We start from the raw sequence: 105853 nt of genomic DNA, 5'->3' as shown, positions 1-105853 counted from the left end.
GCCCGGGAAATGACCAGGCTTAAACTGTCAAGGACTCTCCCATTGCTCTTGATCATACAGGATAGAAAATATGTTGGGGAAAATTAAGGTGTCCTACTGAAAGACGAAACAAACATACAAGGATCTTTTCCACAGAGTCCAAAACTAATGACTTAAATTGCCAAGATATCAATTGCTTTCTTGAAATTGCCCAATGCAAGTGCCAGCTAATTATTATGGGGTGAGAAACAGGGTCATGCTGTGCTATATCCTACAGAATTGCTTATTTAGAAATTATTAGGCATGCTTAAACATTAATTTTTAGAGCACCGGAGGATACCGCAATTACAGTAGTCAGAAACTTTAAAAAAAACAAACCACCCCAAACCAAACCATACACCACTGAACTGAAGGCTTCACACTGATGAAGACCCCTGACTTTCATCTTGATTTTCTCAAGGGCATCTTCCCCCAAAGTCACATCGGTCTTATTCATGGGGAAGGCCACCTATGTGAGGTTGGATAGGATTTAAAGTATTCTGCTGATACAATAATTTGCATGTGCAGACACCGTTTTTCTAGAATTTCTGTGTTTTCTATATTTGGCTTGTACCAATTTAAAAGAAGTCTAGCGTCATTATACTGGTACTTTTGTACTGATCTAACTCTTGAAATCCTGTATAGAAATATGGTAAAAGTATGGTAAAAGTAACATCTGTGCAAAAGGAGGGGGAAACTGAGTACAGATTTATTCATATTACAGGATGTAGATAACGTCCAGCATCCTATTCACAGTTCCTCATGAATTGTTCAAACTCACCTTTGGGTAGTTTTGCAACCTAGGACAAAATATAAACACAGCATGTAGTGTGTAAATCGGTGAAAGGAATCTATTGCCTGGCTTTGCTTAGTCTATAGCAAAAAAAGACGGAAAAAAGACAGCTGAGGGGGGACCTTATCAACACTTACAAATACTTAAAGGGTGGGTGTCAGGAGGATGGGGCTAGGCTCTTTTCAGTGGTGCCTGGCAACAGGACAAGAGGTAATGGGCACAAACTTGAGCATAGGAAGTTCCACCTAAACATGAGGAGGAACTTCTTTACCTTGAGGGTGGCAGAGCACTGTCACAAGCTGCCCAGAGAGGTGGTGGAGTCTCCGTCTCTGGAGACATTCAAAGCCTGCCTGGACGCGTTCCTGTGCAACCTGCTCTAAGATGACCCTGCTCTGGCAGGGGGGTTGAACTAGATGATCTCCAGAGGTCCCTTCCAACCCTGTGATTCTATGATTCTATGATATAGCACCCTATGTGCTATAATGCATTATCTCTTGCAGAACTGCATTAACATATGGCAGGATTGTTTGGTGACAGTGACAGCATCCAACCCTTCTTGACCTCATTCTGCAGAATAAAAGGACTAATAATAAGTGTTCAAGCAGGCACTTGATGTGTAGACTCTATGCAGAAAGTCAAAATTCCCAAGACACCTTACAACTGCAGGATTCGGGCAGCTGAGTCAACTGCATTTTGCCTATTACCCTGCCATGAGCAAGGACAGCGACACATGTAAGTGCAGACACACGCATTTCTCACCTTGTACTTCCAGATATACCACAATGGAGAGCCCAGCATAAAGTGATAGTGGTGGTGTATGAGCCTGCTATGAAGAGATCTGTGATTGCTTGCACCATGTTGGTCTCTCTGCACGTAGACAGTGGGTCATCCTTTGCCTGCAGATATGAGACAGACTTAAGAATGCTTTAATAACATCGAAAATTTCCAGCAACAGAGCTTTTTTTCATCATAGAGTCCATACTGAGTTGATGAAGCTGGTAAGACAACAGCCATGTAGCTCTGTTAAAAAAATATCCTTGCTGATTGAGGAAGACAGCGTACAATAAGCTTTCTTTCAGTTTAGGGTGGAACAATACTCTCTCTGTGGTGATTGCCAGGGAATATCCTCAACACCTTCACAAAGTACTTTGCTTTTGAGGTAGAATTCAAAGAAAGAAATAGCTCAACAGTCTCTCAGGAGGAAAAGGAGGAGAAGGAAGTAGGAGTGCAACTGGAAAGATCTTAACTCCAAGCATTTTAAATATGTTGCAGCCCCACAAGAGGTAATTACTTGTTACCTTTAACATCTGAGCTAGGTATGCATCAATGAAGTTCTGTGGCTCTACAGGCACCCAGCTCTTCTGGTCGTTCCTGATCTCACCCTTAATAAATGTTCATAGATCCTGCAAGCATGTTAGTCCCACCAGCAGTCTCATTACCATAGTGCTTCAGTGCCTCAACAGGAATGGGAAAGCGTCCTAGAGCTGCACCTGGAAATACAAGCACAAGGAACATCATGACATCTTGGCTTCACAGTGCCTTTAAAGCCTGAATGTTCACAGATGAACAATACCTAACCATTGCTATGATCCAGATGTATTACTTGTCTGACTATAGGAAATGAATGACCACTTAATTTTTTAGAAAAATATCTTGGAGGAAGGATGACCATCACCATACAGTTAACTTTCCAGGTTGCCTGCTCTCCACTAGTAACTTTCAGATTTAGGGGATTTCAACACCCCTGAGTACAGTTTTTCTTATGTTTTCTAGGTGAAGTCTTTGCCAAATGACCTGTTCCCTCCTAAATCTTAAGTCCCCGCTTGGCTGTAGTTCTCAAAGCCACAACCATGTTAGCTTGCCCTGTTTTTTCTGGACGGTTCTTGCATCCCAATCTAACACAGGAAATCAGGGCTATTACAAAACACTTCAAGGCACAAGCTAAGAGGAAAAACCTGATCCTGGCCCCAGGGCAAACTTCATGCTGAATAATATCAATCTAAAGTCAGATCAGTCTCTCTGAAGAGAGCTATTACAGGAGATTCAATGGGCCTGCCAGGAATGTTTGCAGAGGGATAGTTACTGAGAAAGAAGGTGACAGAAGCGAGTGCCTGTTTTAGCAGAGTTCGGCATTTACTCAAGAGCTCTTCTTCCTTTCTGTGCATTGGCCAAGAGTGGCCATTTCATGCCACATCTCACTAAGGAATGCTGTTTGATACAGTTACAGGGAACAGGTCAGTCCTGCTCACCAGAGGCCGGGAGCTGCCATGGAATTCTGCCATGGCCTGAGAGACTCTGAGCAACCTCTGGCACATGGCAGCCTCTGCAGAGAAGCAATGTTCAAAAAGCACATCAGCAATCGTGTTGTTGATAGAAGAAGGGAGTGGGACAGAGGGATCCATGCCTACAAACAGAGAAAGCTGCATCATTAACTTCTTTTACAGGCTATGACCCTTTGTTACATTGAGCTCCCATCCAGCCTGCTCTCGATTTGCATGGGATTACTCAAATAGCTGAGACTGCAGGAATCAAGATGCAGGAGTCTAACTGGGAGATTGTTCTTCAGGCACCTTTATAATAAGTAAGGGAAAGATTCCATGTATAGAGAAGTGCATAATAAGCACAAATCTGACACTTTCTCCCATAAAGGGTTACCATGAAAGCAGTGAGTTAGGCGTGATGTTCCAGCCCAGTGCAAAATGAGTTGTGAAAGTATCAGCTGTGTAAACCTCCCATCAAACCTACTGCAGAATTGCACCTTCCAGTAGAAAAAGCAGGATTGGAAATAAGGAGAATGAGCCCATGTCACGGCCACATACAGCTCTATGCTTCACCTCTTTCTCTGGCAAAGACCTCAATCAGGCAGCAAGCTTCCTCCTGGATCCAGGCTTCCAGGCTTTTCTTCCCTAGTCCTAGGTTCCTCAGAGTCATCAGGCTGAACCATCTCTGCTGCTTTCAGGTGCACCTATTGGCAAAGATGATGCCTACAACAAAATGGAGGACTGGGGAGAAGTATGGGACTGGCATCTCTGTAAGCAGGACTGGTGAAATCATAGTGGTTCCAAGATTTACCATCATGAGTTTGGAAGGATTGCTGGCAGTATTTATATGGGGAATCAGAGGTGCTTGTGTTGTTTTTTCACATCTGCCTGATTCCTTGATCCTTTTTGTGGGAAAAAAGTTCTATGCCTGTCTTTCCTTTTCTGCTCCTTTACCCAGAACCACGCACTTAACACACGCTGGGTCCTGCTAGCTGACATTTTAACAATTTTACACCTTTTACTGCAAAGACTTGCAATAGCTTGGTAACATGCTCAGAACCAAGAATTGCCCAGGCTATGCAAGTATAAAAATGGGAAACACATTAGTTTTGTGTGCTGAATGTAAATTTAGGGCCCAGCATTTGAGAAGGACATGCAGCAATGGTTCTACAGCATTCATCTCGCTGCCAAGAGCAGCTCCTCTTGAAAAGAGGCATTAAGAATAGATGCAGTCATTGTACCAAACTCCATTCTCTGAACAGCTTGTTCTGCTAAAAATATTTCAGTGCACACAACAACAGAAAGTACCACAGGAACCTCTCACAACATCCCTCAAAATGGATGCCATGGGTCTCTTACAAAATTATTCTGCATGGCCCAATCAACGTGTGCTCCACTGCTTGAAATCCATGTAGGAAAATCACTGGTGTTTTTCCTAGCCAGAGTGTGTATGTATTTCATACGTCCTGGCCACCTAGAGAGACAATAAGACACATGATGACATAAAGATATGATACATTTACAGAGAAGCCCTTCCACATCTTAGTGGTACTCTTAAGCCAGAGCTCAAAGACCATTTCTATTATGTAAGGGCTGGTTTGCAGCCCCTGGCATTGCCCAAGAAAGGGGCCGTCAGGCAATAAAAGAGGTTTGGAATCATGTTTCACTATTAAAATCTTAAGAGGCTTTCACTGTTATTAATGCATTGCATTATTATTTATGGCTGTTATTATTCACATATCTGCCGTTTATATAGCCATCTGTGCAACAGCTGTGTCACATTACACAGAAATACTTCAGTGGTATTTCTTCTGTTTACATTGTCCCACCAGAGGCAATTGATGGATACTGCAAAATCATAAATATTGCTTTTATTATCTTTCCATGTTTATTTGTTTTCCAATCATACAGCTTTTTCAGTGTATCAGTACTTACACAAGGAACAGTCTTCATCGTTAAAGCAAAAATTATAGTTGTAATTAACACATGCAGCCATTAGATGGTAATGTTTGCTCACCGTTGTACTGAGCTTTCTGCTTGCAAACTCTAGCACAGTGAGGCAGTTAAGCCAAACTTTTCAAACAGCCATTGATCTGGAGCATCTCATTTGAGATGTGTTGGGTATCATGAGCTGCTTGGGAAGAACTTAGCTCCTACGGATCCTGCTGATTGCCAGCGGAGTTTGGGTTCTCAGTAGTTCTGCTAATCAACTCTCTGGCACCCATAAATTAGAGCCCAGCCTTAAACTCATCAACCCTGGGTAGTTGAGAAAAACCTAATTTCACAGAGGGATGGAAGACAAGGTATTGTTACCTAGCTCAAAGATTTGGCATTTTGTATAGGAACATCATCATCAGCTAGCCTGTGACTGTATGGTATAGGAAGTAAGGATTTCTGATCATCTGTTTCAGGGAGTTTAAAGTATGAAGCAGAAGGATGAATAAAGATTGTGCCTGCACATGCTTTTGGTGTTACACAAATTTGTATACGTAACACCAAACCATATGTAAGTGTATATATATATATTTACCTAACTATATATATAATGTGTGACCTTTTTCTGAGCAGTTGCAACACTTTGGTAATATACAATGGACACTTGAAAGATGAAAAGGCATCTCTCTGCTTTAGGGATTCCATCTAGAATCCAAAGGAACTCCAAAGCCTGTGTTTTCTTCTGTACACATAGGAAAATAGGGAGCCTCGATAAAGCATCTTGTCTTGCACACCTACCAGGCTTAGTGACTCTCCTTTTTATGAACATTGCTGCATTTTCCAGGACAGCCAGAGATGAGGTCATGGCATGAATCCTGAGCATGAATCCTTCCTGGCTCATCCTCCAGCAGCACATGGAGAAAGGGAAGGGTCCTGTGAGTCATGTTTAGCAGATGCAGTGTGTAGACCACATTAAGGAATGTCAGTAACATTACTAATGTCTACAGAATCACAGAATCTTAGTGGTTGGAAGGGACCTCTGAGATCATCGAGTCCAACCACAAAAACAAAAAAAACCCACACCCACCTACTAAACTCCACACCCACAACCCCACACATAACACCCCACCACAAACAATAATCTTGGGCACTAGAGCATGCCCTGAAGAGCCATGTCTACACGTTTCTTAAACACCTCCAGGGATGGTGGCTCCACCACCTCCCTGGGCAGGCTGTTCCAGTGCCTGACCACTCTTTCAGTAAACTAATTCTTCCTAATATCTAATCTAAGTCTCCCTTGCCGCAGCTTCATGCAATTTCCTCTGGTCCTGTCGTTATTCCCTTGGGAGAAGAGGCCAACCCCTGCCTCTCTACAGTTTCCTTTCAGGTAGTTGTAGAGGGCAATGAGGTCTCCCCTCAGCCTCCTCTTCTCCAAGCTAAACGTGCCCAGCTCCCTCAGCCTCTCCTCATAGGACTTGTTCTCCAGACCCCTCACCAGCTTGGTGGCTCTCCTCTGGACATGCTCCAGCACTTCAATGTCTTTCCTGTAGTGAGGGGCCCAAAACTGAACACAGTACTCGAGGTGAGGCCTCACCAGTGCCGAGTACAGAGGCACGATGACTTCCCTACTCCTGCTGGCCACGCTATTCCTGATACAAGCCAGGATGCTATTGGCCTTCTTGGCCACCTGGGCACACTGCTGGCTCATGTTAAGCCGGCTGTCCACTAACACTCCCAGGTCCTTTTCTGCCGGGCAGCTTTCCAGCCACTCTTCCCCAAGCCTGTAGCGTTGCCTGGGGTTGTTGTGACCAAAATGCAGGACCCAGCACTTGGCCTTATTAAACCTCATCCCATTGGCCTTGGCCCATTGATCCAACCTGTCTAGATCCCTCTGTAAAGCCTTCCAACCCTCAAGCAGATCAACACTCCCACCTAGTTTGGTGTCATCCGCAAACTTACTGAGGGTGCATTCAATCCCCTTGTCTAGATCATACCTTCTATGCCTCTACACTGTCCAAGAAAAAAAAAAAAGCCAGAAAGCCAGCGTTGTCACTTAGCTGCAGTTCCGTGCAGCTGCTTATGTAGTCAAATGGATGAAGACTTTAATCTATCCACTTGGTTGTTTTGCAGTGCACATCTGCTCTGATGATTACTGACACTTGTGACATCCCCCCAAAACAAGCAGAACTCTGGAGAAGAGGAACTATTATCTCAGCGCAACCTTCAAAATCTTAACACCACAGGTAACAAAGCTTTTCTTTGTCCTTTCCCCTAAAAGCAGTATCATTCATTGCTACACCCAACAGCTAGGACAGGCCTGGAGCAGTTACACCTCCAGCGTGCAGTCTCACACACTTCGCTGCTCCTGCATTGGCCAGGCCAGGTTTCTGTCTAAGGAAGCCTTCCAGGGCCTTTTTGTGCCAAGACACAATCAGATAATGACAATATTGCCAAAATAAGGGCTACAGGATTCAGTCCTCAAGCAAATAAGCTTTGCTTTCTGCCTCTCTTTAATGAGTTTTGCTTATTCTTCCTTTTTCCTTTCCTTCCTCCTTGTAGCTTGTACTGTAGTAACGGGATTCCTCAGGCATTGTTTTTGACTGGGTTCAGTGATTTGCACTGTTTACAACTGTTGCTACAGGCCCTTTTCATTCACTGCTAATCCTCTCTTAAGTCTAAGAGGGAGACACGGGGCTTGAAGTTCTGCCTAGAGAGCTCACAGTTCAGAGTAAAGGTGAGAAAAAGCAGAAAAATGCTTTTACCTTCTAGCCGAGGATACATTAGGAGTCTACATCTGAACTATTCATTAAACTATAAAAAGCATTCATACCTTCAAGAGTTTTTCATGGTGAATTTGGAAGTCCAGCGTCCAGAGCTTGGCAGTTAAGGGGAGAGGTGCTGATCCTGGAGGCAGCTTCCTTTGGGCCCTCTGGATGTTCAGGAATATCAGAGAAGTCCAGACACAGAGAAAGAAAAGAACACCTGCAAAAATTTGACTTTTAGAAAACATAGTCCTCATGTCCCTCCTCACTCAGCTGTGACCTGATAGCCCCAGAGCCATCAGCCCCCAGATCCACACTCCCACAGGCATTAGCTCTATTGGAGAGCACATGGACAGCACAGTCAAATTAACCATGTCCAGTCCCAAGCAAACGCAGCAGGGATGCAACGGAGTGTGTCCCTTGAGCTGTTCAGAGTGAACAGGAAGGATGGATCAAGTGACCTGAGATAGGCCACTTTTCAGCGATCAAAATGAGAACAAGGCTGGTCTGGACATTAGCTTAGACTTAAAATACCTAGTTCAATTCCCTGCTGTGTTACAGATCTCTGTGATTCTGGGCAAGTTGCTTCATGTAGTTTCATGTTATAGCTAGTCTGTAATCTACCTATAAGCAAGATGTCTTGAAAACAAATAATCCCATCCCCTCATTTTCCCTTTCACCAGGGTTGGATCTAGCAACCACAGAGCTACAAAGTGATTGGATTAATTTGGCTGATCTGTTGAAAAGCCTTTCCTTTTTAGTTGCAGTAATAGTTTTCTGCTGCCTCAGCAGTCTGAACACACTCACCTGCTGTCTGCTGTCCCACTAAGCAGAGTGAGAACGTGGCCAAGGACAAAAGAGGCAGGACCACCCCTTTTGGCAGACTCACTGATCACCTTAGCTGCAGTGCGAATCTTTATCTGTATCTGCTCTTCTTCAGAGTCCCTCCTACTTGAGCTCCTAGGGCTGTTGCTGTCATAAATACATTCCCAGTTAACCACTCCAGTGACAGTAGACAGAGAACTACCCTGTACAGAAATTATATTGCACTCTCTGGTGATTGTTTCCTTCTAATGCATTAAAACATTCTCAGCTAATGCCCTAATAAGATTTTATAGGGTATGGCTTGGAGATGGAGAGACCTAATAATGGGAGAACTTTATGGAAGACTGAAAACAAATCAGATAAATTTGATATTCTTCAGAAACATAGTGAAAGACAACGAAGCATTGCAAAACACTTCAAGAGACCATGCAAAAGGGGCCAGGAATTGCCAGCACTGTTATGTCCCCCAAATCAATCCTTTCTCTCAGAGATTTGTTTAATTTTATCCATCTTCAGCATCAGGAATTTGAAGGACTTTCAGGGTGTCTGCCACTGCTCGGAAGAGGCCGTACTGGGGAAGGACAGTGGCGGCCTGTAAGGGGAAAAATGATTTTGATCCCGTATTGCAGCTGGATGTTATAGGTGGGAACTTCCCCTCTCTCACTGAATGTGCAACTTATCAGGACCACCCTGGGAGAGGCCTGGGCAACTGGTTGTGCTCAGCAGCACTGTCGCAGGGACACTGCACTCTCTACTGTCATCTTACAGGCTTTTCACATGCCCAGCCCCCTCTGCTTTCATTCTGACTCTCACGGAAAAGGGAGAAAGAATGTGAATACTTCTTGCCAAGGTGCAGGGTAGCAAGATGAAGATAATGGGCCTGGGTGAGTCCATGATTTTCAATAAATCAAAGATGTGTTTGTCAGCTCACAGAAAGTATAAATTTCCAGTTGGAAGGAGTTATACAAGTTTTTACCTTTACACTTTGTGCTGACCTTGGTGTGTTCTCCGAGAAAGCACAATCCAAGTGCTTTTGCATGTGACCTCATTAGTCTCCCCTCTTCTCTGGGATAAGTCAAAACATGGAGCAGTGCCCAGTGTAAAATGGTCATTGCGGTTTCTGTTCCTGCCAAAAAGAGGTCACGAAGAACCCAGACCAGGTTGTCTTCATCAAATTGCAGAGCTGGGGTTGCCTTTAATCTTCAGGCGAGAGAGGAGTGAGTTTAGAGTACAGCAGACAGTACATGCAGTTGTTAACTCCAGATGACTTCAGCAAACAATGTTTTGCAGAATATCTGATTTTACAAAGCAAATAAATGTGAAGAGCAGTAGAAAATAGCAAGAATATCTCTTAAGTCTGTTTCTTCATGTCTGAACAAAGTATCCTATCTCGTAGGCAGAAGTACTTTGAACGATAGTGAAAGACCAAGCTGGAAGTTTTTCAATGGCAGACGTTTCTTTCAGAGATCTGCTGAACTCAGAACGCTCCATGGGATTTTCTTATTTCAGTGAAAGCTTTAGGACAAGTTTATAGAGTCCCACTCCTCCATCACATGCCATCCTGCAGGGACAGAGCCCTGTGGTGTCCCTGGAAACTGCAGTGTTGTGTGTTCCTTCTTTACCAAAGAATGTACAAAACATACAAGCCCTTGACAAGTGAAAACCTTTTTGTGAAGATCTGGGACATGGTTCATGATCCAGGGCAAAATACCATAAACCAGTAGCAAACACATAGCAGCCTTGCCTTTATTCTTTCTACTTAAATTCCTAGCAGCTCTCTCAACATATTGAAGTATCCCAGATAAATTTTGGCAGTAAGATCTGCTATTTAATTTTACCAAGAGATGTATTTTGGCACCATGAGACCGGTTCAGTGTCAGGTCTCTGATTAGCAGCATCTAAAAATATATGGCTAAAGCATGATTAGGAAACATCTGAAACACCTAACCTGAATGACTACAAAAAAAAGAACACTTTGGTTGTCAAGAACAGAGAAGGCAAAATCTCAAGAAATAGTTTCTTCTCATCTGACAAACAAGCTTCTAGATATTTCTGCCACAGTGCCATACTGTCAGCTAGGATCTAACTGCTGCTGCAACTGTCTTGCAGCCTTTTCTGCTTTTCATGTTTTGTCCTGTGGATCATACCTGGATTCTTTGTATTGATCATTATTCCATTTGTGTTGTTTATATTTTTAATTTTCTGTCTCTTGTAGGACTCCTCTGTCTCAGCCTTTCTACATGTGCAGGATATGATCTTCAAGCAGTTTTTTAACTGGTTTTCCTGGTAACAGTTGCATAGAGCCAATGGTACTTAGAGGAGGTTGGGAGATGATACCCAAATTAAACATGTCATTCACTCTTCCTCTGACTCATGTTCTCTACGTGATACTCATAGAGAAATAATTGCTGTGAGCCCAGCAAGAACACTCATCAATATTTTCGAGGCTGTGCTGCATAAGGTTGTACCAACGTCTCTTTTGAGGGTGATAACAGAAAAAAGCAGCCCACAGCCAGTGAAGGTATGCAATAGAAGTGGTAATCCCAGCAGCTTTGGTAGAAAGAAGATAGGTAATTCTGTGTAATATCATATCCTGTCTGAGACTCTAATCACAAGGAAACAGAAATGAAGCTTTCTAAAGCAGAGAAGAAATTATGTCCTTTTAAGCACCCTTTTTATAACCTTGCATTATTATTGCAATCAACATTTTCAAGAAATCTTGTTCCCTCATTCTTATATCTTGTATAGTGACATGGTCAACTCGGCATGCTCTGCTACATACAGCAAACCCTTCTGAAGGAATTTTGAGTGCTAATGTATGACAGCACAGCTTGTTCCCAGCACTGATCTGTTGACACTTAACACTGGAACTCGGGAAACTTCTCAAGTCTTACCTGGCACTTTACGGTAAAACCTCTGAAAACCCCTTGCAATGTAGTGAGGCCTCTGGGACTTCCAAGCTTGGTCTGCTGGCATCCCACAGGGCTTATACTTAACATTGCCTGGCATGGATTTGTCTCTTCAGGGGAACCTCTTGAATCACCTAAGTGCACATCAGTTGCCAAAGAAGCTCAGAATTAAAAAAAAGAATGGTGAATTCTGACAATTGCAATGTTAGAAATTATTATAAAAAAACATGAAGTAGGAAAATACATGTGAAATAGATCCCTTCTGCAGGTGGACACCAGGTCTCCTCTGACTCATCCCTTCATTGCCTTAGCTATAAGCCAGCAGTGGCAGATCCTGTCTTAGACTAGACCCCGTTCTGAGTCTCCATGGCTCTGATGACAATACCTGACAACAATCTGGGCATCACTATGGCAGTAGATCTCTTCATTCTCCTTCCTTCTGCATATGTTTAAGGACATTTGTCCCTATTGCAGCTTGGATTAGCAGCAGGCACAGGCAACAGCACAGAGAAATCATCAGCTTGTTTGTATGTGTTTTTCTTGGACGTACACATCCCCTATGGCAGGTTGATTTCTCTCCCTGGGAACCATCTTCCTGATTAGAAAATCATTCAATACCAGTTTATCTGATTTCTCCTCTCCCAGAATGATATGGCTTTCCCTGTAACAGTCTTCATGGCTTTTTGCAAACTAGCAACATTTGCATTAGAGAATATATTATCTCTTCTGATTAATTCTGACTCAAGGTGCTGGATTGTGTCCTTGAAGACAAAACACATAGCTTGTTGAATGCCAAAGTTGCCAGTCATTTTTCCCTTCCTCTAGCAGTTCGAGGATCCAGGCCACTCCATGACATTCTTAAGTCATCTCTCTCCTTTTGCCTCATTCTGGAGAGAATTTCTTACTGAGAATTTCTTTATTCATGAGGTCTCACTGAAGAGAGATAGGTCTTAAGGAATAATGGGCTGGGGAAGAGAATCCTTAACTGAAATGTACCAGTGACGGTATTGTTACTGCCTAATATGGCGAAAGAAAAGTAGGTAGGTCGCCGTAAGTTAGGCTGGTATTTTTTAAGGAGAGAGGCTTAAATAAATCCATGTTTATTGCATGGAGCACCACGAATGTCTTTGGACATTCAGTACTGCTAAATACCATACCACTTTACCTCTGTAACTTTATTTGGACTTGGAAATCTCTCCATTAGGCTGCCTGTGCTTGCAACAATAAACTAAAGGTTTTCAAATTGACTTAATTGTTCCCTGAGGGTGAAAATACTGCTTTCTTAAATGGCTTTTGGCTGAGTCACAAACACTCCATTTTCATTCCCTCTCCGGCTCAGAAGGCTCCCCTAAATCCACACTTTTTTCCATGCACTCTGGCAGTGACGTATGTTTTCGCAAGAGGAAGCTACCGATACAGTGTTACTCCACATATAACACACCTTATTTACACGGCATCTTTTGATTATTTTATCATTTATCTGCTAGCTACTTTAAATATATAAGTTGTGTAACTTCCTCCAGATGTTGTGTTGGCTGTGGAGCTATCTGAAACCAACATAGCCTGAAGCCTGTTTCCAGTGGTGGGGAGAAGAGCTGGGTCAGGAGGGCTGGTCTGCTGTGCTCATCACAGCTCAGACACTGCTAGACTAGGAAAGAAAAACTGGAGCTGCTCAGCACTCCCTTATCGCCTTGCTGCTCCCCGTTTGTCCTCTTGTTTAGTATATGACACTTTCCCACCAGCTATTTCTCACCTGGTGCACCGTAGTCTCTCAGCTCCTACTGAGACTTGCCTTCTAAGAGCAGTGGATTGGCAGACTGGAGAGAAGTTGGACAGCAGATCTGCCAAGGCTGCTTCTTGGGCCCGAAAAAATAACATCACTGCAGCCAGTGACAGTGGGGCAGAGCACTGGACACAGATCTGACCCTGGAGGGAGCTGAGATAGCAGCTTTTGCAGTGGAGGCTGGAAATTGCCATTGCCTCAGATGGCCAAATAGAAAGCAAAGGGAGTTTTTGCCAGCATGCAATATAAGGGTACAACCAGGTTCACATGAATATAATGTCCTTCTAGACAAGCACTTGTAACTCTGTCCTTCCCCAGGGATGTTTCAGGACTAGAAAAAGAGGTCTGAGAGCTTTGGTGTTTAGTGACAGTAGGATGTGTAATTAGAAGCAGTCCACCTCACATATCACCACAGTTATCCAGCCCACATCAGGCTTCTTACAGGCTCTTCTAACAGGTGCCAAACCTCAGTGAGGAGGTACTCACTTTCTACCAGTCATGGCCAGTTCTTTCTCTTTTCCCCTGGTGTATCTTCATTTTCTTCCTTTCCTCCCTTACTCCAAGCACTGCTTTTTGCTCACCTGCCATCTCACCCAAACTCCGATCCACCTTCTTTACAAGCTCTCTCCCTCCAACACATCTTCCTCATCCCCTGAACCCCAACATCTGCCCTCAGGCTTCAGGAATCCATCTTTCCCACAGTACTTTCAGTCCCAGGCCAGATGCCTTTTCTCCCATCCTCCAGTCACAGCCTTTTATAAAGTTCAGCTCCTGCCAGTCTAGCCCAAGCTCACCATCAGGTGAGAGTGTTTTGGTCTTCAGCTGTTTCTAGCTTGGCAGCCACGCCACAGTGCTCACCTCAGTACTGTCCAGATTCTGCTTGGGCATTGCCCTCCTGCGTGCTGTAAGAAATGAATGCGTTGCAAGGACCACTCAAAGCTGTGGAGCCAGGCAGTTGTCTCTTTCATCCACTGCTCACATTCAAACTGATCCGTGCTACGTAACACAAACTCCTGCTCAGGTTGCGGTGAAAAGCATCTTTGAGAACCAGCTACCCACATCTTCCTTCTCTGGCCAAACATAGCAGCAGTAACAATTAAGCAACATTAATACTGGCCACTTAAACTTGAGCTCTGTTATACCCCTGCTGGTCAGTGGAAGTGAGTTAATAGATGGGATCAGAAAGTTAAGGCTCCCCTATTGGAAAGACAAATAAAGATTAAAAATTGGCAGGTTGCTAATAATTACACTGGTAAGTGAGTTACATGAATCTTACCTCTTACAAAGTTCACTCATCTTCCTCCACTGGTTGGACAACTGAATCCTGCATGCTGTCTTATAATTAGTCTACAATCACTCAGGAACTTTGTATACCTTTCAGTCAAGAATGTGAGTGATGTTTTTGAGTACTAGCACTCCTAAATAAAGCTGTACTCCAAATCCTGACTGGTGTTTGTTGCCCTGAACAAGCCTTCTGTATCTGGGTAGCTGCCTGTGCATTGGCTTTGTGCTTATACCCTCTGAACTCCTACAGAATCATAAACTCATCCTTTACTGTTCCTTTATAAATCATGACTGTGAACTGGTTTGAACTCACCAGAGCTAAAAAAAGTAATAAAAAAAAAAAAGGCAAGAAAAACTGTTGGCTTTGTAAGATTTGGTCTCAGAGAAGACACCTTCTTGGTAGAGCTGATTAGACCAGACCTCCTGCTCTGAATTACTGTTAAAAGGCAAAAAGGCACCGTAGTGTAATTCACCTCAACAAATGAGAACAATTTCTAACAGCATGATTTCAATCTAGAGAGACATCTCAAAGGGCTAGGGGAAAACGATGAAATGAAACTTACCTATGCATGTTGGAAAAAGGTTAAAGAGCTGGCATTTCTTTTCTTAGGTACAATTTCTATCTACAAATCTAATCTAACAAAATGACTTGCTGATTCAAATCATAGTACCCATATCTCCCACCATTTGATTTACAAAGCTGCCTTAGCTGTAATGTTTTGAGTGAAATGGCAAAGCTGTTCTTCAGACCCCATGTTTGCCATCTCTTGTCCTCCAATCATTATATGGTACGGCTTATCTGATCTGTCTGGCCTATATCATTAGCTGTAACAAATACCCAGAAGTAAACCAAATATTCCTTATAGAGTCCTGCTCTCAAAAGGATACCCTTGCTTTATCCTGCTGTGTGTTTCTGCATATACAGCCCTAGACCTCTATTCCTCTCTCTCTTCCACTGAATATTTGAGTTCAGGGCAATTTTTGTCAGTACGTTAACTGTATTTTTCACATGTTGAAACTCAACTGCCCCCAAATCTCCACAAAACTGTTCTTTCACGACACTGAGGGTTGTTTTTCCTTTCAGTTTAATTCAGTTGCTAACATTATTAAAGTAGTATTTCACAACGGTAAACGTAATGAAGATACTGAAGATAAAAAAGAAGTGGGCAGATAATGACATTTACAGCGTAAGGATTTTGTGGGGAGGGTTTCCTCATCTTGGGTTACCCACAATTCCCAGTTTAAGGCTGCCCTGACAGCATGGGCTTGGATGCAGATCTGATATCCGATGATACATGGCTCCTTAACAATGCATTAAAAGAAGTGCGTGTAACCCCAATTCAACTAGCATATTATCTCTTTGGTTTTTTGAACCAGAAATTCCATTCTAGTACTGAAGAAAATCTGATTTACTGTTCAGAACGCATTCTTCTCACCTGAAGACATTGGCAAATGAATAAATTAAGCTTTGAAAAGAGCCAGCAGCAAGACTTTTAATCAAAGGCAAATGAATGACATTAAGTGCATTTTTGCTCATACTCCAGGATTACAAGTTGCTTGGATGAGCATCTTTTTCTAGTCTCCCAAGTTATGTCTCATCAAGCACTTAGTGGTCAGGGCACTGTCTGAAAGTAACAGCAAATTGTTCAAATGGAAAATAGAAGACAATAAATGTTCAAACTGAAGATAAATATTGAACTATTTTAACTCTGAGTAAAGGCATAAAACTTAAGCGTAGTGTGTCAGATGAAAGTTCAGCTGGTCTCATCTTCTGTTTCTGACAGCATATGATAGGAGATGCCTTGGGAAAGTTTGTAAGAACAGGACAAACTAGGAACACTGTATTGGTATTAAATAACCCAAAAGTAATTTTCCTGCTGAAAATTTATCCAATTGCTTTTTGAACAGAAATAAATGTTCAGTACAAGTCCTGTGATGAGGCATAAGTTACCAATAAGGCATGTGCAGTGCAATCCCCTCTGGTTCTTTAGAGCGATCTCCCTTTTTGTTGCACTTGACGCCTGGCAGCCCTTCCATTGGAGAGACAGTGAATATTTCCTTTTCTGTCACCTTCTGTCTGATCAGGGTTTTCTAGACCTTCTCAAAAGTACAGAAATAGTTTCCCCAAATGTGCTATGCTGATGCAACAGACAGTATTTTTTCAAAATTTAATCCCATAAATGTCAAGTTTCCCCACTACATGCCATTGATTCACTTTTTCATACACTGGAACATCAACAGGGACAATTTAGCCTGAGCCTTTGACACAAACCAGTTTCATAAACAACTTGTTGGAACAGAAGGGAAAAAACATCAACTCTTGCTCTTAATCTCTGGATGGATGCAAAATCTACCAAACTTTTGCACAAGGCTCTCTTGTCTCTAGTTTCTGTGTCTTCCTTTTGCCAGGAGTTTCCCGGAGTTTGGCACATAGCCTGATGTATGATTGTGGCACTAATTGCTACCCTGGAGAGCCCTACCATGACACAGGAAGAAAAGCACAAGAAAAAAATTAGCAGAGGATCCTAGTATCAGACAACTTGGTAATATTTTCCTTAACTGTAACCTTAGCAGAGCTGAGCACCATATAATGATAGGCAGCTCCCTCCTCTCATATCCATCAACATTAAAAGTTTTAGGCTTTCTGGATTCACACACTCCCTCTATCCTGCAAATATGAAACAAAGTAGCCACCTCTGCAGTTCTGTGACGTGAACTCCCTTTCCCCCAAAGGAATCGTAATGCTTTAAAAAGTAATACAGCCAGTTGTGGACCTTTCCCTGCAATAAACACCTGCAACCTGGTTTCAAACCCTTCCAAACCATATTATTAAGGATGACAGTTCTACCACAACTCAGAGACCTGAGGCTGTGGTTGACACTGGTTATTAAAAAAAAAAAAAAAAAGAAAAAAAAGAAAGGATGGGGTGGAGAGTTAGTCACTCCACTTAAAAGAAATGTTGCAGCACTCCAGTCATCAGCACCAGGGTGTACACCTTTTAATCTGTCAGCTGTTTGATGGCGTAATGCAGACATGTGCCCAGGGGCTGTAGCCAGTGGGCAGCTAAGTGGTGACAAGATGATGATCAGGAGAGAAAGCAGCACTTGGAGGGGCAGTAGGGGAACAGGAAGGGCTGTGGACAGGGGACTAGGGAAGCCAGTTCAGCCAATCAGAGGTGACTCTGCTGTCATCCCTCACTGGTACCTGGCCTGGGATCACTTCAGCTCTTTCCCCGTAAGCTGCAAATTTCTCCACTGCCAGAGGTCAGCCAGTCCAGGAGCTGGAAGTCTGTAACCCTGGACAAGTACTGGGAGAATGATCTCGGGGGCCGGGGGGGGAGGGGGGCGGGAAACAGTTATTCTCCATCCCAGAAACACTCCCAAGCTTCCCAATGGAGTAGAGGAAGCGCAAAGTTAATTTTATCAAATTTCCTAAGTTTCTGTTTGCCTTCCACCATCAGCTGTCTTCAAATCTTTATGGGAATACATGGGTGTAAATTAGTGCTGTAGGTTTCCAGACCTATGGCACTAGCCCAGAAAACAGTCTGGCGGTCTGACCCATCTGGACTACTCCATATTAGTAGGCTAGAGGCTACTAGAGGCTACACACACTGCATTGGCTCCACTGCTCAGGAACAGCAAAACGGTTGTACAAGACTGTCTGGAAACTCGGTCTCCTGAAGGGAGAGCTGGGGGGCTCCTGCCAGTTTTTAGTTTTTAGTACACTCTTCAAAATCAAATGTGCTTCTTTGTACTGGTGGACAGGGTCCCTGAGGGGATGAAATGGGCAGTAAATTACCAGTTCTTGCCACCTTGTGCCACTCCTGAGTCCTGCCTAGTCACGGGGAAGCAATCTATCAACAGTACTGAGTACAGCTTCGGTTTCAATGGACGTAATGTTCCAGCCCTTGAGCACAACCAGCTTTACACACATCTTATCATTAACGTCTTCAGTGAGTTGCAAGATGACAAGAGGAGTGGGCAAAGGCAGTGAGAGACACCATCTCTAGCAGGGTTAGTGGAGAGGAGCAGGTGTGGGAGGGTAGGGCGGAGGACAAGCGCAGATAAAGCTGGAAAGGAGGCTGAGCAGAAGTGTGTAGGCCCTAGAAGAGTATTTGATATGGTGTGTGGAGTAACAGGCTAGATTATTTGTGACAGACATTGCTTTTGTGAAACCCCTTGGCGTCCTGATTTGCCTTCCAGCCCAGCAAGCCTGCCAATACTGGGTTGTACTGGAGCTGACCACTGCCAGAGCTACAGGGCATGCCAGGATCTGGTCCAGCTCAGCCTGGTTTTCAATAGTTCTCACTTTGTTTTAGTAACAGTCTCCTCCATTTTAAATTCAGGAAGTTCAGATGTACTGCAATGATTTAATTGCAAATAGTTTATATGCCAACATAAAAGCACTTTTGGTCCTCATACAAATTCAACCCTAACTTTATGGCAGTGTTTACAGACAGCTCTACTCAACTCCAACATTTGAATCCTTTCCAAAAGTGATTTGCATTCAAGAATACTACAGCATTTTGCTTTAACAAAGCTACAGCTGAACTTGGCTGTCACCTCCAGCTGTATATTTAAACTGTCTCAGTCTTGAGTTGAATTGGTGCCAGCGAGCAGCTACATTAAGTAATAGATATTTTAGAATTCCTGCATCAAGTCATCATTTATGTCTTTTCTTACACTGAATTACTTCCAGTGCGCCCTCCATAGTTACTTTGAACACATGTGTTCTTTTCATTGTCCAGAGCCTCGAAGAACAAATAAATCAGGTCTTCCAAGCTCCATCCTGGAAACTCACTGGTCATTGCTTTCAGCTCAGCACTGATTCCTCTACTAATAGTTGTGCAGAAAAGAGTTAGAGGAGACAGAAGCTTGATATGATGAAAGGATGTAAGCAGTGGGAAACCAAAAGGGAAGGTGAATCTTGAAGTAGAGTTTGTATGGATAAAGGGTAGGTAGGAGTAGGAACTGAAACTGGGAAGGAGGATTGGAAAGAGGTTGAATGGAGAGCAGGAAGTGTGGTATGGATTGTAATGAAGGAATAAAAGGGCCCAGAGAAAACGGGAAACATCTGAGCATTCAGATAGCCCCTAGAGGCTGTCTTCCAAAGTCTCTACATTCCTCTGCTGCAAAGTTAGCAGTGAAACCCACTGGAAAAGTGAATATCTCATCCCACATTTATGCCTCATACAAGCAGAATTGATAGTGGAAGTTATTTTACACCATAGAAAGCTCATTTAAAACAAAACAAAACAAAACAAACCCAAAAAAACAAACCAAGCAACTAAACAACAAATCACGTGGCAGTACATTATAACAGTGGTCATGCTCCCAAGTCACACATCCACATTGCTAGTAAGCACCAAATTTAAGTTTCTTTCTTCAACTTCAGATTGACTCTCTTTATCTTCTAGATGGTAGATACTTATATCAAATTCAGACATTAATGCACTCGCATTCTAATGTGTTTCCCGGGGTTTGGGTATTGTTTTTTGGGGGGTTCTTTTTTGCAACTTGTCAACAAATTAAAGTGTCTAGGTTCAGGACATTAAAACCAAAATAGGGCCCTAAAAGTGTGTTTTCCAGAGTCAAGTTACTTGAGGTCACCAAACCACTCATAGAAATGACACCTACTCGGCTCTTGCTGAGTTCCTTTGTTGAATTTCACAGAGATTTGCTCAGGAGTGATCATCATGACGATTCTGCTTGGCTAGGACAAGGAGACACAGCACGTTGGCTTCAGCTGGCAACCATAGTGTCTTGCTTCAAGTGCTTTCCAAGAGGAGAAAATGGTTAAGATCCTTGCGAGAATATCTGGGACTTTCACAAGGACAAGACCAAAATTACTGGTAGTCTGGATCTTGGCTTGCGTCTGCTTTCTGAATAGCCCTGGGATAGACTAATATCAATATCCTGGCTAGTAGAAGAAGATTCATACATTTGAGAGGAATTTCACTGAAGTAAAGGTGGCTGTCTCATGCTGCTAAGTGACGTGGTGCAGCCTAGCGCGGAATGGCACAAACCCTGTAGGGGTGGGGCTGCAGCGTGCCCCCCCAAATGGGCTCTGTGTTGACCTTTGTCACCCCCTCAGGCAGCCGGAAGGTGAATGCCCGCAGCAGGTTGGCAAAGAAAATGAAGAGCTCAGTCCTCGCTAGATTCTCCCCCAAACACACACGGTGCCCTGCAGAAGGAAGAGGGTAAGAACAGTGAGTGCCTAGGAATTTTTTATTTTCATAATCACTTTGTTCATTGTTGTTATAAGCAGAGGTGGTTTTTTTTGTTCAAGGCCAGGATCATGAAAGCCACAAAACTAAAACTTCGTGAATTCTTTCTCAGAAATATCCCATCCAATGTCATAGATTAGGAAACACCAAATGAAAAACTCAATGAAAATCCCCAAGGTACCACCGTCATTTCTGTCTTGACCTTGCTTGCCCTGGAAGAAAATTATTTTCCTTTTACAGGAGATGTTGAGCTTCAAGGTCATACAAAAAGAATCTGACAGCTGTTTGCACATGCTTTCTTAGCAAGTTAAAGTCAGCAGATCAGCATTACTTAGCAATGGCATTTGCAATTGAACAAAGGCTTGGTGACTTTACAGGCAAAGCAAGAGGCCTAATGTTAATTTTCAAGGGTTCCTCATTGGAACCAATGGCATGAGAGGACACGTGAATAATACATTCACATTTCCAGATTAGCAAACAAATAAAAGGAAAGAAAAAGCCAAAGGAACTTTATTGCTAAGTGTGATCTCTAACTGTGTGTTGTTATCTTATTTCCTTCTTTTGCAACTGGATTTGCAGTTCTGTAAGCAAGACCTTAATCCTTTGTTTACCAGGATGTGTTCTGCTTTTCTTTCAGCTTGTTCCTTTAAAAGGGATTGCAAGTAACTCCAGTACACACAAGACACATTGCTTCTCAGGAAAAATTATAATAATATAAAGAATGCTACAGACAAAACTTGTGGATTACTGCAGCATGCGATAAGCCTAGGAGGTTCAGGAGTTTGAGTGGGATTCCCACTGCAGTGGCCTAAGAACAGTTTGGATCTGACAGCACAGAAGCACCTTACTTGGCAGATACAAGCCAGTATTGTTCTTTAAAAGCAGCAGATGGCAGAGATAGATGATGTTTTCAGAAGAAATACCATAGTCTCACATTTCTGTGTTCTTATCTAATCCGTTGGGTTGGTTCAAACTGCCAGTGCATTTACCTGCTGAGAATGGTAAGAAGGCTTCCCGAGGTATAAAGTTTCCTTCTTTATCCAGAAAATGGCCAGGGTTGAACTGCCGAGGTGTCTCCCATTGCTCAGGGTCGTACAGAGCAGATGCTATATTTGGAATAATGATGGTGCCCTGCAAGGAGGAAACTCGATTCAGTTCCAACTACTAGCCTCTCGCCCATCAGTTTCTGCCTGGTGGATAAAACTGCTGCTTGTTGCCATTTCTTTGTAATAAGCAGATATGATGTGAGTTTGTGATCATTTTCTGAGTTGGAAATTATCGGTTCTCAGCCCTGCAGCTAAGTCAGTGGGTGTTAACAGCATTAGTGATGTCGGTACAACTGCATTGTGACCACTTTAACTACTAATCTTAATAACACTTCTAGTAGGACTCTTTTGTTGATATTCACGTCTCAGCATTGGAAATCTCTTTTTGGGCTTAAAAGAGAGAGAGAAATGCATCCAGAAATAACTGAATACTTCACTGACAACAACCTCTGAGCCCTTTTAGCAGTGGTACATCAGGCTTTTTCTTTACCGGTTGTTCCCAGCAGACCAGTTTGTGTGCCTTAGCTACCTGGCTGTCAGAGCAGACAAAAGAGTGAAACCTTCACCACAAAATGAGTTAGGTGGGGCCAGTCCCAAATGCCAGTAATGGTGCTGGCCTCTCCCATCTCTCTTGCAATAAAAGCAACCAATTCCTGTTTCTTGCTAGTGTTTTACAGTGAGAACTGGCACCCAGCATAGCTTATGTCACTCTAAAAAATGCCTTACTGGCTGTGAACGTGTTTCTTAGGCAGTATTTGGGAGCAATTCCCTCACTGTCAGCTGTAGCCAGCAAGCTCTCTGCTGTTAGATGTTCAGGCAGGTCCCTTACTCATGGAGCCAGTGGAGCTATGAGCCGTCCTCTCACAAGTTTTTCTCCATCCCAGGAGTGCTGGCACTGCCAGGTTGGGCAGGGATGTCTTAACCAGTGCTTTGGCAAACCAGTTTCTCCTCTCAGTTCATCCCCAGCCAAGCAGAGCTGGTCTCTGTGGTTGTGCTGTTGATCAGAGGGCAGGAGCTTGAGGCTTCCGTGGCAGGGGAAGGGGTCTTATCAGCTGTTTGAGCATCAACACACTAAGCAAGAGACTTATTTCATTCCTGGAGCCACAAATGGTAACCCTTCCCCAGGCTGGGGTTCCTGGGTTACAGGGTGAATAGTTTATAGATGGAAAACGGGTTACAAAACTGGAGTAAAGCTAAATGTCTCTCTGATAAAGAAAGAACAGAGGCTGAAAACCTGTCTGTACCTTTTTGATGGGGAATCCTAGCAATGTTGTGTTCCTCACGCACACTCTGGGCATGCCGACAGAGACGATGTTGCTGAAGCGTTGGATCTCATGAATCACAGCATTAGTATAGGGCAGTTTTCTCCGATCCTCATAGCAAATTAACTGTGAAGAATCCAAAACAGCGTCCAACTCCTTCTGCACTTTCTCTGTGGAGAAATATTCAACATTTCAAATGGAAAAAATGCTTAAAATATTTTAACTAGTCTCTTTTCTTAGAGAAACAGGAAAATGTATTATTTCAACATAGTATACTAAGTCTATAACCTGTGATTTAATATGATTTGATGCCTGAGTTTAATATATGAAAATAAAATTAAACAGGAAAAAAATCCCAACAGTGTGGTCCAGAATCATAAGCAAGGACTATACTGTACTTATTCCAGCTCTGACATTTATCTTACAGAATGCTTGGTGGGTGTAGGGCGAGTCACCCAGCTCCAGGTTTTGATGTTGTATAGGGATTGCTTAGTTTACTTTATCTCAAAATCTAAATCTCATTTGCAAAATTGACACAAATGCCTCAGATATTAACTCCCAGTGCAAGGGATGAGTTGAGCAGAGTTGGTCCAAGTATGGCAACATACTGTATGAACAAACAACACCTTAATCAGCCTAAAACCTTGGATGCAAATATGCACTCAGTGACGCAGTCTTTTCATCCTCCTACTGAGGCTGTGGGAATACAGGTATCTCCCTTGCTTTCAGTGCTAAAGCACAGCAGATGGAAGAGCCACCAGCCCCAGGAGTACCCGAGTCCTCCTTAAACCCTGGCCATGTCCTTTCTCTTCCTGACTTAGATGTGGAAGAGGAAACAGCCTGGATGTACAGAGGCATTCATGGAATCGGTGTTAATTAGATAAGCAACATCTTTTGCAACATTAACTCAGAAAGCGACAGTTTGTGTGTACTGTCAGCAGTTCCTGCCTGAAAAACACCACCTCCGCATATCAGGTAGCCAGAATCTTCCCCTTAAACTTCTTTTTCTATTCCTACAGTCTTTCCATCCCTCGCAGATGTTCCACAGTCATGTTTTGTTTGCTCCTAAGGGTTGTGTGCTGCTTTGTGAACAAACTGCAGCAAACATTACTGGTTATTTAAAGACTAGATGCTAGCACCATTGGCTGGTTACACCCTGAATATGCTCTGCGTAAACCTCGAGGCCACCCCTGAAAAACCCATATTCAATGGATGCCCACTGCCTTAGCCTTGTGCATGAACCACTCAGCAAAGACAGGAAGGAGTCACCGCATTCTCCAAGGAAGTGTAAGGATTTGCGCTGTGCAAATTATCTTGCATCTCTCTATCTGTTTCCTGACAAGAAAAATGCAGGAAGACGCAGCCAGCTCTACCAGGGACCATGGGCCTTCCTTAGGGCAACCTGCAGCCCTTCGTAACCTGCCAAGATCTGTCCAGCTGGTCTGTCCAGTAAGGGATCCAGTGGGTTGTTAGGAGTATTGGTTGTTAAGAGTATTGGTGTGCTCAGCAAGGAGTGTTGTGCCAGGAGGGGAAGGGAGTGTAGGCTGGCTGTGTGGAAAACACAGCAAAGCTGTGTTAGCACTCCTCATACTTGAAGGATGTCTGGAGCAGACAGGACTCTCAGAGCTCTCATCTCTGTTCCTGCTGCCGTCAGTCAGCCTGCGAACTGTCCGCACAGAGCACCTCACTGACTTGTCACTGCAAGGAGCTAACTTTTGTCTCACTGCAAGTGCCTTCAGCCACCGGGTTTGGTCAGGTTATAGGATGGGCTTCTGATTTTTTTTTCCTCTCCTGCCATTCTTTGTGTTTTCAGAGAGCGAAAGCCAGGCTCAACTAGTGGCTTTTGTGCCTGCAACTTATTATATTCAGCCACCATTAACACTTGTAGTACCTGCAGCATTTCACAGCAAGAATGCCTAGAATGCCTCTCACCTTGGATGTCTGGATTCACTACCATATAGAGCAGTCCCCAGTACAATGTTGTGCTTACGGTCTCTGATCCACCGAGGAAAAGATCATTTATAACATATACCAAATTTTCTTCATCATACTTGGGCTTCACCCCATCTTTAGTCTGTAGATGATGATAAAAAGTTGAAGTTAAAGCACAGAAGTTGGGTCATCCGGTATGCCTCCTGTGCAAGAGTCCTTATTTCCACAGTTGGCATATGCACAAAGAATATTCAAAATTACAGTTTTTGATGAGTACTAAGAGATTAATAGTTTCCCAAGTGGACATGGTAAGTCTGCATTGCTCTTTTGCATGAGGTGGAATATTCTTTCATTTAAAAATGGCAATTTTATGCCTGTTGACTTAATCACAAAAACTTGAAAAGCACACTACAAGTTTTGCAGTTAGCCTAGAGTGTACTTCTAAATAAGTGCCCCACAATGTGTCTCTTCTTGTGCCTTGGTCTCTCCAGTATTTTAGTGCTTGCAAATACCAAAGGAAAACCTATCTGAATAAATGGATCTCAACAGAACATCTTGAGAGTAATTTCTTCTCTCAGTTCAGGATAGATGTAAACTGGTGGGAGAGAGGTACCCAAGTATTTTCTTCTTATAATGAAGGAGTAAAATATAAAAACAATTAGAGAAAATACAGCGGGCAAAAACATTTAAAACAAACAAATTGCAATAACTTGCACCCCTGGCACCAGAGAAAGTTGCATCTTTGCCTCTAAAATGATTATTTTAGTAAATCTTGTCATACTCATTCAGATATAATGTACAGAAGGATGTATCAGCTCCTTCCAGAGTCCATAAGTCACCACTGTGAGAACACAGCAGCCTGACTAGCTGAAAGCTTATGACCAGAGGTAGAAGCTACATAAACTTCACCTACCCTAGGAAAGAGATGCTTCTTTTAGCTCCCAAAAGTATCCCAAAATGACTAAGTTTGAAGCAGACACTCTGATGCTCCTAGCAGAGCCTCTGGCTCATGAGTTTCTTCCTGCTATGGAAAAAAAAAATAGCAGGGGCCAGGAAGAAGATTAACAACTTGTTATGGCATTGTTTGTGAAATTGTTTCCTAGGCCCTCCAATTTGAATACAGGTGCCAAGGCAACCGTGTCCCAAACTGTGGGGAAATTAGAGGTAACACAGGCTTTGGACCTCCAAATGCATCCCATTTAAGACCTACTGATGACAGCATCCATCTGCCAAGAAAGCTGACAGGTGTGATGTATAACATACCTATTCCAAGGTTGGTCAAACAATTAAGTAGGTTGGGATTGCTGGGGTGTAACTGCTGAAAGAGACGGGGCTGGAGGTGGAAGGACTATTCCCTTTTTGGTGCTGCAGGAACGATACCAAGGGATTTCAGGGTAGCCTGGAAATCCTTTTAAGAGTGGAAAATCTCCTCAGACCAGGACATAAAGAGAGTTTCCAGAAAAGAGAAGATCCTCCACGAATGGTTCCCTCCATGGTGGGAGGAACCACACCGTTGTGGAGCACAAGGACAGCCAGTGCTAGGGCACACACTGAAACCCAAAGAAACATGTCGGCTATTTCAGGGTAATTATCTATGCATGCCTATTTAATCCTGTTGAAAACATGAAGTACCCTGCTGTAGAAGATGAGGTAGTCTACCAAAGTTATGTAACCTACAGGCATTTACTACATCTCCTATTTACTGCAGGATTGAAGTGTACATGTGGATATTTTTACGGAAAGCAGATGATAGCGCATGAGATCACACCCTAACATACTTTGTGGTAATTTGTTTAGGTAACCAAAACATAAAACTGTGAGCCTTTCTGGGAGACATGCGTTGATAAGTCCCAAGCTACTGTATTCCCATTTAGAAGCCTATGAAATGTAAGAAACTGATAAGAAGGGGTCAGACTAGATGATTTAATGGTCTGTTTGGCCTTATACTCCATAAATGTGTGATCGGGCAGAACAAACACTTACTTTCTCCATCTCAGCCAGGTAAAAGTCAATGAAATCCTGTGGTTCGTCTGGCATCCCTCTCTCCACGTGTCTTCTGATCTCCTTCCTTGCAAAATTGCTCAGCACATCATAGCCAGATAACGCCTTCTTATGAGGACCAGGAAGATGGCACATCAACCAGGGTAACAATTCGTACACCTGCAGGAGTGACATACAAGAGGTTGTGTCAATTATCTGTCAGTAACAAAGCTGTTTTAAGAAACACCAAAAGGCCGAATTGTCCTGTCTGGAAATGTCAATAGTGGAATAAGCAAATTAGCATTCCTTTGAGTAGATTTTTGCCATCATGTGGGAAAACTTTTCTAGTAATTTTGACACACTTCTGAGGGTCAAGGCAGTACTGACAGCACTGCTCATGCCAGTACGTTTACTTGACTACTGCGGATCATTAGAAGACATGACTCCTGCACATTTGTAGACCCTAGCTCCCACACACTCAAAATGTAAGGGCATCCTTTCTGGTTAATGTGTGGCTACTAAGATTAACAAGTCTGCAGCCTCAAGAAACTGGTGGAATTCGTGGAGCTCACAGAGCTCAGACAAGGAAAGTATAGACTGGGTATCACTCTCAGAGCTGATTTAATTTTTTCTGTAAAGTCCTCATGACTGCTACAGGACCAATAATTGTTCTGAGGGTTAGAAATATTACATCTTCAGCCTGCTGAGCGCATTTATACACACGTGTCAACTGAAAGTATCATCCTCTGGCTTGGATAGCTCTCTCTCTGCAGCATCTGCCATCCCACCCTGCCAAGCAAACAGCATTTCTCTCTCCTCTCTTTGTTCTTTCAGACCTAACAAGTAAAGTCTCTCTAATTTTAAGTGATAGTTTGTAGGTCATCGCATTAACACTTCTTTACGTTTGTTTCCAGACTCACTTTGTAAGGTGCCCAAGGTCCCACAGATTATTATACACCAGAACCTGCTTTAACACTTCTCTGAATCTAAAGGGAAAATAGTGCTGTTAACATTTGCCTTTTTCATCCTGTTATCTGCTGGTTTACACCAGCCCCTTTCCTCTTAACCTTTGCACTGAAATGTTCTAAGCTCATAGCAGATATTAATCTCATTAATTCCTAATATTTTTCATAATTTAATTTTGTCCTATTGCAACTTGTTCCATTCTTATGACTCAGATACACAATGCTTACAAACTCTTGCAGCAGGGTGTTCTGAACCTCCTCTGCATTGTTAAGGTCTCCTGGCTTTGATCATCCACAAATTTTATCTGTTTTTCACTATGGGAAGGCTGTATAGTGCTACTCTCATATGATAGATTTCTTGAAAATGTATACTACCACATCAGCATTTTAGTTTGCCTTTTCATATAAACCTCAAATGTCAATGGAATTTGCTGTGCCATCCACAGTCCCCATTACACCCAGCTTGTCCCTCTTTAAGGGTCTAAACCACAAAGCCGAATTCATGGGTAAAACTTCAAGTGCATTTCAAGACACTTCAAGTACAAAGCTGGCCTTTATAGTACGTTGTGGGAGGTACCTACCAAAAAAATCTCTGACAGAACTTGAATTGTGAGACTGTCAGAGAATGTATATATTGGTTTTGTAACGTGTGAATTGCAAGCTATAGTGAAGTAATGGAAATATTAATAATGAATATTTTATTATTTGTGAGGGAGTCAAAAAAAAAAAAGAAAGAAAGTTGTCAGCATACAATTTCCAGAGTAGTAAAAAGCAGAACGGTGAATTCAATCATACCCATTCATTGGAGGAGAGAAGTAAATCAAGGTAGGAGGAGCAGCACTGCAGAGTTCAAATTTATCCCAAACTCTAGTCTCAAATTAAGTTTAAGGGTTTCTGCTAACAGTCTCAAAAATGCTGAAAGACTAAAAAAGCCAGGAGTCAGGAGAGACATGTCCCCGAAACTTGCAAAGAAACAAGAGAGTTCTTAAAAATGGCCTCAAAACCAAGGAGGCAGTAATAAGATCCCCAAGGACACCTCTTAGCTCACAGTTGCATTTGCCAGTTGCTCTGTATTTAGTGAAGACTCATTTTCTATCTATTTCAGAAAAAAATACCAAATTATTTACTCACCCGATGAACAACGCTGCCTGCAAATCTGAATAAATTCTCTGTGGCACTGATCAGTTCACGGAAGGTTTTGTCCTCATCAGAGAAGCGATATCCAAAAACCAGAGCACAAATTACATTTGAAATAGAATGAAAAAGAGGGAAAGAGGGATCCACAGGTCTTCCTGCAAACACAGTAACTGATACTCACTCTCAGTGTTTTCTTCAGGTGTTTCTTATACAAATAGGACAAGATGTTATTAGAGATTACATAAAACGTTCTCTTTATCATCTTTATTCATGCTGGGGCATGAATAGGGATAGAGATGTGACATTGATGTGTATGCATGAAAATAAAACAGTCTTAGAGCAAAGGACACTGTTAAACTGTTTCCTCATACCTCTAAAACAATCCCATAGCCCCTCCTGTGAAATAACATTGTACAACTAAGATCCGTTAGATGATATCATATCAAATCTGCTGTCCTCAGTTGTGTGGAAGACAACAAGTCAGAATGTAAGAAGGAAGAAATGTCACAGGAGCTGAACTAAGATAAGACAGTGACAGATGTTTTCAAAAATGTAAAAAATACTTAAGAAGAAAGACTGAAGGAGCTCGGGAAGGTTTAAGAACAGATGGATAGGAACTGCATGGTATACATAATAAAATTATTACAGTCTCAGCTGTGAACGGTAGATCATAAAATCTCAGTCTGAGCATTCTTTTTGAAATTATGAGACAGACATCCATCAAAAATTATTTGGATAGAAGTGATCCTGGCTTGGACTCTAGGATGAACCTGACAATCCACTGAAGTTCCCTCCCACCTCCTACTTTCTTTGATTCTCTTGCCAACAGTTACTTAGCCAGACAAACACTAAAATCCCAAGTTTACCTCATGGTAATGTCATTGAAATTTAGAGAAATGACTAAGCTCTGTAATACTCTTTAGTTACCTATTGTAGGCAGTCGGAGAACGGCTTGGCTATGCAGTTCAGTGACATTGTATCACTGTACAATCACGTCATAGACAAATGATTAGCCCATGGAGGTGGAATTTCAGGAGCTCCCCTTGTAATTAGGTCTATGAACAGCTTTTTAAGGAAGTAATTCCCACTTGTGGTACTACTCTCTAACTGGTATATCCAAACTAGGTAAGTTTGGATACACCACTCTGGACCTACCCCCATCCTAGGAAGGGGTTGGTAAGTTTGCATACTGAAGATACGGATCCAGGACTGAAAAGTGTCTGATTTCTTAGCAGATAGATACCTTTTAGGTTCGCAAAGAACTCCACCAGGCAAGCGGCTTCCTCTTGCACTCGATACTCCAGGACTTTCTTTCCCATTCCCAGACTGCGTAGAGTCATTATACCAAAGCGTCTCTGCTGCTTCCAGGAGTGACCACTTGCCAGTATAATACCTGAGGGTATTTCCTGGCATATTAATATTTGCCACAGACGTGAACAATTAATTTAAAAATATATTATAAAATACGCGGAGTAAATTAGGGAATACTCTGTGATACAATTTTCTTCAGGCAAAATTATCAGTAACCAGAAATCATAGCCAAACATACCTAAACTATAACTATACCACATGTTCTTAATATTGATTGTAGTTAATCTTTGAAAAGAGCAACCTAAGGATTTGCTGACTGCTCCATTTCTTGATGCCTTAAAAAAAAAATAAAATCTTACAATGCCTTTTTAGAAGATCTGTGTTTGATTTAGTATGGCAAATGCAGGGGAGGAAAAAGGAAAGACTGCAAACTGCTGAAATACACTAAGGAGAAGTGGGGGTTTGCGTGTCGGAGGCGCTCTCACAATCAAAACATTTAAGAGTGGCTGCAAACACAGCAACAAGACTTCTGAAGGAAGGCGTTATAGGTCTCTTGCTCATGATGGAAGATGTTTGGCAACCATAATATATACGGTTACCAAATACATAAACAAGCTTAGCATTCATGTAATCTATAGCAAAATCACATGCAGGAAATTGGATTATTCCGTGAGGAGGGAAGATTGCTGAGTTCTGAACTGGGATCACGTACATCTTGAACACAGCAAAAAGGTCGCCTAGAAACAGCCTGATCTGGAGTGTTTCCCGGGCTTGGGAAAGCTCAGGACAAAAGGCATCACAGCAAATAGTTATTCTCAAGAGCTAATGGAGGACCTTGACACTATCTGATGGAAGAGCATTGTGAAAGGGAAGATAATGGGTGAACAAGGCAGAGTAGTTTGCCAAGTCAACATTCCTGGGCACTGTTTATGGCAGAAAAATCTCACCTTTTCCTTTGGCCATTGCTTTGAAGAAAGGCGATATCATCCGCCCAGCAACATCTTCAGGGTGCGTGGTCATGCCGTCCTTCACTGCTTGATATCCATTCAGTATGACCAATGGGGCCCACCCGAACCACAAAGTATATATGTTACCGTGACTTTTTGCCAGCTGTAAGTGGAAAAGGTGCCAGAAAGGAACAGATGAACCCCATACATCTCAAATAGACACTGCATCTGCTATTCACTGGCCCAATGGCCAGTTTTGTGCCGAGAACATCATCCCCATGCAGATAATTATAGCTAGAAGCAGAAAGAGAACATAGTTTTTCTGAGAACGAGGGTTCAGCAGCCAATTTTATTTACCTAGGGGGAAGTGATTTTCTTTTCAAAGCACAGGCTGCAGCAACACTGCAGCAAAAGAAAGAAAACCTTGTATTTTACATTGCATCACATCCAACGCCAACATTTGTGCATTGTTAATTGAACAGCCACACTCTATGCCTCCCGGGGGCTCTATGCGTCCGGCTATTCCTTCCTTTCCAAAAGGAAAACAACTAATTAAACCCCTGCTCCATCTGCGTGCTCCAGGAGAGGAGGTGGAGCCAGAAACTAGGCAACAGCCATGAAGTGCCAGTGGGCTGCAGCTGAGCCCAGGGTTTCCTCACGGAACTGAGGAGAGCACCGACCCTTGGAGACAGCAGAGGTATCCAAGCAGGGTCAGGTGTACGACAGAGGAAATTCAATCATTTGTGGAAAAAGCTTTGTCCAAGAACGGGACTCTGCTCCAACACAGCCACGATGTTACAAAAGAGGTGGTAGACCACCAGAATTACATCCAGTTGATCACTCTAGTCTCTCGCTTCTCCAAATATTTCTTTAGACATTGGCTTTCACTCTCCCTGTTACAGCATCACTGCCTGTTTGAGTCTGCACTGCACCCGGTGATCTGAGCGTACCGTCTCAAGCATAGATCTGAATTAGAGTCACCTGCAAACCATTAGAAGAATTACTGCCGGGGTACAGGGAGGGACTGAGACTGCCTCAGGAGGAGCAGCTGTCTCTAAAAACAAGTGTCAAACAAATAGTTTTAAGGAGGTGTTGGAAGATGGGGAGTGTGTGCCCTTCCCCTATTACGAGCATACACACACACACACACCATATTACCTGCCTCATGATCAAATTTCACAATACCAGTGTGTCAGACTTTTAAAAAGTAACACATATGGATTTATCAGCAATGGAGAGGCATCTTTTCAATTATTGGTATCCTCCAACTTTAATAACAAGTTGGAAAACCTGTCCCCGAGTTTATTTGATTCTCAAGAACATTAAGTTCCTCATGAAGTTGACATATTCCACACAAGTGAACGCAGGAGTCTAAGAATCAAGTTGATCTGTATATGTCCAGACATCGTCTGTAACTTTTTAAGACTTAAAAACTTCACTTTGCTAGTAACATATCAGTTTTGTTTAAGCTGTGACTAAAATTAACCAATTTAGAGCATCTTAAAAGAAATACCTCCATCAGAAGATCCCGATGAAACTGAAAGTTCAGCAACAGCAAGTTCCCAAGCAATGGGAGAGGAGTTGGTCCAGGAGGTAATTGCTTGCATGCCTTTCGCAGTTTGAAAAACTCAACAATTAACAGAAAAATGATCAGGACTACAAAAGCTTGACTTATTGTCAGCATTTCAGAGCTGATTAATCAGCGTGTCTCTATCAAAAAGAAGGTACTGGAGCTTGAGAAAGGTGATCTTCCTTCTTGTTCCACCAGTTCTCTCTGCAGACTGAGGTCTGTAAAGTCTCGGTACCTTTCCCTCCCTCTGTCCCTCCCTCTTTATCTTCTGCCTGCCCTTTTCCTGCACCCCATACATTTCCCATACTGAGGTACGTCAAGCTGATCCCTGACCAAAAGCACACCCAGCTGCTCGCAGCAAGCCCCAGTATGGAAACGCGGAGTCGCTTATACTCAAGGTACTTGTCCTGAAGCTTGTGTTAGGGAACTGCTGGTGTGTGTTGGGAGATCTGGATTGGAATGACACCAGGTGAGAGCCCTTGTTGACCACTGGATAGGAGATGAGTGAAACTCAGTTTCATACACTTTGGGAACTTTAAAAACACACATAGTTTTTCGTCTCAGAATCACTGAATTCAGATTATGAGGTGTTACATGTCAGTTACAATAGGTTAGATTTTCCAGGTGCTTTAGTCACAAACATTATTTAACTTATCTTCAAATATGGTTGTAAATTCAGATTTGCCTGCCAGTACACACAGTTCACACAGGCAAAACCAACAGTAGCTGCAGACTAAGCGTGAAATTAGAAGACAATTGTTACATGTAATTTCTGAAAATTTGGCCTTAAGTGTTCGGTCAAACTTTTTTTCCCAGTAAATGGAAAAAATAACAGTTTTGTCAACTGAGTATAAATGACATGGAGATAATGCTTAAAAACTCACATTACAATTAAATAATAATAAAAAAATCAGAATATTAATATTCATTATATTTTAAAATGGATTAAATGTAAAATTGCAATTTTAATTATTTTAGATTTTTTTAGTATGTAACCTAATGGAAAGCTTCATTTGCCTTGTTTTATTTTCTACATTTTTTTCTGTCAATTTCAGAATCCTGGCTATTATTACGAGTTATCAATAAGTTTACAGGACTCATCGAAAATGCTTCCTCTGATAACGAAGGGATTCTTCACGCCTAGTTTGAAACGCAGACAGGGGAAAGCACTGTGTGTCAGTTACTGGAGGATCTTATCTCGCACTGTAAAGAGAAAGTGTCTTCACTGAAAATGAAGTACAAGTCTGAACAAGAAATTACCCTGCCCTCCAACGCGTACATAAACGCAGTATTTTGCAAACCTGGCAACATTAAGAAAGTAATGTGACTCAGTGATATCAATCCACCTCCTTCGTTTGGCCAAGCTTTGCAGCTATTGTGGGTACCTACATGACTGCATTATACAGTGAAGACATCACAAAAAAAGTAGGTTTGTGTGCCCTTATCTGTGCAAAACTAACAAGACGTTGTGGGCAGCGCGTGTGGGAAGGGGGCTGAGGTGGGCTGCACGGCTTTGCTAAAACCAGTGCACAGCTGCCCACTATGAGGCTGAAATCAGCAAATTATATAATCAGAAAAATTTGTCTCTTCAAACCAAAATATCAAGTTTACAATTTTGGAAAAAAAAAAAGGAAGAAAACGAGTTTTTGCAGACGGCTGAAATCAGAAGAAATGCCAAATTACATAAATATCATGAATAAATACAATCACATTAATCTCTTATCTGTTTGGTCAATATTCCATTGCTTACTTTTAGATATTTCATACTTAGCGTAGTATTTTGACATCAGTGAAGGAATTCTCCTCTTCCAGAACATGGGTCAGATTTAACTGGAAGCAAATCACCGGTGTCAGAAGCCAAATGAGGCAGCCAGCAGTTTATCCTACCAGATGTTACTATCACCTTTCTTTTTTCAGTGTTTCCAGAATTTTCCAACTGTCTGAAACCCAGATGCATGAACAGTTACTTACACCAGTGCCTGATGTCACTGGATAATCTGTACTGGAAACAAAACCAGGCTGAGGGATCAGCAGAGGGCAAGAAGAGCAGGTTTTAACGAAAGCTAACAGGAAGCCAAAGTTTCAATAAGATTTTTAGTGAACATAAAAGCACGCGGTGAAGTAAGTTTCGGAAAGATTAGTACAACCCTTGCAAAAGTAAAGCTGCGCAGGTAATCTGACAGTCGTGGTCCTGATACCCTCAAGCAAGCAAATGTTTAATTTAAACTCTGGGACACAGATACTTAAATACTAAGAATAAGCTGTAACACATTTGGTAAAAGGGAATATGTCAGGAATTAGGATCTCCAAAGCACAAGAACTGTTCATAGATTGGGAACAAAGTAGCAGCCAATTGCTTTAAGTGAGGCTTCAAATATATAATATTTAGAAGTGGAAACTGCACAATACATTTTTAACCCCTCACCCACAGTTACCTTCAGAAACTTGCAAAATTCACAAGCTGGAATGTGCCTACTAACTGGGAGCATTAAGGCTGGACTTGACATGGCGCAAAGAGCGAGAAGAAAACAATGTACATGACCTTCATATCCAAAATAAAAATGGGGAAAGACAACAGAAATGGCCCTGATCCAAATTGCTGCAAGAACTTTTCTTGCAGAGAGTTTGCCAAAGAGCAGATTAAGTTGATGTTCTCTGGGTGAAATTACCGGAATATGGATGATACTTCTATATAAGGAATAGATGGATTAATTTTTCAGGATGCAGAAAAATGCAAAGTACCTGAGATCATGTCCTGCATAACAAACCCGAGGCTGCAAACAAAATCCCCCCAAGTGTTAAGAAAATCAACAGGAAAATATGAGTAAAAAAAAGATGTTAGAGGATAAATTCTATAGTCTGACAGAAAAACAGTTTTCCGTTTTACAAAACAGGCCAAAATCAACATTCTTACATTAGGATCCTTTTTGTAGGACATCAGGCACTGCGCTATTGCTGCTAGTGAGTAAGTGAGGATGCACAGACCTGGCGTGGGGGGGAATAGAAGTTCAAAGTCCACGTATGCCATCTTTTCAGAAATGTTTAGGAGAAGCACTGTCAGAAATACGGCAAAAACTGTAAAATGCAATGCTGATGTTAACCAGCTGGAGCAGTTTATCAGCTCAATGTCTATCAAGGATTTCTTCACAGCGCTCCTGATGACTGCCAAGAACAAGGGAAAGCATGACGACAAGACACTGATGGCAGAGCACTTTTAAGTCGAGCTAAACAAACAAGCTCCACAAGAGACTCCCACAAAGTCTGACAGACATTAAGCACCCAAAAGTGTGCATCATAAGAGCTTGTCACAAAATATACACCGAAGTTAAAATCCAGGAGAGTTGCAACTAAAGAGCGAACGACTGGAATAATGTTGAAAGTTTGTACTGACCCACAGGTAAAAATAATTTTTATTGACATAGGAATAGGGAAAAGCCATCAGGACACAGAAAAAAAATCATATTTAGATACCAAAATAAAGATACTTAAAAGTTCACAACAATTAGCTAAACTCACAAGTTAAAAACCTCTAGGGTTTGCACACGAGATAAAGGAACTGGTTGAGGCAAAGTTAAAGCAAGAACAGTAGCTGACTGACCATGTTTTTCACCCTAAGAATAACCAAAGAAACATTATGTACCAAAAGGTAGTCATGCTAAAGTCTTAACATTTCACAGATTAAAGAAAATAATCTCTGTCACAAAATTGATTAAAGTTACTTGCTTTCTTTATTTGAAAATATTACAAATCCAGTTGATAAAGCAGTAGTATTGAAGTTACACTACTTATGTTTTCCAAATACCTTAAACCATTAATTTAAGAAAAATCCAAAGATGTTGCTTATCAAGCCTGCACATCTCAAGACTGAGAGAACAGTGAAATTCAGGAAGCCAGATCACTGACAGAGAGGGCAACCCCTGGGTCAGTGGCAGCGCAGTCAGGTGTAAAGCCACACGACACAAAGTAGTTTGTCCCAAGGAAACACAATTTTAAAGGGATGCAAGTGTACGTACCTACCAGTGGCTGCAAAATGATAAGCATCTTTTAAAATAAGAAAAGACTTGGAGACAAAGGAAGGCTGAGAAGGTTGCAACGATGTACAACAGTGAACAAACAAGCTAATTAATAAAGATTGCAAGACGAAAAGATTGCAAGACCTGTGTGACCCCCACCCTGTCTTCATCTTTAAACAATTCATATGTTCGAAACAAGGACGTTTGCAACGTGCATTGCAATGTGCTAACCCAGCGTTAAAAAACAAGACGAAACCCTCAAGGTACAAGCACTGCCCTGTAACTCCGATGTACTTTATACAATACTAAAAATAAGCAATGGTTTCCCTTCTTTAGTTCACACCCCATCAAGTATCTCAGGGCGCTCTATCATTACTAACTACACTTTAGGTCCGTCAAGGCAAAAATATCTATTCCTACTCAGGAAGGCAAGAAATTACACAGCACTACAGGATTATTTATATTTAAAATGTGTAACGGAGCAGACTTGCTAATCAGGCAAGTATTAATACCCCTGAATTTACATGGTAGGAATCTAAATGCAAAACACGAAGGGCAGAATCAGCACAACTCAATAATGTGTTCTAATTACCACGCTCAACTTGTAGCAATACATTATCCCAGATTAGTACAAGCGGAGCTGTACCAACCCCATTCCCTATCCCCACCTTGCACTTCCCATTGTAAATCCTTTGCAGTCAGGTATTTACAACTACCCAGAGCCTTTAATTAGGGTGTGTGAAACACAAGTCAAGCAACAGGAGGTAGAAACCAAGGGAAGACTGAGAGAAGAAGCCACATGGCCATTACAGGTGGCTCGTAACCGTGAGAAGATAACACATCCTCTGACCAAACCTGAAACTGGGCCTGGTGGTTCGGAGTCTTCCATTACACCGTTGTTCCTCACAGGCTTTTTCTCAAGCAGGGCTATTGTCTATAACATTTCAGGTGTGAGAGGTTAACTTAGAAACCTAAATAAGCCTCTAAAAATACTTTTCAGAAAGATTTAGTTGATATTTCTGTATTTGATTTTATATATCTTAAGGGGAAAAAAAAATCAAGCAGTAGCATAGAAGTTTAATAACCCTCCATCACACACACACTCCTAAATCTCCAGCACAGCGGCAGGGACGGGAACTTTTTGAAGTATTGGACGGACTGCATTAAGCTGCTGACAGAGGACATCTATTTTGCTAAAGCAGCAATGTGACAATTAGCCATGGATGAAGTGCAGTGGCCAGAAGTCTGACTCATGCCTTTCTTTCCTGTTCAGGGAAGCTTTTTTCTTCTTGCTCCCAAGGAGAGTTGAATGATGAGGACTTGCACTGCAAGGTGCTAATGCAACGAGAACAGGGGGATCGAGGGTTACACGCTGTGTGTGGCAAGAAATTCCCTTCACAATTATCTTACAGCCAGGACTGTGCCCCAACAAGCCCTGTTAATCTGCCCTCTCTCTCAGCATCTGCCTCTGTGCTGCTGCTTTGCTGCCAGTTCCCCGAGGGAGGGAGGGAGGGACACAGGTAATCAATGCCCCTCCACGTTTATCCGAATCTGCTGTGGGAGAAAGCCCTTGGACAACGCTGCTTATGGCTTTGCCATTCAGTGTCTGCCTTCAGGAAATAACTTCCCGCACCTACAGCGACTCTGCCAGTATGACTTTCAAGAAAGATGGCAAGCACACTAAGCAGCTTTCAGCATTTGACAATTACTTATGGATTAAAGGGTAAGTTGGGTGGCAGCCATTGATACATTGATATATAACAAATTAATATGCAAGAGATTAGCAGTTTATACTGGCAAAGAAAATGCAGTCTTTTAGACACAAGTTTCTCAATCAATTGTACGTGAAGTAACTACGGTACATAGACACATCCCCAGAGTTAAGCAAGCAAGCAAAAAAAAAGATGAAAAAAATCGACCTATTTTTTTTTATTGTTCCAATTATTATGTTATTGCTTTTGCATTACAGTGGCAATGTCCGTGAAGGTCCTTTCTCACCAAATATGTTCCATGGGTGTTGAGTTAAAAGGGATTGAGAAATACCACTTGAGGTCAAAACTGTTGCTCCTACTATAGATATCATGCTGCAAGAAATTTTATTGTTTGCACTAATACTGCTGAGAGGCACCTCGGAGTTTCTCATGTAAACCAGGAAAGCCATCTTCAACCACAGGAAACAATATTTATCATCCTAAACATCCATCACTTTTACATATCGTTCCTATCAGCTCCTCTGCAGCCTCCAGCTTCACGCTGGAGTGAGGACGTACGGCAGAGAGTAGGGATGGCAAACGTGCATGGGGCAGCACAAGGTTGCAGCTCTGGACCTGAAGACAGAGGAGAAAAGAAGTGCCTTCAGAGGCTGAATAACTATTGTACAATTGGAGAAAAGCAGGGAGCAGGAAAAGCAACTCTTCCAGGCTTATTAGCTTCAGGAAAGATTTTTCTTCAGAACAGCTTATAAACCATTTCACCAACTGGAAAATCCACTCAGCTTGCAGAGATTCTCAGGATATGTACTTGAAAGATTCGCTACCCCTCCTCAAAACCTCTGTGAAGCCTTCAGAGAGGGCATATTGTCAATTTTGCCTCAGGTATTTGCCCCAGGTTTCATTTTTCTTGCTTTTCACACTCTCCTTTCTGTCTGAACAGCCACACGCACAACGTAGCTCTTTGCTGCTCTGAGAGACTGTTAGCATTTACACAGCAGTGCTGGAAACAACAGGGACAAGCGCATAAAAGGACAGTTGAGCTCTTTTCCGTGTGGTTTCTACATCAAAGTGATCTCACCCTTTCCATTTGCTGTGACTTTCCAGAAACAAGGCACAGTTGACATGGCAGCTTGTTTGGGGTGGGCAGCCAGGTGTCTCCCCTTGGCTCAACTTCACTCACTGGGACCTCTCCAAAGCCAGGATATCCTGCAGATTTACAACCTGTTTGAGCTGGATCAGCTCCCGCAAAACACAAGTTAGAGAAAAACCCCAGTAATAAATAGGAAGAACGAGATCTCTTCACTGACCTATGAGTCTCACAGGCTTTGTTACTAAGGAATACGTCCTCCTCTCTCCTATTAAATATTTCTAAAAACAGTAGGATAATTTCTTATGCTGTTACACTTGGTATTTCCTGTCCACCTTCATAAGGAGATCACACTGACTGCTTCGTTCTTTCAGAAACCAGGAGACAAAACTGCATGAGAGTTTGTATTTGCATATTATAACTCCAGAAACTGTACAATTATCAGACACAAAGCGAGGCCAGAGAATGGTGTTTGTTCACATTTCACAGCTGGTTTTCTTCACTTGTCTCTTTAAACAAAATATGCCTGCAGCAATGTGAAGGCCAAACTTTTTTTTCTATTAGTCCTTCCTACAGAGATTTAACCCTGTTAAATATGTACATCACACATACCCTTCTTTTATAGCTCATCTTTTCCTCACTCATTTTAATAATATGCTCCGGGCTGAAGAGAATGTCATGAATTCTGTCACGAGCAAATTTCTCCAGCACAGCAGACATTACTCCTGAAACATGCCCTGTCTGATGTGTTTTAGGGTAAAATCTTCTAAGCAATGGGGTCACAATTGTATGACACATTTGCAAATGCTTTTAATGAATTAATGTTTTATCCCCAGAGATCCTTGTGGTGTTCAGTTTATGGATGCGAAAGAGAACTGCGGAAGAGAATGGATGCGGAAGAGAATGCCCAAACAAGAACTGGAATCGCAGATGGATAGTGCAAACACTGGATTTGAAAAAAATTGCTTTATATTCAGGAAAATCTCATCTACAATTGCAAACAATAATGAAACTGATTTTATAAACAGAATGAACTTCTAACTGTTCAAAACAACCGTCTAAAAAGATTTAAAAGAATTGAAAAGCTTTTTATCCTGTTTTCAAAAACAGATTTTGGTTTTTGCTTTTTTAACTCAAGCTCGCAAAAACTTCATACTTCAACCAGAAGCTGAACAAGAGCGTGGAAACTGTAGATCACAAGGCTGAAATAGCAAGAAATAAATACTTGTCAGCTGAGTACTATAACAAAGGTTTATGTCCCCCTTACTGTAGGTCTCAGTATGATTGTATTAAAGCAAGCCGTGCCAGTTGCACATGTCAGGATGTAGCATTCCAGCATATTTTAATTTCAAGCTAGCTGAATGATTCCACATGTCAGTTTCAATTTCTTTTTCAAGTTCAGTGAAAGGTGGACAGCAATATCCAAGAACAAAGATTGTTTTTCCTATGGTAAAGCTCAGCTCAGACCTTAGTGTGCATGAAGGTTTTAATTATGTGACATGTGTTATCCACAGCACTGCGCCTGGCAGCCCCTGCTCTGCGAACAAATTCAGATTGCAGAAAGCTTTGTCTGTTGTGTCAGGCTTCACCTCTCTGATGCTGAATTCTGATGCTGTCATGAAAAGACAGAGAGTAGCAAGAAAGCCTTCTGGCCAAGCCAACAGAAAACCACTTTTGCGAGCTGGCGTCTCACCCCGAATGCCTGCGTACTGCTGGGCCAGTCACAGTCCCCACCCTTCAGACGTAGCCATTGCCAATTATCCATTCACTTAATTGATGTCTGTCTGCAGACTTCAAAGTTCAGGTCTGGAGAAGCATATTGTACTCACAACTTGCAGCTACTGCAGTTGTGCTTTGAATATAAATATTTAATTTTATCTTATTTTAATATTTTGATACATAAATGCGAGTGTGTGCTAAAGCTGCTGAAAGACTCAGGGCCAAATCAGGGTGATGGTACCCGGAGCTGTGAAGATTTAGTTACCTTTCACACAGCATTCAGACAATACAATAAGGATGCCACAGGAAATGCTGTGGATATATTAGTCATGCAGTATTTGGCTCTGTACAAATTTTGGTGATGCGATAAGTCTGAATATACCCACTGAGTGATAAGGGCGTAGAGAAATTGAGGGCAGCCTTTGCCATTAGCAACGTTCATCCTGCAAATGGGGATCCTGTATATAACACAGTGTGTGATCAAACAGCAATGAAATTTTAGCATGCCTCATAATGCAAAGAGACTAACTTAAAACTATGAACAGTCTTAAATATAGAATTTCTAAAGCCTGAAAATGCCACTACATGCACATAACAAAGCAGGTATTCATAACGTAACGTGCAATCACATGGGTGTCAATGGGGAGCGACATGGGTTGCTACAGACAAACATGAGAAAAGTTCGAACAAGAAAAATAGATTACACTCCTTGTGGCTGGTCCTTAACATGGAAATCATCTTTCCAACGTCTGCACTTAGAGTGTAACCCATTGAAGGAGTCAGTGCTCAACACACCTGTCGGAAAGGGAAGGATGGAAAGATAAGTCCTTTATCTTTGTTCATTAAGTGCTTCCAGTTGATGTGTTGTGACATTTTCTACTGTTCAGCTTCATGGAGTACAAGGCTGTCTTTGATCAAATGGTGGTGATCAAAAGGAGAATCATTTTGGTCAGCTCTGTGTTAAGCATCCTGTCAAACACTTCATGGAGATAAGAGGCAAGTAATTTTCAGTTTTAACTGACTCCCCTACTGCAGATGCTCACCTGCAAAGCTGGATAAAAACCAACAAGAAGCTAAAATTGATGAACAATATCCAGAATTATTCTATTCAATATTTTCTGGTTTGAGTTGGGTTTTTTGGGTGTTTGGTGGTGTTTTTTTTTAATTGTAGCAAAGTTTTCTCTTTTCTCTTGGCAGTCCTTGACAGCAAGGAAAAGAGAGAGGCAGGGTAAATGGAACAAATGTTCTGCCTCTAAGCCTTGTGGATGCGATTCCCACATTTCAAATTGTATAATTACTTTGTTTTTCCAACATCTGGGCCTGGTCTAATGCCACTATCCCACCTAAAGAAAATGAGGGTTAATGTGAGACACACAGTAATTTATTTGGGAGCTTCCCCAGCGCGCTGCATTCGCTTATGTGGGAGACACTATAATTACAGAGAAAATAATGGACCTCTTATCTTGATCAGAGGGCAGAAGAGCAGAGTCACGGTGAATATCCATGTACCACCTAGTCATCAAGAAACCCCGCAGATACTGCGTTTTACCAAAATGCTAAAGAAATCTATTAAGGAAATTGCATTGTAGCACTTGAACCTCGTCCTCAACCAGTCTCCTACTGATGGCAAATGAGCATGTAATGAACTCCAGCGAAGCCTGGTGAAACTGGTTTGTTTAAAGCTAGTGCTTGCTAAGCTAGTGACAGCAGTGCAGGCACAGCCTTTGCAAAGAGACCTTTGCTGCCCTCTGCCTGGTTCCTCGGAGGATGCACTGCTAAAATATTAAAATTGGATAATTTTGTGCTGTAGAATTCACACTTCATCTATGCTGAATTAACTAGCACTCTTTCTAGCAGCTGTTGTTGATGTTGTTCTTAAGCAGGCTGAAGGCTGCACAGAGACAGCTTCCCTTAACTGCAGCAGCAGACCAAGTACGTGCATTAGGACTAGACATCTAAGCAGTGAACTCCTGCAAAGATGTGCCCTTTTCTGCCATGACTAAGGCCAATCCACAACAGCCTCAGAGAGCCTGAAATCCTGTGTATCTCTGCCTGCAAGTCCATCATTCAATATCAACCTTAAAACTTACAACATTTAAAAGTGCATTAATGGTCTGCATTTCTCTATGACATTGATTACTGTCCATGAGTGCTGAAGCTACTGATACCCTCAAGGGTGGTGGCTGTGATATTTGTCCCTGCCTAAAACTACTAAAAAGTAGGCTAAGGGAAGCTGTCTGCCTTGTATGACAAACTGGAGTCACCTATAGCTATAGTATTTCAAAAAGAACATCATACAAATAGTCCAAAAATTTTCATTTTCTCTGTAACGTTCCTTAAAACGCATACCTTGTAGAATATCATCATATCACCAGCTGACCCCAGAATATACTTGTATTATTAGCTTCTCCCCTGCCTCATCTATTGTATCTCATAAACTATTCAGGGAGAGGGCTGCAATTTTATTATTGTTATTCCTTTAACACTAGAATCTCACACTAAAGAATAGCAAATAAATAGTTCCTGGAGTGCTGGCTGAAGATACCACAGGCTGAGATTTCTTCGCAGATATTAGGACAGCTTCATAAGCTTTTCACTAGCAAAAAAAGATATGCCAAACTCAGATAAATATTATTTCAAATTAATCCAGCTTATTGGGATTTTTTTATGCCGATGATCTCAATGGATATAGTTTCAAATAACCCCTCTCAGAAATTTCTTAATGAAAACTTCTTATTTTTCCCATTAAACCTTTTATTCAAGAATATGTTTTAGCTCAGGGCACCAAACTTGAATGGAACAGTCTGACTTTTAAAGGCATTTTGAGTCATTGCAAAACTACAATGTATTTTTCTGCTGCAACTTACTGCTCTGTGGGAACCATAACGATCAAGAAAAAAATCCCAGAGAAACTTCCCAGAGAAAACTGTCACTCCAGGAAGAAAGGAAGGAGGGAAGAACGAGAGATGCCGGAATAGAGTCATCCTCGTCTCTGCAACTATCTGACATTAGTACTGGTAAGAAGTATCCATGTTATGACAGACTTCATGTTTTCACAAAGGTTATAAATCCAAATAAAATGGTCCCGCCTTTAAGTTTCTGTGAACCATGACAAGTTTGGGAATACCTGTTTCTCACCTTGCTGCAGGCATCAGTTTGGGATCTGATAGCATCAAGAAACTAAACCTTACCCAGGCTCGGTATTTATACTGTCAAGGTCATTGATTAAATATTGACTAGTACTAGATGCAGGACAGAATCCCATTCAGTTTGTCTTTCCAGTTTGACATGATACTACTCATACGTATTTCCTGAGTTTACCATTAAGTTTTGCAAAGCTTCAGATACCCCACATTTCCCTAGAGTTCCTGAGATTGTGTCAAAGCCACATTAAAGAGTAGTAAATGACATTAACAGCTTCTCTCCTGAAACCAGACCTCTAGCTATGTCATCAAACAAAAGTAAGTAACTTTGACATTATTTGGTGAATACTGACTCTTTCTGTTTTCCTCCCAGTGCTTAAAATTTGATTATTTTTCCAGGATATTCTGAGAAGTGCAATCAGGCTGACTGATTTATAGCACTACAACTTCTCTTACCTTCTGGAGACAAGCAAATGTCTGACCTTTCCTCATCCTCCGCAGGTTCTCACAGACAATTGCTAATAGCTTTGAGGTTTATACTGTTGCTTAAGTGCCCTGGGATGAATCAGCCCAGCCAATTTGAAAACATCACATTTATCTAGTTGTTTTCTAACCTCTTCTTCCTAATCTAGACAGAAATCTTCCATGAACATCAGTGGTGTTAAATGTATTTGCCTCTGCATCATCATTGCTCTGCATCATCATCACTATCATTCTGTGATTGCCATTTTCATCGACAACCAAAGGCAAAAAAAAAGGCATTAAATTGTCCATCTGCTGGAGAGCCTTCCTGATGTACTGCAGCTTTAAGAAACCAGCACTTTCCTTGGTCCTCATTATACTACTGAAATACAGAAGTTTTATTGTTTATTACTTAAATTTACTTTGTGTATGAACCTTAAGGATACGTGGAGCAAATTTGCCAGAAACACATCTAGAAGTTCTAGATGTTGAAATTTTCATCTCATCTCAATAGTCACTGGCAAACTCTTCAAGGAATGACGCAGTGCAGAAGCATTCACTTTAGGTCGTGCTGCTGGAACTGTGCAGACACTGGAATGTTTTTTAAGGCACAAATTGCGTCTTTACTAATGTGGGAATTTGTATTAAATAACTCCACCTTACTCTATTTCTTGCCCTTCTCTTATTCTTTCATAGGAGCTACATTTCTCTCCCTGTCAAAGGGGAATACTTCTCACAGGTGGGAAATGTCCACTTTTTTCCTGCAGATGCAACAGTGCAGGGCAGAAACATCTACGCTGGCTTTGCAAGAGTTACCTTCGACATCAGGCAAAAGCTCACTGCAGAAAGGCAAAATCCTGCCTGGGCTGATTGCCCCACTGAGAACCAGGGCAAGCTCCCTGCTTCTGCTCCCCGAGCAAGCTCATTTACAGCCACTTCTAATGTCTTGGTGCTGAATGTCCATCCTGATGTCCAAACACAGCTGTGCAACCACTTTGCCTTCTCCTCAGCAGGACATTTGGTATAAATGCTTGATTTTTTTTTTCTTTTTTGCAGTGTGCTCTCTCCTCCCACTAAAGTGATGTATTTCATGTGCTCCTCCTGTCCCACTGCAGCCACACCTTCCCACACTCCAAATCATGACATTTATGATCACATTTTGTAATTGGCGTAGAAGGAAGGCTGGCATTGGTCCACTGTCCATTCAGACGTAAAACAGCTAGAAGAGAAATGCTTTGATCTACTAAAGATGTGCTCACTCTTCACATCTCCTTACTTTATCTGTCTTCTAGCCGATACTGGAAAAATTTAAATTCTCACTAACTCTAAGGCTCTCTTCCTGGAACTGGTTTGTTTTTCTTACCTTTCTCCTTTCCCTATAATTCTTCTTTTTCATTACCACCAGGTTAAAAAAAAGGACTGTTAGGCCAATGTATATTTTAAAAGATCTCTGCACTAAGCAGTGATCTACTTTTCTTAACTTCTTACCTCTGAGAAAATGATTTCTCCTCTGTTGAGTAAAGATCTGTGAACATGAAAACATTTCACATGTTAATTTCAGGAAAATCATGTTTTAACAAAGTTAAAACTCTCACAGAAAACCTTTTATTTCCACCTGATTTTGGAAAAAAAAAGTTGACCTACATGTGTTGTTTCAATTGTCATTTATAGTTACGTATGTAATTTTTATAGCTTTCTCTCTCCAAATGCCTTTAGAGCAAAGACAGAATTAATTTTTTACTCTTTTCTTTTTATATTTTGGCCTCAATTTTATATATAAGGAGGTTACCTCTCTCACCTGCTGACATGAGCTACTCCAGAGACAAGTTGTGAAGCAACCTTCCACCAGATAACCCCTCTGGGTTCAAAGCGTCCTTGCAGAATTCAGTGGAAAGGGAGACAAGATGAGTATCAAGGTCTTGTAAGGCTCTCAGCCTCTCCAAGAGCTACATGAACCCCAAATCTTCACCTTTGCCTCTACATTTTCCATATTTTTTCTTTATAGCCATATCTTCCACTGTATGGTTGCACAGTGCTGCTCTGGGGAGTCACAGAGGAAGAGCTCAGCAACGAGGGGAGGATGGGAGGACAAAGGTCAAAGCAAAGAGCTCCATATCTGCTATGGATCATTCTTCAATGTTCTATCTACAAGGATTTAAATTTTGAAGTGTGATCTAAAAGGTGTAAGACAGAGGCTGCCCTACATGCTGATGTGACAATCTAGTACAGCAGTCCTTTAAATGGGGCCCCGTGACAAGAAATCAAGCACCAAAGTACAATCAGCTTTACAGGCCAAAAGCAACGAACCTCAGCCATCATAGGGAGAGTAAAAAAGGTGACAATCTGGGAGCAACAGACAGAGCTGTTGTACTGACAGTAGCAAGCTGCTTAGCATCCAGGGTACGGAGGACAGAAAGTGTGTCAGTCCCTCTTGTCTGTCCCGAAAAGGGAGCCTGAGCAAGCCTTGAGAAATAATGTAGGGTGAAAGAAGGATATGATGGAGGTCTCCAAGACATCGCTTAAGACCAGCAGCCCTGGAGCAACACGGCTCAGCAGCCTGATGGAGGAAGCATCGTGCAGTCACGGCTGCGAGAGTTGGCATGGAACATGGAAGTGGCAGCTGGGCTCCCCTCAAAGCTGCTCTCAGCTTTGTTGACCTTCTGTGGCAACATCAGCCAGGCTTTAAAAGGCTTTGAAAAGCTCAAAAAGACTGGGCTTTATTAGAACATGAGGTAAAGTGAAGCACTTTTAAATCAGGTTAGGCAAGAACAGAAGTGCAAAGGCTCTGAAAAGTGTACCTCTCCCATCTCCCCGCTGTGAGCCTCCCGCGGATGTCCTGCTGCCACACCTCGTGTGCTGGGCTCTCCTCTCCCGGGCACCTGTGCATTAAAAGTCACCAAGAAGCAGTTCCTGTCACAGACAGACATTAGCACAACCATGCACGAATAACCTACCCACGTGTGACGTACAGTTTTCCTCTGAAGCACCCTGTGTGTCTCCTTTGAGCATCCGGACAAGTGGTAGGTATGTCCATTGTTCTGGCAACTCAGCCTTCTCCAGCTTCATAGGGGCCTTCCTGGGCAAGCTTCCATCTCAGGGCTGTTTATGAGAGTCCCTTTTGGAAAGATATCTGGGGAAGTGTGTGGCCATCAGGAGCAACAGCATCACACAGCAATGACGCTAATGCTTGTAATTCTACTGATGTTTCCAGCTTCATTTTTAAGAAGCAATGACAGCTCCAATGTCCCCAAATCACACCGTTTTCTGCTTTGCCTTATCTATTCGTGCACACATGAAAATCCACAGAGACTTTGACAGCAATTTTTAACAGAGCACACAGTTTTCTGTCAAATAAAATGTCAGGATATGATGTTCCATATTTCACTAGTGCTATTCTGCCATTTAATTTAATAACAGCTAAATATCAAGCGCTTACTATTTTGATGCTCTATTTCATCAGTTATTGAATTAGAAATAATGGGACAGCTCTAAATTTGTGATTCATGGTAAACTCTCTAAACTAATCTCAACCACACAGCAACTGACATCTAGTGATAACTGATTTAACAGATCATCGTCTGTTTAGCTGTCCTATCCTCTCTCACAGAAATAGAAATATTAACGAAGGACAAGTTCATTTAGACTTTATAAGTCTTTTTCAGACAATACCAACAAATTTATATTCACCACAGGAAAGAATTTTTTCCTTTTCTGCTATTATAGACTGTTTCATTGAATTTGACCGGTATTTTGTGTATATGACAAGCCTTTGTAGCTTCAGGTATACTGCTGAGCTTCTGAGGTGATTAAACAGCATCTCTGGTGTTTGCCATGTATTTGTCTTGATTTACCATCAGCTCTAATTACAGCAGGCTCCTCAACCCAAATTGCTCCTTAGAGGAGCTCCTTGCACCTGCCATAGCAACCACCCAGTGCTGATCCTGACAGGGATCAACCCACAGGAGTAAAGAGTTGCTCTGTTAGAAAGGTCTTTCCAAAAATTAACTTGGCAGAATTGTAAAATATTAAAAGTATCTGCCCTAAAATAAATCCTCTCTCTGTATCTTCACTCTTTACCAAGTTTCAGCCTGCATTTTTTCTCTGCTGGACTCAAAACAATTATCCTCTGACAGATTTAAAGATACCTTATACATATTGTGCTGGGTCAAATCTAGAAATTCTCAGTGAAATGTAAGTCATCCATAAATAAAACCAGCTGCTAATTTTTCCTTCATATCTTTTATTAGTGACCATCAACAAAAAGTTGACTGAAATATTATTAGTGATGACAGTAATATAAAGAGGCAGGATTTTCCAGGTATGTTTTTCCAAACCCAATTGCTTTTGAAAACAGGGTAACATGGAGATGATAAATTAATTTTTGAAGTCTGCCAGTCAATTTTGGCATTGGTGGAGCAGATTTAAATCTGCCAGGCCAGACAGCAAGTGCATGCTGGCTTTATGGCTGAGAATGATGGCGCGCTCCAGATCAAAAGAACTTTTACCAAAAAATAAAAAAAATAAAAAAAATAAAAAATCACCTTCAAGACCAGGTAACAGGATCTGAATAAAATTATCTGCTGTAGACAAAAGGTGGCTTTTGTAGGCAAAATTCAAGTCCAAGACAAAAAAAAAGGTTATACTGTGTCTAGACACACATTCACAAAAGTAAATGAGATTGCCTAATTGATGGTCTGTGACATGCTGCACGCGTGCAGCCTAGCGCGGAATGGCACAAACCCTGTAGGGGTGGGGCTGCAGCGTGCCCCCCCAAATGGGCTCTGTGTTGACCTTCGTCACCCCCTCAGGCAGCCGGAAGGTGAATGCCCGCAGCAGGTTGGCAAAGAAAATGAAGAGCTCAGTCCTCGCTAGATTCTCCCCCAAACACACACGGTGCCCTGCAGGAGGAGGAGGGGAAGGACAGTGAGTAAACCACCCTGACCTCGAAAGCAATCGTATTCATCCTCACACAAACCAAAGGTATTTTTGCTGAATCCGGAATTTCTGTAGGACTTAATGCAATCAATGACACAAAACTTCAGGTAATTCTTCCTTTAAAGAATCCTATCTGCAGCTATAGATAACTGTGTAGCTATTTTGCTCTGAGTTTCACTTCAATTACCTCAAAAACCTCATCTTCATTTGACTGACAACTTTAAAGGAATTTGTTCAATCATGTAAATGAGGAATAAGGACTTGCTCTTCCTGGGACATGTTGTGCTCTAGTTTTGTACGCATAAAGCAACACCACAGCTGCTTGCAAGTACTTTCCAAATGTATGTCTAGTGTTGAAATGTATGCCCCAAATCAATAACCATAATCCTTAGCAGAGCATTTTCTTCCAAAAATAGGGCAAGTTACATGTATACGTTTGTCAGGACATCTCTAATTTTCTATGCTATTATTTGTTCAGGAGACCAAACGTTTATAGTTGGATTGGGAAACATTACCGAAAATAATCATGTTGATTTTATCACTGCGTTACACAAAGAGGTTTAAAATAAATGACCAATAGGTTTTTGATAGACATCTTAATTCTACAGCCCCAATCCAAACCATTAATGTTTGTGCTGTCAGTCCATTTACCTATTGAGAATGGTAAAAAGGCTTCTTGGCTCACAAAGTTCCCATCCTTGTCCAAGAAGTGACCAGGGTTGAACTGTCGAGGTGTTTCCCACTGCTCTGGGTCATACAAAGACGAAGCGATATTTGGAAAAACTATGGTGCCCTGTGAAGGGAGAAAAACATTAACTCGGTTCTGGCTGTCACTCCTCTCCCAGCAGTCAGAACTGGCTAGGTGGGACCAGTGCTGGTTTATTTTCAGAGTTCAGTGTTGTATGCTGGTATGTTCATTTCCCCAGTGGGAGCTGTGAGGAATGTGAATTCTTTTTGTTTCAAGCCTGACAGTGGAAGTAGCCGTGTCACTAGAAACTAACAGCTTTATTTGTGCTAAACCCGTTTTCACTTCTAACACTAGAAGTTTCTGTGATTTAGTCTCTTTGAGGAAAGCCAGTTGCAAACCTTTAGGGTTTTCCCTGGATCTTTCTGCAGACAAAAATTCAGTCAGAAATCTTTCCAATGCCTTATCAGTACAAAGCAATCACAGTATTCTTCAGTATCAATCTCTAAGGTTTTTGTCTTCATTAATTTGCAGCCTTGCTAAAATCCCCTCTTCCAGCCAGGGGCATCTTTCACTACTGAAAACCCTCTCCCAACAGCTGCATCACTCAAGTCAGCCTGGCAGACGTTTTCTCGTCCTTGTTCCCATTCAGGCTATGACCCAGAGGTCCTTGTTCCCATTCAGGCTATGACCCAGAGGCATCCAACCCCACTGTTGTTGAGGAGAAGACCCTGGCACAAATAGATTTGAAGCCACACCTTGCTCTACTGATGCAGGAAAGGTCTGTAGAGCTGAGAAACTGTGTCTGTACCTTTTTGAGGGGAAAGCCAAGCAACGTAGTGTTCCTCACGCATACTCTGGGCATGCCAACTGAGATAATATTGCTGAAGCGCTGGATCTCATGAACCACAGCATTTGTGTAGGGCAGTTCTCTCCGATCCTCGTAGCAGATTAACTGTGAAGGACCCAGAACAGCATCCAGCTCCTTCTGCACTTTCTCTGTGGAGAAATATTCATCATTGTGGGGGGGGGAATATATCAAGTATTTTCACTAATTCCATTTTCAAAGAGATTTCCCATTTAGAACTATGAGGACAGCAACAAAATTAATGTAAAAACCTAAGTAACTTTTATAAAGAAAATAAAAGTAGTAGGGTATTCCAACAGTTTAAACATATGGGAGCTCTACTTTCGTGTCTGAAGTTATTTGATTGTGGATTAAGAAAGGACATTTGCTGCTCAAAAATTTAAAACTCTTAAGAGTTGCCTTACTAACACTTAAATGCAGGAGATAGCTGTAAGAAAACACAAAGAGAAATCAGTTAGGTGCCCCAGGCACCTACAGCCGGTTAGAACCACTAAGCTCACAGCTCTCTGGAATTTAAGCCAGGTGAATCTGGGTCTTAAAAGCCTGATTCCTCTTAAAAGGAAATGGTCTTTTACATAGGATGTCTGTCAAGTGAAGCAACGCCAAATAGAACAATGTCCAAATACCTTTAAAAAAAAATGGATCTGCTTCTTGGCGCGTGCCTTTTGATCAAGAATATCATGATTTAAATTACTTATTGCACAGGAGTGCTGAGACCATTAACAGAAATATGGAATTTGTTTTGTAAACTTCAAGAGAGGCAGTACACACATAATAAAAATGCCTTCGATTTTCAACAAATAATCCTGTGTTTTTCCAGGCCCTTTGAAGCAACACTAGGATGCCAGGAAGCCCATTCTTCATTGATCAGTTTGTGCTCATTCACATCAAGCCTGCGCAGTGACTGCCAGCAGTCCTTCACAAAACTACGTTAGGTAGATCCTGACATCAGAGATTTCAGCACCTTACAGAATTTAAAATGTATATCCAGAAAAATTTTTAAGCAAAGTAAATTTCCTTCTATGAAGAACCAGCTTGCAAAATCAAGCCCAACTACTTGAGCATCCAGTATAGTTTGAAGCGATCAGTCACTGTGTAGGTATAAATATGCATCTCTGTTGCAGGAGTTCAGAGAACAAGGAGAGCCCAATTCCATGATTAGGCAAAAGGCCAGACTTTTCCATGTGGTGCACAATGGAACTGTGTAACGTTGTCATTGGGTGTCAACACAGGCAAAAGTATGAACGGGTTCAAAAAGAAGCCACCAATTAAATGAGGACAGATATATTGGTGTCGGTTCATTATGAGAGTCTAGATGCAATGTATGACTCAAGAAGCCCATGCAGGATCATTCTGCACACACCCTGCTTTCCCAAGTATGTGCAAGGTATTATATTTAGACAAATAAAATTATTTAAGTGAGTCAGCGCTTTCATAACTTTAATTACATTAGGTGATAATAAACATGCAATAGCATGAGATTTAGTAGACCTTCTTGTCTGACAGCTCCAAGTTGAGCAATTTTTTCTTATCTTCATCTCTTTCCTCCATTTAAAATCCTCTTCTCCTCTGGGTATTTGCACATATTCTGCTATCTAACAATGAGGTTTCTGTTATCCAGCATAAGAGATCATTCTTTTTTGGTTTCCATTTAGTGGTCTCTGAAAGTGATTGATGGATATTTAAAAGCTAGACTTAAAAATAAACTTCTTAAATATACATAGACAAAACAGATGAGCCATCAAATTCCCCTCCGGACTGGAATAATTTCTGTTGCAAGAAACTCAAATACATCACAGAGTTAATTTAATCACAGATTAAATAGACACCCTGATACCTTGGGATCCTAAATGGACCGATGGACAAAAATAAAGTCAAAGTTATCAATTGACCTTTAGGTGATTATCTTTACTACTACTATGACCTACAGAGCACAAAGAAGGGTAGGACTCCCTGTAGCCCCCATCACTGATACTCAGCCAATACAAAGCAGAATTAAAGCAAGTTTCCAAAGAGTAGCATCCCTACTATCACACATCAGTTTCTGGTTAATTATTTTCAGCCATCAGTCGAGTTTACAACTAAGACAGAACCCAACTGAGTTTCCTGACGTACCATCAGCATTTCACCAGTAGCTGCTGCAGTGCCCACTGTTCCTTCAAGGATGATGCGTGCAAACCCTCTGGCTTCCCAAACAGCAGCTCCAGTCCTCTTACTCCAGTGACTACCCTACGATCTTCATTTCCCCAAAGACCTCAACCCCTCCATCTCAATCAGCCACAACCTCTTATGCATATGCATACTTCCCAAACTGTTAACTCTTTCTGGAAACTGCCTTATGCCTGTGGGCTCCTGTAAGAGCTTGTCTACAGACACACTGGATCTACCAGTACTGCCCAGCGCAGATCTACCAGTACAAAAAGGTCCGTGTGCCACTAGCCATATACGAGTATCTAGGAATAATCGCTGATCCATGAAAATGTTCAGAACTTGGCTGTTCTATTGCATCAGAGATATTTGTGACACGCTTATCCACTCACCTTGGATGTCTGGATTTGCCACCATATAGAGCAGGCCCCAGTTCAAAGTTGTGCTTGTTGTCTCTGATCCACCCAAGAAAAGGTCATTTATAGAATAAACCATGTTGTCTTCATTGTATGTAGACCTGGGTACATCTTTGGACTGCAAATGATAAGAAAAAGTAGAAGTTTATACATGGAAGTTAGAAAAAACAGAATAGGTTTAAATGTGATTTTATCACTGGTTCCAAGCTGTGGTGTGTTCTGCCTACAGTACAATACAGAGAGACTGATAAAGAACATTAGACTCTAAAGATGATTATCAATATGAAAAGCTAACATTTCACAAATGGACAAGTCTTGTTTACTCCACTCTTAATCATGAAGCTAAATCACATGTTATCCACAGAAAAGGATTGTTGGCTTAATTGTGCAAATAGTGGTACATTTAGAATGTTTCTAAGTAAATATTCCTCTGAAGGTGTGTCATTCTTCACGCCTCAAGTCATATTCCATCACTTAGTTTTTCTACCAAGCAACACAGTGACCAGGTAATGAACACTGGGCTGTCAAACGTTCTTAACCTGTGGCGTTCAGGCTGCTTCTCCACTACAAGGCCATAATGACTCGCGTACAGCTGCTCTGGGGTTTTACAGTTTTCAGTTAGAAGTGTGAAGACAAGTACATATATGCTGAAACTACGACAGAAAATTGTTATGGTTTGGGGCAATTCATTGTCTAAATATAGGGATGTTACACTCGGGGGTCTTGAACCTTTCTTTTGCCAGTGGAGCAATTGGAAAGTGGGAAGGATGTTTTTCCCTCTTGTAATATTATCTAATCTTTTTATATTGCCCCCTGTGTATTTATTACAGACAGTTCAATCTTTTTAATAAACAAACTTGGATGATTTCCACCCAGCAGAGTCCCAGAAGAGCTCGCTGAAACAATTGCTGGTCCACTGATGGTCCAAGTCTCATAAATCGTAGGAGAGCAGTGAAAGACTTTAGAAGCAGTTAAACGCTTTGGAAGACCAGATGTGTTAATATTGTGCCAGTATCAAAAAATTTAAAACAAGAGAATTTGAGGAACTAGAAGCCAGTTAGATTGACATCCACCCTGGACATAAAAATACAGCAGCTGATATGGGAATCAATTAATAAAGAATTACCAGCTAGAAATACAAATTAAAGTCATTTATTGTGATAGAGAAAACTGATCTTAGCAAGGAGATCTGATTTGATTCTTTGATAGAATTAGCAGCTTGGACAATAATGACAGTTTCACGGTTGCAATATGCTTGCAGTTCCACAAGACAATTGCTTTTGTTGCCCACAAGAATGAAAAAAAGGACTACGAAGTATTCATAAGACACATGCTAAAGGACTAAAGAGCTGGCTGACAGAAATAGCTAACAGACATTCTTCCCTGGATGCACGTCTCTGTAGCGTGATCGAGCACAGCAGCAGAGCCAACCCAGGGAGTACACAAGGCAGTCCAGGATGACAGACCTGTTCCGGCTGTGCCAGCAGATGCAGGATGGGTGCCTACAGCCTGACAAGGTTGCAGTCCCTCTGTTGCTGCGACCAGCACATGACCACAGTGGACGGGGCACCGGCTGTCCCTGCAGACAAGCACTGCCATCCAGGAGCAGCAGTCACTACCCACTTCTCCAGGGGCTGCAAGAATAGATATCCCCCAGCCTGCGTATGTCGTTTGGCTCTCTGTGCCACCCTTGCCTTGTCACCCCTCAGTAACACCAGCCTCATCTTGTCACTTCCTTTCCTTTCTCCATTTTCTTCCTATCACCAAGCAGAACAGGAGGAAGAACACGGTCTACTGCAGTGGAGAAGAGGAGAAGGGAAGAGTGATTAAGTGCTGGTAGGAGGAGTCACAGAGAGGAAAGGCAGTTGCTAGTCTGGGGATTAGGGAGGGGATCCTGTTCCCAAGGGATTCAGACAAAGAAAAAGTTATCCTGGCAAGGTCTAGAAAAGGGAGAGATAGATGTCCCCATTTACAACTTAAGCAAGCCTCCTACAGCCTTTCAAAACTCTATGGATTCCCACCTACCGCTACTAGGCCTACGTGCCCAAAATGCCCTTATTTGCCCCAGTTTCCTTTGTCTGCTTGAAACTTCACTGACCCTGGCGCTCTCCTCTTCTCCAGCCTTGTCTGAAACTCCACTGACTCCTAGTTTATTTCCCCACAAAATGCTCTCAAAGTCCAACCATCCTTTTGCAGCAACCTCTTTTGACAAACCCTTACCAGCCAAATATCCTACCCAGAACATCCCACTCTGTCTCCCCCAAGGCCTTCCCAGTTTTCTTGTGGTCCACTCAGAAGCTCAGTATTCTTTCCTGGAGGCCTTAAATCATTTTGTAACTTGTGCCAATGAGAAAAAATGCAGTGTATTAACCTGCCCTTTAATAAAAGGATTGCAAGGTGCTGTGGCATATCAGTAATTAGAAAGGATTTAGGAAGTCCCTGGTTACTGGATTCACATTAGGATGTCTATGAAAAGTAAGAGATTGTTATAGAAGGGCTCAGACTGAATTATTTAGTCATCCATTTCACCTTATTCCCCATGAATGTATGATCAGGCAGAACAAAAACTTACTTTTTCAATGTGAGACAGGTAAAAGTCAATGAAATCCTGCAGTTCTTCTGGTATCCCACGCTCCATGTGCATTCTGATCTCTCTCCTTGTAAAAGAGCTCAGGACATCATAGCAAGACAAAGCCTTCTTATGAGGACCAGGGAGACGGCACATCAACCAGGGGAAGATTTCATACAGCTACGGGAATGACACACAAGAGGTACCACAAAGTCTCTATCACTAGAAAAATGCATTTTAGGACTACTAAAGAGAGAACGTAATGTTCATGTGAGCATGTGGTTTTGGCATCATGAGTAAAATACTCTGTCAAAGACTATGCTTATGTTTTCAAGTTGTGAAACAGTACATGGTATAATTTCTAGCTGTGTTGATGGTCAGATTCAGAGTTCCACAGGCTTTCAAGCTCAACCACAAGCCAAATTAGAATGGTTATAATTAGAATGAATTGTATTAATTTATTCAATTATTCAAATGAATGTATTCAGTTACAATGAACTGTATACAGACATTTACAAAGTGAGATCCTGCCCTCCAGTGGACAAAACCAGGAAGGAAGAAGCACAGCTGTTGCAAACTGTCCTCACCAGGATGTGCAAAAGCAGTTGATATAACCCAAAACAAGGGCCAGCTACCAGCGGCCAGTATACAACCTCAGGAATCCCCCAAAGCACTCTCTACTAATCGAGCTCTCAACGGTCCTCAATAAATTTGGAAGATTTGAAATCCCGAAAGGCTGAGAAACAGCTACCTGACATTTTTGAGTGTTCTCCTCTAGAAAAGAAGGGGTTACCTCACATAACATTAATTTTATCCTTCTCTCTTACTGTTTGGGAAAATCTGGCCTAAGAATAGCTGATCTCTACCTATTGTGATAGCTAGAAAGTTCATTCTGATTTTCAGCCTATATTTATGCCTGGGTAATTTGTATGCATTGTTCTTGTATCTGCAGTGTATTTTCTTTTAATAGTTCTTTTCCTGCTCAAAACATAATCCACTAATTTATCAGCAGAAGTTCTATCCTTTCTCAGTCTTCATTTTGCTGAGGTCTTCTTGTACTCTCCTAATTATACTGCAGAAAGCAATTATTAGGTGTTCACTGGAGTCTGGCTGAATTAGATAGACTATACTTCTGTCTTTTTGGAAAATCAGTTCTTACTGTCAGACATCCAATTATCAATTAATCATTGCCTTATCACAGAAAGGCAGTAGTCCAGCCCGTGGTAAACTGACATAGAACTTCATAACCTTTTTGTTTAATTCCATCTCTGTTTTGTTTTGTTTTTTTTTTTTTCCTTGCAAAATGTGTTCAGGAGCATTACATACAACTGTGCTCTGAATAACCATATACGGTTGCCCAGACTATGTGCATTCCTCCTCTCAAATGCATGCACTTTCCAGCTACTATGGCACCCTAACTGTAAGTGGAATTTAGTTGTCAACGTTCAAGACAGTAACTGAGCCTGTCCACATTCCCCGTTCCCAGTCTTGCCAAAACCCCTCCTCCATTTCTGGAGGGGCCCAATTCACAGTGTTCTCCTGTTCAGTGCCTGACAGCATGGAATCCAGTTAAGAAATGGGGATGTGGATGCAGGAATGTTCACTTTTCACATGATTTTTTTGCATCCAGGAAGTGGGAAGATTGCAGCCCTCCGTCTGGAATGGTTTGAACCCCTGTTCATATTTCCCAGAACAGCATCTTATTCATTGAACTAAAGCAAAGCTAGGATAAGTGAGAGAGAAGAAAAGGAGGTATATTCTCTATCCCAAAAGCAGGTCTCACCTGCCACCACTAGACACAAGTTACAGGACCAAAGCTAGGCTAAGCAAAAGGGAACCTGAACATAACTCAGTGAGAATAATGTTCCACAGGATGGGGGCGGGGGGGGAAATCTCTATATTACAGGATTTGCTTATGTGTTTTACATTAAGAAGCTAACACATAAGATGCATGGGACAACTTTAGAAGTGGAACCAGAACTCCCGGGCAATTCTGAACATACTTGTGTGCAAAGCAGCCCTCTTCTAGTGTCAGTTAAGTCCTTGACTCTCAGAAGAGCACTGTTCCGATTGCCAAGCTTACAGGTATATTTGCGGGCTTAGCTTTTCCTGTCTTCTGCTGCGTGCGTCTAGAGCTGCTCCTCACTCAGGGTGAAGGAGTGGAATTTCTCCAAGAAGTCTTTGAGTCTCCATTTCTTATAGAGGAAATGGAGGTAAGTAGGCACAGGCAAAACACTTAGGTATTTGAATCAATCTTCTCTGTTGACTGTAAATAAAGCAGTGTCTAAAATTGGCATATGAATCACAGTTTTAGACCTGACATTTACTATTTAACAATCCTGATCCCCAAGGCAGCAATCTGTTGTGCGTGGGGGTTGAGAAACCAAGTAACAAACATGATCCAGGAGCAGTCCATCAGCTTGTGCCTTGCTGCAAAGATTTAGGAGCAAACCACCTTATCACGGTACTCAAACACAGGACAATGAACCAAGGCTGGTGTGTAGAGCTTTACCATCACGCTTTGAGATAGTGCACTGCCCAGTAAAGCTTCATGGGACGTTAGTCACCCATTCAAAAACTTTTGCCTAACACCAACCTCTTGAATCTGCATTTCTCACTTTCTGTCTTATTCAGAAAAAGACAGCAGATAGTTTACTTACATGATGAATAAAGCTGCCTGCGAATCTGAATAGACGCTCTGTGGCTCTAATCAGTTCATGGAAGGTTTCATCCTCTCTGGAGAAGCGGTGCCCAAAAACAACAGCACAAATTACATTTGAGACTGAATGAATGAGAGGGAAAGAAGGATCCAGGGGTTTTCCTGCAACCACAATAATAGATGTCACTGTTAATGTCTCCTATTCTGCTTTAGTGAAATGAAATAATATTACAGGATACCCAAAGAACTTTCCAGAGAGTATTGCATTTCATAGAGAAGCAGCAATCTTCTTACAAAATTGTAGTATCAAACCGATTCTTAAAAACTATGGTGCAATCCCATAATCCAGGAATGTGTGGCACCCTGAAGAAACGCCAGATGTATAAAGTATTTCGTAATATGATAGAGCAAATTTAAAAGTAAGAAAAAAAATATTTCTATGCAAATTTGCCACCTGGCAAATCCAAAATAGGCCTCAAGCATGGCAATGTCTGAAGACACTGTGGTCAAAGGGAATCTGAGGGGAGAACCGTAAGAAGAGAGGCAGCCTTATTCAGCAAGGACATAAATACAGGCAAGGCTACTATATTTTGTATGACTTCGCTAGAGATGTACAGCCTCCAGTAAGATTAAAATGTCATAAACTTTTTTCAACCCATTGTGTCAACAAAATTATAACGAATTTTAAAGCAATTACATGAAAAACTCATCTCAAAAATCTTTTTTGTGACTCCAGGATAAATGTCTATAAACAGCTATATGTATGGACTGATGCAACTTACCAACACCCAACGCACAATTCTGATTAGCAACTTATTGTTCTGGGCTTTTCTTTCCTGCACATGTGATCACATCTCAATCTCTCCTAGTTCTTAAACCATGGGATTGGGCTAGATTTAATTACTTTTAATTGATAGAATGCTGGCCACAGCATGTCTTGATTTACTGCGCCTTTGCATAACGATCAATATTGGGAAATCCAACTCACATGCCCCTAACTGGGCTGATCAAGGTAAAATGTTGCAATAAAGGCAAGGTTCTAGTCACTGCTTTACAGAGTGCGTGCAAATGGCGTTACAAGACTTAATTCATCAGCATTGATAATGTGTCCGTATCTTTGACCACCAGCACCATATATGAGCCAGAAATGTGCCCTCAAGACAAGAAGGCCATCATCATCCTGGGCTACATTACAAAAGGCATTGCTGGGAGGCCAAGGGAGGTCATCTTTCCCCTCTGATCAGCACTGGTGAGACTCACCTGGAGTGCTGGATCCAGTTCTGGGCTCCCCAGTACAGGAGAGACATCAGTGTACTGGAACAAGGTGAGAAAAAGGCCACAAGGACAATTAAGGGATTGGAGCATCTGACATAAGAGAGGCTGAGAGAGCTGGATCTGTTTAGTCTTGAGAAGGCTCAGGGAAGTATCTTAAATGTATATAAATACCTGACGGAGGGGAATAAAGAACACGGAGCTAGACTTTTCTCAGTGGTATCAAATGAGGCAATTAAGCTGCCCTTAATTTCAGAGCAGGACAGAGAAGTTCTTGCACTAGACACATCAGACTAAAGACAAAAATGAACCAGTATTTATTGCAGAGATACCTTTCATACTTGCAAAGAAGTCTACCAGGTAGCGGGCCTCCTCTTGAACTCGGTGCTCCAGACCTCTTTTCCCCAGACCAAGGTTGCGTAGAGTCCTCAGTGCAAACCTTCTCTGCTGCTTCCAGGTGTGACCAGTTGCCAACATAATCCCTGCACCCATTCAAGGAAGAGCTCTTTATCATGCTAATATTTATTATAGACAAAGACTATGTTAAAAGATTTACTAAACTGCAGAATATAATTAAACTATTGCATTGCCTATGAATACAAAGACAAAAAGGGGTAGCTGGGGCATGTAAGCATGTGGGCAGGGCTAAAATGGACAAACTCAACTGGTAATAATAAAGTTCCTGTCCATAGGGCAGAAAAGTTCAATACTTAGGCTTTGTGACAAATATCTTCAGAAGAAATAAACATCATATACCAACAGGATCTTTAATGTAGTATAAGAATCACCAATGACTGAAACAAATTAGAATTAGAAATATTTAAGGAAGTAGGTTTTCTGAAAAAAAGTGGAGGTCACAAATAAAATGAAGTTTGTTTCATAATGCATGTGTTCATGAAAATCAGCAGTTTGGAATTTCCAGTATGGCTGGGGAGTATGAAACCTACAGCAAGGTTGAAACAGAAGTGCACTGAACCTCTAGATGCAATTGTGAGAGTGAGAAAATATTCACAAAAGGAAGGGAATGGGAAGAAGATCCCACCCTCAAGATCATTCTTCAATTGCAAATGTGGTGGTGGGAGGCAATAAGTCCAGGACAAGAAAGTGGGCTGTTTCCTGCTCTTCCTCCATTTGTGGCACAACCTTCCACTGCCTCATCTCATCACCTCTGAATTTGCGCCAGTGAATATTTCACACAAGGCACTATGAATATTCTTTCTTTTGCTGGTCTCTTCCTCCTACTACCATCTGAAGGCTATTTCACCACTCCCTACTTTGCAGTTCACCTGGCAAGCATTCCTCATAGACAAACTGTGCTACTCTGGTACCTTTGGAGGTGGTCACAAGCTACAAAAGAGCTGCAATTTGTCAAGATGACGTTTCTGTGCAATGACAAGAAAATCTCACCTTTTCCTTTGGCCATTGCTCTGAAGAAAGGAGACACTAGCCTCCCAGAAACATCTTCAGGGTGCATGGTCATACCATCCTTAACTGCTTGAAATCCATTCAGTACAATCACTGGGGCCCATCCAAACCATAAGGTGAATATGTTGCCATGGATCTTTGCCAGCTGTAGATGGGAGAGAAGCCAGGAAAGCACAGATAAAATCCCACACGCTGCAAACAGAGGATGAACCTGTTTTTACACTGATTACGAGACCAACCCTAAGGTGGAATGATGTTCTCCATCTTTCCCACAAGATTGCAATTATCTTTGAGAAAGCATGAATGGCTTTTCCAGAATTCGCTGTTTGAAACAACCCAATACTCCAGCTTTTCAGAGCCCCAAATCTAGACCAATGAACATTAGGTAGCTTTTATTACATTGTATAAGCGAAGGCTCAGTTAAAAATGATTCATGTGATAAAAGGTATTTTTTATGCATGAATTTGTTTCAAGAGGGTTTCTATCATTTGCACCTGTAAAGTGGTGCAAAGGGAACACAGAAATGTCAGAGGAATAACTCGCTTGTAGAGAGTGGACCAGTTACTTTCTTCTTTCCCCCCACCCGTTTGCACATTCAGGTGCTGGAACTTGAGTAAGACTATTCCTTACTTCCTGTCTGAACCTGCTGTTTGGTCAGAATAAAACGGTGTGCCTTGTCAAAATCGCAGTGACAGAAGCCACTGGACTTGTCTATTGATAATCCCAAAAGCACCGCGAGAACCAACAGGATGAAATAGAGGTAGCTTTGTGCTCAGTACTCCTCAAAAAAGTACCTAACAAAAGGTTCATGGATTTTTTTTTTTTAGATCCTGTTGATACAAACAAGCATATATACACATAGTGCATCATAAGTATCTATTTACTGCTCAAGCTAGAGCATGCCAGTGCTCAGAAAGATAAAAATCCATGCTGTGAAAGTAATTTTTTTTTAATAGTATTTCTTTTCCCTAACTACAAATCTGATATATTATCCCTAAAGGTATTTAATCCTAAATGCTATCAATTTTCACAGGAATTTGTCTAATCTAGTGTTAAGGGGTGACAGAGGATATCAAGTTTCACATGAATTTGTCAAATTCAGTGTTAAAAGGTGATGGGTTTAAGCATCAGAATGTTTTTCACACATTCAGAACTTCCAATACCAGTTTTCTTAGCTTGGCAAACTACTTCATGCTCAATAATTTTTTCTTATTTTGCCAACCAAACCAGCAGTTCCGAACCAAACCAAGCGCAATATCACAGCGGCTAGTTAACAACTACAGTATGTTACCAATGTAGTTTCGGGAGAGGATGTTTTCACATAGCAAACAACATGAGAAATGGGAAATTACAGAGACTTTTAAACAATTAGGAGTATCTGAAAATAAATACCTTCATGAGGAGATCACGATTAAACTGAAAGTTCAGCTGTATCAAGGTCCCAAAAACTGGGAGAGGGATTGGTCCAGGAGGAAGCCGTCTCCGCGCTCGTTGCAACTTAAAAAACTGCATAATTAGAAGAAATACAGCCAAGGCTATAAAAATGTGACTTATTGTCAACATTTTAACGGCTGCTTTTACTAGATTGTCTTTATTGAAAATAGCCTATTGAAGCTATTAAGGCTGGTTGCTCAACCAGTTTTTTCATAAGAGCTTAAATTTCATATAATAATTATTCCCCGCCCCTAACCCTCCCTCTTTATTATCAACCACTCCCTTTTTGTCCCACTCATGACATTCTCATCCTCAAGCATATTTAATAGATGCATAACCCTCTCCCTCATTCAGATTGTATTTATCAAATAGGGATCACAGGATTTGTAGAAACAACGTCTTAAAAGACTAGGGCAAGATTCTCCAGGCAACATAGATACCCACACATAAATTCTCCATCTAATTTTCTGAAACAATTGTGGATGGTATGTGCTCCTACAAATACTTCATGAATGCTCTTAGAAAAGCAATAGCCATACGTACAAATTAAGAATGCAAATGTAAGTGGATATTAAATCTTGGAGTTTTAAAAATGTTTTGCATATATTCCATGTACACATATATCCAGTAATGGTAAGGCTGATAAAAGTTAAAAGCCTACATTTATCTTAAGATAGATATACAAGTATCTAATGCTTACTACAAAAAGCAAAATTTGTTGGGCTTTCAAATGTAATTGAAAACATAACTGGTTTAATACATAACCTCATGGTTTTTTTGCTAACCTCTTTGCAATAGATAACTTCTCTGGGGGTTTTGCCTGCTTCTGAATTTCCCCTTTCAATCTTGACATAAAGGTGGATACCCTAAAGGACATTTCAGCAATCGTCAGAAAGCTCACCAGAGAAATAAAGCATATGCATACAGAAAGTACATCGGTATGAAATACACAGGTTAAAAAAAAAAAAAAAAAAAAAAGGAAAAACCTACTAGGAACCTTGATCTACAACCTAAGGGCCCCAGCAAGAACTAGTCATGACATGCATGTGCCATACTTGGTAACTTGAGAATAAACACAGTCTGTAGCCAAGGCTCTTCACCAAGCCTCACACCACACAAAGTATAAACCTAGCATCAGGGGAGTTTACACACCTGCAATCAGACCCTGAAAACCACATGAGAGGGATTCTGGGCACCACATAACAATAACAGTTACAGCCCCTCCTTACAGATCTAGATTGAAATGCTAATGGATAAATGCTTCCCCGTGAAAAACACCCATTCCCTGAAAGCCAAACACTTGTAAAAGAAATACATTTTCACTAATCTTCTGAAAACCTGCCAAGATGACTTGTGCATCAGCTTGCTTCTTTTAAGTGCTGTCTCTTTGCGACAGTAACTGTTTCACAGGATTTGTGGCTCTGGGACATGAAACACCCTTATCCAAAAAGAACAGCCTGGAGTTTGCCGGCCCACAGTTCCCAGACCTCCGAGTCTATTAGCCTCCAACCACCGCACTTCCTTACCGCTAAAGCATAACTGATTAATGTGTATTAAGGAAGAAAGGGATGCTTCTATGTTTCTACAAAAGCTTTGTTTGTTTACAATAAAAAGCTTATTTTTCAAGGCACTTGTTTCTAATTTAACTGTCTCCTTCAATAGGGAAAAAAAAATTCTCTTTAAAAAGAAATTCTGGTAAGTTTTACCTGTTCTGTGACCAGTGTAGTTTTACAGAATCTATTTAAAATTCATCAATTTCTCAGAATTTTTCATTTGGAAAGAATTCAGTGCCCTCCCTGGCCTTTTAGATATTTGAAGATTTTTCCACCTACATGATTTTTGTCAACAGGAAAGGTCATTTTTGTCCAGTGACCTTTTCCATGGGGAAGCAATGAAGTTAAGGCCTGGGGCCTTCATCACCTCCAGGGCTACAGCCTCACAGCAGGATCCCCATTTCTTTCTTTAGTCTTGCAGCCCTGAGTTTTCACATTATCAGTTATTTCTCAAAAATCCAGGTATTCAAATACCATTGGTCCCTTCAATCCCTTGTTGATTCACCCAAATCCTTTGTCACAGCCTTAACACCAGCCTGAAACTCTTCCTTCCTTATTTCTTTGGCATCATTTCTGCCAACAAGTTCCTCTTGTTTGGGTTCTATGTCTCCTTCCCATGCTCTGGCCACTTCAGGAGCCCTTAAAACCTTTTTTCTGGTGATGTTTTCCTGAGGGAAGAAGATTTCCTGTCTTTTCTAGACTTTGGCCCTCTGCTTCTCTCCATGATGCTGAGGCCCTGCCCTGGCAGCAGTCATGTCCTCCTTCCCCATCTAAAATGGGGACGCACCACAGGGGTAGGAGCAGCCAGGAAAAAATAAAAGGGCAAGAAATGGAGTCAAACAGAAAGTAGATCAGCACTTGCAGTCACCACCGTGATGGAGAAGGGAGTGGGCATGAGGAGGCACCCCAAGCCCCAAGCCCTTCTCCATCCCACGTGAGGCGGCCGTTGTGGGAAGCTGCTCTGCGAGGACGTGCGTGGTTCCCTCCGAAGGGCTGCATGACACGGTTGCGTAAACCATTCCCCGGCGAGCCAGCAGCCTGCCTTCCCCTCAGGTTGTCTCCAGGCACCAGTCCAGGTACTTTTTTCCCAGATCTTTCTGCAACATTTGCCTGTGAGATCTCAGTTGCCTCCCCACTGCCCACTCAAGACGGAGGCTGCAGCCTTCTCTCCAGGCCGGCTGGCTCCTAAAATGGCTTCCCTACCACATCATGAGGTGGCCAGTGGAATCGCATCACCTGGCTCCCCTGCGTTGCTCCTTCACACTGGGTCAAAAACCAGAGTTATCTCTGGACTCAGCTGGACATTCTCTGTATTTCCTCTTTACCCAGCATTGCCTCCCTCTTCCCAAAGAACCACATTAACTTCTCATCTTTCTCTCCACCAGGTAACAATCTAGGACTTAAGTAGGAAATATATATATAGGTTTTAACATTATATTTCTATGGCAGGCAACAAAGATTCAGTTTAAATTCCAATGTTCATCTTAGATCTCCATTTTTTCCAGGGCTATCTTTGTTTCTGCCTTATTTTCAAGCGTAAAACTCTGAAGCATTGGGGTCCACTTAATTTTTCCCAGATATTTCTCTAGGATGGCACAGCTCCTTGGACCATGAGTATTAAACACAGTAACTCATCCCCAGTGATGACTTTTAAGCAGTAAAATTTTTAAGCCTTTTTGCAGAACCCAGACATTGTAGCATGCAGGAAAAACCCTCCCAACATCACAGTTTCCTGAATGACGAAGCGACAGCTGCAAGAACTCAATCTAACTAACACCAGGGACGTGGATGATCCTGGGAGCATGGGTTTAGATTCAGAAAGCCAAGAAACAAGGCTTGACTAATTTTTGTTTCATGTGCAGAAATACATGATACTCTGATGCTGATTACATTCTCCAAAACAAACACATTTTCACAAAAAAAAAAAAATGAATGCAGTTGACGAGGCTATTAGCAATGACCTACCAGAGAGAGGGAGGGAGAAGCTGGCACTTACCTATTAGGTCTGATTTTTCTTAAGCTTTCTATCAACCACTCCTTTTTCAAAATGGTATTTTCTTACTGCTGTTAGTGACAATAAAGCCTCAGGCTGCTTTCTCACGGGATGACATTATTCCCTTGTATCTTCTGCTTGTGGAGGTGAAGTGGCTGCAATCCATACTGTCATTATCAGCTTTTTATCTTAATGCATACAAAATGATGCTGTTAGGGAACATAACTGTCTACTCTGGATGTAATTTAAGAAACTGTATAGAATAGGGAAAGACAAACAAGTGGACAGTGTAGGAAAGGGAGTAAGAACAGAAAGAGGATACAAGAGAGAATTAGAAAGAAGATGGAAGACACTAGAATGAGAAACATCTGCCAAATATATGTTACAACAGATGGGAGTGAGCTGAGATGAGACTAGGTGAAGAGATTTCAGTGAGGAAAGCATACGAAGGAACAGCAGACAGCACCGGCCTAGAAGATATCCAAACAAAAATGTGGAGATGGAGGATGTTGTATAACGAAGAAAATTAACAGAGGAATGTGAAGGGGAGTTGAAAACACAAGTGTAACAAAGCACATTAAATAGAAAGGGTCTGAAGCATCAATAAGCTATATTAGGAGATGGAAAAACATAAAGACATGTTCTTCCTCCCTTAAGAATCTTTTTGTGCATCATTTCAGAGTTGAGCTCTCTACCAAGTTCAATGAAATTGGCTAGAGCTCCCTCCAAAGGCAAATAGTAGAGATATTATTATTATTATATGAGCCAACTTCGTATGTATTTGGGAATTATCACAAGGTACTTCAGCCCTACCTGGATTCATTACAGCATACACAAAGTGTGCATGGTCCTCTGAAAGCTTCTTTCACATCAGCTATTTTGGCAAAGAGTGAAGCCAAATGCAGCCAAACCAGGAGCAAAAATTGAAAGCAGGAAGACAGACCAAGCAAGAGAACACCAGAAGTGGATTTTGAAGATGAGACAGAAGCAAGAAGAGTAGAGTGATCTGTGGGGAATGGGATGGTCAACACCCACTTATATGTCTGCTCCAGACCAGTCCTGCGTGATTTTTTTTTTTTTTTTTTTTTTTGCTTATTGGGGACTGCATCCCCTCACAGAAACTCACGTTGCTTACAGGAAAAGCGGAGTGTGTAGTCACCTTAAGCTGTTAGTCCCTCTCTGCTCTGTGCTCTTCTACAAGTAGCCTCAGGTCCTGAAGGCAGAAAGACGAAGCCAGCATGGTTTTTGTAGTAAGCTCAGTTGTTTGCTCTCTCCTTCAGTGGGCAGCAAAAAACACGAGGGAAGTGGCACTGAAAGGGAGTGTCCTAGGAAGACCAAGATTGTAGTTTAGATTATTTCTTTCTTGGATCTGTCTCTGAGCCCTAGAAAAGGGATGAAGAGAACTGGAATAGCAGTATTTCACGCCCTCCTCCCTAAGCAGACATTTCACCCTCTTCTCTCCTTTCTAAAAAGGGAGCAAAGCTTCTTTTGGAGCTACTACACACAGCTTGCATGGCAAGCATGTTCAAAGCTGAATTTCATGCTCTGAAATGTTGCATTTAATCTGCCATGTGTAGTTTTCCCTAGAAAGTATGAACAGACACTTACCATGGATTACTCCAGCACAAGAGTATGCAGATATATTTTTATCTCATATTAGGTGACACTGCAGGATTACATTCCAGTTCATCTAGGAATATTTTGTAATCTACTTTGATCCTTAAGGCTCAAACGTCCAAGGCATATTAAAAAGAATCTGGAAAGAAAATCTCATTAATTCTCAAATGACACCTAATAACTTGTCTAGAGGCTGTTCTTCTAGAGCAGTGGGGGTGACCTTATTCTCTCTACTAACTTGTGATACTGAATGACATCTTCTGGTGGAAGAGTAGTCAAGGGACAGTCTAACTCAAGAAAAAAAATGAAGAACAAAGAAATTAGGATAAATGAGAAAATTGTGTAGGTTGGAAAGATGGTACAGACTGTAAAGGTAATGGAACACTTCAGAGAGGCGAGGGAAGAAGGAGGCAGAGGCTCTGGAGAGAGCCAGAGTGTTGCACAGGTGGGAAAAAAAAGACTCATTTGTTGACACTTGATAGCTTCAAACCGTACCTGGTTTTGACCTCAGTAAACATTTTAAGCAGTGGTGCAGTGGCGTATTTAACCAGTGTGAAATACAGATCTCACAGTAGAAGGAAGATGACTGTGGGTTGGTTTAGATCTGAGGCATGGGATTCATCTTACTTTATTTGATGGAACATGCATTTATGAGGTTGCCTAGGCTCCATTTTCTTCACGATTACTAAATGCAGCCAGCAGCAGCATTTCTTCTGTGCTATCTACCAGATATTCTTTAGGATTAGTAATTTTTAACTTTGGTGCTAAAGGCAAGGAACTGCTGCTGTCATTGCCTCTCCTCCTGCCATCCCTATACCCACATGAAGCACCCCCTTGCCAGCGTGGAGCTACTGCCAGGGGGATGTTTACAGTTCCAGCATGGAGAGGACTTCACACCAATCACCTACCTGTCTAGAGATGCTGCCGTCCAGCCCACAGGAGTGAAAAGGGTTGAGCCATCCCATAAAGGTAATCCTGCAAGTGGAAGAAACTGGCAAGCCAGGTTTCATCCTGTATGAGATTACTGGTTTCACACATCTCTGCCTGTTAGACCAGGGTGCTTTAAAATACAAGGTAGGCAGAGGCACCTGAAACAAATACAGCTGATAATGACTTCATTTCCACAGAGGGCACTGTCAGCTAATCAGTGTATAAAAATAAACCTTCATATTTTGGCATACAGTATACACTTTTTATGTCACACAGGAAAAACATACTGACAATGCTGTCAAAAAAAAAAAAAATGTCGTTTGTTAACTGTCAGTAACCAAACTAGCAAAATGTTAAATATCCACTTTTGCCAAGTCCTTAAGCACCATGGGCTTCAAGAATTCTTCAATAGTGCCAAATCTTCTCTTGGTCATGACAGTCAAATTCATGCTGACTGATGTGAAGTCAGCTAACTGTGACGAAGAATCCATTAAAGAACTGAAAGAATAAATGAGGCTGAATAAATTATTGGAGGATCTGGAACAAACACTGCAGAAGACTACCTGTGATGGAAAAGACATGTTCTCATGTTGCTGTCAACCAGCGGGCTCATAAAAAAATAATAATTTATCAACACACTGTGTCTGCTCCCTGTTGTCATTTGTTTTCCAGTCTTTGTTCTTTGCCTGTATTATGAAAAGCTCTCCACACCTGGCTGATGAAGCCACTCCTCTATTTTCATCTGAAGGGCTGAAATACTATCTGTTTTAGTGGCTGAAACCCTAAACTGTCTTGCCAGGTGTCGATGATAGAGTTCTATACAACAAGCTTGCACAACCACAAACCTGATCAGTCTAAGGGAACGTTATCTCAGATCATATTATCTACTTCTCTAGAAAGCTTCCCCCAAGAGCTTCTTTTGACTCCTGCACCCACTAATATCCTGGGACAGGCTGAAAGACCTCTAAGCCTGTCTCCACAAACACAGCTGTGGCTTATGGGGAAGAATGCACAGATCTTTGATCACGAGACTTTTAATTAACAGACTTTGCTACAAGTTCTTTCTCTGTAAATCCTCTTTCCAGTTAGCAATAAATAAGGCACAATTCTGCTTCTGCCCTTAATGTCTTTATTTGTTACGCATCAGGAGAAATTCACCAAGATTTTTCCAAACATAAAACAAGAACAAAAGATTAACTCTTCGTAGGTACAATCCTCAGGATGCAACTCTCTGAAAAGCATCATTCAGGGAAATGATTAACCAAATCAAGAGGAAAGCAAAAATCTTAAGGTATGCAAAAGGGAATTCTCATACAGAAACCATCTTGCAGAATAATTCTTCCCTGAATCTGTGTGGCACCATTTCCTACCGAGGAATAGCACAGAGCTGGTAGGGAGAAGGCTTCATTGTGCTCCCAAAAACAAGCTTTGTACTGACTTCTTTCACTCCTTCTGGCAGGGTGAACCTGAATGCCCGCAACAGGGTGGAAAAGATAATAAAGAGCTCCATCCTTGCCAACAGCTCCCCCATACATACACGGTGCCCTGTGGAAAGACAAAAGGCAATCAGCCAAAGGATTTCTATCACACCTCCGTTTCTAGCCCCCTTGGATTTGTTGTTCGTTTGCTTGTTTTCTGCAGACTTTGTTCTTTTCTCTTAACTAACTTTGTCGTTTTATGATTCAGAACAGAAAGGCTGCTGGTATTTCCACCAAAAGTTTTAATCTATAATTACACCAGGCAGCGAGAAATTATAAAAATGATCACAAGAGTTGCACAGTTTACATTTACGGTCTTCCTAGCGCTATGCATTTTGCTGCTACTATTTTGATAACTGGATCTCTCCTCCAAGGGAAACTGGATCTGTCTTCCAAGAGAAACTTTTCTACATGTCATTCCTTCTCTTCCTATCTTTTCCACATACAATTGGACTTCCCTCTTCCTGGAGATCTTTAAAAAAGTAGAACGTGCTTGTATACCTATTTGTTGATGCCTTCCCAGTTATGTCGGGGAATGAATGCACCTTAAGTTGTTGCCACATGGAGTAAGTAAACCCCTGTTCAGTGCACATACCTATTGAAAACGGTAAGAATGCTTCTCTGTTTACAAAGTTTCCATCTTTATCCAGAAAGTGGCCTGGGTTGAACTGATCAGGTGTCTCCCATTTTCCAGGATCAGACAGAACAGAGTCAATGTTTGATAAAATTATGGTGTTCTGAAAAAAGGAGCAGCGGCTTCAGTTCTGTCTTACTGATCATAGTCATCAGATAAGCAAATAATGACAAAGGAGCAATGAATTTAAAGTCCTAATTTAAAGTCTTGTTTTTTCAAAAATGAGATCAAGCTCTAAAACGTTTCGTAAGAAGTTTAAACTTTTGAGAGCGTTGCGACTTTCCTTTATTACTTACTGCCAATAAGTTCAATAATAAATTGTTATCATTTTATAATGTTCATATTGTTGAAACCTGTTGCTTTTATCTTTCCTATTGTCACAAAGTATTTTTATTACTTATTCAGCTTTTGAGTTACAGAATATAAGTATCAGTTTAATATTTCCTTTTGCTATTTGACAATTTCTGCAATGCTAAAGTTGCTTTCAGCAGATCCAGAAAAGAGGAATGAAAATGAGACTGCGTGAAAAGCAGTGATGGGAGAATATTTAGAAACAAGCCCTAATGTACCTTTCAGTTACAAAACATGAAAATAACTTTAGTTTCACTATAAAGTTTGCAAGATACTGCATTTAAAAGCTTGTGATATGAAAACAATTTCAGATTTCTACATTTTTCAGTAAAACCTTTTTTCCATTTTTGGATGGCCTCTGTTCACCAGCTGACAGGCTGTTTTGGCAAGAGACAGACCTGAGATTGCTGTAAGGTGTTTATTTCCAGTCACCATTCACAAGTTTTCTGTCGACAGAAATAATGACATAAGAACCTACTAATAGTTTGGACAAAGAGCACATTTCCTTGCAAAAGGCCAGCCTTAGAGACAGTCATAGCTTAGGGGCACTGCTGGAACCAACAGGACACAAGAGTTCCTGTCCCCAGCCAGGAAAAGCCTCGAAAGCCTTTCTATATGCATCTAATTTACCAAAGACCTACTGATATATCAGCCATTCTCAATCACAGTTGCTTTTCAATTAAATGAGCAATTAAATCAAAGGAAACTAAAAAAAGGACAGTGTTTTGGGAACCACTAGCTGAGGTAGCTTCAGTCATTAAAAAGTTATATTAAAGCAGTTTTAAAAACTGTTACAAGTGTACCAGACATCCGATGTTCAAATATGCAGCATATTTGTACCTTTGGAACAGGAAATCCCAGCAGCTCTGTGTCCTTCATGCTCTGTCTGGGAAGTGCAATTAAGATTATATTACTGTATCGCTGGATCTCGTGAATTACAGCATTTGTATAGGGCAACCTTTTTCTGTCCTCGTAGCAAATTAAATGGGAACAACCCAGAACAGCATCCAGCTCCTTCTGGACTTTCTCTAGGGAGGAATATTCAGCTTTAAACATACAACAAATAGTCTATAAACATTATACTCATAATTTTTCTTATTACTTTTTACAGTAAGAATAATATCCAACAAGATGAAAAAGATATTTTATAAAACAAGAATGCCTTCAAATTCCCATACAGGTGACCTGAATAAAATTCGATACTGAAGTTGTTTATAGGTTGCATACCCAAGTAATACTTTTAAAATAATGGTAGCCGACAAAGTCATTCTATAAGAATATTTAGGTTCCTGTTACATTTACTACTCTGAGGTAATTTATAAAAAGACCTTAATTAATATTATTTTTACAGGCATGAAATCAACTGGAAAATGAAATACTAATCGTGTATTATGAGAGCAGTTTAGTAACTGATCAAGGATTGTTCTTCACTCAGAACCACATAGATTTTGCTTGTCATCTACAGATGGCCTAAGTGCTATTCTGTAATTACCTGACTTGGGAAGCACTTATACAAATTAATTAATTTTTCTGAAAGCCTTTACTTACAATCTGAGCTGAAATGCTAATTTCTGATTAATTTCTGAGCAGAAATTGTCTGATTAATACTACAGCCTTTATCATTACACTGATATTGACCTATGCATCAGGAACTTAAGATTGTTTTAATATATCCTGAGAGGGTGAAAGATCATTTGCCAAAATTCAGGTCTTTTGAAGAGGTAACAACAATGGGAGATCCTTTCTCCTTACCACTTCCACCATTTTCTTCTTGCCAGTCTCCTGCTGTGCCCGGTACCCAGCTTAAACTCTCAAATATGAGACCTTTGAAGTGATTTGTATACCATTTAATCCTTTCTAACCTGTACACTCTGACTCTTCCTTTTCACTTATTTTACTCTGCCAACGTATATCTTTCTTCTGTGAATATCATTATCATTAGAAGCATACAGTTTCAAGCTACTCACTCCAATCTTTTTTTCTATCTATTTTATGTAGATATCTATGTTTGAAGTTCTAAGCTTCATGGAAGCAACACACGTGTTAACAGCCTCCCACTGTACTGAAATTATTTCTGCTGCAAAGAAGCCAGGAGCACAAAGAGTAGCAGTCACGGGTTGACCTGAAGACTCCACCTTGTCCTCAGTTGAAGTCTAATCATCATCGTCACTGGAGGGGCAAAGACTAGACTTCTCCATCTGATCAGATGAATCACACCCTGCATCCAGGATAGATGTCTTAAAAACAAAACCTAAAATGACTGGCCTGTATGTTAGAAAGGAAACAGCAAGAAACAGATACATGCAGTTCACCTGATCCATCCCCTAATAATTATTTACCCTACTATTCTTTGAACAAGCTCTTCTACTATTTGAACATGTATAATTTCTAAAAAGTTGCAGAACTGTTTGGGTGTGCTTACCTTGAATATCAGGATAAACCACCATATAGAGCAATGCCCAAAGTAAGGTGGTGGATGTAGTTTCTGTACCCGCCAGAAAGAGATCAAAGACAGTCTGGATCAAGTTTTCTTCATCATAAGTAGAATCAGCATCTCCTTTGGTCTGCAGATATGAATTGGAAAGATAAGTTATGGCACACAAAAAAAAAGTAAACCACCTTGCATCACAGGAATATTTACTAATACTATCCAAAATGAAAAAAATTTATATATAAAATTATAGGGCTAGAAAATAAAACTTTCTGAATAATATGAAGGCATTTTCTAATATTCTGCAGTACATTTGTCAATTTATCCTCTCCACATACACACTTCGTTCTTCAGCCACGACAAAGTTACTAAGTGTACATGCTTCCTACTCCTGCTGCAAATCCCATCATAACGGTAATTTCTAGTTGTACCTTAACCATAGGCAGATCTGTTATTCTTATGGTTATAGATAATCTATCTGAAAATCTACTTACAGTATTACTTCATCATCCTCCTGCCATCACTTAGTGTCAGCTTTTTTTAATTCATCTACCTATAAGCTTTTCTATGTAGAAAGGAGAAATTGTATACTTCTAAACCTATATTAGACATCATTATAATCAAAGCAGTACTTAAAAGCCCTTGTTAGTGGAGTAGAAAGAAGAGTTCAGAGATACTCACTTTATCTATCTCATCCAAATAGTAATCAATAAAATCTTTATTTTCATCTGATTTTCGTTTTTCTTTGTGGCTTTCGAGTTCCTTTGCTAACAGAGCGTTCACAAAATTTATGCTGGTCCGAGTCTGTTTACACTGTGTCAGGAGACGGCATGCAAGCCAGGGAAACATTTCATGTATCTATAAAAGAGATATTTAAAATATGTGGTATTACTAACATTAGCAAACTAAATTTGAATCCTAATACAGGCTTTTGGGTAGTGGAAAAAGCAAATGAAAAACTCTGATGGCCACATCTTCACCATTACATGGAAGGGATATTGCCTATCCCATGATTCATTAAAGCCCTTCTTAATGCCATTTTTCCCTGGAGCACAATTTCTCTTGGTTTTATGCTATAAATTTCCCATTGTGATGTACAAAGAATAAATGAAGTTCCTCTGTACCCCAATTATTTGCTAGGCTGAACTTCAGTAGCAAGGACCTCATATAAAACATGTCCCTGTTCTCATTTTACCCAACATATGTATCATTTCTATCTCATCACTAAAAAAACCCCAACAGATCTAGGCTGACTTCCTTGACGCATCTGCTAACTGAAAATAGAAATACCCAAATACCAGGTTTGTTTTCTTACTGTAGGATACCGAATGCATGGGGATTCTGCTCAGATACACCTTCTCAAAGATAAGAAGCAAACGTGTCACATCTGTGTGATACGCAAAACAACTAGATGAAATAGAAATACTGAGCCATGTGGGTTCCCTACTGTTAATCCATTGTTGTAAAGCTATTCACATTCTTGCACTTATACCATTATAAAACCACATCTCAGCAAAAAAGAAACAAAACACTTTTTACATTAATTCCCTTCCTCTGCTTCATTTCCCTTTCTTTTTTCCCCTTTTACAGATTGCACCATGTCCTTCCAGTTTACGGAATTACTGCAGCTTAAATTATGCATTAGGTCACAACTCTTGGGCTCACCTATTTAAATGGCAGCTGCGTTACAAAGATTTATCTTTCCACAAACCTATTCAGATTCCTGGCTTGCATTTCTTCTTCCTACTGCATAATTTTGCTTAAAACGACCTGTTTTGCTTACCAGGAAAACAGATTAGTACAGTCCATCAATTAAAGGATTTTACATCACTGTGAAAGCACTGTGGAGAGCGGGACAGAATGAAATATTGGACTAGAATGTTTTTGTTAGCTGTGGACACGCTATTAGGAGTTTTTAAGAATAGCTTACACAAATACCTAATGAGAGCAGTTTGGAAATATCTAATCAGTGTTTACCCTGAATAGAAGACAGCTTAGGAATCATTCCATCTGGATCTTCTGGGAGAAAAAAAATCGTAAGTAGTTTTGGTTTATTTTATTTCACCAAAAGTATCAAATTAGTCCTCAAATTCTCTAGGAACCTTGGTTACAGCAGCTTCCCGTTAATAGGAGAATGTGGAAATCACGCAAGCTGCAAAGCCGGATGAGTTCCAGCAAGTTCTGCCGAAGCAGGCTGCCTTGTATATCAGTAAATTGACTTCTGACTATATACGGCGTTGTGGTTCCCATTCGTAAACAGTTAATGAAAAAAACTGTCCTTGTTTGAGCCAACCTATCCCACTGTTTTTGCAGCTGCAGTTACAGCTTCACAGAGAAGCGACATATAGCACTTTCTTCTGTCCAGTGGGGCGGATGGGAAGTTAGGAGCTGCTGTCTTGAATGGAGACAAATATCATCCAGCAGCTAATGGAGAGTGACTTCCAGCGTGTATTGCTGAATTCTCATAAGGACATGCGGAGGTGGTACAGGTGTTGCTGCCAAAAACTATAGGAAAAAGCTACCTTTGAGCAATTTCATGATATTTCACCTCTGTTCAAAACAGTTGCTCTACTTAAGTTTCTATGAAATTAGCTAACAATAGTGAAGGAAGTAGTAAAGACCCATAATACTCTTGACATTTGTTGACAGTCATACGATTTTAAATGGTAAAGAAGGCTACTTTGTCAGACAGAATTTAAGATACGCCTATTTCAGAGCTTTTCAGATATTTTTACCTATATTTTACTACTGAGTTTCAATTATAGTTTCAAATACTGGAGTAGTACAAATAGCGCTTTTGCAAGAAAGTCCTTTGCCATCTCCCAAACATGTATGTTTCCATCCCTGTCCATCAGACATGGGAAATTTCTGTGCTATGATGACGCATAAGCAATTGAAACAAGTTTTGAACTAGGCATCTGGAAGTACTGTTCTGATGTGTACTCCAGCAATTCCAGGTGCACTAGTATTTATTTTTGTTACGAAGGTAACAAGCAAGTCGCCTTTTTCATTGTCTGCCTATTTGACATAAACAAATAAACAAAATCGTTTTCCTCACAAAAAAACAGACGCTGTTCCCAAATGCTGCTATAGTATCCATGGATTCAATCAAACGGTGAAAATTTCCATCATCTTTAGAGAAGCGATGTCCAAAAATCAGAGAACAAATGACATTTGAGACAGTGTGAACAACAGGCATAGTGGGATCCAGAGGTTTTCCTGTAAACACAGTTAACAGCATTCACCGTTAACACTTACTGGTCCTGCTTTTCCCACTGAAAGGAGAGTCGATAACATTTATAAGCACTTCTGACGTTAATTAGATTGCTGGATGGCAAATTGCAATTTATTGGTAAAAGGCATGAGTAAAAAGTAACTTCAGACATTTAAAAAACACCACTGGTCAAAAAAAGGCAAGGCTGCTGGTGGGAATGGAATTAGTAGTAGTACTAGTTATAAAAATACACAGATTTCACAGAACCTTGGCATCAGTAGATCTTATGTTTGGCAATAACCAGGGTACAAAGAAGATCAGCTGAGACACTGTACGAATAAGCAGCTGAATTGAAAAGAGAACCACCTTCTACTCTTTGCTAATATCCTTGACAGCTAAATAATAGAATAATTGAGCATACCTATAGATGCACCCCGTTATTCAGCAGCACGATCTGAGCAAGCTTCCTCTCTTTCTGATGAGGCTGCCACAAGCCATCTAAGGTGAGCTTTTGCCACTGCACTTGCCAGAGCAGAGCCATAGGGTTGTGCAGCCTTGGTCAAAGCCTTTATTATTTTGTGCCTTGTTTTTCTTTTCTGCAGAGGGATATGGGGTGTTGTGACACTTATTCTGTTACTGTTTGCCATTACTCTGATTCTGCAACCATGAGTAATGTAAAACCAAGAAGTAACAATGCTAACAGACAGGGACCATGGAGTCTCAGTTCTAAGTCCATCCTGTGGGGTTTCACATGGAGCACTTCTGCAAGGCAGCGTCTCATGCAGATCATACGATACAGACCCTTAAGACTCAGCTCTGCACTTTAAATCCATTTTTGTAATCACATAGTTTCAAAAGCTACAGGTGACCCATTCTTCAGCAAAATCACCCATCGCACAGACCGGCCTCCATATTGAGTCACGTACCATTTGTTTTCTTTAAGTATTCCACCAGGTGACAGGCCTCGTCTTGAAGTCGATACTCCTGGTCTTTTTTCCATACTCCCATTTTCCTCATTGTCGCAAGCCCAAAACGCCTCTGTTGCTTCCAGAGATGACCATTAGAGAACATAACACCTAGGATCATAACGAAAAAATGCTGTTAATACTTTATAAATTAATGGATTGGTACAATTAATACATCAAAGCAGCTTCTCTTTCATTCTAATTTTTTCAGCATTCCTCTTTCCTCTCCTTTCTTCTTCTACTTTAGTCATCTGTTTCCTGTATAGAAATTCTTAAAATAGCTCTATTCTGCCATTATTGTTCCAACAGAATAATAATTAAAAAAAGCTTCATAAAAACTCATGAAAATATTAACCTTTTTTCCCCACTGTAAATTAAGGACTTCAAGGCTCTAAATCAGTTTCCAATACCAGGGTTAGGACACATGAAAAGAATTTGTGAAAATAATAATTACCATTTCCATGAGTCAAAATGCGAAAGGCCTCCGTTAGTGGCCTTCCGGCAACATCTTCAGCATGGACAGTCAGACCTTCCTTCACTGCCTGAAACCCTTGCAGGACAACTACAGGCGTGTTTAAAACCCATAAGGTGAAGACATTGCCATGAATTTTGGCCATCTGCAGAACAAAGCAGCATTCAGAACAATATGGGTGAAAACCAGTAGATTTAAATCAAACAAGATTTAAATCAAACAAAACTGAAAGAGGGTAGATTTAGATTAGATATTAGGAAGAAATTCTTTGCTGTGAGGGTGGTGAGACCCTGGCCCAGGTTGCCCGGAGAAGCTGTGGCTGCCCCATCCCTGGAGGTGTTTGAGGCCAGGCTGGATGGGACTTTGAGCAACCTGGTCTGGTGGGAAGCGTCCCTGTCGCTAGGGGGGTGGAACTAGATGGTCTTTAAGGTCGCTTCCAATTCTAACCATTCTATGATTCTATAAGATGAACCAGATTTTTCCCCTTGGCAGATGCCCCAGGGATGACTGACTTTGAAAAGAGAGCATCAAATCTATTCTTACATATAATATAGCTTCAAGTCAGGTTTTTATCTAAAGTCTCATTTACTAAAGATCGGGATGGTCCTAAAATATCAGCCAGCCAATATTTCCAATGTCTGTGATGTTATTTATTGCATGTCTTACAGTTCAAGTTTGTAAGAAGAAAACATTATCTCATGAGTTTTACGTGAGCCACCTACAAATTTCCCCCTGTGTATTAAAGCTGAGGTGGGTGAAGCAGGAATCACCCTCTCCTTTCCAGCTCAGCTGTGATAGCCTTGTCTCCACAACGCACACACAGACATCACCAGAAGTAGGCAGAACAGTCCTTTCCCTGGCTGGAGAATGGGGAAATGGAAAAGTAAAAGGCCGAGGGAAGTGCAACAGTGTGTAGATAAAAGTAGCAAGTCTGTGGGGCTGAGTAGGCTGGGAAGAGTGGGGAGTTGCCAAAACATCCCAAGAATGGCAGGACTAGAGGAGTATAAAATTTTTCTGCCTGGGAGCAAACAAGAGGGAACCAATACGCACATTGAGCAAAATTTTATACGCGTGTGCCTGCACAGTTGTGTTATATTTCACGTTTGGAAGGACCAATTCATGGCTTTTGAAACCTTGGGATGAGCAACACTGCTTTTCAGGTTTGGGAGGTCAGAAATAGAAGAAAACACAACAGACATGCGCTGGCTATAATATTATGTTGTGGAGTCACGCTACTTTGCCTTAAAATACGCAGCTCAGGAGAAAAGAACTGGCAGGACAGAGAAGAACCAAGAAAAAGGAAGGCTGAGAACAAAGAGTGAAAGCAAGGTGCCATTATTTATATTTTTAAATGTTAAATATTTAATATTCATGTACGAGGAATATAAAACACCAGGATACAAATTCTAGAAGTGCTGTGCATTACAACTGGACTTAGAACAGAGGCTCAGCGTAGGCACACAATGAATTAGTTCAACTACTCAAAAGCTCAGTCAGGCTCAGCAGACTGAACTCTCTTGTGAAAATCTGACCAAATTGTATTTCAGGAAAAAAAAAAAAATTATTTTAAGATCTTTTGAAAAAAATCTGTTGAATAAGTATAAAAAAAAAATTCATCCTTTCTATACTGGAAACACATATGCAGTCAGCAGCTATTCCATGAGATATTTAGAAACTGTGAGTACAACAGTCAACACAGATGTGCAAAAGACTGCACAGAATTAAAGTCTCTGCTTTAAAAATGTATCTTTTTCCTATGTGTAAGACAGGAATATTATCATCAGTATTGTTTTGTTCATATGCACATAAGATTCTAATAGCATGTTTCATAGTAAGCTTGAAATTTTCAAACCAAGAAACAGATATTTTAACAAACCCCACCTATTTTCGCATTTATACAATTTAGAATAAATCCCTCCCTAGCATTCAAAATAAGACTATATTAAACACCCACATTTACTTTTCAATCCGCATATGAGTCCATTAATTAGTTGCCTGAAAATACATACTTTTTTAAGGAGCTCATGGTGAATTTGGAACTTCAGCTGCAGCAAATTTCCAACGAAGGGGTACGGAGTTGGTCCAGGAGGAAGTCTTCTTCGCTTCCATTGCAATTTCAGAAACTGCACAAACAGAAGAGACACCACAAAAGATACCAGCACCATGCTTACTGTTAACATTTTACTTCTGATTTACAAGGCTACGTTGTCTCTGAAAAAGTGATGTATAGACAGAGGATAGATCCACTTTATCTTGCTTTGCTGGTACCTCCCTAGAAAGAGAAAAAGACGTTGAAGCCTCTGTGCCTCTCAGTCCTTCCCTTTTTATCGCTTTACTTCCTCATCCCAGAGAATGAAGCGTTCTTATTTTTAAGGATATATGACATAGTTTCATAATATTGCAGCTACAAATCTGACAATTGTCAGCTCTTCAAGCGATACAAAATACGGGTTAATTATATGCCTCCTTGTGCCATGACAGTTGTTGTGACGAAGATCCCTGCCCACAGTACTGGTTTCATAAAACGTCTCTTGCAAGAACAGAGAGATAAAAAAAATTCCTAAGGTCTGGCAACACACCTAAGGCCAGTGGGATTACTGAAAGATTCAGGCTCATCAGTAGCCACCACATGCATCAGCCTCATGCACTGCACCTTCGCTCACCTCGTATCATTGCTTGATTCTGATGTTCTCTGCCATTCCTTTATTATTTTATTTTTCCTCATGGTTTAAGTTGTAAGCTCTTTGGGTGATGGCCAGACCTTTTAATTTTGTGCCTAGAACACATAGACCAAAAAGACTCTAATCTGCCATTGGGTAACAAGAGTTTGATGGTTACAATGGCATAACACCTAAGTGTCCCCGCACTCCCTGTTCAGCTGCATAGATAAGTGGGGCTGCAAGGTCTTTGTGACCAAGCAGAAAGCAAAATTTCTTCACCCCCTCCAGCTGCCTCTCAGCTAATTCCCACTGTATTGCCTGCAGCAGGAGTAAAGATGTCACACAACTGTCTTTGTGAGCTTCTTTCATAAGCGCTTTCACACCACTGAGCAACTCCATTTGGGAGCTGTGGAATGCTTTTCCTTTATGGAGGCAGAGCCTATGCCTCTGCAAAGGGGGTCATTTTGGACAATACAGCTTTGGCACTTGCTCAGGAAAAGCACTAGTTTAGACTCAGCTCATCTGGCTTAGACAGGAGCGTGTGGCACTCTGGGAAGTCACCTGGATGACTTAGCTGCTCACATGCCAAAGTTACAGAGCTGGCACAGCTAAAATAAAAGTTGTGAGGTGTTAAATAAGTTGCTTCACTCCAGAAGTGGGGCAGAGAGCTAATATTTACAGTCTTGCTGGCCGACAATCAAACTGAGAGCTGGGATCAAACTGAGAAGCTAAATTATCCACTTCAGAGACCACTTGTGTGACTTCTAGTTCCTTCACTTGTGGCATGGCCCTTTTCTCTGTCTCAAACCACTCCCATTACTGAATTTTGTATTTTCTAAAGTCTCCTTGGGAGGAGGAAGAGTCACAGTTGTGGCTGCAGCAGCTGTTCTGGGACGACATCCCAAACAAAATTATTCTGTCCTTCCTGGGTATTCTCTGTGAGGAAGACAACGTGGACAGTGATTTCCTGGGGACTTTTGTCATGCAATTGCTCTGGCCCTGGTTCACTGGCTGTTTGGCATCCGGGAGATGTGCTTAACTTACTGGGATTTTCACCCCAGGGATGTGACAAAACGCCAGCTGCAGGTACCCAACTCTTGCATGCAGAGGGACAGCATCGAGACTGGTATCACAACTTCACCATCCACCCACATTCAAGGGCACAGCTGTTGTCCTGCAGATTATTATGCTCCCAGCCCCTCCTGGGTAGGCGTTAGCCCGACCATCGGGACCAAGTCCACCACAAGTCATGCTCAAGATCTTCGAGGACAGCCTGCAAAGCCTTTTGCATTGGGTAGCGGCAGTGGGAGGTTTTGAGAGGATCAGCCCAGGCTCCACATGAGTCCTGAATGGCATGGTCTCTGCCAGGCTCCATATGGTTTCTGGCCAGGGGCACCTATGCTACATGAACTGCAAGGCCTACCAGTGATGCTTTTCCCCAGTGTTGTTACCCTCATAGGGTGAAGAAAAAAAGTAGCAGATGCCACATATATTGCTGGGAGAAGGGATGTGAATGTCTTCATGGCCCACTTGCAGCCCCATCTGGCCCCTCCATCCCTTCTGAGCAATCCTGGCTGGCGCTCTGCATCTCCCCTGGCGCTCCAGGCTCACTCTGACTTTTCCACACATATTAGCCATGTTCTGATGATTGCACCTCACAGCCTAGACATGAACTACTTGCATTTAGAAAGGCAGCTGCCAAACAGCTTTGCCATGTTTTCGGGAGGAGATGTTAAAGGGGGATACAGCTTGCTTTCCTCTTCATACGTGCTGGAGGACAGGGAAGAGGGAAAGCCTGATAAGATGCATGTACTTGCAATGGTTTCCATGAGAACTGAATGTCAGAGGAGGCAGGGGTTAGGACTGGCTGACAGCTTAGCAGAACAGACAGATATCCCTCTTACCAGTGAATCCTCCTCCTTTCCTCTCCCCAGGAGAGCTGCTGGCCCATTATCCTCTCCCCCCTTCCTTTCAGCTCTCAGAGAAAAGGATCCATTTGCACTCTACTTAGGCTTTTGAACTGGAACAGGCCCTGCACCCTACCAGTCTCATGGCAGCTTGTCTGCACCCCATTACTTATGTTCCATGCCCCAAATTCAGTTTCAGGATTAATCTCCACCTGCCGCCCACAAAGCACGTAGCTGCTAGGGTGTCTGCCAGGCAAGTACTAGAGGCAGCTATTCAGAGAAGGAGCTCAGGCTAATAGGGTTCAGGACATGTTCACCATCTCACCTGCCTGCCACCCTACCCTGATGAGTGATGCTAGGAAAAGCACATCTTTTTAGACACCATCTGAGAGGTATGAACATCAACAGCTAAAGAGAAATAGGACAGCAGAAGCATGCAAACAAAACTTGATTCTTCAAGAGGGCCAACACCTCCCATAACTTGTAGGGAGACTCCAGTACCCTGGGTTCATGGCAGTCCTCGGTGAGAGCAGAGGTCCCTTCCCAGGATCAGACCAGCCTTCTCCCTCCTCCTCTTCACTCCTCTTGCATCAGCTCAACACTGGCTGCTTGGGGGCACAGCATGGGGTCTCCGGAGGGAAACAGAAACACTCTGTAGGAGCTGCCTTCTCTGCAAGCCGCCTGCCAGAACTGGGGATGGAAAGGGTCATGAGCCCAGCACCTCTCTGGCAAACCTGAAGTACCTACTTGGTGCCATGCAGGGTCTCAGTGCCCGGCAGTAGGACATGCATGGCCAGGAGAACTGGCCTACGGTGAGACTACAAGTGAAAAAAAGGTTTTTACATGTTGCTGAATAGCATTTATGAATCTGCATTTCTTAATCAGCAGCCAAAAGACCAGAAAGTATGAATTAAGCCTTCACCTATACACAGGTCTTGCTATATTGCATTGCACACTAGCTAATTAGCTTGAGAACACGCTCAAATTGGTGTTTCTGATAAATTTCCCTTTCGTGCAAAGACTATTACCATATTTAAAAAAAAAAACAAACTAAAAATCCAGTCGTGACACTGAAATTAAAATCCCTGTTTATGCAAATTATCAGCAACGCTACCAATAAATATTGTCCATCTCCCCTACACTTGTCTTCATATATGAACAAGATCAAGACATTTAAATTGGCAAATTTATAAATATCATAGTAATGCTGCAATAATATAGGCAATACTTAAATCACAAACTTAAAGAACATGGTGTTATCAAAAATACCGGAGTAGGTCAGTTGCACATGAAAACTTAAATCACTTTATTGACCAGCTTAAAGTTAATTATTAGGCTTTTTTAAATACTCAGATTAGATTTTATGAAAGCCATTCAGTACTTCTCCCATTGTACTTTAACAAAGTTAAGATTATTTACACATGGCAACTCTTAGCACAATGAAATGTTTGAACACTGATTTGCATGGGTCAAGCCAGTGCTTAAAATTTTCCCGGCTTAGCTCTGTTAGTTTGAGATGTGAAATACCTTTGTTACCATGCTGACATCGCTGCACTGATGAAATCCCTCCTGTGGGCCGGATCATGCTACCAGAGGTTTCTCACCTTATGCTTTTTGGAGGTGCAGGACTGGCCTGTTGGCAGAAAAGCTCTAACAGAGCACACTAGTCAAGAAATTCCTCAGACGGAACAAGGCAGAAGAAGCAGCAGGGTTTGTTTGTCAAATCACACGACGGAATCTGACTGCAGCATTGACCTGCTTCTGACAAAAGAACAGTAGATGTTACAGCCATTTATAATTTTTTTAAAATTTTTTTTTAGACTCTTTAATCTTATTCTTTAATAAGGAATGTAAAAACTAACCAGATAGAGCTGGACCAAGTTTGGGGAAAAAAAAAAAGTCACACATGATGTTCACTGCATTGCTAACTTGTGGGACATGAAAGACAGAACCATGAACATCGCACCATCCCTCACTGCCAGTTGACCCCAGTTAAGCAATATATTCACCCCTTTCTACTGATTTCTTATTTTTCTTACATGGATTTCTCTTCACTTTCTTGTTTGTTGTTAAATTTGGGGTACGTTTTATCTTCTTCACCATTTTGAAGCACTAAATACAATATGAAAGAGCAGGATGCTTTGCACTGAGGAGCAGCAGTGACTACATGGACATCAGTCTGTGAATCACAGCTCTGAATATTAGTTTTTAAAACACTGGGCCTAGTAGCAGTGGTATGAAAGCTCACTACTGCTTGGGACAGAAGTTAGGAATGAGATAGCCACAGCATGTCATGCCAGGCAATCAGAGATGTGCACAAAATATTCCTTACTGAAGTTTGTCCCACTAAGATTACAGAGCAGAAGTCTTAAACAACTCAAGACTTATAGGTCTATTTAAAAAGATACAGACTTAAATGGACCAGATTACTTCTGAGTGAAAAATCTTCCAGTGCTAGCTAGTTTCTTGCTTTATCTGCCACATTTCCTTTTGCCTACCATAGTTTCTACCTTCCCGTTTGGGAAGTGAAATTCCAATATCCAGCTACCAAGCGCAGAAACAATGCAATCCAGACCAGCAGCTTTCACCTCTGGCCTCCAGACCCCAATGGGTCCACAAACAACCTCTAAGGTGTGGTGAAAGATGATTAAGAAATGCAGATTCAAAAGTGCTATTCAGCAACATATAAAAACCTTTTTTCAGTTGTACTCTCTTAAAAAGAATTCCCAATGGAGATACAAGTCCTTTGTAAAAAAATTGTAAAAGAACTTGCATCACCATTGGGAATTTTTAAGATACTTTAAGTGAAAAAAGATTTAAAGCAATATGGATCCTGTGTACCTGTTCCTAAACCTTAGCTCTTATTCAGTCTCTCCTGTATCCTATATTCACAGAGATGCCTGAGACTTAGGTGTCAACACAGCAGACACCAATCACCTCATTATATACCCATTTTTGCAACACCATCTTTATATTAGTAGAAAAACTAGTTTTGCGGTAGAGCACAAGCCACCCTCCACTCCCAACAGAATCTACCTCAACGCAACGCAGCATCACAGAGCTAGATAAGGATTAGAGCGCCTGAGAGACATATTAGCTTGATCTGCTTGACCAACTAAGTTTATGCATCGCTTCTGCCAAGCTCTGACCAACTGCCGCAGCAGCAAGTGCCAGCCTCAGATCTATGGCAGTCATGATAAAAGCATCCATTTAAGCCCCTACCCATGAACTGGAGAAAAGAGCACTGAACCTTATGATACTGGGCTCCTTCACAAAGACAAATTTATTTTTTTTTAACCAACAGCCTTACATTAAAGAAAGAAAACTCTAACATGGTGGATAAACAAGGCAATGAAAACTAATCCTCAAAGTATAATTGCAATAACAATTGTAAAGTCTTTTCCTCAAGGAAGGAAACTGGTAGAGCAACAGAGCGTTTGCTACATCCACTAGTAGCCCTCACTCTGACCTCGATTTTTAAAGCTTGCTGGGTAACAAGGCCAGCCTGACAGTGGGAGCGGTTTCTGGCACCTCCTCTTGGCTGGCCCTGCTTGGGCACTGTTCCGCTTCTGCCAGCTGCATCTCGCACAGCTCTTCCCCGCGACATGCACGCCTCGCTGGATCTTAACTCAGCAGCTGTGGGAAGCCTCCCTTAGCTCAGGTGTTGGAAGGCTGCGTGCAACTGCCCCTGTGCTCACTAAAAACTCAAGAAGTTTGGTTCTTGCACAGAAACACTAGACTTTCTTGGGAAACACTACGTAAGTTTCTCCCACCCTGTCCCTCCTTTACAGGCACCAAGCTCTGCTTCACAAGACCGCAAGCAGTCCCCTGAACCGTGCTTTCAGGCATCGACAAAGAGACATGGCTGACCTAGACCACTGTACACCATTATCACTACACACTCCACTGTGCGAGAGGACTCCCTGTCTCATAGAAATACCTCTCAAATGCATCACAACAATATATGCAAAAAAAAACAAACACAAAGGAAAAAAAACAACCAACAAACCAACCACATTTTCAGGCCAGCCCATTGGTCCATTACCATTTACACCCACTTTGTTTCACCAGCAGTGGGGCTCCTCTCTGCAATTCTTCACCAGGGAATACGAGAGGGTTTACCTTCACTTTCAGCCGGAGTCACTAGCCTCACACTCAAATGAAGGGTTGCTTGTAGCTCTATTCATTCCAGCCTCAAGCTATCATCTCCGCGTGGTTCTCAGCTAAATAGACAAACCAGCTGGGTCACACCTGGTTGAGGCATCCCTCCGCAACTGTTGCCCTGTGCAACCATTCCTAGGGAATCTGGCAATGTCCAGAGCCACCACCGCCCCCAGGATGAGCATTTGTATACCCCACTCTAGATTTAAGAATGCAGGGGAATGAGGGGAAGGCCCCCCCAACACCTGGCTTTAATGTTCCTTCTCCCTCCAGTAAGATTCCTGTTGAGTTTCTAGTAAGACCAGACACCATAATAATTTTCTATGTTTATTTCATTTGTAATACAGCAGGAAAAAAAAGTACAGAGATTTTCCAGACACAGGAAAACTGTAGTATTTTTCAGGGCCAGCTTCTTAGACATATAACACAACAAGGATAGATTCACACTGAATTTGAGCTAGAAATGAAAAACAGAAAAGCTGCACAAAGGATCAGCACACCGGCAAACATGTGGCAATGCCTCTTTCTCAAATCTGTACTACCCTGCAACCTAGCGAAGAACTGCACAGAGCTTGTATGGATGGGGTTTCATTGTGCTCCCAAAGACAACTTCTGTGTTGACTTCCTTAACTCCTTCAGGTAGAGTGAACTTGAATGTCTGCAACAGGCTGCAGAAGATGATGAAAAGCTCCATCTTTGCCAGCACCTCTCCCAGACATATACGGTGGCCTGCAGAGGGAGAAGGGAAAGAGAAGTCAGTCCCCACAGAGGTTTGTAACCAGCACCCACTTCCCAGCTTTTCAAAAGAGCATCGCTCAACCTCATCAAGGAACAAAAGGCTTCGCTGAATTTGACATTCTCCTCTCAGATTGAGGTGAGCGAACAATTGAGATGTTTTCCATCCTTCTTTGCAGGATCTGCCCGGATTATAGAAAAAGATACCAGAGATGCTTCTTGGTAGTTTCATACTTTACTTCCTAATCTACAGGACTCCCTGATTCTACAAACTGAGTTTCAGTCTCTTGACTCCAAATGAGAATGACAAGAAAGCATCTTTAGATTCTCTCACAGCTTCCACTTAGTACAGGCTGACTTTTATTCACTAATAGCAGTGAAAAATCAGAATACAGAGGACATTCTACATCTGACTAGAAATTTTCCTACATAATTTTTTCAGTGAAAACAAGTTATTAAAGAAAAAAGTTTTCCCAATCTATCAACATTCTCCAGGATATGATTTCCAGTCAGAGACAGACAGTGACAGACCCTGAAGTGTAGTGGTTAGACCATTCAACTTGGATGTGAGAAATCGATGTTCAAATTTCTCTTCTGCATAGTTTAGGCCAGAAACCCAAGCCTAACACTTCCACATCTCAGCTGAGGGCTCTGACAAGCAGGCTATTCCATCCTAAGAGCTTTTCTTTGTTTAAGCTTCTATAAACGCACACACTGGGTGAAAGAAGACTCCAGAAGCTCCCCAGGAAAGAGAAAGACATAACTGTCAGGGATGTATTTGATCCAGCTTCAAATTTCTGCACTTATGAATATTTAATTATTTACACAAAATAAATCAGCTCCATCATAACAGCCTGCCACAGAACAGCCACTATAATAGCATAATCTGGCATATGCAGAGGATGATAGAGGACAACAGCGTAAAGACCCAAATCCAAAAATTATTGGCAATTCTAGGGCCTAACTCCTTTTACCTTCTCTGCATTTTTACAAAAATCTAAAAATCAAAGGTTTACCCAATTACCAAACAATTTATTTTGTAATCAAACATTTTTCTGGGCTGTGAAAACCATGTGCTCCTATAGATTGAGATTACGCTCCCTTTGGCTGTCTCTGCAATGAAAATAATGCAGCTTCACACTCACAATCTCACCCACACAAACGGGGTCAAAGTTATCAGTGTACCCACCTGCTGAGAAGGCTAAGAAGGCCTCTCGGAGCACAAAATTTCCATCTTTGTCCAAGAAATGACCAGGGTTGAACTGGTGAGGGGTCTCCCAGTATTCAGGGTCAAAGAGGGCTGAGTCTATGTTTGCCATAATCATAGTGCCCTGGAAGGAAGATGCTGTTGGCTCAGTTCTGTCTCTCACACATCAAGAAGAAAGGACACAGACAGATTCCAGCTATGATCCAGCACACTGCTGCTCGTGTGGAGAGGCAGCAGAAATGAGATCATTTTATTAGGGGAAAAAAAAATAAATCATCTCAAACTGTTCCAAGGGGATTTTTCTTCAAATAAATAAGAAAAGAAACTTCAGTATTTCGGGTTCAGGAATTTCCCTGCTGTATTTCTCCATGTCTCCTTTTTTTCCATTCTGTTAGCCAATGCAACAGAATGACTGGTCTGCAGTTCTTCAGCACCTTATCCTAAATCTAGCAAAATGGTTTTCCCACTTTTGACAAGCTTTCTCAGGTTTTGACAAACAAAGGACAAAGCACCCTGGAAATGAAACTACATTTCAAATGATCTTTCTTAAGGTGGAGGTGGGAAAGGTGTGCATGACAAGCACCATGGAGCAGGGTGTGCAAGAAAATGCCTCCATGTGTGCCTTTGGGGAGGTTTGGCATTGAGGTTCAGTTTGGAAAGGCTGAACAAGTCAATGAAGCTGGCTTTTTATTTGAGGTTACATGGCAGTTCAGAAGCTGCGGGGAAACACCTTCATTATATTACAAATATGATGCCAGAGAAGTAATAATAAGAAAAAGCAGTCCTAAGTGAGTGGAGTAGACTCTTGGTGTAGTCTCAGACATCACCAATGAAGAAAATGTTCCATCTCACATTTGTTCACATGGGAGACAATACCCTGGTGCTAACAATCTGCTGCACCTTCCCTGCCGACACCATCATACATTTCTGATAAGTCTTCTCTGAAGTCTTTTGAAAGGATAAGAGCTCAAATGCTTATAAATTATTTCAAAATCACAGGCTCTTGGAAAGTAAGACTCTGCAGCACTCTTACAGAACACTAGTTTAATTGGTGTGAAACTGTGCTTTTGGCAAGTATTTTCACTCACTGTCTATCAGACAAAGGCACAAGCCAGAGGGGATGGGAGGGGAAAAACGCTGTCTGCCAGCACTGCCACCAACACCCATCTGTCCTGAACTGGAGGGAAAAGGGGTTAGTGGTAAACATGACTGCAAGGAATGTAATTCATGGCCAAAGATCACGTTGGAATAGAAAGGATATTGTACCTTTGGAAGCCGATACCCCAAAACAGTTGTATCCCTCACTGCTTCTCTGGGAATTGTGATTAAAACAATGCTACCAAAGCGCATGATCTCATGAATCACAGCATTAGTGTAAGGCAGTTTCTTCCGATCCTCATAGCAGATTAGATGGGAGGGACTCAGAACTGCATCTAGCTCTTTCTGGACTTTTTCTACAAAAAAAAATATAATATTCCAATATATATAAGAATGCTGTTTTGCGTGAAACAGAGCTTTCATTTCCTTTTTGGATTATAGTAGTGATAGAAAAAATACCATATGTAAAGAATTTATACTTACCATATCTTAAAATGTAATAAATTTAATTGCATTTATACAACTGTCTAGTTAAGATTTTACTACACTCTGGTATTTCCTTGCTTACAGGTTCTATGTTCAGGTCATCTTTCCACAAGCCCAACAGATTTATTGAGCTTCATAGATAAAGCAAGGGGAGTGAACTGTAAATAAACCAAGAACTTCTTAAGAGATCAATTCAGTTGCTCAAGCTATTGTTTTTACTCTAGCTAAATAGAGACTCACAGCACACTAACCAGCATATTGCAAGGGAGCCATCATATCAAGCTGATGCACACGTGTAATGCTGAGAAGTGGAACAGGATAATATTACCAAACCATCACAAACTGTTAATCTTTTTTGGCTGTTATCTAGGCTTCCGTAAGTAGCATAGCTTATAGTCTCAGAGGTTCAGCGTCAAATTTCATGCTTAAAAATTAGGCTAGTAATCTAAGAGGGTTTGTTTGCTCTTTATTTCATTAGAATTTGAAAAGTATACGTGTGCACAGAGCTCTGTTCTTCCAGCATTCTGTCACCAAAAGCATGAAAAGAAAGATTTCTAGCTCTAAACCCAAGAGTCGAGTACCTGTATTTGGCTTACCAATTCATCACTCTGAAAGCTCTGTATCAAATAATTCAAAAATTTTGAAACTAGTGTGCAACTATGCCTTTGTCTAGTATTTTCCAGTCATCTTTTTGTCTTCCCATTAGCATCTTCCTTCTTTGTTTAGCATTCCTGCACTTTACAATAAATATACTTATTATACAGAAATACAACTTGTGTCTCAGTTAATCAGTGCAAATAATATATTCTTATTATTCTGGATACCAGAGATATGTCACTTTTCCCTAACCCAAGCTCATATTTCACCTCAAGCGTTTTCAGCTGGACTGTATCTCCCATTCAGTACTTAAAGTACTGAAACAGTGACAAAAATCAACAAGACAAAATACAGTATCAGAAGCTGAATATCCCTGAAATCATTTAAAAATCCCTGTCTGAAAATCTTCTACTTCACTGGCTTCTTAAAAGCGAAGCTCAAAAATGTGATCTTGAAAAAGAAAAAAAAAAACAAAAAACTTGACCTTCAAAAAACCTCGATCTTAAGCAAAAAAAACCCCAACAAAGTGTAACAGAATTGTTCTACCCAAAACATGCCCATGTTTGTGTCTACAACTCACCTTGGATTTCGGGATAAGCCACCATATAGAGCAGAGCCCAACGCAGAGTGGTGGCGGTGGTCTCTGAGCCACCCAGGAAAAGGTCAAAAACAGACTGCACCATATTGTCTTCATCAAATGTAGAATTAGGGATATTTTTAGTCTGCAGGTGTCAGTGAGAAAGGTAAAATGGGGTATATGTGTGTAACAGTTAGCACTGAGACAGACAGCAGTCACTATACCTAAACATACAATATTTTTAGAGGACAGAGAAAATATAAATGCTTGAGTAAAACAAAGATTTATGGAAACATTTCCCTCAAATAAGTATATTGCTACTGTTAAATTACAGGAGCTGTTGAAAGTGTCAGGTGTCTAAGGTCCTGTTATACTGTGTTCTAGAGTGACTTCTTGTCTTGCTGCTAGCTTCCACATCAGAAGAAAACATTTCAAAGTAGTTTTATCCCACCCTTGCCACTCTCTGCACATTTGCTGATTTCGGCTATCTATTGCATATATCATACGTTATCTTTTTAAAAAACTTATGCTTTTTTCAGAGCAGAGACTGCCATCATTTTACAATTGTTGTTATAATCATACCATACTACTAAGCACACAAAAACTCAGTACAAAACACAAAGATAATAAATGCAAATATTAATAGGACACAAAAAAAAAAATCAGTCAGACAGCCATCCAAATATTTGCACCTTTTCAAAATCCTCCCTCCCACCCACTGACCAGCCTGCACTCAGAATTCCACAGTATAACAACAAACCAACGCAATTAACTTATACTTCTAAAACAAGTTATTAAACTAACTATTCAAAGTTCGTGTTTGAATGACAGCAGAGGCTTTAACCTGTATCTGTAGAGCTCTGTAATAACGTTGCTGTGTACAGCCAACAGAGGAAAGGTGCAGGGAATCCATTTTGATAGGACCTGTGTCACATACAGCATAAATTACTCACTTTCTCTATCTGTTCCAGGTAAAAGTCAATGAAATCTTCTGGTTCATCTATTGTGCCTCTTTCCCTGTGTCTTTTGATTTCCTGTCTTATGAAAGAACGAACGAAATCACAGGAAAACAATGCTTTCTTTATAGGGCCTGGGAGGTGCTCTGCAGCCCATGGGAAAACTTCACACATCTGCGAAGCAAGCATTCAACACAGTTGCGGTAAGTTACATGACATGAACAAGGATATTATAGAGATATAGCGTGGACATTTTTTGGTGATAAACTGCTGAATTAGTTTCTCTAGGAAAAAAATACTGTAGCATCAAGGAAAAGTGTTGGGTACCTGAACACGCATTAAAACCACAAATTAAAGACAAGACAGTCTCTACCCTGGACTTTTTCCTATCCTTACTGCATAACTCTACTTCTGTTTGCCCTGTTACTTCATGAACAAAAGAATCCACTTTCACAGATAGTTTGAACGTGTATTGATATTAATAAATTTAATATTAATAAACATTGATATATATTACCTTAGCACATGGAAAAAAATTCTCTTTTATTCTGATACAAAGAGTATCACCTTTTCACCTTAACAACGCTGGTGCTCACATTAGAGAAGTTCAGCATCCCAAGCACATTGCCTTTGATGAGGAACTATAATAAAGATTACTAATATAGTATTAATATAATAATCAAATTATGTCAAACTCAAAGCACTGCAGGTCCAGTTCATATTCATAGTCAGAATTTTTTTCAGAGCTTAATATGTATTGAATTATGCAATAACTATAACAATATATATTACAATATAACTATATTGTGTAATAGTGCAATAAATGATGTGCTCAATAAAATAATTTGCATAGTAAATAAGTCATTTTCTCACATAGTAGAGGTAGCTGTTCCCAAAAGCCACTATACAATTGTATGCTTCAATCAGCTGGCGGAAGGTTTCATCCTCTTGGGAGAAACGATGTCCAAAAACCACAGCACAGATCACATTAGAGACAGCGTGAACAACAGGGAAGGAAGGGTCAACGGCTCTCCCTGCAGACAGAGACAAGCACTCATCTCCAAAGTACTTTCTTTATCTCCTTTGCTATTTTGGAAGCAAGACCACAATGACATTTTATAATAGATGTCCTCTATGCTATTTAGACTGTTACACTGAAATACCCCAAATTCACTGGCAAACATAACAAAAGAAAAACCTCATTCAAAAATGAGGACAGGAAGGCCTTAAGTCTTTAACTCCCAGCCTTGGGCGGGGGTGGGGGGTTGCCTTTTTTTTTTTTAATCTTGATCTTGGTGTTGATACCAAAATACACATTGCTGAGGTTCGACTGTACAAACAGTTTTGATTGCACTCTAAATCTAAGCTGTGCTCCAAAGCCATTCTTTTCTGGAGCAAGAACAGTTAGTCTCTACCCTTACAATCATGCAGACTATGTACTATGTCAAAAGCCCAAATGCAGTTCCCAAGTACCTTCTCAATGACATACCATCTTTGTCCCTGAAGAACTCGACCAGACAATGGGCCTCGGTTTGTATCCCGCGCTCCATTCCTTTATTCCCCATTCCCAGTTTTCGGAGAGCTCCAATTCCAAAATGTCTCTGATGTTTCCAAATGAGACCATTTGACACCAGGATACCTTCAGCCATCAAGAATCAATTTTATGTCACATTAGTGTTCATATAATAGCAAATGGCATACACACAGAGTTCTTCTCATCATGCTGCCACTCAAAAAAAAAAAAAGCGCAACATCAGGGCAGTGTTCTTTTAATTGTATTTTGTTAGAGACAAAGAAACCACCTTGGTTAATATATTCCCACGCTTGCAAAAAGTCCACTCAAATCTCAGGACTCACACACCTGCCCTTCCAAAACTAGTCCTATTCTTTCTAGCAGCCTGCTACAAGTTTCAAAGACGCTGGGGGTTGGTGTTGCCTTCTATTTGCACAGGCTTTGAGCAGAAATGAATCTAAACCCTCATTCACACAGAAAGGGTAATAGCCCAGCTCATGCAATCTCTTACAAGACCTCATTTATTATCTTGTACAATCTTCTAATACAATTAATACTTACTTGTAAGCTATGTTTGCAAACATCCCTATACAGACATTGTGTTGTTGCAGATGTTGACACATGTCAATTCTGCATGAGTGCAGCAAAGACAGCTTTCTTCAACAAACAATAAATTCAGGTTTCTACCACCTGAAAATACGATGGCATCCCTCACCAAGCTACTCATAGCCAACAGATTCCTGTGGAGCTCATTGGGGAGGTCTAGGCATTTCCTAGGCTTGTGCTTGTTATAACCTTACACAAACCTCCTAGAGATCATCGCATTTCGCTGTTGGTAGTGATTCAAAAAGGAGAACTCTCTAATGGTGAGAGTTAATAAATGGTTCTCAGTATGTGTTGTCTGTGCTACACAGCCTCTGGCTTTCAGGGGATCCTGCTTTTACAAGGCTGTTTACACCAGGTGTCCTGCTCTCATCCTGGTCCAGGTCCCTCCTGGAAAGACAACGAGGCCAGGGCAAGCAGCACATAGCAAGCACCAGAGTAGGAAAAGCAGGTTTTACAAATCTACAAACAGCTTCCTAGAACCAGAGGTCTCACTGTGGGACAGGAAGGAATCCCATGCCCCAGTGCTATGACTCTACGTTCTAGCAGACAGCCCAGCATAAACCATTTAATCCACATGGTGGGGAACCTCCTCCCTCCACCAGTCTAGCCCACGCCTCCCCTGGGAAAGCCAGTTTGCTCTCTGAGACAGCTGCTTGACCACAGCCTGGAATAACTCTCCCCTATTCCTTCTGTTGTCCTGGGAGCCTGGGCTAGCAGAAAACAAGCCAGCCCAACAGGCAGTTATTTTCATTGCAGAGAGTTGCCAGCTTGCAGCTGTGCTGCAGCTGTTTATGAAAGCTGTCTCTGCTACAAATGGCTAGTGCTAGGGCAGCTTTTCACAGGCCAGCTACTTTACTCCATATCACCCAGATAAAAGGTGGCCATAAAGACCCTCCCAAAATGGACTGAAATGGCCCCAGACTTAATTATCTCTATTCCTTAAAGATGTTTTTCTCTGCTTACATTAGCTAGTGTTATAAATTAAAGCTTTCCAGACTGTAGTCCACATGCAACAAAGCCTGACCGTGGCAAAAGGCATCTGCTCTGTATCCTATGAATAAAAGGCTGGTGGAAACAAGTTCAGTCATTCCTGTTTTAAACACAGTACCCTTTTTATTCTCCATCCACCATAATCCAGCAGTATCTGATGTAAATGATAGCACAATAAGCAACTCTGAAGAAGGATGTATGTTGCATCTACAGTCCGACTAATACATTTAAATCTCCAGTGACCTTCCTGTGTCTTTGGACTTCCCAAAAGGCTAGACCTTGTTCAACAGCTCTGTATATGCTTTTCTTACAGCAGCCTTTGCTGTAAATAAACAGCTCGGAGCAAAAAGAATTATTCTAGCCTCAGCTTGCAGAGGAGGCTGCAAGCTCTTATTTCACATCAGGACATACACTTAGACAAACACTACAAATGGACAAGCAAGACCTAGCTAGGTACAAATATTGCTGCTCTGATGAGATTCTGAAATACACGTGTGACAGTGTGACTTTGGGGACAACTTAGAGTAAAGTTGCAGAATTATATCATTCACCTTAAGTAGATAAAACAGGTGAATCTGGAACTAAGCACTTGTCACTACAGAAAACATGAGAGGAAACAGAGTCAAGGATGAAGTCCTTCCACAGATATGAGCATCTTACCCTTTCCATTTGCCATTTTGTTGAAGACATACGTCTGTAAACGCCCGGAAACATCCTCTGAGTTGGTGGTGAGACCATCTTTCACAGCCTGGAATCCATACAGCACCACCATAGGTTTGTGACCCAGCCACAGGGTACAGATGTTGCCATAGAGTTTTGCCAGCTGTAGGTTAGATCAATGACCAAAAAAAATATCCATGGGAGAAACATCAACCAAAACGCACATATAATGGGCTGCTCTCTTCCAGCATGACACTACTCAGGGGTTCAGAAAGTGAAGAGGGATGGTGATTTTCTTTTGCAGCAAGACTACTGACCACTGTAAGGTTCTGGGCTCTCTCTGGGAACCAACTATTCACAGCAATGTGAATGAGAAAAGAATAGATACTCTTCCCCTTTTTAAAACTTAATTTGGGTTGCCTTTGCAATATTAACAATTCAGTAAATGCCCCGATCAAGTATTTACAGATCCATGCTAGATTTCATATGAAACTTCACCTATCCATTCTTGATTACATTTTTCAACTCCATATTTCATTTCCTCAGCCAACAATTACATATTCCAGGTGTAACTCTCCTTCTAGTACTGCAGATTTCGAGTTTCAATGGCAGGACCTCTTCCCCCCTTATACAGAAGTACTGTCAACTGAGGCATCTGAGCATGGATCCCACCTCTGCTTGGCTAGTGATGGGGACTGCTCTCAGGGAACGCTGTGGGTATTCAGCAAGGACAAAGAAACAGTACAGCTCTGTCCTCCCATCGTCATGAACCTGTACCCACCAGAAAATTTTAACATCAAGGTCTTTTAAGTTCCCTTTTCTTGAAGCCAACATTCTAGAGCTGCAGCCAGGTGCCCCCTGACATGCGCGTTGCACCTAAGGAAAGGTTGTGACTCGAAAAAATATACCAACACATTGGATTCTTTCATGAAGTTTTGGCTCAGTGGAGTATGTTGAGCACTGAAAGAACCCGTATTAACATGCTTAGCATGTTAATTCTTCTTATTAGAAGAAGAATTCTTCTCATCAGTTCCTTCCTTTCACCATCATTTTCATCCTTAGCTCATCTGGAAGGAGCAATTCCCAGACTGGACTTCAGAAAAACAATGGAGCTTTCCGTTGTTTTTCTGAAGTCCAGTCCAAAGGTTTTGGCTTTCCATCCCATGATAGCAGACAACATACTGGCGTGCTTTTCACATCTTCTGAATTCAAGACACCTTGTTTTAGAAGATCTCCTGTATGTGCCTGTGGTGGGAAATCTGAGAAACACTTTTTTCTTTCAAGGCAAGAAGCCTCCCTTAAAAACTGAAGTCTTTTTTGAGACAAAATTACTGTCTTTTGTTCTGTTTAACTTGCACACATATTAGCTTTCACGTTAATTAGACTCTCTGCAGATTTTATTTAAATTGCTTAGAGATTTAATTTAACTTCCATGATCCACTTTCCCTCAAGATTAAGTTCTCCCAGCTACCAGATTAGCCTATCAACAGCCATCACTAGTTTTTACAGGTTTTGCCTCAGTAGCTCTTTAGTTCACATCTGCAAATGCATACCTTTTTCAGGTTCCCATGATCAGCTCTAAAATTTATCCGCCACAGGCTTCCAATGATGGGAAATGGGGTTGGTCCAGGAGGAAATCCACGACTTTTCCATTGCAATTTCAGGAACTGCGCACCCAGAAGAAACAAAATGAGGGAAATAAGAATCAGGCTTATCATCACTTCACACCTCCAAACTACTCTATGGCTGAGAAAACTGCTATGAATCTGTCTGTTGAAATGACTCTATATTGTTCTTCTCAACTCTTCCCTGTCACGTTTAAGCTTTCAGAATTTTTCTCCTCCCTTCTTTCCTACCACACTTTCTGATCCCAGAAAATGAGGAGTGTTCCGATTCTCAAGTGCATTTAATACATCACTATGCTGCAATATGCTAATAGCCACCATCACCTTAAGATCCAGTAGAGGCTAGAAGATGGGCACCTCATTCAGAAACATCCCTTTGAGCAATCAGTTTGATGGCACACGTCACTCAAAGCACTGACTGCACACAAGCCAAGAGCTCAGATACAAAGCTGCAGCTATCATCTGGGTACTGTGTACACAGACAAGGACAGAAGCACTCACCAGGTAGCATTCTTGGGGCAGAAGCAAAAGGAAGCAGTCTGTAGCCATGTACAAGAGTGGTTGCAAATGCAGATTTGGGAGCCAAGAGCAAGGAAGTGTTGTAAGCTGAGTTTTTGCAGTAAACAAAACAGATGAACTGCAAATGGCACAATACAGAAACGAGCGTGGCTAGTACCATTGACAAAAAAAAACAACCAACAGATCTCATATGCAAAGAAACATCAAGTTCATCACATCTCAGAAGACACTACTTTCTCTAGAAAGGTTCTGAAGATTCTTGTGGAATCAAAATCTTCTTCCACTCACCAAAGACCTGGCTGCACCCCTGATCCATGCTTTTCTGAGCTCCTCAGGTTTACACTCCAGAGCACACCCATGGCTGGCCTGCAAGTACAGCGCACCTGGAAGAAACCAGCCAAGCACCTCTCACAGCTCCCTACACCACAGAGGATACTCAGGGAAGCGGACTGAGAAAGGCTACTTCAGACCCAGTGTGGCTAGACCATGGATCCGTGTGCCTCAAGCACCATTTTCTCTTTTCCTCCAGGCCCCTACCATGACTGGTCTAAGACTAAACTCCAGTGCAATAAGCGAGCTAAGGAAATTACAGGATTTTACAAAGTTTGTTGTCAAGCTGTAATAATTCAGAGATGCATATTAATTCCTAAATTTTCTTCAGTTCCCCCTAACTAGCAGAGACATTTCACGTGGCAAACTCTTTACCTGCCTATAATGGCAAACAAAAGTGGCACATGAAGCTGGTTTCCCCACAGCAGCTTATTCCCACACCCTAGCAAATGCTAATAGATCAAACATTCTCCCTCTCGTTTAACCCCAGAAGCCCCTGGCATTTTATTTCCTTAGCTGCGGCCCCACTTCTGAACTCAGGGTAGATTTTTCTAACATACCTCTACATCACATAATTACTAGAGACCACAACCTAAAGGACAGACAGGTCAAGAAAGAGACTTTTAGCCTGGGCATTGTTAGATCCCAGGAGCCTGCCTTTTAACACAGCTTGCAGCAGCTTGCTGCCGGGCAGCACAACACACTCCACCTCACCTGCATATGTTTAGAGCAACATTTTCCAACAGTGGCTACTCAGGGACTGGCACACATAAGGAGGAAGTTTCAGATGCTGCAGGAGAACACTGGAAATCCTGAGGGGAGGTTGCAGTGTGCTGTCTCAGGGGGTCTGTAACATTTCCAGGAGAACTAGTGCTCTTCCTTATTCTCATTTTACAGGTGGAAAAATCCTGGTGGTGGGAGGAGGATAGCATTGCCAGAGATACAGGTCTTCAGAACAACACAGGTGTGTGTTCATCAATCCGATGGGCAGCAATTTACTTTGTGTCCATAACTCCAATAGCAGCAGGAGTCCCAGCAAGGTAATCACACTGAACTCCCTGCAAACACAATGGCCTTTGCTTTTGTTCTGCCCAAGTTCTGCTAAAAGCAGTAGACTCTCTCCTCCCACAAAGTACAGGAACACAGGCCAACGCCCTTCAGGGATCACCATACTCCTAGATAAAAGAGCTGCGTTGCTTGTTTGGAAGCACGGACTGACAGCTCTGCTGGCTACTTTTCAGGTCTAGAGTGGGAGGCCTCCTTCAGCAGCCAAGGAGGCCTCTGATGGAACTGAGTTCTTGTCCACTACGAGGCTTTATGCATCAGAGTTTCTGCCTTCTCTCAATAGTAGGACTCCTGCTTAGCCAGAATTAATCCCAGAGTCTGTAATTAATCCCAGAGTCTGTAATTATTTGCTTTATTTTTGATTCATAGCATCTGAAGGAGCACATTCAAAAGATCTCCTCCTCAACACAGGAAGCTTCAAACGGGAGCGGTTCTTAGAAGATTTCTTGAGTGAAACTAGTGGAATAGGCTGTTCAGGATGTTGGTACCAAGTTACCTTATGAAGAACAGCACAGACCATATAGGGATGGGGCTGCACAGTGCTCCCCAAAAGATACTGTCTGTTGGCTTCTCTAACTCCATCAGGCAGCGTGAATCTAAACGCCTGCAAAAGATGAAGAGCTCCATGTGTGACGACTGCTCAGACAAAAATATATGGAGCCCTGCAGAAAGGGCCTGAAAGGGCAATTATTGATCTTAATTGCTGCCCTCCACCACACCCCTTGCTGTATTGCCCTGCACTTTCTCTGAGGCCGTTGCTCCTCCTCAGAGCAGAGATGTCCCTGCAGGCTGTCATTCTCTCTCAAGACTCACTGTCTAAACAAAACTCAACCCATCCTTGCAACTCCACTTGCATAATGCATCGGTTTTGCTTATGAGCTGGCAGAAAGGACATCAGGCACATTTTGAAAGATGGTTTCACATTTTATGCCCTCATCTGAGTTCTTCAGTAGCATTCAAGGTACCTATCTCAACCCCTGTTAAGAAGGCTTCTCTGGAGAAAAAGTTTTCTTCCTCATGCAGGAATTGGCCAGGGTTGGACTCCAGAGGTTTCTTCCAGTGCTCAAGAATCAGTCAGGACAGTATATATTTGCAATAACCATGTTGCCCTGCCAGAAATTAGGAGCTGGTCCTAGGCTGTCTCTTAACCTCTCTCCCTGGCGAAGTCATCCACACAAAGAGACACAGAAAAAACCCTCAGGTTTTGTTTACTGCACTGAGCAGAAAGCCATATACTATCTTGTCACAGCTGCTTTTCCTTGAATATTCCTTCTCCTCTTTGATTAAAGACTGATAATCCCTTCCTGGTTTGCAAGCAGCACTGCAACTAAGAAACATGCTGGTTTTTTTTCCTTTCATCTTGAATTGCTGCTGGTCAGGCATCACAAGCAATCTTGATATGAGATTTATAACGCAAAAGGGATATACTATCAACAGCTTCATAAAAGTGTTCAGATGTGTTCTACATACCCAGATATACACAATGACTGTATTCAACAGTGTTCATTGCCACATCTGGAAGAATTTAAAAAGAAACACCTTGTCTGAAATCACTCACAGCTTTCAAGTAACTTCTCAGGTCCAATCAGGTTTCCATTTCTGTAAGCATAGCTAAGACTGCATACTTTGGCCCTGTAGTTCAGTCCATGGAAGTTTTACTTGCACAATAGCTGGACATCTCCTACACCCACATTTTCATATGAAGGGGACACATTTAGCACTGCCAGCTTCTTCCTAAAAACCCAAACAGAAAGAGAAACTTGAAAACAGAATTACTACTTCATTACATATTTCCATAGTCAGTCTTTAGTTCAATCAAGAAACAATCATTCAGTCATGAAGTCAGCTCCTGAGGAAAGAATCTATGCACCCATGACAATTTCAGGAGCTGTACATTCAGGAGAGACATGACCAGGAACACGAGAGCCTCACTGACAGAGCAGATCATTTCTGCTTTACAACAGAGGTCTGACTAGGGAAGCAACAGCTGTGGTTGTACCATCTGAAGCTACTTTATTCCACTCCGAAGTGTTCACTTCTGAAAGAGTTCTTGTCATATCCAGAATTAACGCGTATCTCATCGTCTTCCCTTTTGACCTCATTTTACCCTTCCAGCCTACTAGGAAAGTTTATTCACTGGAGCTTATTCAAAAAGCTTTTGTCTCCCAACATGCTATTGCAACAAGAATCATGGCTGCAATTAAAGAACAAACAGTTTTCCTTCAGGTAATCCAGGAGATAAACTTGTGAGGTGGAGCCATGTAGGCTGAGCAAATTTCTTAAGAACTGATTGCAAGCACAGGGAAGAAGAGTTCCACGCTTAGAGCTGTATGGGTCTGGAAACAAATGGAATAGTCACTAGTGTAATATTGTAATGGAAGACTGAAATACTGAAATATTCCATGTGCAAACTGCATACCCAATACTATGCTGCAACTTCCACTTAGCTTACCATATCCAGTTGTTTCAATGTCACGTTTTCTTCCACTCCCAGAGCTCTTTTCACTACATACTCTGAGCTTTTTTAGATTACCACAGTCTCTTTAGCTTTACTTTTAATTAAGTGTCTGCAGAGTCCTATACCCACAGAGGCCTGACCCATGGCAGAAGCCAGTAGATGTTCTTGTTAAAGTAACAGCTGAAGGTGGTCCAGCATACACAGACCTGAACTGGTCGACTGTCCCCACAAACACGAGATTTACATGTGCAAAACAGTAACCGCCTCAGACGAGTACAGATTCTCGGAGTTTAAACATTTTGCAGATTTTCCCATGCTCTCTATCTCCCTGCTACTGTCTCCCTAATAGTTAGAGGAAACAAAGGCACCTGCTTTGAAACACATACCTTCAGCGCATGTTACTCATACAAATAAATGCCTAGAAGTCACAAGGCACTTTTATCAGTACTCTGCAGTTTTGAGTCTCTTTAAGGGTGTTTTCTCCAAGTTCAACTTGGAAATCCCTCTGTTTTACAACAGATAAGCGTCACCATCCCTTTATTCACTATACAGTGAGAGAAACCAAGGAGAAGTCATCCTTTCCTAACAGAGAATTAACTAATCACTAAATGAAAACATTATTGATAGCAACTTGACTGGAGAACATAACACTTAACCCACTCAGGTATAACCATTTGCATTTTTTGATGAGCCTGATATATTGACTCATGCTTTATGATCTGCTATAAAACCTAGATCCTTATCTGCACAGCTTCTGCTTAGACTTTCTTTCTTCACCATATAATTAGAAATAATCCATAGTATACAATCACATTATCCCTAGCATTGCTGAACAGCAGATGAGTTTTTCAGGTCATTTTTTCAGTTCATAGTGCTTGGTTGGGTGTCAGCTGTAAATGTGTAAGCACACCCTTCCATCTATCACACAAGTTACTGATGAAAGCGTTCAATATTACAGGACCCCCAATCGCAAAACTTCGTTTGATATATTCATCTTACCAGTGAGCTTCAAGCTTCATGTTTGCTGAGAAAATTAGGTGCAAGAAAGAACATGAACTAAAGCCCTGTGAAGTAGGTAAAAACCAGGTATAAATGTAATTGTTGAGACTGAAATAGCTATCAGCTCAAGGACTGCTGAGAAGAACTGAGAAGAAGATAATAAAACCTGAAAAGCAGCAAACTGGAAGACAGCAACTTGGCAACGCTGAGAATCAGCTAGATCCAAGGCATGTCTGGTGGGCAGAGACTCAGTGTCTCAAGAGCAGCAATAAGCATTAATGCTTAGCCCAGTAGCAAGTTAACAACAGCTAGCTACTACATTAGCCAATAGATAATTCCTTTATAGTTTTAAATTGTGTATGTATATATATATTTTTTTTTTCATTCTGCTGGCAGAGTCTGTCTGTGTATGGTAACAGATAACTGCACAAAGGTGATCCAGTGAGAGTAGGCTGCAACGCAAGTAGTCATAAAAGGAGAGGGGAAAATCACTAAGATTTTGAATTTGGTTGTTTCAAAAAATTTAAAATTGTCAATATTTAAAATTTTATTTTCATATCAGAGGGAGAAACAATATTTGACTATTTCACGTCTTCCTCCAGGCTTTTCATTTACTAGGTTTCTACTCTGCACCTTTTTCAGAATTTCTGCAGCTCTTGATTACTGTGTGTTACATCCAGTAACAGAACAAAAGAAAGGGGGGAGAAAAACAACATTAAGCACAAAACATATTTTTTAAAAAGCCTGCACACCACACTGGGCTTTTCCTGTCAACTACACCTAGATGAGCTCCCTCTATCAGAAGTAATACACACAATTACTAGCTTCTCTGAATATCCTCCGACAATGTAGACCTGTGGCAGTTACTGTGGGGCACTGCCACACTCTTGAAAATAGATTATATCTTTTCCAATCCTGGACAATCAGAAACTCTTCAGCCTGGGTTGCTTCCTGAATGAGAATGCAAATGGAATGAGAATTGTTACCTCCTTTCCAGTCTCAAACCCACCAAAAGCTGAACATTTCTCGGCTAGCATTACAGAACTCAGGGTTACTGTTTCCGTTTCAGCAAACACCTATTTCAGCAAGTCTTATCTCAGATTTTCTGTTGTGTTCCATGACTTAGAGACTACTAGATACTGCTTGGAAAACCTATCAAAAAGAATGCTGCAACTGAAAACACTCAAACAGAAATAAGACTGCACAACATTCATTACTTCTGATGCTTTTGTGAGAAGAGGGTAACTGGCTTGATGTACTACAGTTTAGCCTATGAAATTCCTGTCTCTCCAATTCCTCTGCAGCTGACTGCGGGGCGCTGCCAAGACTATAGGGCACTTCACAAAACAGGCACACTGAAAGGGCACTGGACTTTTGCAGCTCCTACACCATTAGGATATACAGTGCCACAGCACCTGTGTAAAGTCTACACTGCTTTCACCTAAGTAGCACTGCATCACAAAAAACCCCAAACCCAACACACAATGTAAAAACAAAATATGAGGAATGTTTACAACAGTCACTTTCCTCCCTAGTAGGAGGCTCTAGCTTTTACCAATACTGCTCTTGGCAT

The 105853-nt window shown here is 41.4% G+C and overlaps 4 protein-coding genes across 5 annotated transcripts; all 4 read right to left on the bottom strand.

The window, feature by feature from the left end:
* Positions 1 to 20574: 20574 nt before the first annotated feature.
* LOC134517530 (cytochrome P450 2J4-like) lies at positions 20575 to 33060 on the bottom strand. The gene is made up of 9 exons (XM_063339116.1): positions 32890 to 33060; positions 31377 to 31539; positions 30362 to 30511; positions 29113 to 29273; positions 27020 to 27196; positions 25037 to 25178; positions 23087 to 23274; positions 21786 to 21927; positions 20575 to 20753 (listed from the first exon to the last, which is right to left on the bottom strand). The coding sequence occupies exons 1-9, from the start codon at positions 33058 to 33060 to the stop codon at positions 20575 to 20577; spliced, it is 1473 nt and encodes a 490-aa protein (XP_063195186.1).
* Positions 33061 to 49801: 16741 nt separating this feature from the next.
* LOC134517531 (cytochrome P450 2J4-like) lies at positions 49802 to 63634 on the bottom strand. The gene is made up of 9 exons (XM_063339117.1): positions 63452 to 63634; positions 62042 to 62204; positions 60967 to 61116; positions 59364 to 59524; positions 56707 to 56883; positions 54111 to 54252; positions 51514 to 51701; positions 50669 to 50810; positions 49802 to 49980 (listed from the first exon to the last, which is right to left on the bottom strand). Exons 1-9 carry the CDS (start codon positions 63620 to 63622, stop codon positions 49802 to 49804), a joined length of 1473 nt encoding a protein of 490 aa, XP_063195187.1. The 5' UTR covers positions 63623 to 63634.
* Positions 63635 to 70952: 7318 nt separating this feature from the next.
* On the bottom strand, positions 70953 to 81311 carry LOC134517529 (cytochrome P450 2J6-like). The gene is made up of 9 exons (XM_063339115.1): positions 81141 to 81311; positions 79114 to 79276; positions 78621 to 78770; positions 77539 to 77699; positions 75162 to 75338; positions 74472 to 74613; positions 72890 to 73077; positions 71660 to 71801; positions 70953 to 71131 (listed from the first exon to the last, which is right to left on the bottom strand). The coding sequence occupies exons 1-9, from the start codon at positions 81309 to 81311 to the stop codon at positions 70953 to 70955; spliced, it is 1473 nt and encodes a 490-aa protein (XP_063195185.1).
* A 6933-nt stretch (positions 81312 to 88244) lies between these two features.
* Positions 88245 to 101121, bottom strand: LOC134517528 (cytochrome P450 2J6-like). 2 transcript variants are annotated; one of them, XM_063339114.1, is made up of 10 exons: positions 99411 to 101121; positions 98838 to 98951; positions 97285 to 97447; positions 95005 to 95154; positions 94389 to 94549; positions 93513 to 93689; positions 92563 to 92704; positions 91068 to 91255; positions 89784 to 89925; positions 88245 to 88588 (listed from the first exon to the last, which is right to left on the bottom strand). In XM_063339114.1, the coding sequence occupies exons 1-10, from the start codon at positions 99456 to 99458 to the stop codon at positions 88410 to 88412; spliced, it is 1464 nt and encodes a 487-aa protein (XP_063195184.1). In that variant the 5' UTR covers positions 99459 to 101121; the 3' UTR covers positions 88245 to 88409. The 2 variants fall into 2 exon arrangements, with proteins under 2 accessions (XP_063195184.1, XP_063195183.1); XM_063339113.1 differs by having other exon boundaries at positions 98838 to 101121.
* Positions 101122 to 105853: the final 4732 nt, after the last annotated feature.

The sequence above is a fragment of the Chroicocephalus ridibundus genome, chromosome 6 (genome assembly GCF_963924245.1).
Source record: "Chroicocephalus ridibundus chromosome 6, bChrRid1.1, whole genome shotgun sequence".
In the NCBI taxonomy this organism is placed as follows: Eukaryota; Metazoa; Chordata; class Aves; order Charadriiformes; family Laridae; genus Chroicocephalus; species Chroicocephalus ridibundus.
Note: the sequence above shows the minus strand (reverse complement) of the source record. Positions and strands in the feature narration are given on the sequence as shown.

Coding starts and splice junctions, on each gene's coding strand:
- LOC134517530 (XM_063339116.1), bottom strand. CDS start 33,060: ATGCTGACAATAAGTCAAGCTTTTGTAGTCCTGATCATTTTTCTGTTA. Junction 29,274..30,361: donor GTTCTTTGCGAACCTAAAAG/GTATCTATCTGC, acceptor CTGTGTTTGCAG/GAAGACCTGTGGATCCCTCT. Junction 23,275..25,036: donor AGTGAATCCAGACATCCAAG/GTGAGAGGCATT, acceptor ATTTCTCCACAG/AGAAAGTGCAGAAGGAGTTG.
- LOC134517531 (XM_063339117.1), bottom strand. CDS start 63,622: ATGTTGACAATAAGTCACATTTTTATAGCCTTGGCTGTATTTCTTCTA. Junction 54,253..56,706: donor ACCTGTCTCACATTGAAAAA/GTAAGTTTTTGT, acceptor TATCATTTGCAG/TCCAAAGATGTACCCAGGTC. Junction 49,981..50,668: donor CTTTTTACCATTCTCAATAG/GTAAATGGACTG, acceptor CTCCTCCTGCAG/GGCACCGTGTGTGTTTGGGG.
- LOC134517529 (XM_063339115.1), bottom strand. CDS start 81,311: ATGTTAACAGTAAGCATGGTGCTGGTATCTTTTGTGGTGTCTCTTCTG. Junction 79,277..81,140: donor ACCATGAGCTCCTTAAAAAA/GTATGTATTTTC, acceptor TTTGTTCTGCAG/ATGGCCAAAATTCATGGCAA. Junction 78,771..79,113: donor CATTTTGACTCATGGAAATG/GTAATTATTATT, acceptor TTATGATCCTAG/GTGTTATGTTCTCTAATGGT.
- LOC134517528 (XM_063339113.1), bottom strand. CDS start 99,002: ATGATAAGCCTGATTCTTATTTCCCTCATTTTGTTTCTTCTGGGTGCG. Junction 91,256..92,562: donor GGCTTATCCCGAAATCCAAG/GTGAGTTGTAGA, acceptor TTTTTTTTGTAG/AAAAAGTCCAGAAAGAGCTA. Junction 89,926..91,067: donor TGGGGTATCGGCTTCCAAAG/GTACAATATCCT, acceptor TCTTCCTTCCAG/GGCACTATGATTATGGCAAA.